A 144,179-nucleotide genomic window follows, 5' to 3' on the forward strand; every position below is an offset into this window, starting at 1 on the left:
TGGAGTACCCAGGGAAAACCCACACAAGCACCACGAGAACATGCGGACTCCACACAAAAACCTATGCTGAGACACAAACCCATAGTTTCTCAATTGTATGGCAGACATGTTAACCACTCACCCTCTGTGCTGTCATAAAAAGACTAAGACTCAAACTTAGCCAAATCTCTGAGAAACTTGGCGTCAGGCTCAACCCCAACTGTGGCTGAGCACCCTTTTAACAACAACAACAATTTTACATGAGAATGCCACCTGAACCAAAATCCAAACTTTAAAATCCAAATTGTTTGATTTAACTTGTTTGATGACAGTTATTCCATCGACACATTTTTCAATCCACTTAATCCTCACCAGCTGTCTTCGGGCAGTAGGCAGGGGACACCATGAAGTGGTTCCCAGCCAATCACAGGGCACACAGAGACCAACCACCATCCGTGCTCACACTCACACCTGAGGACAATTTAGAGTGTTCAATCAGCCTGCCGTGCATATTTCTTGGAATATGGGAGGAAACGGGAGTACCCGGAGAAAACCCAGGCAGGCACGGGGAGAACATGCAAACTCCACACAGGAAGGCCGGAGCCGGGATCGAACATGACAGTTACTATTATTATTTTTAATTCTGCCTGTTTCCATGAAGTTGACTATATGAAGATCTAAGAATTGGGTTGCTCTACAAACACCATTCCGTTTAGTAACTAAATACCACAATGTTTTTTTGTAAAATTATGTTCACACCTTTGATGAGACAAAACCCATGAAATGGGGTCATAGCAGGAGACCTCCACTCTTGTCACTTCCACTGCGATTAAATGACATAATTACCAGAGGGTATTGATTGTCTTCTAGTCGAGCGAAAGCAGGTCAGCTAATAGATGATGCCTCCACATTTACAGATGGGGAGGAGGGGCGGTCTTTCGACCCGCACATCTTCAACAGAGAAGATCAATTCACTAGCTGATGTGACCATCAAATGTAAGCTTGACATTGTTTCTGTATTTGTGTAGGACTTTGTGTAAAAGACTGTACTGACTATATGCATGTGACATAAAAAAACAAACAAACTCACACACAAAGCACTGAATGCTGCTGTACTCAAAAAAAGGTGGAGTCAAGTGGCTTATCATAATGAGAGCCGTTTTCCAAAACACTAGACTCAACTTTATTTCACATGAGAACATGTGAGAAAACAAAACAAATATTAACATTAATACAATCACAACAAGCGTATCCATCAAATTGTTAGGTTAGGGATCAAGGCCGGGCTCGAATAGAGTTTTTTGTGTGCTACAAATTTAAACAACAGAATGAACAAATTCCGAGAGACAGGTGATTCCATATTTTTTGGAATTGGTTGTAGTTAGCGTTGACAGAAAAATTTGTGAGTACGTGAGTGCCTCAACTCTTGTTGCGACTTTTGGTTGGTCTCATCGAGGCTGTCACAGTAAATTGTTCGCAAGAGTACTACACGCTCGCTCACACACACACACACACGCACACGCACACACACGCACGCACACAATTTTATTTTATTAAGTAGCTGCACAAAATATAATCATCTGGATTCATGTATATTTTCCCTGGTAAAATCTATTCAGAAGTGCTGGAAAGGAACAGTAGACCAGCTCTAGACCTTCGGCAGGATCCTTGAGGGTGCATGGGAGCTCACTCGATCAGTCTAAATGCTTTATGGATTATGAGAAGGCCTTCAACCGTGTTCCCAGGGGATCTTGTGCAGGATGCTTTGGGTGTATGGAGTATCGGATGAATTAATATGGGATGTTGGGTCCCTGTATAAAATGTGTCTGAGTTTTGTCTGTATTGCCAGTGGTAAGTGATTCATTCACAGGGAGTTTTGGCCTCTCTTCATACAAATTCTCTTATGGTTGGAGAACAGAATGGACCACAAAGCAGAAATTGATACAAGAACTCACACTTTTTTTAAACAGACATAACACACAAATTTGAGTCACAACTATTAAAAGTAGTGACAAACAAAAAAACAATGGTGACAAGAGGTCCTCGCAAAAACTAACACAATAAATACAAACAAAAGGAAGCTGATAGAGCGACAGTGGAAGGAATAAGTTACAAGATGAGAGGAAACAGAATCTATCTACACACACCAGAAAACGAGAAATTAAAAATCACAGAAGTAATAAACAATAACAAACTTGAAATACTTTAGAAGCACTCGCAAAGAAAAAAACGTAAAGACAAAATGACTGAACTAATTTATTAGTTATTGTATTGTTTTGTGTTTTTTGTTATTGTAAAGTGTCCTTGGGTGTTTTGAAAGGCGCTTATAAATAAAATGTATTATTATATTATATTATTATTTATATGAAGACCACTAAAAACTATTCTTTACAGGAATATGTTCTTCAGGGTCCCATGAGTCTAAACATGATATTCTGGTTAATATTGTGTTAGTGGAATATGAACTAAGCGGTAAAATCTAGCTGTTGTTATCCATCTCAGGTGGCAGCCATTTTGGCACTTGCTGGCGACTGAAAATTATGTCACAGTCTCTTGGTGTTCAGGTAATGATCAATCATGCCTCACCTCTTTTCTGAATTTGGTCATATGATGCTCACAAGCTGATCTGTGATTGGTCATTACCTTGAGCCACTGTGATGTCATTTTCACTCAACAGTAAATGGCAAAATGGCCGGCACCTGGCATGAACAAAAATGGGTAGATTTAGCGACTAAATTCATTTTCCACAAATGCAAGAAACCCAAGTTTGAACATAGTGCCAAGAAAGTTGTTGACTTGACTTCCCCTGGAAATGACTGAGACAGAATCTACTAAAACAAAATCAGATTTTGAAAATCTGATCACAAGAGTTATGGCAACAAACAAAACAGTATGCAAAATACTCTGAAAGTTTCTTTTCGCTGGAGCCGCACCTAAATACCTCCCCAGGTTGATTGCAGACAGGTGCAGCTCGCTGATTGCCAGCAGGTACGGCAACGGGGCTCCACCCATTATGTAACCAGGCCAGGCTCAGGGCAGAAAAAAACAAAACATTACCAACAGGCCAAAATATGGAACATGACAATTCCAACCCTTTCTTTCTTCCTTCACTTGCACAATGTATACAGCATTCACCAATCGTAATGGGGGGCTGTGAGTCCTTATGTCAATTTTCGTTTTGAAGCAAAGATCAAAGCATGCTGACAGTAAGGCAAGCATGTTACCCTATTTTGAGCATTTTAGCATTCTCAATTCAGAACCGTCAACAGCAGTGATTTCCAATATTTGTTGAGCCAAGGCACTTTTTTTTAAGTTTGAAATCGTACGGCACACCACCAAACAAAGCTGTGACAAAATGAGGATACATACCTGTATGTCAATCTAATACTTTTTGCCATTTACTGCAATCCCTCGTTTATCATGATTAATGGGGACCAAAATCACCCGTGATAAATGAAAATCCGCAAAGTAGCGCGCCCCCCCCCTCCATATAGGTACATGTACATTATATTTATAAGGCCAAATTTAATGGTTTACATGCATGTAGAAGTACATTTTGAAGTAATTGACATAATGCTGTATACTAATAGATTTAAACATGTATAAGTTAGGTTAGTTTATAAATAACAAAATACAGTAAACATATACTGTACATGTAGTATATGTTGTTCTATGGGACTCGCTGTTGTTTTGCTGACTTTCTCAGCTTCTCGCGGACCTTTTGCGGACTTTATGCGGACTCCAAAAAAATATATATATATTTTTTAAATATGTTTGAAAAAATCCGCGATAAACGAACCGCGAAATAGCGAGGGATCACTGTAATAGAAGATCATTTATTTATTGTTTCTGTCACTATATGTTGATGGCATAGATAACTGTATAAAGAAACATTAGTTGTTATTAATAAATAATTTTCTCACCGATTAAATGAAATTTGATAAGCTCTCGTAGCACACCGTTAGAGCTCTCACGGCACACTAATGTGCCTCCGGCATACTGGTTGGGAATCACTGGTCTACCTGACCAGCCTAAATGTACAATGTTAGCAAGTCGTTGCTCTTGTGCAGTCTGCACAGTGTAATCACCAGGTTTGACGTTCACCAGGCGATGAAATGATGAGTGCAGAGGTGGGTAGTAACGCGCTCAATTTACTCCATTGCATATAGTACGAATAGTAGTTTTGCAACACACTTTAACTTTTACTTGAGGAGATACAGTCGCCTCCAAAAGTATTGGAATGGCAAACTCAAATCCTTTGTTTTTGTAGTATACCGAAGACAATTGGGTTTCAGATCAAAAGATGAATGTTAAACTCAGGACAGAACACCCACGCATTTTTCAAATGAACAAAAGAATTGGAATAGATATTATTAAATTAACGTGAAGTGAACAACACTTTTAATGAAGAATAGTGAACAACACGATTTGATGGCATAAGCCTTAATTCAATAACTGCTTCAAGCCTGCGACCTGACTGTTGCATTCTTCATTTGAGATGCTTTTCCAGGCCTTGACTGCCGCCTCTCTCAGTTCTTGTTTGTTTCTGGGGAATTCTCCCTTCACCCTCTTCTTCATGAAGTGAAATGCATGCTCTATTGGGTTAAGGTCTGGTGACTGATTTGCCCAATCTTGTGCTGCTGTCAGAATGTGAGATAATAATAATCATCATCATAATAATAATACATTTCATTTATAAGCACCTTTCAAGACACTCAAGGACACTTTACAAGGAGCGATTCTGATGGTGTGTTATAATGATGTAGATTATGCATTTATTGCGGTTGTGATAAATGCTTGGATTTGTTAATACTTGTTTCCTCTTACTCAAGTAATTATTTGGAAGAACCTGCAACCTTCATTCAAGACATGACACAACAACAACAACAAAAAAAAACATCCTGTCTCCTGTTTTTCTGGAACTTGGCTGTTCTCATCACCAACCTTTCTCTTCAAGGCAGGTTTTGAAAAAGACATGACTGGGAGTGGGTCACAGGGTACATTTTCCTTGCACTTGGTGTCACTTGAGAATTACATTTTGCTGAAAGCTGTCATAAGCTTGAGCTATGTTAGTCCATAAGTGATGAAAAATGGACACACACACACACACACACACACGCGCGCGCACACACAAACACTCTCAGCCCAGAGTCACGAGATGAGCTCAGAGTAACGACACGGCAAAAAAAGTGAAGGCTGCATTAACTCAAACTCTGAGCTGTGACATGTGTTGTTGTTGTTATGCTTAAGCAGAGTTCACATGAGGGCATGAACCCAGGCCAGGCCCTGTCCAGCTCAAGCTCGGTAAATGCAGTCACATGTGGATGTTCAGCCACTCCCATGTTTACATACCATGTTGGGTCCGCACAAGGTTACCTGCTTGATAATAGAACATTGTATTTCAGTTTCAGTTGATGATGAATAAGACCCAACTGAGAAATGTGAAAATGTTCATCAGGTGAATGTCTTGAAAATATAGTTTTTGTAACTCTCCTTCGGTCACATGTGGTTGTTGATGTTTTAAGTTTGGTGAACTGATGACAGATTTACACCATGGTGGGCAATGAAAATGCGCAATCACTCATGTGTATCAATATGTATCAATTCTCAACTCAACTCAACTGTATTTATAGAGCACTTTCAAACAGCCATCGCTGCATACAAAGTGCTGTACATGGAGCAATTTAACATATACAACAAACAGTAAAGCAAATCAGTAATAAAGACGGTAGAAAGCACCAAACAGCAAAACCAATCGTGATCATTCATTTTAAATTGGTCCACTTTTTCAGTTTAACCAACTGGAGAACAATTGTCATCATCAACGTCCATCCATCCATCCATCCATTTTCCGAACCGCTTGATCCTCACTAGGGTCGCGTATGGTGCTGGAGCCTATCCCAGCTGTCTTCGGGCAGTAGGCGGGGGACACCCTGAATCGGTTGCCAGCCTATCGCAGGGCACACAGAGACAAACAACCATCCACGCTCACATTCACACCTAGGAACAATTTTAGAGAGTTCAATCAGCCTGCCACGCATGTTTTTGGAATGTGGGAGGAAACCGGAGTACCCGGAGAAAACCCACGCAGGCCCGGGGAGAACATGCAAACTCCACACAGGGAGGCCGGAGCTGGAATTGACCTCTGCACTGTGAAGTCGACGTGCTAACCACTGGACTACCGGGCCGCCTTCATCATCAACAGTTTTCACTAATAGATGACAGACATCACAGCTCCTTCACCCACTTCACCATCAGAGACGGAAAATGAGCACATCTGTCAACCAAAACAATTTCACAAGTACACAAAAACAGCAATTTTTCCCACATTAACTGTTGACACTTCGTTTGAACTGCACGAGCACATACATAATTTGTGACCTCTAAAAAGAATGGATACAATCAATGCAGAATCGTGTTACAGCTGTGTGCATGAAAGGTTGTATGTGGACGGTTGTAATTCATGTTCTACAATAGTTTTTTCACTGTAATGTCAGTAGACTTTTTGTTTCTGTGTTTTTAGAACATTCAACACTTCTCTATCATTTACAGCACCAATGAATATAACAAAGGAGTTCTTTTATAAAATATTTAACTATTATTACATCATCATCATACTGTTTTGACTCAGTCACTACCTCCTTTACTCATTCACGTTCCTCTACTGCCCCGCTGTGGTACGTGAATGCCATGACATTCCATTTAACCATTTCCTCAACAAAAAAACTGACAAACAATTATTTTAAGATGTTGATACTTTATTCATATCCTGCCAAAACGTGTGATTGAAATTTAAATCGTGCAGAACTTAATTACACATCTTCATTTCCCGAGGTGATATTCTTATAAGTACATTACGTCAACACTGATAAAACAATGCAATGTAAATGCAATTTTGAAATCTACTTGACTATGACGTGATTTATGCCATGAATGTGCCCTGCAACGTGTAAAAACACCAGCTCCACACTGCACGTCTGTGCTTTTTATGACTTACTGTTGCTGGGATGACGGGAATCAGCAGCGATTATCGCCAAATTACTTGAAAGCAGCGAGAGACAGTAGCAACATCTCGCAACTACGTCGGCGTGAGTACACGTGAGTACAAGCGTTATGTTTGTTACCTAGTTTGTGACTGGTTGTGTTGAACGTCCGTCAATGGCGCTGCTCCGTGTTATGACTATTGATAAGGCTCCTCATTAGTCGTAATCAAACAAGGAGAAATGATTTGTGTTCAAAGAATTTCATTTTCATCTCTTTATGATGCATTTTTAATATTTGTTCGCCTTTGCAATGCTATGTCACAGACTGACTCGGTATAGAAATTTGAACGTTTGAACGTAACCGTCAGTGAATACGTCGGTAAGTACTGAACTATTGAGACATTTTAGATTATTGTCTTCAATTGTTGGAAATAAAAACATTTTTCAATGCAACTGCTTTAGAGAGTGACGTGTTTTTCGCAGCCTACATGTGTAGATTAACAATACAACAAAAACTGACAGTCAAAGCAGTATGATTATGATGTAAGAGGTAAAAATATCCGAATTGGAAAAAAAACCTTAAAGACCCACAATTGATAAACATTTCCATTATTATTATACAACATAATACGTATCTCATGCACTACAATAGTAAGAGCAGCTTTTCAGGCATTAATGTGGACAAGCAGCAAAGAAAATGAATTTATAGACATTTCCACAATGGATTCAAAACAAAGCAGTCAATAATGCATTTGGAATTTTCAACATCTGTTTGTAGGATATATCAATTTCTTAAATGTTTGCGTGAATATTAATCCGATCAATTGCATCTGAGAATGGAATCACAGTGTCATCCGATTGTTTCCAAATTGTACGTTGATCAGCTCCAATGGAGAGAGATGAAGACCAGTTAGAAGATGAGGAGGTGATGGAGGCAGAAGAGAAAGAAACCGAGCAGCAGGATCAAAATGACCAAGCTGCAAATAATGATGGAGCAAATGTGTCACCCGTTCCACAGGTAAATGGTACTGTCAAAATATCTAGACCGGTGGTTCTCAACCTGGGTTAGATCGAACCCCAAGGGTTCAGTTAATCGGTTTCAGTGGCTCAACGGAGCCTCTGCCATGGAGGTTAAGACACAGCCGACTCAACATGTCAATTAGTTATGACACGCCCACTGCAGCTGATCACAGTACATGGCTTGTCCAATCAGTGCTGCAGGAAATTTTGTTCGCTCAGTCGTCAACGTGTGCCTGTCGTGATAGTATGTCGTGTGATTTATTTTTTTTTCCAAGATTATTTTTAATACATGCTAACCGTGTTGAGCAAAAAAAAACCAAACAAACAAAAAAAACGGTCGGACGAATATTTGCAACATGGATTCACATGCATCCCGGACAGTGATGGGACTCAGTGTCCTATCTGCATGATTTGTCAACTCATGAGCAACTCAAAACTAAAGGAACACTTCTTGAATCATATTTTTATTTTTCACTAATGAAGGTTTCGGTGAATGTGCATATGGACTGGTTGGGTTCGGTACCTCGAACAAGGTTAAGAACCACTGACCTAGACATTGTGTTTTAGAACATTGTATTTATTTTTTGTATTTCAGACCAAGTGATGAACACAAAATCACTATTATATTAATTGTCTTTAACCCGTCACTTTCATTTTTATTTTATTTTTTCCACAGGATCAGCCTGAATCGGAGCCAGTTGATGTGGACTCACAGCCAGACAGCCAGTTTCTTACACGTTGGCCTAAATCTTAATACAGCCAATTGCACATGAGAATGGAATTACAATGTGATCTGATTACTTTGAAAAATGTGCTATTTCATCAGCCTCGGTGGAGACAGCTGAAGAGCAGCTTGAAGTTGTGGTGGGAATGGAGGCAGAAGAAGGAGGAACCGAGCAGCAGGATGAAAATGACCAAAATGAAAATGATGGAAAAGCAAATGTGTCTCCCTTTCCACAGGTCAATGTTTGATACTGACAAAATACCTAGACATTGTGTTTTAGAATTTTTTTTTTTAGCTGTATTTTCAGACCAACTGATGAAGTACAAAATCACCATCATTATCATTGTCTTTAACCTGTCAATTTCATTTTTTTTCACAGGATCAGCCTGGATCTGAGCCAGTTGATGCGGACTCACAGCCAGACAGCTATTTTCTTTCAGGTTGTCTTAAATGTTAATACAACCAATTGTACATGAGAATGGAATCACAATGCCATCTGATTGTTTTGAAAATGTACTATTTCATTAGCTTCGGTCGAGACAGCTGAAGACGAGCTACGAGTTGTTGGGGGATTGGAGGCTGAAGCGGGAGGAACCGAGCAGCAGGATGGAAATGACCAAAATGCAAATGATGGTGAAGCGAATGTGTCTCCCTTTCCACAGGTAAATGTTTGGCACTGTCAAAATACTGAGACATTGTGTTTTAGAATATTATATCTTATTTTATTTTATTTTTTTGGTATTTTCAGACCAAATGATGAACAGAAAATCACCTTCATAATCATTGTATTTAACCTGTCACTCTCATTTTTTTTCACAGGATCAGCCTGGATCTGAGCCGGTAGATGCAGATTCACAGCCAGACAGCTATTTTCTCACAGGTTGGCCTGAACCTTAATACAACCAATTCTACATGAGAATGGAATCACAATGTCATCTGATCATTTTGAAAATGTACTATTTCATCAGCCTCAGTCGAGACAGCTGAAGACGAGCTAGAAGTTGTGGGGGGAACTGAGGCAGAAGAGGGAGGAACCGAGCAGCAGGATGGAAATGACCAAAATGCAAATGATGTTGAAGCAAATGTGTCTCCCTTTACACCGGTAAATGTTTGATACGGTCAAAATACAGAGACATTGTGTTTTCTTAGGATATTGTATATATTTTTTTGTATTTTCAGACCAAATGATGAACACAAAATGACCATCAAAATGAATATATTTAACCTGTCACTGTCATTGTTTTCCCAGGATCAGCCTGGATCTGAACCAGTTGATGTGGTCTCACAGCCAGACATCAGTGATATCGAAGACCCTGTTGTGAACATACACTTTGGTCAGTTTATGACAAAGACTACCGGGTTATAAAGATATTGATGCTGATTAAATGCAAGTTAATTATTTGCCCACATTATTGTTTCAGAACCGGAACATTTTGCCGAAGTTCTGTCACCACCCCACCTTATGAATTTAGTTGAGGAAAAGGAGGATAGGGAGCCCGTTATAGATGACAACGAGGAAGAAGATTTTCTTGTTCTTGATGCTGAACATGTGTGTGGCTTTTCTTTCAGGTTTAGGAATTATTATTTGTGGCAGATGAAATATCGTAACGGCTGGTCATTCTGTCTCGTATTTATGGAGATAATATTATGTACAGATGAACTTAAAATCTATCGTAAAAGCAAAGCGTGTTGCTGGATTTTGTGCACAAAACCATCATGGCTCAGATTGTCGTTTCATTTATTGACAGCCCCTGGTGGCAAAGAAGCAAGCAGCACTAAAGAATCAACTCATCAAGGAACTCAAGAGGCTAAAAATGCAACTGAATGAACAGGTGGGACATTCTTTACAGTTTGTAAACATTTTAAGCTCTACCGTGAGTGGCTGTGTTGCACTTGCGCACTCACACAATCAGGTAAAAGTCAAATGATCTTTCTATCTGTGTTACCTGTGCAGGGGGCGTTGGAGAAGGCAGAGGCAAACCAAACAGAGGAATTATATGTAGAGTTGTTCGGGGAACAGGAAAGGCTTAAAAATCTCCAGACAAGACTAGATGGACAACAGAAGTCAAAGCGCTTGGCTGAAGAGAAACATAGACAGGTACAAGAAGAACTGAAGGCAATGAAGGCTTGTCATTCCAGCACCACCAACGAGTGCACCAAGACCCGGGCTAATGGTGAGACCAGGCACAATTCTTTTCTCTCCGGCGGCTAACGGTGGGGCTTGATGTGGGGAGGAGCTAAGAAAAAAACCCCCTCATTTTCATGAGTTGAGAGGTTCTGTTGTTTTTGAAATAAAAGTATAATACACATGAGTTGAGCACGGTTGAGACTCATATTCAATATAAGGTGTAAGGTATGAATTTGCCCAAAGGTAGAGATTTTGAGAGTGTCCAATTGCGGTTATTGATGATGTCTCTGCATCCCTTTCCATGTCCACTGCTCGGTGTGACAGAAATGGCCAAATTGTAGGCCCGCGTTACCTGACTGTTTTCCCTTGTTCTTATTAGGGAATGCTTGTTTACTGTTTTGAAGCCTCCGCACATAAGAGCTACAGCTGGTGCTAATTCAGGAGTAGGACCGGGCTCATTTTTCCTCTTCTTTTTTAACCTCCTAGGAGACTGGAAGATTTATCTTCCAAACATATTGCAGCCAGCCATCAGCTCACAGTCAAAAAGCCCAAGTCCTGTTAGGAACCACAGCAATTCAGAATCAAAGACAGGCATCAACATCCATGTACAGTATTAGTTGTGAGGCTTTTATTTTGAAGTTGACATCACAGCGCTTTGCAAAATATGAACAAACATGGCGGCTTGGCTAGTGCTCATGGAGATGGCAGCTAGACTCGAGCGGTGGCAGCAGCGATTGCCGTCACACCGCCGACAGGACAGTCATCTCTGTGTCTCACACACACACACACACACACACCCTTAGTATGCAACACAAGATGGTGACGACACTATACTCTATTGTATATAGATATTGATCATCGGTGTCAGAAGCTCTTTTGACATGTCTGTTTTTTTTATGCATAGTATCCAAGCTGCAGCTAGAATTCGACAAACTTAAGTTGCATGTCAACTTCACACAAGAAGTCAGTGAAGATCTGCATTCTAATGTAAAAGCAACAAAGAATGCCACACAAAAAATCGGAACCAAGAAATCAAAGGCTGAGGACCAGAAACTCAAGCAGGTGAATGGTCTTAAATGAAATACAGAGGACTCACAGGGTTTGAATTTAATCTGTTCCATGAAGCTCTTTGACCCTCCGTATTTTTCTGATTTTTAACCCATTAGAATTAGTGGAAGTAAAATTAATCCAAGGGTAAGATTTTTGCCATCAGACGAATTGAATGAATTTTGATGATGAATTGAATTTTCTCAAAAGCTGACAGGACGCTTTATAATCCGATGCACCTTGTATATGGATAAAAATCAGATTTCTTGGACGTAGTGTTTTAAATGTTCTGTAAAGCGCTTTGTAACAGCTGCAGCGGTTGTGAAAGCGCGATATAAATAAAGCTGAATTGTATTGTATTCCCTGAGCGTAGCTCCATCTATAGTTGATGCATAACGCAACCCCAGCCACTATTGTAGCTTCTATTCTATGCGCCTTATAATGCGGTGCACCTTATATATGAAAACTGTTTTAAAATAAGCCATTCATTGAAGGTGCACCTTATACGCCAAAGCGCCTTATTGAGCGGAAAATACGGTACATAGATTACAGCAATTATTTTTCTTTGAGAAGTAATTTTGTTTAGCAATGCCTTATTTCTGGGCCAACTTTCTAATTTTGAGGAGCAATTTTTTTGCAGATGAATCTTGGGGACATTAAGCAAGTAAAAATATGACAATATAACGAGAGAATGTCAGGCTTGCAGCTACCGAACATTTCAGCATTTGAGTATCCTACTGAAAATTGTATTGATTAATCAAATATTCAGATCAAATATATTTTTGCTTGGTTAAAGAGAAATTATTTTCCTTTTGGCTTGTCCTCCATCTCAGCCTATCTTTGGCAAGTCTGTGACACCAACTGCCATTATGCCTTCCCTTACAACAGATATCAGCCCTCTCGAATGTCTTTATTTCTTTACCTCCTTACCGTGCTCATCATTGCTCTGGACCGTTGACACCATGGGCCCTATTTACATGCCCAGCGCAAGTGTAGTCTCTCGCGAGGAATCCATGCAGGAGCTTGGTCCCCACAAAGTGCATTTACAATCAAAGAAACTTTAAGAAAATCTCCACTTCCGGGTGACTGCTGTGGATGTGGCACTTGGGACCGCCTTCCAAGCCGACCGTGCGACCGTGTGACTCAAGACTCAATGCAAGTCCTGATCTTCTCTGCACTTCTCCATCAACGCCCTGGGGACAAATCATACATTTGTGATACTTTTCCAAGGCATGAACCCATACTTTTGGTCATGAATACTCACTTCTGTCTTGAGTCTAACCTCTACTTTTCTTTCCCATAACTTCATTGTTTGACTCTTGAACTTGATTCCTCAGTCGTTCCCCACTCCTGTGCACATCACGTTTGTTCTTAAAAACGGGCACCATCACACTTTTCCACCATTCATCAGGTATCTTCTCACCGTCAAGAATTCAAATGAACAGCATGGTCAAAAACTCTACAGCCATCTCTCCAGATGTTGTACCTACACCAACCTGCTGTACATCCTCTCCATCTCTTATCTCTCTATTTGGACATGTGAAGATGTTTATCACTTTTACTGTCCAACCTGGCATACAAAAATAAACGTATCTTTATTGGCCTTTGCCACCTTCACCTTTGCTGTTCTTCACTTCTCCTTGTATTATTGCCTCCTCTCCTCAGTCCTCTCAATATCCTACTCCTTTTCAGCTAATCTCTTTCCCCGTATGCTTTCCTGGACTTTTAAATGTTTTTTTTTTTTACTTGAAGACGTTCCAAGTACTGTTTTGTCTGTCTCTCTTATCACCTTGGCTGTAGTGGTACAGTATTCTCCTGCACACCGAGGAGCTTTTGGTTCCAACTCTGATTTCCCGCGTGTTGGTGAAGTAAGTGTGCTGTGCCACTTCACCACCCGCTTTGCAGTTTGTATGAGCTGCAACAACATTTTGACTCATGAATTGCGATGCATACCCGCTTATTTCGAGCCTTGGATTACACAAATCAAATTACAGCAATCAAAATGATATAATTCACTTCATAAACTGAAAAATGCAACATATTTTTCTCAAAACACTTATTGCATTATATTAGTATTAACCAACAAGTAGTCCAATCGCCTGGTCTGAAATACCAAATGACAACTGCTATGAGTTGGTCCTCTTAAACAGTGTGCGGCATAGTCATTAAACATTAATTTAATGATTAGCGGGGAAAGCAAATCTTCAATCATCAAGCATTTTCACTTTACAGTTTTAAAATGCCAAGAGCAAGTATCATAGAAAAAAATAAATGAAATTTCAGATAGAGGCTTACAAGATGGCAGCAAAGCCCTTTTTTTCTATTAGACAATGCTGAGGTTTAACTAAACGTAACTCAGATCCTCACTTCAACATAGTTCCTTGTATAGTTCCTTGGTCTAACGATGGGCCAAAGCAATAATTTCAGATTTGACATAGCTTTGGCCTGACCATAAAGTCAATAGGCGAGTTTTTCAGGGAATAAAGGTTCCCCACTAAAATATGTCAATAGGGAAATGTATGAAGGCTGAGCTGTGAATATGTGGGGGTTCACTGTATACAATAAACATTTCTTTCAGGGAATTACTCAATGGATGCTGATTAAATGTTATTGACAAATTGCTGTACCAACAGGATTTGTATGTAGAGCGCCTCACGAAGGAATTGGACAGACTGACACAACAGATGGACCTCTTTGAGGTCCAGACCCATGCCCAAGCAGAGACAACACTGGCAACCAAAGAAGCTCTTTTTGAGGTATATAGTGTCCACCACACAAAATACCCACAGTCCTCCTGCATCCCATAAGATGTTTATTAGGTTAGCTGAAGACTCTACATTGCCGAAAGATGTCAACGTGAGAGTGAATGAATAGTCGCTTGTACGTACGCTGCAACTGACCAGTGACCAGTCCAGGGTATTCCCAGCCTCCCCCAAAGTGTGCTGGGAAAAGTTCTACTTACCCGAGAAACCTACTGAAGACAAGCGTTATAGAAAATGGATGGCTCGACAGATATATTGTATTATTCCCATGAAGGAGGAGTAAGTAACCCCTTTGTCTTTTATGCAAATGTGTGTTCAGGCTGAAATGCAAATGGAGTCTCTGGCGATGGCACAAAAGCAGTTGCTGCAGCAGTGGAACCGCAGCCTGCTCAATATGAGAAAGCAAGATGAGGAATTTGGAGCAATGCAGCAGGCTGTATGGTAAGAATGTTTCACAAACATTGGAATTAGATCTTTGTCTTTAAAAGGCAAGGACCCTAGAATACCTTGTGTATTTATTTGATAATTATTTGACAGATTTTCTTCATGTTTATCCCCTTGGTGTTATTCATTTATTATCCTATATTACATTTTTTTCATAGTACAGTACTATAGAAGAGATTATCTTCGGAACTGCACCAGCGTTTTCAGTGTCTGTACATATCGTTTGTACTTCTTATAATTTGCAAGTAGTTATAACGGACATTGCCCAAGTTCATCACTGTGAGAGAATGAGATACTGAACATTGAATATGCTTAGAACTTCAATTTTACGAAGGCAGTGCATTCAATTTGTGTCACATTGAAGAAACAATTACGTTTACATTCCTCTCACGGTTGATCTGGCTTTGCATATGCGCAATTCACCTGTAGCCAAGGGGTTGTGAGTATCTATTATGAGTATCTATTGATGATATATATGCTTCTACGTAACTTTGTTGCCAAAAGTCTCCTAAAAATTGGAAAAGGTGGCTAGCTTTATTGCTTGTAACAATTTACATTGCCAAGAAAGTATGAAAATGAACCGGTGCTAACACATCTTCAAATCAGTGCCAATTGTAAACGGTGCTGGGAAAGTTTATTGTCTATGCACTCTAGTTCAAAGTTCAGTTCACAAATTTAAAAATGAACCAGTTCTGTTCATAGATCCACGTTCACCATACCAAAAATGAAATAGTTTATCGTTCATTTTTTTATACAATACGTCGCTGTGAGATTTTGCCCTCAAAATATAAAAATATCGTTATTTCACCTTTGTTGCCAGCCATTCAATCATACGAGTAGACAGCTGCAACTTTGACCCTCCAATCTTGCCTACCATGCTCGTCTCACAAAGTCCAAAGGGAAAACGCTCTAAAGCCTATCAGGGGCTAACAAACAGTAACTTACCGCACTATTTGTCGCCATGTATGGTTATCACCGCTGGCTCTTTTTTTCCCCCTGCAAGCTGATGATACCCCTGCTGGGGCTTCATTTGCCAATGATGTGCTATTGATACACAAATATCAAAGCCCATTCAATAAATAACCTCCTTTTTGACAACGGTAGATTTGTTGCATCAATAGAGTCATGCGAGTAATGTTTCCCGTAGCATGGCTGAGCACCAAGTGATCATACTGGACAAAGAGATTGAAGGCAACAAGAAATCAATCTCGGAACTGCAAGAGAAAAGTGAGACTTTGACCATGATGCTGAACTGCGCCCAGATGGACTGCGAAGTCACCAAAAAGATGATCACGCAGAAGCAGAGCCAGCATGAAATTCTGCAGGACCAGTACAGCGTCTACATTCGTGCTCTGGGGCAGACAGAGCAGACGCTTGTAGAACTCACTAAGGTCGAGACAAGACTTCTAAGGAAACCATCTACTGTATGATTTTACTGACCACATAAATAATATGTCTTGCCTTTTATTTTTACAGAAGGAGAACGGCCTTCAGGTTGAGATGACTGATCAGAGACGGAAGCTGGAAAAAAATAAAAATAAGCATCTTGAGTTGGAGAACTCCATCATGACCCAAATGCTGCAGAAGCTCATGGACAACAAGGCTGCTCAGTATTACCAGCGACTCACTAACAAGAAAGCCTCCCTCAAGAAAGAAAAGGTAAACAGAGGTTCTCAACTCCTTAGAGTCAAGAGTCTCACATCCAAGTCTCACTATTTTGTGCCTCCAACATAAGGTTGTGGCGATCGCAAGAAACAAAGTACAGTAGAAGCTCTTGCACAATCCTTTGCAGATCACTATTCAAATCTTGTTTGGATCCAGTTTCCAAAAAAGAAAGCTTGGAAATACAAATAATGTTGAGCGCAATCCATTCAGTTTATCATCTGCTTGGTCTGGTAAGGGGAATTGAATTACTCAGTTCTAGGACTGTCGTCATAAAGCCTTCTTATCTGTTAAGGCACCTAAAAGGAAAAAGTCATACGAGTATTAAAAGAAGATAACTGCATGACAAACGTGCAGATGTGATGACTGATTTTGATTGGTGAGATGTATGATTGATTTTCCGTTACTTGTACAGGGAGTGCACCACACACGACCAAACATCGAAGATGGATGCACTACACTGACTGCATGCAAAATTAGCATCGAACAAAGTCGAGAACACAATTTGCACTCGGAGATCCCCTTTTATCATTTAATTCCTTTTTGATCGATCTTTCATGTGCTTTTATCAGCTTTGCAAGATAATTTGGGTTGTAAATGAGCAGGGTGCCCCTTTCCCAAGCTCTTTTCATTGATCAGAAATACCTGTGATTTTGAATGGTGCGTTTTAACATTTAAATTGAAATCTAAATAAACTTTACTCTGATTGGCTCTTCGTTCTGCTTAGTTTAATATGGCAAAAGTGCTTGTTTCTCAATAGTGGTTGTCTTGTGGCCACCATATGTCTCTTCATTGAGTTGGCTCCAAAGAAATTTAGCGAATTGTACCCGGCGACAGTGCATCCTCAGTGATCTCAGCAGGGCGAAAGCGCGGTCCCCCCTGCCATGACCTTGCAGCCACACAGCAGGTCCACTGCAGGGGGACTGAACAGCGAATGAGTGTGTGTCTTGATATACTGTATTTTCCGCACTATAAGGTGCGTATTTTCCGCACTATAAGGCGCACCTAAAAGCATCCAATTTCCTCAAAAGCCGAGAGTGCACTTTATAATCCGATGCGCCTTATATATGGATCAATATTCTGATTTCTTGGACATAGTATTTTAAATGTTCTGTGAAGTGCTTTGTTACTGCTGCAGCGGTTGTGAAAGCTCTATTTAAATAAAGCTGCATTGTCTTGTATTGTATTTCCTTTAGCGTAGCTCCACCTAGTGGATGCATAGCGCTACCGCAGCCACAATTGTAGCATCTATTCTATGCCCCTTTTAATATGGTGTGCCCTATATATGAAAATAGTATTAAAACAGGCCATTTATTGAAGGCGCACCTTATCCTCCAAAGCGCCTTATAGTGCGGAAAATCCGGCATATTACACATTCTTTTACACATACACATACAAATGGTGATGCTGCGCCACCTGACAGCCACCAAAGGGGACTGATCAATGTGTGTGTGAATGTGTGGGTGTGTATCTTAAATCCCGGGAATCTATTAGTATTTTTCCTGATTTGAGTGTGAATGTAGTAACCATGAAGTAGGCACACACCTGACTAATAAATCACAATCTTACATCATAGTGGCGCCAAATTCAAATCCAACCGTGCTGCAAGCCTTCTACCTTTTATCATCTGTTGCATCCAATCCACAGACTGCAGAGATGTCACAGGTTCATGTCAGACTTTAACGTATGCAAAAATCATTGGGGAAAAGAATGGCAGCATCATATTCCTCATTCCTTTTCTTCATCTAGTTCTATCAGCTGTGGCAATTGGAGAGTTCTGTTATGGCGGCTGCCCTGGAGAGCAATGTGATCAACGAGAAACTGGAAAACTTGGCCCGAACTCAGAAGGAGCTTGATGAAGAAATTAGAAAATATAACAAGGTGGTCGCATCTAACCAGACTAACAGTTCATCGATTGATGCACTCATCGCACAGAAGCAGACCACCATTGCAAACATCAACAAGAAAATTGACCTCATCGCAGCTCGAACTGGGGTAAGGAGTCCTGATTGCTTACCTCTTGATTATTAAAAACAGCCCAGCCCATCTTGGGAATTAAAGTTCTTGGCATTACAGATATTTACATGTAAGAGCCAAAGTCCAGCATGCTGCCTGTTCTTGCTCTATGACTACAAGACTTTACTCCTTCAGAAACTTGAGTTCCTTAAGGAAATCCTCTGATACTGATGGGCTAATGTTGTGTCATGAAACTGACATCGCAAGGATGCCCAAACATCACGCTACAACAATCTGCATGCTGTCTGCAAAATTAGACACACCCTGACTAAACCTACATGTTTATCATTGTCATCCGATATATGTGTGTGTGTGTGTGTGTGTGTGTGTGTGTGTTTGTTTTCAGCATGAAGACCTCAGTCCGCTGCAAATCAAGATTGAAGCAATCAAGACTCAAATTGAGACATTATCACAGAAAATGAAGAATGATCAGCAGCTGTGGCTGAAGCTTCAGGGAACGCTCATAGGATTAACCCTGGAGATTCAGACACACAACAAGGAATATAACAAACTGCAGACAAAGTACACCGCGGTTTGTCAGAAGAAGCTTTACTTGGAACGTATGTTACATATCCAGCGACGCCAACACTTTTTCACAATCGTCCGATGAGCATCATTTGCAAGACATAATCCCCCGAGTTGGAATGCTTTCTTCCAGGCCAGCTTGAAGTTCTGCACCGTGAGGAGAACGAGGTGGAGAAGAGCAATAAGATGCTTCAAAGAGATTTACTCAAGCTCAATACGCTTCTGAGCAAGAACACACAGCTGCGTTACGCTTTGGAGCAGGAGAACGCTGTGATGGAGACCGAATTCCTTCATAAGCTTAAGGTTTCCTCTTGCTTCTCATTCTCTTGCGTCATATTGTTGCCGAAGGCTTGGTGTGACGTAACGTAACGTTTAGGAGGCAGAGCGGGAGTCTATAGAGATGGAGGCAAAGCTGGAGAAGACCCAGGAGGAAAAAGAGAAACTTCTCAGCAGTCTGGTGGAGGCCGAGTCAGTTGTTTGCTCAATAGGAATTCCTCTTTGGCGCGTCGTCAAAATGCATGCAAATAAGCCTGTGTTTGATGTGACAGGCGTCAAATTATGCTTTGGGAAAAGAAGACCCATGTCATGAAGGAGACCCGTTTAGTTGTGCAAGAGGGTCAAGGAGACATCCAAATAATGAGGGATGATGTTCATCGTATGGAGGTATAAACTCTCTCTTATTTTGTTGTTCGACTTCTTCCTTTCATAACTTTGCTGCTGTGAATTGGGAATTTCTCCATTGCGAGACTAATAAAGGCTTTCTTATCTTATCTTCTCCTGAGAAATGTGCACTGGTCATAAAATGTCATGTTGGAAATTGCCCACTGGTCCCAGATCCCTCGATCTTACTGAATTAATTAAATTTTATTTATTTATTTTTATTGGGGGCATTTGAAGGTCTTGATGAAACAGGAAAATATACAAAACATAAATGATCTCAGCGAACGCATTACCAAACGTCATTACGTGCATAATTCGTGCTGGGGTAAAAAGTGTTCTTCAGGAGTGGAGGACACCCGGAGAAAAGTGTTTTCAAAACAATGTTCGTCATGTCGAAAGTATGTCATAAATAAAAATGTTTTTTAGAAAAGATTTTTTAATTTTTCCCCTGCATGGAAACCTAAGGGAGAACCTGTACACTGCAGGATGTAACTAAAGTAATTAAAACAAATAAAAAAAACAATTTAGCATTTTTCAAGTCCTAGATATTTTCCTTACAGTAATTTTAAAGAACAACAATTAAAATAAGACTGATTTATTTATTGAATCAAAACAATCCATTTTTATAACTTACCGGTACACATTTTTAACTTCGACAAATAACTGGGACATCTATCGGTTTTGAAATTCTACTATGACTCTTGTCCGCCAAAGTCTGCCCACCCCTGTTCTAACCCCAACTGATTGTCAGATTAAATGAAGGTATAATCTAAGATTGCTCCCTGTGAACTGTTCCTTTTTTTTTAAACTAATTTTTGAGATTTATAATAATCATCTGTTTTGAGCTGGAATGCGCATAATAAGGCCGCAGATGTTTTTTTGGATCTTATGTCTGTACATCTTGAAAAATGGCTCCCTTTGTTTGCCGTTGTGAACGTTACGAACCCACTATTCCAAGTGTGTCAAACCCATTTTTGTTGTGGGCCACATTGTAGTTGTGTGTAGTTGTTTCTTTCAGAGGGTCGTTGTGTCTGTGAACCCATCGCCTAATATTTCATAAACAACAAACTGATGAGTCACTAGTTTTGCAATCAGAGGCAACTAAAACTGTTTAAATATGATGACATTCTTTTCAAAAGGGAAATTAGTAACAAAAGATGCTTGCAATGTCTCAACGTTTTTAAAAGCGAAGGCAATTTGCAATTTGGGTACAGATTTTTTAGCAAGAAACATGAAGTCAATGCGCATAACTTTCTTTTGCGGACCACATAAAATGATGTGGCGTGTCAGATGTGGCCCCAGGGCCTTGAGTTTGGCACCTGTACATGTAAAATAAAAAGTACTGTATTTGTACAGGTGTTCTTGAACAAGGAAATTCTTGTATTGGCATAAGTATCAAATATTTGCCTGGAAAGGTCTTAATACGATGCAAGTTTAATATTCCGAGGTTAATTTCTTGTTTCTTTTGTCCACAGCGTGCAAAAACTTTCTAGGAGCTGCGAAAGGGGATTGCAAATGCTGAGAGACTTGAGAGTGTGTGTGGAGTGTTGACTGGATTTGTGTTGATCATTTCAGCGTTGGCTCAGTCTGCTGATGAGGCAGCGTGAGCAGCTCCTGCGGGACAGCATTTCAGTTGTGGAAAGGAGAGGAAACATCATCGAGCGCAATGAGGTCATGGCTCGTAGCACTAAAAAAGCCACCACCAAGGGTGAGCTGCATCTGATGAATGATGGCTTGCGGCGAAAAATCACAGAAATACACAAGGTGGTCAATCCGGGCGCACGTTATATGCACTGAGGGCAAATTGTTCAACTACCTAATGTATCTCATATGTATATTTCAGTTAGTGAAAGAGTATGACCAGGAGATCAGAGAGCTGCAAGAGGGTCAGGTAAGGCGTATCCCTTATTTCTCTCGACTGAATAATAACCTTAAGCATAGCTGATGTTTGATGTCTTGTTTTCACTGTTTGTAAAGGCTGGTAATCGATAACGTTGAATCGATTTTCTACATTATAAGTTGGAAGTTAAACTTCCTTTCTGATCATGTCAGCCTTCCGATGATTATGCACATTCTCCCCCCCAGGAAGAATTTCAGAACAAGGCCAAGAAGATTGAGGAGATGATTGATGGCACTCCATCCACCACTGCTTCACTTGAAGCCGCTCTGCAGGGCGAGACGGAGCGAGTGCACACCGTCAGCAGCATCATTCAGCGTGTGTGGGTGGAGATGCCCAAGTACCAGGGCTCACTCTGGAAAGTCTTGCGGTCACTGACAGAATACACAGAATCTGAAGATGGAAGCGTCAACACAGTGGGATAAAATGAACAAGAGTAATAGGAAATGCCTCCAACCGTATTGTAAATAAAGACATGATTTGTACACTTTCTGTGGTTTGTGGTCAGGTTTTAGCAGCTACAAGTTTCCACTTGTCTTAAGACTTTGAAGAACCACTGCTTGTCAGGATGCACTTAGACTGCAAGGTTCGAGCGACCCAGTTAAAATCCTTTTCCTCCATGGCCCAATATGGATTTACGTAATGGCGGTGTAAACATATTCAGATGTCATTGCATAAAAAGACAAGATCAACACAAATTCTCACAAACTTTTAAACTTTTTTTATACTTTTGATGCCTGTGGTTTAGACACGAATGGCTGAAAGAAACTGGATACTTAACAGACGAGCAAAGTGCCAGTTCTTCAGTTGTGTTTGGATATCTGTTTATGAGCACGCTGTGTCTGCACTGCAAATTGGCCACTGTTAAAAGTTGGGGAACAGTGTTAAAAACAGAATGCTGGTGTTGCATTAACTCCACCCAGGAATAAAAGTCAAGGCTGGAACAATGATACGGTGTTAAACTGGGGTATCACCTGCATTCAACCCTGATTGCTGTATTTGAAATTAAAACCATGTGTGTAATGAGTGAAGATGACTGGTTAGAGTCGAGACAATTTTGTTTAGAATCATTTTCTTCCCTGCTTGTAAGAAGAAGTCAAACTTGACTGATGGAGGAAACACTTTCACACAAATGCGTTTGAGAAAGTCCGTATATTGTCATTGTTGTGTCCTTTCCATTATCAGTAATGTGGTCATGTCCATTAGACCGTATACACCAAAGTTATATGCTGCATTTGTTTGTGAAATGATTTACTGTACCTTGTCGACTATGGACAACTAACCTGTTCTGAGGTGATCATGGTTCTTTTGTCCACCTAAGGAGTTGATTTCATCTACTGCAGTAGGGGCACTTGACTACTCATACACTCGGAACTTCCATCCATCCATCTTCAACACCGCTTATCCTGACCAGGTCGCGGGAGTTTGCTGGAGTCTATCCCAGCTTACTTCAAACAGAAGGCAGACTAACCCCCGAACTAGTTGCCAGTCAGTCAGAGGGCACATACAGAGATAGACAACCAACCATACCCACAATCTCACAGTCACTGAGTGGCAACCAATCCCATGCTGTCCACACACAAGTCAGGCGCCAGCGATGGCCAAGCGGCCCTGTCATAACTAATTGGCATCTTGAGTCGGGTGTATCTTTATGTCCATGGCAGAGGCTCCGTTGAACCCCTGAGACCAATTCACCGAACCCCTGGGGTTCGATCAAACCCACGTTAAGAGCCACTGGTCCTGCATCAAGTCATAAAAGCAAAAGCCCAAGAGATCTGCGGGCAGAGCAGTTCTTACATGGGCAGTCTTGTCATAAGGATGGAAGAGTTTCACACAACCATGGCATACCTTTCTTGAATTGTTACAATTAACTGGAAATCCATCCATCCATTTTCCGATTCGCCTTATCCTCACAAGGGATGCGGGGGGTGCTGGAGCCTATCTCAGCTGTCTACGGCCAGTAGGCAAGATACACCCTGAACCGGTTGCCAGCCAATCGCAGGGCACACATAGACCGGCCGCCTGAACTGGAAATGTATGAGAATAATAAACTTACCTGTAGCGTGTGGTTTAAGGACAGTTTCTGACAATCATGGCAGAGGAATATTACCTTGTCATGTTTCGGTTTGTGACCAACAGGTGGCACTGTAGGGCTCTCCCTGCAGCTGCACACCTGTTGGTCGTTATTTAGTTAGCTGTATAAAAGGACTCCCACTCGACCACTCATTGTCAGATCATTGTTTGTTTTCTTGTTTGCTTCTGTCAGGTTTGTTTCAGTCATGTTTCGGTCATGTTTCTGTAATTGAGAGTTTTTAGCTTCTGCCATGGTTTTTGTTTGTTACTTTGGATTAGTTTTGTTCTTTGGATTTTGTTTTGGATTTAGTTTTCTCTATGTTTTAATATAATTTGTCAAGTACACCTGCTCCTCTCTCCTGCCTGCTTTTTGAGGTCCACCACCTCGCAATGTGACATACCTAGTGGCAATATTGTTAGTCCTTAACAAATTTAAGTTGGTGAAAATACAATTTATACTGTAAATTGTGTCATAAAATTAGCAAATGCAAAAAAATACAATCTTATGTCGAACAAAATTCTACTGTATTTTTCTTCACTTTTTGAAATTTGCTTCATGTTATCTCTCTCTCGATGGGTATTTACATTACTGTAACACCAATAAAAAACATGAAATAAACTTACCCAGAATTTCAATTTAAGTCAAAGAGAGTGCATGGCTTAGCTCTTCATGACTGAAGCTGGGCCGGCCAACAATAGGCTAACAGTTGAGGGTATCTTAACTCGTAATAAACATCGCCAACATTTATGCAGCAAATATACAACATAGCTAGCAGTTTCAAACAACATGTATACTTATCTGTGTCTGCAAAAGTGGAAGCTGCTCCTTTTGCTCATGATATCTCTTGGCTTGTCGTGTAAAGTGAACACAAACAGTCCAACGTAGTTTTCACCAACAGCAGTTGCATCTCTACGCCTGAAATGGGCGATTTGTCGCTGCATGCTGTTGGGTCGACTGACGTGCACATTCAATGAACTTTAAAATGTGATTTTGAAAAAATGTGTAAGAATTACAAGTGCCAACAAACAAAATCTAATGAACAAAACAAACAAAAAAAACTTTGACATTCGGGTCCATCCTCATCCGGGGTCAATGGTATCAAAAAGTAGAGATTCGGCCTTAGCCCAGTTAGATGTGGAGCATAGTGAACAAGATGCTTATTAACTTGGCTGCTATTTTACTGTTCAAAGTTGTATAGTCTTCGCTTTAAGGCGTTTAGGCAAATGCAAAGGCAGACTTCTGTGAAAACTGTTCTTGACGACACAAGCACTGAATTCCGGCCATGCGAGAAACTGAAACAGTTGTCGAGGGACACACCAAGATGCAAACTCAATTGTGTTAATGATGACTTTAATGTCTTTTTATGAAACATTTGCATAGCCTTGGTATATGTTGTTCTCGGTGGCAAATAAAAATTAAAAACTGGTGAAAAAAAAGTATCAGTCACATTAAAATGGGATACCAAAACACCTAAGATTAAATTGTTATTTAATCAACATTCACAAAAAAAAAACCCTCACATTTTTCTATATGAATATGTGTGCTGACATTATGAGTGCAAACGCACAAATCATGACAAGTAAACATTAAAATATTACAAGCAAATTCCTTTCTTCCCTCCATTTTGCAGGAAGTAAGATAGTTGCTAGTATGAGCTCCATGGTTGGTGTTGACTTTATTCTTTTATTTTTTGTTGTTATATTAGAATGGTTGGAAAAGTCACTGAATGCAATGCCATGATCTAATTTGGTAACACTGAATATGCTGTTTTTGTGTGTTGCCCTGCTTCAAAGGTGTTTGACTTCAAAGGCGGCAGAGCCTGCATATGGGCTGGATGCGGCCTGTTGTCGAGCTCGACTTTGCCCAGATGAGCTGTAAATCATTAAGTTGGTCGGTCGGAAAAAAAATGAGAACCAAACAACCTCTGGTGTTCATTTGAAAACCACACCAAAATTGTTGTGTGCAACCCTGATCATAGCTACACGTACATACTCATGTCAAATACAAATCAAGTACAGATTTAAATGTCAATGAATTCAATAAAAATGTAAATCCTTTTACTGTCGACTAGTTTTTTTCCCCTTTTCACCACAGGTCAGGCTCAACCCATACAATCTTCCTCTGCTCCTCCCAGATGACGGTGCGCAACCTGGTCAGTAATGAGGTTTGATCACACCACGAGTCAGGAGCCACGCGGTGATACAAACATGGCAGTTTGTCCAACAGTGTCTCCTCGCTTCGGGAACACTCCAGCAGATGCTCCTCAGACCAGTTGAGACGGTGAAGCTTTGACCTAGAAAGCAGGTGATCAATCAATCAAATTTCAACAGCCAATTATGTTTCATTACAACATATTTGGTAATGAACTGGATTTCAAATCTCTATCTCTCTCACTCTCTCTATGTGTGTGTGTATATATATATATATATATATATATATATATGATATAGATAGATAAAAGCGGTTCGGAAAATGAATGAATGAATGTATATATATATATGTATACACATTCATTCATTCATTCATTTTCCGAACCGCTTTTATCCTCACTAAGGTCGCGGGGGGTGCTGGAGCCTATCCCAGCTGTCTTCGGGCAGTAGGCGGGGGACACCCTGAATCGTTTGCCAGCCAATCGCAGGGCACACAGAGACGAACAACCATCCGCGCTCACACTCACACCTAGGGACAATCTAGAGTGTTCAATCAGCCTGCCATGCATGTCTTTGGAATGTGGTAGGAAACCGGAGTACCCGGAGAAAACCCACGCAGGCCCGGGGAGAACATGCAAACTCCACACAGGGAGGCGGGAGCCGGGATCGAACCCACGACCTCCGCACTGTGAGGTCGACGCGCTAACCACTGGGCCACCATATATATATACACATACACACTATATATATATATATATATATATATACAAACTTGTAATTTTTTTCATACATTGGGTGCACCGCATTATAAGACGCAATCTACAATGCATCCGCTAGATGGAGCTACACTAAAGGAAACACCAAGAGAACGATCAGATGTCAGTAAAACTTATTTAATAAAGCAGTGACACAGTTCACTTAACCAACAGCAAGTTATAACATTGACTCGTTAACGTTGAACTCTCTTGCCGCTGCTCTATTTCCGTGTTCAACTGCGTAACCGATCACCTTAAGTTTGAACTCTGCATTGTCAGTATGTCTCGAGCAAGGAGCCATTTTGGGGTTGAAATATTACCGTAACGACCATACACAAGGTGCACCGTGTTATAAGGCGCGCTGTGAACTTTTAAGCGCGCCTTTTCGTGCGGAAAATATGGTAAGGTCATTTCTGAAATAACTGTCTACTCTTAGTGGTGATATTTTGGATGAAGGAGGAAGAAAATATACCTGAGTTTGCGTGCACTGCGCGCAGACTGCCCGACGAAGATGATAATCGGAAAGATCTCTGCTCTATGCAGACGACGTACACAGTCCAGCCCAAGAGGTAATACACAATGAATACCCTATAGGATGAGGAGACAAAAAATATTATGCACCTTAATATTGGCTAATAAAAGGTTGTTCTGTATCTGAACCTGGTTATCTTGTTGTTTGCTTCAAACCCTTTGGTGTTGAGTTAGGAATAGCATCGTCCATTATACTTGCATTGAAAAAAAATATCAAATGTGTGAAGCTGCAGTCACAGAGATGAACAATTGTGCCCCCTTTGTTGCCCTTCCCAACAGCACATGTTTGCAATACAGCCTGCCCAAAAATGCAGTCTACATCAATGCATATGTTGACGCACAAACCTTCTTCATGACTTTTTCCACACTCTGCACGGTGTAGCAGAAGTTTCTTCCCACCTCACATTCCTCCAGGAGTTCAGACTTCTGCAATCGGACTGCATGATCACTGGAGCACAACATCTCTGCAACAAACAGACATAATGTTGTTTGTTAACATGGTGTACTTTGATTCATTGAAGAAGAAAGAACAACAACAGCATCTATCAATCTAGTATAAAAAACAAGCAAAATAAGCGGGAGATGTAATTTAAAAACAGCAATTAAAAAAACAACAACACTGTGTAAGATATATTGCACCTTGTGTTTTATAATATACAGAGAATAATGCACATACAGTCAAATTGAGGAGTGGATTTAGAATCACAGTCAAGAGTGGAAAATTGAAATCATAAGCTGATCAAGCTTGTGAATTTCCTCAGTGTAGCTCAATAGTGTAAAAGGCAACCACAGAGTGTGTATGATGTTGTTTTCCAAAGTTGGATTTGCCCCGACAATACCTATCAGTCATGTCAGAGACCATATCGTAAGGAGCACACAGCACGTTGGTGTTGTTGCTGGACTTCTCACATCTTTTATCGCAGAGTCAACCACAATCCAAGTCAGAGGCCGAGCTGTTCCTCCGTAACCTCCTATCTTATGATATTCTTTCAGACCTTACCCGTTGTGTGAAGCATTGTCCAGGTCGACAGATGTAGATCCAGGGTCCCGCAACAGTGGAGCAAATCTATTTTGTTACTCCACACTTTGTCCCTCAGGAGTTGTGTTGCTCATCTTCCCATTAGCAGTTGTCCCTGGCTATGCCACTGTCTGTACAGGCGTTGAGGATGATGGTCAGGCTAGCCGGCCCATTGCATCACAGATCTCTGGGCACTGGGTTCTCCCAGATCCATGTTCTTCATGCTCAGGTCTAGCTGTTGGCTCTTGTCTCATATCCTTTGGCTTTGCTCTCAACAAATTCCAGGAAGGGCAGATGGATGATTTATTACTGGGGGTTTTTCAGCTCTATTCGTGGAGCCAACTAGCTATCTGTTAGCATTCCTTTGTCCTCTGTTTTGAGACAGACATTTACTGTGGTTTCATTCCCAGATCCTTTTAACCTATTCACCTGTGAAATGTTCCAAACGGGTGGGGGGTTTTTTTTGTTTTAATTTTTTCTGCATGTTAGTTTGTTTTGTTTTTTAGCATTCCTCAACTTTCTTCTTTTGTTGCCTATGTACCAGCTTTTTGCAAACGTGCTGTAGGCATCAAATTCAAAATTAGTGAATATTTGCAAAGAAACAATCAAGTTTATCCGTTGGAACATTAAATGTCTTGTCTTTGTAGTGTATTTAATTGAATATAGATAGATTGAAAAGTGAGAGCAAATCATTGTAGTCTGTTTTATTTATATTTTACACAACTTCCCAATTTCTTTGGAATTGGAGATTGTTCTTAAAAACATCCATCCATCCATTTTCCGATCGGCTTATCCTCACAAGGGTGGCGGGGGGTGCTGGAGCCTATCCCAGCCGACTTCGGGCAGTAGGTGGGGGACACCCTGAACCGGTTGCCAGCCAATCGCAGGGCACACAGAGACAAACAACCATCTGCGCTCACACTCACACCTAGGGACAATTTGGAGTGTTCAATCAGCCTGCCATGCATGTTTTTGGAATGTGGGAGGAAACCGGAGTACCTGGAGAAAACCCACGCAGGCTCGGGGAGAACATGCAAACTCCACACATGGAGGCCGGAGCTGGAATTGAACCCGGTACCTCTGCACTGTGAGGTCGACGTGCTAACCACTGGTTCACCGAGCCGCCCCTCTTAAAAAACAAATGCAATGTAATGCAGAATTTCTCTTACCGGGTTCACAGAGCTCAAAGCCCTGCCATGCTGCCACCTTCTTATCCAGGATACGTCCCAGGATGGATGGCAGTAACAGGACTGGTCGACAGATGGGTGGGAAGTGGGGCGTGACCGGTGTATAGGGCATGAGCGTTAGACAACTTCTGGGGGGCGATGTTTCATCTAGTTGTGAGAGAATATACAGTGTTTTCAAACAATAAATGATGATCACTTTTGTGTGTAACAATTACTCTTTTTTTTTTTTTTTAATAGAGTCAAATGTTGTGTTTCTGTACCCGATTCTGTGCTCTTGCTCTTTTCATTCTCTACGCTGACCCAGAGAGGGTTTCGGCCGTGGCGACCTGTACTGACAATCCTCACTGCTTTCTGAGTATTCTCAGCCATCATGTGGGCTTGCTGAAGAGGGAAATGTTCACCAGTGAGCTGTGCAAAATTGAACTCCATACGCAGTCACGCTTACAGCACCTTTTGAGACTTTGACGTTTGAAAGTTCATTTCTTCAATAGCCCGAATGAGAAGTCGCTGTGCTCTGTGATTATTAGCAGGTCAAGAAGCAGAGTGGTCAATGATAATGAAGCTTAATGTCCTGAAACTTTGCATATGGCACATAAATACCTGTAGTAGTTCGGTACTAATCCACTATGGAGGGCCAGAAGCTGGCACGGATGAACTTTACTGACGTACCACGAGTCTTCTGTGCCAGCCGGGCGTGTGTTGGTCACATGTAAAATGTCATGGCAGGACACAGTCAGTGTCCCTTTGGGTCCTGCTGGGATGGTCACGTTGACACGCACGTAGAAAGAGTCACCCGATGACATCTCACTCTCCTGCAATTGCTGAAGCAAGGCCTCATAGTCTGTACAATAAGCACAGAAAAACAGAGTCCTGTAAAATGATTACATACATCAATGATTGTAATTCTGTTTGGTGCTAAATAAAATGTGATGATTTGTATTATTATTATTATTATTTTGCATTTACTAAGTTGCTTTATGCCTTAAATGTATTCATCGTCAAGTCAAGAAGAAGCTCTGGCCCAGAAATGCTATTGAAGAAAGCAGTTGAGGTCATTGTTGACAACTGTCAGTGACTCTCCATGGTTTTTAGTCGACCTTCTTTCGATTAAAGCAAGTGGCAACAAGTAGCGACAACAAACAATACAGTGGCGGGAGCACTGTACTTTGTTCTGTATAATGAATATACACACCAACTTTGATACCTGATCCAAATCTGCAGAGATGTACTATCCAATGAATGGAAGAATAAATGTGGGTGACACGTTAAACAATACAGGCTAAGGTTATTGATGATTAGACACAATGAAATTTCAGAGTGGCATTGCATTTGCACCACTGCATTTGTGTCATGTTTCAGTTTGTGACCAACAGGTGGCACTGTGGGGCTTTTCCCTGCAGCTGCACACCTGTTGGTCGTTAGGTAATTAGTGGCTATAAAAGGACTCCCGGCCGACTACTCATTGTCGGGTCGTTCTGTCACATTCGCGAGGTGGTGGTGGACCCCAAAAAAAGCAGGCAGGCAGGAGGGAGGAGCAGGGTGTATTTGAAGAAGTGTATTGATAAAACACAGAAAACCAAATCCTAAACAAACAAAGTCCAAAGTATCAAAACAAAAACACGTGACTGAAGATAAAACATAACAATGACCAACACCTGACTGAAACAAACATGCCAGTAGCATACAAACACATGAGGGAGGGGTACTGTCATGATTCGGTTTGGGACCAACAGGTGGCACTGTAGGGCTCTCCCTGCAGCTGCACACCTGTTGGTCATTATGTAATTAGTGCTTTAAAAGGACTCCCAGCCCGAACACTCATTGTCGGGTCATTGTTTGCTCTTGGCTACTGTCATGTTTTTTGTGTTTGTATGCTACTGGCATGTTTGTTTCAGTCAGGTGTTGGTCATTGTTATGTTTTATCTTCAGTCACGCGTTTTTGTTTTGATACTTTGGACTTTGTTTGTTTAGGATTTAGTTTTCTGTGTTTTGTCAATACACTTCTTCAAATACACCCAGCTCCTCCCTCCTGCCTGCTTGTTTTGGGGTCCACAACCACCTCGCGAACCTGACAGAATGACCTGACAATGAGTAGTCGGCCGGGAGTCCTTTTATAGCCACTAATTTCCTAACGACCAACAGGTGTGCAGCTGCAGGGAAAAGCCCCACAGTGCCACCTGTTGGTCACAAACTGAAACATGACAATTTGTACTGGATTGTATCTTTTTGAAATCCTGTCTTACGAAATGGCCGACAATTAAAAGCAAATGTGTCTGTTTTCTACTTGAATAGATTGATTCCCCTTCATGATCCTGTCTGTGTGTTTAGTTTGGATATGATGGGTGTTTTATCCTGATTTTAAAGATGGATTTAATATACAAACACCAATTCCAATGTAGTATGGACAGTGTGCAAAACATAAAAAGAGAATATAATGATTTGCATTTCCTTGTCAACCAATATTCAATCAAATTACACGACAAAGACAATGAGGTGAATGTTCAAAATGCTGAAGGTTATTTATGTATTTGCTTTTCAAATATTCCTGTTTAGAACAATCCACAGGTGAAAGTCACACGCAGGCGTCCTGCACCTGACATTACAAAACTCGGAAGTAACACCGGTGCTCTGTTTTGACGGTGGAGAGTTGCGAATGGGAGGTGGATACTGGAGAAAAGTTTGTGGAACACGAGGGCTGTGGTGTGGCAGATGGTTAACCAGTGATCTTGTGTGGGCCCCAAAACCGACGGAGGAGTGGACGGATTGGAAACAGGACATGTGGGAAAAAAAAAAAAGTCTGTGGTATGCGTGTGTGCGAATGTGAGCGCAGGTTTAAGTTGTGGCAGCGGCCTCCCTTCAGCACCTGAGGGGGGTCACGCTGTCACAGCCGCATTATGAAGCGCAAAGTACGACAACCGAGACGCCGGACGTTTAAGCTTTGTACATCAAGAATGCGAAAGAATTCCACAGACAAAGCTTCGACATTAAGTGTCCTCAGTTCCCATCATTGTATTGCGTTTTCAGAACATTTTACACATAGAGCCAACTTCACTGGAATTGAGGTCGATGATGACACTTCTATTTGGAGTTCTGGAGACATTTTTGTAGTGGAAATATAGTACGGGAATGAAAAATGCACATGCAGGTTTCAAGTACTGTGGAGACGTACCATCTGGCCTGGGACGCAAAGACAGATGGCAGGGACCAGTGACCTGGCCAAGTGCCCACAGAGCTTCTTCTAAAGTGGAATCTTCCAGCACCATCTTGAGAGCTTTTTCGTCCTGTTCGTATCTGACCTACAAAATCATCATTGTTCTATTACACACCTTCAAACGCAATAATTCGTGTCGTCAAAAAGTTTTCTCTCACCTCCACGATTTGTGCTCCCTGGGTGATACCCACAGTATGTGCAGCACTCCCTTCTGTTACTTCATGCACAAAGACTCCGGTCTTATTACCCCCTACCACTGCAATCTGATTTAGCAGTGTCTCCCCCTGGAAGGCAATGGTGACTATGCGGCCAATAATGCGCAATGCTTTCGCACGTGAACGCACGAGGAATGGAGGTACGGCATTCTTATCCAGGCTGGTGAGAGATTAGGGAAGATTAAAAAAAAAAGAAAGCACATTTCATTTTTGAATTAATCCCATCAAACAATCAATCATCCATCCATCCTCTCCCGCTTATCCAGGGTCGAGTTGTGGTGGCAGTAACTTTAACGGGGAAGCCCAGACTTCCCACAACATTCTCTGGCACAAACTGTCGCCCTGAAACTGAAACAATGCCTCACTGTGTGCGTGTGTCCTGACTTGGTGAATAAAAAGGCTGGCGGCGGAGGACCTCAGAGCTCATGAGGGGACATAGGGAAAAAGGAGTTCTGAGAGATAGGAAGGCTCAAGAGCATTAAGACTCGACTGTGGTCTTCGTCAGGCCACGTGCTGTCGCATGCTGCCGTCATTGTAAGCTTGGAATTCTCTTTTTTGCAAGACCAGAAACCGCATTACACTAAACAATCCAATTCATGCATTAGCGTTGATGGTCTATTCTTCAAGTGATATGAAAACATTATTTTTTCACTCTTAATGTGTACTGTGTAGCAAAAGGGGGCTCAGAGTCTAGAACAGAGGTTGGCAACCTTTTGCACTCAAAGGGCCATTTCGACCCAGTTACCGTGGAAAAGACACCACTGGGAGCCGCAAATAATCCTTTTTGAAGTCTGAAACGACGATGTTAGCCATATATACTGTATATATATATAAACCTGGTGTAGTCTCCCCCATGAACAAACACACCCGAGACATAAACGTAGGAGCTTGCAACTGTGCTTTTCTGAAGGGAGGTCAATTGTCCCACACGTGTTTAAACTAACTCATGGAAAGTGGTGAGGATCGCATCATCTCAATCGTCACTGTTTAGGTCAGATCACCTGTGCAGGAGGAATTTGACTTTGGACAAACTCTCTGGATTGTTTGTTTATTGCCCAATTGTCCAAGTTACAAGATTCAAAGTGCACACTTAAATTCTTATATAAATACTGTACATACACTGTATATATCGTACTAAGTTGGACAATTGATCAATAAAATGGTTATGCCTGATTTCACACCCCAAAAAGTCATGTGAACTGTCATTTTTATAGTACTGTTGGTTGTACAATTGCCTCACCTGTATGTGGTTTTGGTCCCACCCGCAGCATAAAGTCTTGATGGGGGTTTGTCTTCGCTCAGCACTAAACAGAAGAGATGGGATTTAGTGATTTTTTTTGGGGCATCAAGGTGGTTTCCCTGTGAAATAAAAAAAACACGTGTCTGTGATCATACGTCACTTAAAGCCTTTCTTTGTCACGTTACAGGGAAATGTGTTGAAAATTTAAAGAATTGGAGTGCATGACAAAACTAGGCCGTTTGTGCTCATTTGGGTCATGGGGAACTGGAGCCTACTTCATCCCTTCTTGGTGAGAGGAGGGGTACACCTTGGACCGGTTGCCAATCAATTTCAGGGCACATATTGACAATCAACTATTCACAATTACACCAAGGGCCAATTTTGAGTCTTCAATTGACCTACCATGCTTGCCTTTGGAATGTGGGAGGAAGCTGGAGTGTCCTGAGAAATCCTAAGCAAGCATGAGGATGAAAAGCAAACTCCACAGACAGTCCCACTCACCACCACCTGGATCTCCTCAATATGAGGCAGATATGAGCTGAAGCACTCGTCCACCGTGCTGTTATATTGCATGTTTATCTATTTTTTGTTGATTGGTTGAGACACAGTTTGAGTTGCCTGTCAATGAAGTACATTGTCAAACTCATTTGTAGTTTTAGTTGCCAAATCTGGTTCTTGAATTCAAGTTTGAAACCCCCCCCCCCAAGACAAAACCACAGCCCAAGCAAGACTTTCAAGCTTAAAACAGTGAGAACCATTCCAAACAAGATTGGTCTTCCCCGCAGAACCACAAACTTAACCAAGGAATGTAGACATGCAAAACACACCACTTGGGAGGATCTCAAAGTCGTCCAATGAAGAATCATCGGTCTCCGCTGTTTCCACGCTACAAGACAATAAAACATCCGTATCAGATTTGTGAGTCTCTCTGTCAACACATGCACAGATGCACGCACACGTGCACGCGCCCAAACACGATGATGATCGGCTCCATCCTGTTTGATTTGGCCTCACTGGCACACAATTAGATAGGTGACTAGAGTTAGGACGTTGTGTCGCTGTGCTCTCTCCTCGCTTGGCCTTCCTTATCGATGGCACTCTTGGCAAACATAATAGTTGAATCCAGTTAAGATCGAGGAGTCACACGTGGTCAATTGGGCTAGGTAAAGTTGCCCGCCCAATGTGGGTGTGGCTAAGATGCTATTTAAAACAAGGAATCGGACCGGTGGAAGTTCCCTCCAAAGTTTTTATTGTATAATTTAGTAAAAGCACGCGTGCAGAGTTGGAGGTAATTGCAGAGCTCAGACAGGTTTGGCAGGCAAAGGTGATCACATTGTTTGGAGATTAAAGTAAACTATTTTCTCACAATGTCACTGGCTGGTTGCTCTGTTGTTTCATACTGTACACAAGGTGCGAATAGTTTACTTTTGCATCATGACAGAAATACGGTCAAGTATTAGTCACAGAACCGCACTCACCTGCTGTCTTCGTAAAGAGCTACCTCTCTTCTGCGGAGAGACTGCGAACTTGGAGGCTCTACGTTTCTGGACCGGACGCTATTTGTCAATGGCTCTTCGCACTTCAAGATGAACGTGGATGTGGGCATATATGCAGATAAACGTCAACATTTTAAAGCCGAATATATGTGCTTGATTAGAGGTTGGCTAAACACACCCAAATACGGTATCAATTTAACCAAATGCTTATTACATGGCTGATATTAGGATTTATTATATATATGAGGCAAGCAAAATAAAAATTCCCTCTCCCACTGATTATCATGCAGCACAGTTTAGCACCATTGAAAACTACAAAACAATAGTAAAGTGTTTAAACATGAGATTTCAACAGCCAGTCTGTGACAGTCAAAACTATGCATTATTCTTTTTGCAAAGATTTTAGACGACTTGTGTGTCTTGTATTGTATATATTATACTTGCTAGACTTGCCATTAGTTTGTATCTTTAAAACGGGCACAATTGTTTCAAGAGTACTAGAACCCGACAATGAATCAGAAAAATCAAAAGATGTCAATGTCAAAAGACGGCTCACTATTGCCAAGCTACTGAATGTGTATTATGTTGTTTGTGAATGAGCAACTAGTTTTAGACAGTTTTGATAATAACTTAGCTTCCGTTCACATACCTCTGAGGAAAAGGAATTCAGTGAAAAGGGGTCAATTGCATCCATGCGGCAAAGTCTGCGCCTGTTTGGAAATGGTGAATCTTCAGAACTGGATAGTTGACACTCCCAGCCAACCCCCCTCTCCTTAAGAAGTGAAAAAAGAAGAATGGCGTTTCATTCGGAATTCTTTTGCCCTGTATGCCAATGTAGTTGGGGTCCATAATTACTTTAGCGCTCTGCCATTCTTTGCTGTGTTCGGCATTCACACAAAAGGCTCTCTCCTGGAACTCCATCATTTGAGACCTCAGGACGTCTTTCTCAGCCAGGATGCAGGCAATCTGGGTCTGGGCCTCATTTCTGGAAAGGTATGCCTTGGAAGCACAGAAAACCAATTCAGTTGGATAACTTTTGCCAGTTTTAAATCACACACAGGCATACACACGCATTTCTCACATGGTTTTCACAAATAAATAGTGACTTGTCATTTATTAGTCCTCGGGAGTCCAAGCTACAGTATATGTGGTGGGTGTCTTTCTGGTGTTGGGTGTCTGAAGAATTATGTCACAGACTTTCGCTAAAAATCGACTTGTTTTGAGTCCCGTCAACCAGAGCAACTGTTGAACCCACAAACTGTGTGTTGAAGCCCATCTCTTCAAAGGTTCAGGAGCCATGGAATATGTTGCTATTTATTGCAAATAGTCACATCAGGGTTGTCACTATCCGATTACACGATCAGAAATCGGGGCCGATCACATGATTTTCAGCTGATCGGTACCCGCTGAGAAAGATCGAATTTTTGAATTTTCTACATTTCTACATTGTGGTGATGTTGGATTGGGACTTGGTTCTGTCAGATACTCAAAATCAAGTGACTTGTTCCCGGACTAGGGTGCATATAAATGCAATCGGGACATCCGGAATTTACATCCCATGGGAGACTTTTTTTTTTTTTTTGCATCAGTCTTGACTCATGCGACTCCCTCCTAGTTGCAGTCAGAACAGGAGATATTCAACCATGCGAACGCAATCCTCCCAAACGTCAAGCTCGAAGCTTCTTCCTGTGATTCTCACTCGTGTAAGAAACTCTTCACCAAGTCTAATTACGCGTGTCAATGTAGTGTGACAATCCGTGAAAGAGGCACATGCCACAGACGCACACAAAGCCGCAGACACAGTCAAACATTTATCGGAATCTGACGTTGATAATGCCGTTTAACCAAATGAACTCGACTTAAGTTTTGACTCAGGACATTCCTGTGGGGGCGGGATTGTTTCAATTACCGGTAGCCGGCTCATGACACAATCTGGAAAAAATCAATGGCTTGCTCACAGACATATTTTCAGAAATACATGGACAGTTCACTAAGAAAGAAAGTAAATGATACAAATGGAAAAATAGAAAGAATAAAAATATTTGTTAATATTGGTGTACAATCATTACTGGTATAATTATAATGACAAAAAAAATTGACGGATGTATTGAGTCAAATAATTTCAAGCATGTCAACGGTGAGTGCTAACAAATGACGATAGACAAATTGGAAAAAAAAATTGAATTAATTTGCACATATTTGAAAAGTAGCGTTTAACATCGCTATTTGGGTGGCAGGTGAGCTGAAGCCGATCCCAGCAGACTTCATTGTCAGGTGGCAAAATCATATATTGGTGTTAAAAACTTGAATAGATGATTGACTGAGTTAAAATTGTTCCATGACTTCTAGAGAGGCGTCATCTCTAATTCAACTTATCTTACGGTGTCCTGAAAAAGTCTTACTTGGTCTCTCTCTGTCTGCAGCTCTCTCATCTGATTCTGGATGACGGTGCTCTTTTGTTGGTGCATGTTACAATCCAGGGTCAGCTGCTTCACTTGAAGGGTCAGGCATTCGTTCTGATCCAAAAGCTGAACAATGATACACATGATGTCGTGAGGATTTTGTGTGAACATTACGTACACAATTTGATGACAAAGTCAACACGATGCTTCACTACAAAGAGAAACCCCGTCGGTGTATGATTGGCAACAAATGTATTTGCAGCACAAGCTCCCCGATTCCATTCTTGTGCAGTCAAGGGTTTACGGTTTGTCTCCAGGGCAATTAGAGCTACGGCACATAGCAGCTAATCAAGAACTCCCAGACTCCTGAATGACATTTTCCATCTCACAAGCCACACTGGTGCAAAATAACTACTGACACTATGTTAACTGTAGCAGTGTGCGTTGAATTTGCATTGAGGCAGTTCCTTTTTATTCAAGAGTGCCATATTTCGTTGGACGTCTAGGAGAAAACACGACTAAACACACAGCTACTAAGCCTTCCAATTGAGGGGGATGAGGACCTTATTTAGCGCCCAAAGCAAGTCATGTGGCCTTGGGCAGCCACATGAGTCATTAAAAGCAGAGCATGATGGAAACTTGGAGGGAAAAACGGGGGATTCAATGAACTAACCATACTCGCAGTAGTGAGAAGTGAAGCCACTGGCAGCCGTCTTACATTGCTACTCATCAAGCACGCCTAACTGGAGTACATTGATTGCTCTGCAGTATTTTCACTTAATTTATTTTTGACATTAGATCAAAAAATGGTCAACCTGACAGAGGTCTCTGAAAAAAGAGCTGCGGACAATTTTTCAAAAATGTTAAGTCATGCAGCCTCCACCTGCACAGCCTTCCCATTATATTCCATATCCATCCATCCATTTTCCAAACCGCTTTATCCTCACTAGGGTCGCGCGGCGTTCTGGAGCCGATCCCAGCTGTCTTCAGGCAGTAGGCGGGGGACACCCTGAAACGGTTGCCAGCCAATCGCAGGGGACCCAGAGACAAACAACCATCCACCCTCACACTCGCACCTGGGGACAATTTGGAGTGTTCAATCAGCCTACCATGCATGTCTTTGGAATGTGGTAGGAAACCGGAGTACCCGGAGAAAACCCACGCAGGCACGGGGAGAAGATGCAAACTCCACACAGGAAGGCCACACTAACCACTGGATCACCGGGTCGGCATGCAAATTTCTTGACTAAGAAAACAGCGGAGCTCAAGTTAAAAAAAACAACAACAACAACAACAAAAAAGGGTGTTGTGGAAATTCTGATTAGCTGGTCACTTCAGAGAGTCACGACCACATTGGCTGGTGATTTAAAAAAAAAAAAAACTTCCACAGTCACAGTAATGAAACTCACCTCTTGTTTCTCTCTGTGCATCTGTTCATTTTCTTCTCTATAACACTTGAGCTGACCTGCGAGTTCCACTTGGCTATCTATAGCCTCAGCCAGGTCCTGAGCCAGAATATCCTGATGAGCCTACCAAAGGGAAAGTGTCGATGAAATACCATCACGGCAGCTAAAATAGTTATTGCCTCTCATATACAGGTAAGGACTGTTGTTTTTTTTTGTCTCACTGGGTTGAGTTTCTCTATCTTGACTAACTGGCAGCGCAGACTCCTGACTTCCTCTTGCAGCAGAGACGCCTCAGCTAAAGAGTCACATCTCGGAGAACGCCGTTTCTGGAAGTCACTCTCTGTTTGAGCCTTTTGCAGTTCTGTTTGTAGTTGGTAGATCTGCCACAACACAGTACATAAGAAACATAAATGATCATTGGAAGGTACAGAGACAAAATACTGATCTTGTGTTACATCATATCTCAAGGTATCCTGTTGATACATCAGCAGCAGGTGTCAATGTGAGCTGCGAATCTGACTTTTGAATGTGATGCATCTGAAACCAAATATTCTGAAGTTGCCAATTTTAATTTTAATGATCGGCTGCTCTACTACTTGACAATCCATTCATTTGTTTGAACAAAGAGTCCCAACCACATTGATATTGAAGCCATTCATCCTGACGAAAGAAGCAGACAATGACTATGAGCATTTATAGACAGGACTAGGAATGGAAGCTCCTTGGATTGGATGTTACCCATTGCCACATTGTAGAGTGGGATTCTAGTTATTGCAAATCCTTTTAATCTTAAATGTAAAACTCTTTAGCGTTTTAGGAATTCAAACAGCTCAAGGCAGACACAAGTGCAGCTGTGCTGAACAGTTCAATACATAGACAAATAAGTGTATGTGTCTGTGTGAAAAGCTCTTTGGCAGTAACCGCATGATGGAGATACACTGACATATGTGTAGTGCACTCCTTTCACCATTTTAATCAAATTGGATTTTTCATCTGTTGGAGTATGAAGTGTTTGCTTTTGGCGGACTGATGGAGTGACGATAGACGGAGCGGGGGAGCAATGAAATTTACTGCGGGAAGCAATGCAGGAAGAGTGATTAAAATGGCTCAGCTTAAAAATTCGACGGACTGACAATAACAGACGGGTTGCCATGCTGTTGACGAATGACAAATGATCGAACAACGAAAATTGTATAAATTGCCCACCCTCAATCATTGTTAAACAGTAAACAATATTCGGCAGCATCGTCATATCTAACACATTATTTTTCTCAGTGAAATAATCCAATTTTAGCTTCTTCACAAATTCACAAGTTGTTCAAGGCAAGTCAACCGCAATTTTTTCTTTCCGATGACATGTTCCATGTGGCTCTGTGAGTCTCAAACACGGCATTCTGTTAAATATTGTGTTTGTGGAATATGAGTTATTAAAAAGTAATAAAATCCACCATTTTTTGTCCATTTCAGGGGAATGCCATTTTGCCACTTGCTGTCGACTGCAAATGACATCACAGTTGCTCAGGGCTCAGGTATGAGCTGTCATGGCTTCACTTCAGTAAACTGTGATTGACCGCTCCCTGAGATGGCAATTTTTTGTTTTTTTTTGATTTTGCTGCTTAACTCTTATTCCACAAACACAATATTAAAATGCCCTGGTGAAACTAATGGAGGTGCATCGAACATGAAAAAAAGAAAAATTTTTGATGTGCAAGAAACTTTCAAGAAGCTTTGAGCAACATTCCTGAGATTTGACATTAACTATCGAGTCCAGAAGTGAGTAACATTTGACAACACTGGAATAGGAATGACATTTAAAATGAAAGTTTTTTTTTAAACCTTGCATGCGTATGTGTGTGTGTGTGGGGGGGGGGGGGGGGATAATTAACAGGTCATCAGCCACATCACATAATTGCCTCAGTCAGTTTTCAATATTTTTGAAAAACAAGAAAAAAAACACAATGAATGCTGATTCTCATCCCAAACACTTCGCATTCAGTTGTGAAACATTTGAGTGAGAATTGAAGCAAAAGAACTACATCATCTGCAAAAAGAGAAGCAATACTGAGGTCACCAAACCAGGGACCCCCCAGTGTCCTCAGAAAATCTGTTAATAAAAGGTTCAGAACAAAATCAGTGGGCAGCTTTTGTAGAGTGCAACTCTCACTGGAAACAAATCTGGCAGTACAGCCAAGAGCCTATGAGGGACATGGTCGAACACATTCCATAAAGTCCACAAAGCACATTTAGAATGGTTGGGGAAACTCCCACACACCCTCAAGAACACTGCTCCTCCAAAATCTGAGACTTGATTTACCAGGAAGGCTGAGGAGTGTGATTGCCCTGTAGTATGAACACACCCTTCAGTCCTTGACATTCCAGAGACACTGTCCCCCTACGTCGACACAATGTTGCAGAGGCCTGTCAACCAGGAGAGCTCCCCAGCATCCACAACCTTTAGGAACTCCGGGCAGATTTCAACCACCAATGGGGCCCTGCCACCGAGGAGGTTTTTTCAATAATTCTCTGGCATTCGCCTCTCGACTTCAGTCACTAACTTGAGTGTCGAAATGCACCCTCGCTTGACTTTTCAGACACATGAATCACCTCTGCAAGATCCACTTCTTTCACCTCAAAAACATTGCAAAATTTGGACCACACACTCAATCAGTCTGATGACGAATAGCTTGTCCACACAATTGTCTCTTCCAGGCTTAACTACTCTTCTCATATTGCACATAAAGAACAGTGCTGCCAGTATCCTGATGAAGTCTAACTGCCGCCCCAGCAGTGCCTCAAAGGCCCTGCCTCCCTCTACCTCAAAGAACTGCTCATTCTTCGACGGACCACCTCTGCTCTGGACAGGCCAAACATCTCCACCCTTTGAGGATCGAGTGTCGATCAATGGGTGACCGTGCACTCCGCTCCGCCGCTGCACACCGCGGCCCGCGGAGTGGATGGTTTTAAGAGAGGCTTGAAAATGGACCTTTTTAGAATAGCCTTTATTAGAACGCTTTTTTTTTGTGTGTGTCTTACTTATTTCATTTGTTATACAGTATATGTCCAAAAAGAAATGTTGCTACAAGTGTTCCATTCTTCAATGACAACAAAACAAAATAATGGATGTTGAGAATTAATTTAAAAATCAATAAAACATGTCCAGTAAGTGCAATACAGATAACATTACTTTAATTCTTCTCGATTGTCAGGGAAACAGTATTTATGTTGAGAATAATAGTACAAATTTGGCCAAAGGAAATGGTGAAAAATGGTGATGGTTTCAATCTTAATTGCAGCCAGTAAAGTTACATCCATCCACTTTCTAGACCGCTGATTTTAGTTAGCAGGAGCCCTTCCTAGCTGGCTTTGGGCAAAAGGCAGGGCTGTCCTCTCTCTCTCTCTAAATATATATATATATACATGTACAGTATATGTACTGAAGAGATTTTCATTCACAGTATCGGCTTTCATATTGCTGTGCGCCATTTGTTACAGCTGCAGCTGTTGTGAAAGTGCTATATTAATCCGGATGTTGTGTCAGTGCTGCTTTTCATGGTCATAGATGATTCGAGTGAAGGTTTGGAATGCGTGACTGCAAATACTGTGATGATGTTTCGCTGAGTGTAAATGAGAGACTGTTTACATTTGGGTGTGGTTGAGGAAGAGGGGGTGTCAAGGTGCCACGAGCAAGGGGGGCACCCCGGCCGGACCGCTTGACTGGAGATCACAATCGGCACTTAAAAGGGCCCCCACAGCAGGACGACCACTTCCAACAACAGAAGACGGCCAAATGCGGAAGACCATATCCACATCAAAGGAAGATTCACAATAGAATGACAATTCACACCGAATCTGACAGATCCAATTGATAACACCCGGATTGTCCTCTCAGACCATTTGCCCATGCCTGAAAGGCATCTTTGTCACTCCGCCTCGCTCCCCTCGTGGTTAAGAGAAGTTGATGACCCAGAGCTATGTGTAGAATAATTGGCCTGATCTATGCTGTGTTAGACTTTTTGTCTATGCTGTCTTAGACTTTTTGTTAGCGATTAAATACGTTTATGTGATACTGACTCGATAGACGTGTGCATGTGGTCATTCCTGAGCCCATCAACGAGCACCCCAGAAATCCACCAAGGTATTTGATTACTGGTCAAATAGTGTGGAAATTCCGCCTTCAATATAAACACACACACACACACGCACACACACTTATGCTTTGGCAGCAATATTAATTTACTACAAAAAAAGTAGTACTAGTGGTTCCACGATTACGTACTAGTAAGCAGGTTCCCTCAAGCGCCACACAAAATGAAAACTGAATGAAATGTCCAAATTGTGTGAAACATTACAGTGGCTTACATTTTTTTTAGTCAGCACACTCCATCTGTTAAATACAGTACAATATGTTTGCAATTAATGTTTTAGAGCTGTTGGTTTTCAAATATATATTAAGATAGAATTGTACAGACATTTTTAATGCACAAATATATTTTACATGAATCATCATTTAAGAGTAGGTTTTCATTTTCCTGTGTTTCAGCTGGATGCTGATGTTAAAATTCTGCAAACGCACTCAAATGAAATATGTATCGGTATACAAAGTAAACATATGGGTGGCATAAGTGTCAGAGCACCCACAGATAGAGAGATTAAAGCACTTTCTCGAAGTTTTTAACGATAGATAGCAAAGTAATGATGCCAGACTGTGTTGCACACGGGTGCATTCTTTTTATATTTGACATCAAGATCACCATCACTCATAGTTTATTGGCCAATATTCCCACACGGTTTTGATAATCGGATTCGGGTAAGTGAAAACTTTCATTGTGATGATTATGTTGATTTTGAAAAGGTATTTGGCACTTGGGCTGCATTATTTCCAGAGTAGCGAGCATGAAACATATTTTCATTTGTTTTCTGAGCTGGCATGCATCCGAAGTAAACAAGTCTTTATCATCACATTAAAAATAACTTATCATGGATTCAGCAATTGTTCAAATTTGATCTGTGACAGTATCGATAGACGGATGTTGGTGTGTTGCTATTGATATGACAGAGCAGATAAATTGGCCCAATAGCTGTATTTTAAGATGGTCTATTTTTTGGAATCCAAGACATTGGCGTTGACTACCAACCTGTAAGTTGAGATCATGGAGGCGCACGCTCACAGCTGATTTCTCCTCGATGGCTGCAGTGTAGCGCACATACAAGTCGCACTTCTCATCCTTCAATTGGGTAACTTCACGTTGCAGTGAAGACAAATGTCTGTGTACGCGCTCATATTCCAACTGAAGGCATCTGGACTTTTCCTCGTGCTCCATTATTTGTTGAATCTCAGCCTCCAGAGAGGCACACCGAGCACTCATTTTTCCAGCCTCGCAACGAGCCTCTCGAAGCTCATTCTGCATCCCGGTTACTGCTCTGATAAGGTACTCTGTCAGTTCAGAATACTTTATCAGGCCTGTGCGGAGAGTCAAGACATGGGGCAAATCAGACGTATGGAAATTTAAACTCATTTGGCACTAGCAGACATTTAAATAACAAACCGCTGAATCTTGAAGGTTCTGAGCTGGGCTTGCGTCCAGTAACCTGAGTGTACAGGGTCGGGTAGTGAATCATCAGGCTTTCCAGCAAAGCCACTGCACCGTTCCTGCCTTGGGTCCGCAGCAGATCCATCATATGGCCTGCAAACAATGTGTGGGTTGGCGGGGGGAACGTTCAGGGAATCGGGGGAGTCATCCTTATTGCATACCCTTTGTCTGTTTATTTCAGCTTTATTTACTCGCGTCAGGCAATTTGCAATACAGACCTGGCAGCAGACAGCAGAGTAAAACAAAAAGTTTCAACTTGCATTATCAGCCAAAGCAATCAGATGACTTCTCAGTATATCTCAGTAGTATGACTATTATAATGCAATTATGCAGTAACTCCACTTACATGTCTAAATCATTTCCCAGTGAATGTGTCTTTGTTTTGAATATAAATAAGATGAGGTGTGCATTATGGAGCAGACTGGAATTGATGCCCAGTGTGGATTTTACAAGTAAATAAACAGCAGCAGCAGCATCATCTTACTTGTTCTCATTGATCGATTGGTGAGGTTGTGGCTGGAGAGGATCTCATCCTCATCCATCTCGGTGAGCACCCTGGCCTGCCTGAGGTATGGAATCACGATGCACGGTCGCACCCCCAAGGACAGCCGATGGCGATTGTCATTGATGAGTTCCCACAGTTCCTCTTCACCCATCTCCTTCAGGTCAGGACCCTCGGGCACACTCTCTCCTGCCATCTTGAGTATGTTGAGTAAGTCGGCAAAAAATGTTGCTCGTAGTCGCCACTGCTCAGTGATTCATTACTGGAAATAGACAAGAATGACAGCGAGCCTGGTCGAGGCAGGCCAATGGTATAAAAGGCACAGTCTCTCCACACCCAGTGGGCGTTTGTGTCAAATCAAGTGTACAATACGTGTGTATGTGTGTGTGTGTTGACATGTGGGAAAACCTGTAATACAAGACTTCTGCACACTAAGGACAAACTACATACAGTATAGTTGACAGATTCCCTAAACTAGGTTGCAATCATAAACTTACATGATCACAAACAACCATAAAGCAGAACATCTTTTCATGATTAAACAATCTTGGATTGGCCCGTATCAGCTTCCTTCCCCTCAGCACCACGACTCGCCCCCTATTACAACACCTCATTGCAATCCAGCAGGCTTGTGTTTTGCCCACATCATATGCGGTGTCAAAAAGATTAAAACACAAAACAATTATGATTGGAGAGAGCACACATGAGCTGCACGTCTTATCCATTCATATTTTAGGTGACTTGTTTTTGTATTAAAGCATTAAAAAAATGTTTTGGCATCCATTTGTTGAATGGAGTGACACCTCAAAAATTGTGCAGCTCTGCATATATGAAGGTTCTCTGTTAAATTAGATGTCAGTCAAGTTTGTCTTGGTAATTCCTCATTATTGCTGTCAATCAAACAAACATTCCAGACACCTCCTGGAGCAAACAGAACAGTCAAGTGCAAAGTCCTCGTTGCAATGAGGAAATGCGACTGGAGGCACAACAGCTGTAAAACGACAGTGTAGGTTCAGGTTTCTCATTTTGTTCGCTCACCTGCCATCCTTTAGTGTGAGCAAGCTATTTACTGTGCTGTGAATGATTTATGCAAACAAATAGATGATCTCAAGGCAATCTACTGTAAAGGAAACAGGTACACAATCACTGCCGAATTATGGGAACACTCAATAACAGAGAGCGGGAAATCTTTTCAGAGGATATTTTAAGACTATCAAAAAAAAAATCCAGATCATATGAAATTGCTGAACTAGAATTCCATGTGTCAGAACTAAAGTTGAATGCACAAAACCCAGGTCAACCGAAAAATGTGTCTGCAGTTGGATGTACATAAGGCTGCCCCGTTATGACCAATGCAGCAAATTGTGCAAGACATGGACTCGGTGAGCATCTTGGCTCATTTGTAAGGACTCGGAGTCTGGTTGCAAACAAAATTAATTATACAAATAAAAACATGGCCGCTACTATACAGTATATGTCGGAGGGATGCTCGTCTGCTTCCAGATTACAGTTGAGGTGCCCTTGAGCAAGCCATTGATCCCCCCCCCCCCCCCAAGCTTAGTTCGAGAGGTGCAGAATAAGAAACAAAACAAAACAAAAAAAAACAAGGCTGGTCTGTTTGTATTCTGCACTTCTTCTCACTCTGAAGAATGTAGAGTATGGGCTCTTTATCTCACCAAGTACGGTCTTCCTAAGTCCACAGGCAAGAATGTTGAATTGAAATTCTGTTTACTTGTTAACAACCTCCCTGCCTCTGAATTATACTCGTGAGAGCAGCACTTAATGCATTTTGGGATGTTTTCCTAGCCACGTTTTCACAAGTATCCAACGATGCATTCATGGTTTAAGGTAGCTGACAAGAACAACATCCATATGTAATTGTTTATTTCATGAACGGTCAAGAAAACAAAGTGAGAAACAGATTTGGTATTTTGAGTCCAGGAACTTCTTGCATGTACAACGTCTTGGCATGCAACCCATTGGAAATACACAAGCAGAGATGAACAAACATGGCGAAACTCAGACACACCCAAAGAACCCTACTTTGTTAATGACACACATGAAGGCTTAGGGGTTCCGTTGTTGTATTTTTTGCTTCATGATGTGCCACATATTTGCAATGGGAGACAGGTCTGGACTGCAGGCAGACCAATCTTGTATCCGTACTCTTTTACCATGAAGTCACATGTGCAGAATGTGGTTTGGATTGTCTTGCTGAAATAAGCAAGGGTGTTCATGAAAAAGACGTTGCTTGAATGGCAGCATATATTTCTCCAAAACTTGTGCGGGCCTTTCACATTAATGGCACCTTCACAGATGTGTAAATTCCCCATGCCAGTGACACCATCACAGATGCTGGCTTTTGAATTTTGCGTCCATATCAGTCTGGATGGTTCTTTATCTCTTTGGCCCAGAGCCTCAGGCCCAGAGAAGCTGGCAGCATTTCAGGATGTTGTTGATAAATGGCTTTTACTTTGCATTGTACAGTTTTAAGTTGCACTTACGGATGTGGCGCTGAACTGTATTTACTGATATTGTTCCTGAGCCCATGTGGTGATATCCTTTTCAAATTGATGTGAGGGACAAAAGGGCACAGACATTCAACTGTGCTTTTCAGCCGTGCTGCTTACATGCAGTGATTTCTCCTGATTCTCTGAAACTTTTGATGATGAGATTTCTAAATTCCTTGCAATAGTACAATGTCCTTAAACTATTTGACTATTTTCTCATTCAGTTGTTCACAAAGGGGTGAACCTTGCCCCATCTTTGCTTGTGAATGACTGAGCAATTTAGGGAATCTCCTTTGATACCCAATCATGCCACCCACCTTTTCCCAGTTAGCCTGTTCACCTGTGGGATAATCCAAACAGGTGTTTGATGATCATTCTATAACTTTCGGAGTCTTTTTTGCCACCTGTTCCAGCTTTTTTGCAACGCGTTACAGCCATAAAATTCGCAGTTAATGATTATTTGCTAATAACAATAGCGTTGATCAGTTTGAACATTAAACATCTTGTCTTTATAGTGTATTCAATTAAATATAGGTTGAACATGATTTGCAAATTATTGCATTCTGTTTTTATTTAGGTCTAACACAACATCTCAACTTCATTGGAATTGGGTTTGTATCATGATTCACTTTCCTGCTTAGTTGTTCAGTCTGACATCTGGTGGCGGCGCTGCGGCATTAGATTGATAAGTGAAAGGTTTTGGCCATCAAATCAAGCTGCATTCGATGTAAAAATGACATGCTGTTTGCTGCTGATGACAAATGATGATAGACACGACAGTAGAGAAGTGACACGATACAATATTTTCTATCGTCTTTGTGATATGTATTATCATACCGCCCAACTGTAGTGGTTAGTGGTGGCCAGCCTCCTGCCACAACCCCTGCGGGGGCGTCATCTCATTGCCACAATTTAGCAAGTCATTGTCTCACCCTGGCCACCCCACTGAAAAAGTTTTGCCCCGCTACTTTCTATACACCATCATAAAAAGTCACTACTTTTGTTGCCAGTTACATTTTGAAAAATGGTTGCTAAAGGAGTCATGAAAGTTGCTAAATAAGGTAACATTGTCATGTTGAGTGATTGCAACCGGTGTGACAAGTGGAAAATGAATGTGCTGTGCCTTCTGATGACGAAAGGACTTTTTATGAAGACATGGCTCTAATAAAAAATGGCATATGTTCCCTTTTGAGTAAAAATATTTATTTCTGTGTATCATTCAGAATGTATAAAATATACATGTTCTGGAAACTATAACTAACACTAAATCATTCAAAATAAATACATGTCCAGCTTCTTTCCTCTCAATTATTTTAAATTACATAAAACATTTTTGACTACAGATCACCATCATAATTCCTTCATCAACTTAGATGTCTACAAACTATGATGTTACCTTTTATTACAATGCAGGGATCTGCACCCAATGTATCAGAAAGTGCCGCACATATTTATTATTTCAGATTGCATTCAGATTGCTTACTATTGACTTGATTGCACATAAATAAATCACTAAATAAACGGAATACTGCACTTTAAACTGTCTGGTGGCTTGTTTTGAATCATCGTCACAAGCACACGCACACCCACACATGTAAAACACATCTGAATGTAATTTTAATAGTGCATGAGAGCAGTACAAAGCAGGGCAACAAGTCATCATTCAGCCATTCAGATACAATCCCTGATACAACAACGCAGAGTATGGCTTTAAATGCATGCTTCTGGAGCACATATGATGTGAGTGATAAAAATACATTTACTCTTATATGAAAGTAACAGTTCCAGTCAGACTATATTATATTCCAGAGAAATTCAGTGTTCAGGTACAACAGCCATACAGTAATATACAATTGAAGACTCGTGTTCCCAGTGCCTCTGCGGTCAAACATATTCTTTAGACATGGCCCAGTCGCACGTACAATCAACTTTGTGACAAATAAATAAGCTCATGTGTGCCCCCCCCCCCCAAAAGAAACAGTCCAATAGTGTGACTGGTGTTCTCTGAACCTCCTGAAAGCTTTGTTAATTAAGTATAGGAAAAGCACATGGCTGATACCCACTGTTTGTCTGCTCTGTTCAGGCTAACAAATGCGATCGATCATCAGTTGACGAGGTTTCCGAGAGTTTTTACATTCTAGGAAATTCATCCTAAAAATGCATTTGCATAGAGTTCATGTTAATGTTAAAATAAGCAAATAGATGTTCTTTCACCCCCTCCCTCCCCCCTCAAAAGTGCTGCCAATTCAAATACACAATTGGTTGACAAATATGACCACGCAATCAAGAACATTGTGTTCTACTGGAGGAAGCGAAAGCGAGAATTATTGAACCAATGATATCAGTCTTTCCAAAGTCATACCAAACAAAAGAATATTTTAAAGAAATGTACACACTCACCTTAACTGCAGGTTAATCATGAATGCAAACATTCTGCAAAATGGTTCATAAAATCACAAACAGCTATAGGCTTGAATCGTGTGAGTTCACGGAATCTCTCTCACTGTTTTTGGTTTTGTAAACCAGGGGTGCCCAAACTTTTTGGATCGAAGATCTACTTTTCGATCAACTAACCTCCCGGGATCTACCCTTAGCGGCACGCGCATGCGCACGCGCACACACGCACACACCTAGACACACACACGCGCGCGCATGCCATGATGAGAAACAGCCTGAAACGGAGGCATGCGACGTACTTTTGCAGCCTGTTAACTATCCTAGCTCACACGTACCGTTTTAAAGTGCTTCCCTGGGCCCTCCTAGATTCCTAATCTTTGCCCGTGCCCTCGTTGAATTGTACACGAAGTAAACTCTGAATGAGAATCATGACGATAAAAGATAGAGCGCAACAGCTCTTATCACAAGCTGCAATTGCAGACTGCTGAGGGCTAACAACTTCCGGTGACGTAATCACGCACCACCGTAAATTCAAGATTTACCTGCTTTATTTTATTTTTGAAATATTTATTTTGTAAAAATGAGACTGATAGGATGATTAGGGTGCAGTGTATATTAACACAAAAAATATATTACTAACATGTACAAAGACACACACATGGTTGTTTGTTTTTTTTCTCCTCGACACTCCTCGGATCTACTTGGGACCTGTCTTAGATCTACCGGTCGATCAGGATCGACCTAATGGGCACCCCTGTTGTAAACAATAACTTTCAAGGAATTTCTCACTGAAAGCCTTCATGGAAAAATACTGTATATACATTGCAGTACACAACGTTTAATAAATATTTTGACCCTAAGGTATAAAATGAGAAAATTGAACAAAGTGCGATGGTAAACTTAAAAACATCCAATCATGTGTAATTTTTAAATTTTGTGAAGCAGCATTTGTTTTATTCCATTGTCTAAATTTCTACAATATTTTTGGATCTCAGGGCAACAAAAGTGAAACGCGACCACTGCCGCAAGCCAAAACTCCTGAGAGTAAAGCTATGTATTACAATTACAACTATGTTCTTATACTTATCAGGGGTGTCAAACAAATTTTTGTCATGGTTTTGGTTTCCCTCGGCGGACCATTATGAGTGTGAATAAATGTAAAATTACCTCATATTCTTCCATATACACAGCAAACTGATGGATAACTAGTTTTAAAATTACAATCCAGGAAAACAACTTTGTTCAGCTACTTTTTAACTCATTTTAAAAGTGTGTTTGGTAACAAAAAATAAAAAACAACAACGCAATATTGTAACATTCTACTTGAAAACGATGACTCATTTTGCTAGGAAGAAACATGAAGTCGAGGCACGTGATTTGCCTTTGTGGACCACATAAAATGATTTGGCGGGCCGGATCTGGCCCCTGGGCCTTGAGTTTGACACGTGTGCTTTACATCCCTTGCTTACTCTATAAAACACTGTTGTAACGTACATCAAATGAATTATTTGATGGAAATAATACAGCATACATTCAAGTACAAATCTACACTGTAATGCAAGCAGAGTTTTTTAGGCAGGTTGCAGGAGGGGTACTGGCAGACTGTTGGGTCTGTGCATATCATACAGTCAGTAAACACATGCACATTTCTATTCCACCCATAAGCATGCCAGCTGAGCTTTTGCACCAGCAGTTGTTACTACCTCAAAGTGCAGTGAGAGTACGGAAAATTTGAGTCAGGCAGAAGACAGATGCAGTGAGGGCAGTGCACTGTTTAGCTAACAGTTTGGTGCTCAAGTCATGGCAGCTATGCTTTCTGCCGGCTCGCTCAGCTGCCAGACAGAAGTCCCTGAATGAGCGTGCCACATCTTGCAGACCGGCAACTGCTTCTGCATTCCTCCGCTGACACCTGTCACAACTCGAAAACCATATGCATGCTCCCGCCAACTCCACAAGAGTCCGGAAACTATCAGCCACAGAATTGAGCATTTTCTCTGGACTCTGGTCGATGGCCACCACCTTTTGGCAGCATGCTGTCAATCGCCTTGCCTCGGTTTGGAGTACTTGCTTGTTCTCTGTAAAGTGGGAAGCACACATTTCTCTTGGGTGGCAACCTCCTCGACCAACTCCAGAACGGTCAGCACTGCTATTTTCCAGGACAGAAAGGAGCTGGTCTACGTCCGCACGTAAAACTTTGAACCCAGTGGGCGGTTCTGGGTAACGTTGCTTTCTAAGGCGATTAATGGTGTCTTTTTGTGTTTGAGTGTGGAGATACTCTGCATCGGATAGTGGTGAGAGGAGGGGACTGAGCTCGGACGTTGGGTATGAGGGTTGAATGTGTGGATAGGGGGAAGAGTGTGTGGAAGAAGATGTAAGAAAGGATGATGTTTGAGGATCGTTCATAAGTGGAAGGGGTAATCTTGAATTTTGCGTTTCACCACTGCCCTGGCATGAGAACTCATAGACGGTCAAGTCCTCTTCAAAGCTGCCCTCTCTGTTGAAGCAGTTGGTGTAGACTGCTGGGCAACCACAAGCATCCATATTTAATCCCTCGACTACTGACTCACATCTAGATGTTAGCACAGAAGTGCACCCAAGCTCAGTTTTCAAGTTTAGAGTACTCCCTAACTCTGATGATATTTGGGGTGGATCTTCCCAGAAGGTAAACACATTACAGCCTGAAGAAAGTGGGTACGATGACTCCATTGTTTGTTCTGTTGGGCTACAAAGACCCATCAAGGGCCTGTCAGTGCTGGTCCGTTGTGCAATTTGTGACTGAGTATGAAAATGTAGACCAGGCCCATTTAGATTTTGTGTAGTCACCACCATCGGAGGAGGGCTGTGGGTTGACCGAGTACTTACTTTATAACCTGGAATGCTTTCACCGGGGTTGGTATCTTTCATCTTTGACTCTGGGGGTATGATTATAGGACCGGGAGTGTCCAGCGTAAGGCCTGTAGAATCTCTTCGGAGGCTACTGAGGATGGAAACTGGGGGCTCTGTTATTGGCCCCAGAGTGTTCTTGTCAGCTTCAGGGAGAAGTTTATGCTGTGGTTCAGGTTCAACCTGGACAGGTAAGGATGTACTTTCATGGTCTACTAACATTTTTGTAGGTGTTTCCTTAACCTCTGACACTAAACTAGAGTTAGAGGCTGAGGCTGTTTCAACAAAGAATTCACACTCTACCTCAGATCCGGTAACAGTTGTATCGGAATCATCTGACTCCACTACCTCTGTCTCTGAAGCTCTTGTCTCTGTCATTTCTGTGATTTCTGTGACATCATGATTGTTTTTTACAATGTGCGAGCTAGGAATGTTCGCCTTGCTGTCCCTTATAGGACTTTGGGCTTCATTCTCCCACCCGACTCGGTTAAGGGTCTCTTGGGAACGTGATAAATAAAGAGGCAACTTTTGAATCTTTCCTCGAAGTGTGGAGGCAGACAAACGGCCCATGATGCTAGGGGACCAGGACTGGAAGATGAAATGAGTTGGCAGAGGAGGCTCTTTGGCAAGCTCATGGGTCATGGCAGTGTTCGCTTGAAATGAGCTAGAATCAGCACTTGGAGAAGCACTTGTATGTATTGTTTCAGTCATACATAGAGCATTTAAAATCTCAGTTTTCAATCCATCCCCTGAAGTAAATGTAGGGGATGTAGGGGCACTTGTTGCAACTCCAAGCTTAGTTGTGATGGAGTTTATAGTGTGTGAGTATTCAGAATGAGGATTACTTTTTGTATGGGCTACAGTAGTTGAATTGTTGAGACATTTAATGGTCATCTCAGATTGATCCCTTCCTGTAGATGAATTGGCACCTGTGCTGCAAGTTAAATCTGTTGTCCAGTCATGTCTGTCAACATATTTTTCAATATAAGTATTTGTCAAGTCATCATCATCAAAAACATCAGAATTTATGCTGTCCGTAACCTCATCACTTGCAGTCGTAGCCAAAGTAATCACATCAGTAGGTTCATCTTCATTTTTCGTGATTTCTAAATGTAATTGTGAGTTGTTGCCTTGGTTTGGTTCCTCCTCAGAGTTGGATGAGGATATTTCGGTAGAGGTTCCTGTGCATTCTCTATGTAAGCTTTGGGATTTGTGACAAAGAGGCAATGGAGCCAGAGGGGATGATGGTGGAGGCGATGGGGGGCAAAATGATTCAAGTGTTGAGTCATCTTCAGGCATTTCATCTTCTGTGTGCGAATTGTGAACAGGGGCAATCTGGTGGACACCCTTGTTATTCAACTCTACCAGCCATGAAGTCAATGTGAGAGCTTTGCCCTCACCTTCGCTGCAGTTAATTGGTCCTTTTGAATTGTCTTGGTCCTCAGTAACCTTCACTGAGAACGTATCTGAATTGAATGGTCCATTCCCTGTCACACTTTGCTCCTGATCTTCCTCTTTTTTTCTCTCTTCCACCCTCTCCTGACCTCTTTCTATCTCTGGTCTTTCACCTCTACCCCCCTCCTCAGAACTCTCCCTGACATCTAGATCTACCCGACATCGCACAACAGTGATGGAAGGAGCTGCTATCCTAATGTGATCTGTGAGAGATTTAGATTCCATTGCATCAGGTTCCATCTCCATTTCATGTTTCCTGTTCCTGGTTCCTGTTGCCAAAGTGTCTGGAGTTTGCTCATTGGTTCCACTATTGGAGGGAATGGGTTTTGACTCAAGCTGTACTGGTTCCCCTTCAGAGTAAGTCAAAGAGAAGACAGTAGGACTTGGGTTATCGGTTTGTTCTGAAGGTTCAGGCTCAGAACTTAGTGTATGGGCATCACTACCTTTGGCCACAATGTTTTTCCTGAGCATGGAATGGACCCGGTCCTGCATCGATGGTGGTTTGGGTTCTGGATATGACACCCTGGAGGTATAATCTGTTTCCATGAAGGAACGACGCTTTCGGGATCTTTTTCTCAGCTCATCAAATGCTTTTTTGCCACATTCCTCCTTGTCCCGTTTTTGGAGTTGCTCTTCTGATTTTCTATCTTTCTTTGCATCTCCCACAGAGACTGCGATGTCACTAAGATTGAGGGAGTTGGCACCATCCATCTTCATCTCAGTATAATTATCTGTAACAAAAAAAGATGACAGGAAAACCTTTGTTAAAAGGACTATTTCATGCTACTTCAACAGTCAACTATAGGTACATATGCAATTATATCTTGCCTTTGGCACAATGGCAATCTGATTTCTTATTTTGGTGGGTATTTTTCTAACCTGAAAGTTCACTGAAATCCCGCCTCTCCCCGTGTGGCTGCTACGCTGAAGGTATGCTCCGAGATGGGTTAATACAGGAAAACACCACTTTGAGGTACGACTGTCTTCAGTGTGGAAAAACTGATCTACAAAATATTTGTTTTGCCTTTTTTTTTTTTTTTGATGCATACCATTGCTTTGTTGTGTCTTGGAAGTTCAATTGTAAATTTTTTATCTGAAAACAAAACAAAAACAAAACACTCTCCTCAAAGCATGTATGCTACACCCAACAAAAGTATGTGTGTGTGCGCACGCGAGAATCAGCATGCTTGTGGGGATATATATATGTGTATGTTGGTGGGGGGGGGGGGGGGGGGAGTTTCCACTTTCTATGTTGTAATTTTGAATTGCACAGAACTTAGAGTTGGATTTTTCTGTATGAAAAGTGCTACATAAAGAATTATTGATTGATTGATTGAATTGATTAATATGTGGGAGGAAGAAAAACATACACAAGCATGGTAGAAAGTGCAAAGTCTGCATATAGTAGTCCAATCCAGTTTAAACCCCAACTCTCTGACTGTGATTTTGCATCAAATATTTATGCGAATATTTATAACAAGAGTTAGAATTGGAATAGCTAGCACAGTCACAAATGGTTCTGGGAGTTTGGGTTTGAATTACACTTCCGGCCTTTGCATATTCACCCCATGCTTGCATGGAGTTTCTCTGAGTGCTCTGTGTTCCTTCCACATTCCAAAAAACATGCATGTTAGGTTAATTATTCACTCTAAATTGTCCATAGCTGTGAATGTGGGTGTGAATGATCTTTATATGCCCTGAAATTAAGTGGCAATCAGTAGAGGGTGTATCCCACCTCTCAGCAGCTGTTATACACTCCAAGCACACGTGCATTCCTATATAAGACATGTTATAGGATGAGCAGCCCAAAGGTCTAGTGGTTAGCGCGTCGACCTCACAGTGCAGATAAGATAACCTTTATTTGTCCCACTGGGGAAATTTGCAGTCTACAGCAGCAAAAGAGGTACCGGGTTCAATTCCAGCTCCTGTGTGGAGTTTGCATGTTCTTCCCGGGCCTGGGTGGGTTTTCTCCGGGTACCGTATTTTCACGACCATTCGGCGCACCGTGTTGTTGGATGCAGTCTCAGTAAGGGGTGCTATTTCTGTATATCGGGTTGAGTGAACGCTGGCGCGTTTTGGCTGCCGCTGCTCAACCCATATTGTTTTGTGTTTTTTGTTATTGTAAAGTGCCCTTGGGTGTCTTGAAAGGCGCTTATAAATAAAATGTATTATTATTATTATTATTATTTGACACATACACAAAACACACTGTATTATTGGGCGCAGCCAGGCATGGTAAAACATACGCCAGTTTAAACATACGGCATGCATGCACACACGCTAAAAACACGTTTTTAAAAAGGCAACGGAAGCAAAACTGAGTTCGGTTGTACTTTATTTCGCCATTTTACAATGTACTCACGCGACTGGTACCTGCTAGGGGCGTGCCTTTAGCATCCTCTTACACGCTCACCCTTCACTCATTGGCGACTGGTACCTGCTAGGGGCGTGCCTTTAGCGTCCTCTTACACGCCCACCCTTCACTCATTGGCGACTGGTACCTGCGAGGGGCGTGCCTTTAGCGTCCTCTTACACGCCCACCCTTCACTCATTGGCGACTGGTACCGGCTAGGGACGTGTCTTTAGCGTCCTCTTACACGCCCACCCTTCACTCATTGGCGGACTTCCGCATGCCTGTCGTCACTCACTCCGCCTTTTCTCTATATAAACAGCGTGTCGGCCAGAGGTGCTCTCAGTCAGGCTTTGAAACTCGGCGCATACACTAGACGCTCCGCATTATAAGGCGTCCTGTCCATTTTGGAGAAAATTTTAGACTTTTAATGGCGCCTTATAGTCGTGAAAATACGGTACTCCGGTTTCCTCCCATATATCCAAAACATGCATGGCAGGCTGATTGAACACTCCAAATTGTCCCTAGGTGTGAGCGTGAACGCAGGTGGTTGTTTGTCTCTGTGTGCCCTGCAATTGTCTGTCAACTGGTTCAGGGTGTCCCCCGCCGACTGCCGTAAGACAGCTGGGATTGGCTCCAGCACTCTCCGCGACCCTTGTGAGGATAAGCGAATCGCAAAATGGATGGATGGATGGCTTTCGGATGGCCAGAATTGAAAGTGATGAAATATATTTAAAAAAAAAAAAAAAAAAAAAACCTTTTGTTTTTGCAGCAATTAATTTGACTGCTTGAATCACACATCAACTATGGTTCCTTTTATGAATTCTGTCTCAACATTAAGTCTCACTTGAAATGTTATAAAAATGTTCACATTTTTAGTAAAAGGGGCATTTATGTCTATCGTACATAACAAACCTACTGTGGCAGTTAGGTCAACCCTGTAAACCTGAAAATATTCATCTGTATGTGATTTCAATTGAATTGAATCCATAAGTAAGCGATTCTGGACACACAATCAAAAGTCACTCACAGATACCTGATTATGAAAAAAGTATCACCTTTGAGCTCCATGCCTGAAACTGTGTCATCAGGTGACGTGAAACCATCTCTGGCATCAAAGAACTCCTCATCAGAGCTGCTGTCTCCAAAGCCAGGTGGTGGCTGTAGGATGGGAGCTGACTGCAGTTCATGAGCTTGATGGCTTTCTACCTCCGTCCTCTTCCCATCTCCTCTCCGTGTTTCTTTCTCAGGCCGGGAAAGGCTGCGAGCACTGTCAGGTGTGATGTTGGGGCAGAGTTTGTAGTAGCAGCTGGCATCTCTTTGGTCAAAGTTGAACACAAAGTCTGAGTGGGAAGAGGCTGAGGACAATGATGGGGACTGTGGGTGTCCCCTAATACTGCTCTTCCTGCTCGTTTGTGTTACTTCACATATTCGTCTATCCTCCTTGTTGTCATTCAGCTTATTTCTCCTTTTCCTTAAGTCTTTTTCTTCATCCTCATCATCATTATCATCGCTGGCCTCCGGAGGGCTCGGGAGGAGGTCCACAAGACGAGAGAGCTCAGCGAAGCATATGTCGTCTTCAGTGTAACAGCTGGCGGACTGATTGCTAAGGTCAATGTCAAGAGCGGTGGGGGCAGCTTCCAAGTGTTGGGGATCAACTATGTCAGCGGGCCTTCTGTTGCCCCCTTCATCGCTATTGTAAGATGTGACGTGAAGGAGAGGATGGGAATGAGCAGGTGGAGGAACAAGTAAGTTGGCCTCCGAGTGGTTGTGAGCGTAGGGGTGAATTTCAAGGGTTGAATAGATTTGAGCATGATTTTGTGCTGAAACAATTGGATGCATGGAGGAAGAGGAGCATGAAATCAAGTCATCTTCCTCCAGGAGGTCCAGGGAGTCACCGGAAGGGCTGGTAACAATCCGAGAGTCGGTATGACATGAATCTGATGAAAGCTGCTCTTCGCCTGCTCCACTTTCCAACTTGGTTTCCTGCATCTCATTTTCAAGTTTCATAAAATCCTTGTCTGGATGGCCAATACTTTGGGCTTCTTTGTCCTTAAGCCGTTTGTCCTCATTCTCACACTCAAGTCGATGACTTTCTTTTTCTGTGTTAGCAGCACTCTCTTCTTTTTGCCTCTTGTCAGATGATTTGTTATTCCTACATTCACTGTCATACTTGTTTTTCCTGGCGCGCCCTTCTCGTCTTTTCCTTGCCTCTGGGTCTGAAGAGGAGCCAACACGTCGGCGGCGTTTGGCATTGAAAGACGGATGGGTGGCAGACGACTCCATGTCTAAGTCAGATGAGTGGTCAGAGTCGCTCCCACAACGTGAAACATAACCTGTTGACCCAAATGCAAAATTGCGCTCAACATCTGAATGCATCCAATCCTCTGTTTTAATTGCTTCTATGAGCCTAATGCGACGTCTGGAATTGTACACTCTTTGATTTGTTTACATGAGCTGCCCGCGTACCTTCTTCAGCGGACACTCTGTGCTTTTTTGGGATGTCCATCCAGGGAAAGATGTTGATATTGGGGTCAACAAATACTCGACAGTATCCCGCGATTAGGCATGACATATCCTTCGCTGCAACTGTCTCCAGTAGTAGTGCTATAGGCTGAGGATGAGAGAAAGCAGTAATAATGGGACAAAGAAGGAGGGGGTTTAAAATATAAGAACACATACTGCAATGTCAGAAAAGATTTAATGGTCAATCACAATGAAAATAACTGTATACATAAATTAATGTGCAATGCAATCAGTTTCGTCTGAGCTGCTGCAGATAACATGACACGAGTTATTCAACAAATGAATGCAATGAATATAATTTAGAATACAGAATTTTATCTTCATTTTGAACTTGAAGAATTGAATCACAATAAAATTAAACGCGACAGAATCTGAGGCAATTATTAGTTAAGAGCACAACACCGATCGCGGCGCTGTCGCTAAGCATGACTATTGTGCACAAAATGGAAAAGAAAAGCATGAAACTTTAAGGGTTTGCTCTTTATGGCCGAAGCTTTCATTTCAGATGCTAAGGCGTTCTGAGGTTGACCTCTGGGGTCAACTGGAGGTCACTGACCTCCAGCATATGAAATTTCTATGCATGAAATATGAAACATCAGCTCCTTCTTCCACTTCATGTCTTCTACAGGTGTTCCTTGTTGTGCCGTCAGAATGTTTTGTTTTAGTACCTTGCTTTCTTTCATCTTTGTTGGTTCACTGTTTGTGTCACATTGGTTTTGTATTTGTAGTATAATCCAGAAAAATGCATCTGTCCGACAACAGGGTGTCCTCAGTTTACTGCAGTTCCGACATCATGATGTTTTGAAATGGCATAAGAATGCATGCTCCGTTTGCATTTTAATTACGTTTTTCACCATTTGATTGTTTTGTATTCATGACCTCTTTTGTCTGTTTTCCAGAGATATTTACCATAGTTATGACTTGGGTCTCGTCACCAGTGAAGGAACGGAACTCCAATGTATTTTGACCGTCTGTATTTTGTTCTGCTACCGGTGTGTCAAAAATGACTGCTGTGAAATAGGTTCTTAGAACAACAAAGGTTTGGTGGCCTCAGACTTTTGCACAGTACTGGATATTGATTGATTCACTGTATATTGATTGATACTGTACACACAAAAAAAGAGTGTTCTTTTTTTATTTTAACTAGGTAAATGTATGCAGACACATATTTACACACAGTACACCCAATGCATGTGAGTTAATCCGCCGGGTCTTACCATAACATCCTGCAGGTATATTTTAACCAAGCTGACCTTGTCGGACTCAGGAACGAGCTCGAGGCGTGTGATGTTGTTAAATTCTGTGAGGGTGGACAGGATGCTAAGTTTGTGGTTGATCACCTGACTCACTCCATAACGGGCACCCACCAACAGTGTCACTGTGGACTCTCTGTCCTGCAGCTGAAGAGAGGGAGTGGGGGCTTGTGAGCCACATTGATGTTTTGAAATGCACATACCCGTGTTGTACATCACTCATTAGGTTCAAGGCCAGGGTAAACTGGAGGCTATCCGAGAATGTGACTTTGTGTAAGGTATACCTCAGGAGTCCCCAACCCCAGGGTCATTTGGTACCGGGCCGCACAAAAAGAATAAATAACTTACATTACATCTTTAATCTACGGTGGCGCGTGACCTGCATCACCGGAAGTTGTTAGCACTCAGCAGTCTGCAATTGCAGCTTGTGATCGGAGCTGTTGCGCTGTATCTTTTATCGTTATCATTATTCTAATTCAGAGTTAGTTTCGTGTACAACTCACCGAGGGCACGGGCAAAGAATAGGAATCTATTTTATATCTACGCACTTTAAAACGGTACGCGTGAGCTACGATAGTTAACAGGTTGCAAAACTGCGTCGCATGCCTCAGTGTTAGGCTGTTGCTCATCATGGCGTGCGTGTGTATGTGCGTGCGTGCGCATGCGTGGTAACGGGTCGATCGTGGGAGGTCGGTTGATCGAAAAGTCGATCTTCGGTCCAAAAAGTTTGGGCACCCCTGGTCTACAGTATGTCACTCTTGACGTAGGTCAGGGCGCACCTCTCGGTCACGTGATAGGTTACCACTAAGATGAAACCCAGGAGCGAGCAAAATGAGTAAAAAACAAACGTCTTTGGAACGTTTCTTTCTGAAAAGACCAAGCCAGGAGACAGAAGAGGACCCTACGACTTTTAAGAAAAAGAGGCTACATTTAATAGACAGTGTCAGGAGTCCTACTTAAAATACTGATTTATGTCAATGGGAGATTCCCACACACCAAGCCCACTCGGCCACGGTGAGTCGTATTTTTCATGCACTTTGTATTTGTGGTATATCTTATTTTGGAGACACGTTTAAAACATTACCATAGCGACCAGAGAGTGATGCGGCCAGATAGGAGCTTCCTCGTGTCATGATTCGTTTTTATTATTACGTTTAGAAAACACCACAGTATTCATGCAGGTTATATCGTATTATTTTGTTGTATTTATCCGCCACACCTTTAAGGCCAGTCCCTGAAAATATTGTATGACATTAAATCGGTCCGTGGGGCAAAAAAGGTTGGGGACTGCTGGTACACCCTACACCCCTTGCCAGCCAGGGAACCTAGTAATTATAATAATAAGCGCCAACCGCGAGGTTACTGTGCTACAAACAATACAAATATTGATATACAGTATACATGAGTAAGATTAAAAAAAAAGGGGAATTCTTACCATCATAGTTGCGCTAAAAGATTTCCCACCATAAGACTTGAGCTCACTCAGCTCTTCCAGGTAATTTATGCGTGCTTGGTTGACTGTCAGGCCCCTCTGTTTGGAATCATATTGGGATTGGCTCTTCTTCAGCTGGAAGCTAATGGCCTTCATCAAATCTTTTTCTCGCATGTTTCTCAGCAACGTGGATGAAACAAAGTTGTCGATGCCCCACGTCTTACTGGAGCAAACACATCAACACACGACTTGACCGGTCAAGAGAATCGAAGGTGCAGAAATACTCCAGAGATATTTTAACATAAAAAATTTAACTCCACTGGTTGAAGTTTACAATGTTGAGAATACATTGCATGCATTGCAATGTTGTCTTTATAAAATGAATACAGAATGTGTGTATCGTTACGTGACTATCTTCAGGCTCGTCTTCGGGGACAGTCCACAGCTTGCCAGCCTCTCCTGGATGTGCAGGGCGGCAAGTCGCAGCGCGGTGTTACACCTCATTTCCACAGCAAAACGCTCTTGCAGGACATCATTCACTCCCTTCGGCAAACATCAACACACCAGTCAACCTCATATTTTCTGATTTACACCCATTTGCTTTTATCCTAAACGGGATGGATTATTGCCAGCCTCTACTGTCTAGTTGAAGAAAGCTACCAAACGTTGTTGCTTGTACAGTACAGCAACAGCCTGCTCACATTGGTCTCCCACAAATTATATTTATATTTATTGATTTTTTAATCAGTGAATGGCTGCGGCCCATTATATTTTCCTAAAAGGCTCTTTTCAAGTCTATGACTCAGACCTTATGAATGCTGGAACTCTGACAGGATTTGTTTTTTCAATGTGCTTAAAAATGAAACCAAATCTAAGAGCATATTTCCCCATCCTTTTTAACAGGCGACAAACCTGTTGCCTACCTGTTTTAGTATCTACAAAAGTAAGAAACCAACCCTGTATCACATTACACTGCAAAAAAAAAAAAAATAACACGACAAGAACAACAAAACCCCCCAAACAAACAGGGTAATCCAGTCTGGAGAAAATGCAGCCATGAAAATTCGCCACAAGTACAGTTGGATGACGTGCTAAGCAATACACCACCATGCTGCTGAAAGTAGTTGTACGTCATTCCATGTTTGTTTGTTTTTTTTATCAAAACTTCTATATGGTGAAATCACATCTTAAAGTCCTCATTCTCACTTTTGAATAAGTTTGTTTGCACTTTACAGACTCTCACAACCAGCTCCAACATACTGTGTGCACCTTATTTTCCGGAGTCGTAGTTTTTTTTTCATAGTTTGGCCAGGGTTGCGACATACTCTGGAGCGACTTGTGTGAAATTATTTACACATTATTATATCATTTCACATAACTTGTTAGCGTGTTCTTTGTGCTATAGTTATCTGAATAACTCTTGATATGTTACATGAACATACCAGTCACGTTCTCAATTCGTTGTTTATGTGTCACACGTATTCAGTCTGTTTTATTTTTATCGCAAATTGCCTTTCAAGATGACATGTATGTTCTTGTTGTTGGATTTTATCAAATAAACTTTTCCCCCCAAAATGCGAATAATGCTCCAGTGCGACTTATATATGTTTTATTCTTCTTTATATGCATTTTATGGCTGGTGCGACCTATACTCCGGAGCGATTTATAATCCGGAAAATACGGTACAGTTAGTTGTGTATGACTCTATGATGGTTGGCAGGGTCAGGGTCAAGTAACTGCTGCATGTCTGTGAAGTAATATTTGGCAATGTACAGTTAATTTGATGGAAAAGAATGACTAGTAAAATTAGGTACTGTATATCAAAAATGTCAGTTTTAGCATTTTACTAAAGATGCTACCCATAGAGATTCCTGCTTCTACAGTATACCTGCAGGTAAAGGTACTCAAAGGCAGTCTGATCGTCTTGTAGCAGAGTCTCAGGTAGTTTTGGAATGAAGCAAACACGGAATAGACATCTGAAGTCACGGGACTCCTTCTTCTGGACCACCTGAACTCAAACCAAAAGGTGCATGTATTATATGTATTTTCTCGGTTGCTTTGGTTCATTTCTAAGATTTGCAAAAAAGTCAGTGCATTTTTCCAAACAATTCACACAAATAGCAAAATACCATGGTTCCCCTGCAAAAGCAATTTTCTTACCAAATATCCTTCGTAAGCTACCCCACACTCAATATTTGTGTTACTGAACATATCGTTGCCATCAGAACAAGTGTTCGTGTCATTGTCAGTATGACAGTGCGCTCGTCTGGAGGGATGTTTTGATGTAACGTTTTGCTGACAAATTCATGACTTTTCACTGAAAGTCACACATTCGGGGTGTGTGGAAGATTGATTGCAAGAGACATTCACTTTTACTGTTTCCACTGTAAGTTGTTGACAAACCATCTCATTGTCATACAGAAAGGAACAAGAACAGCACTGCAGAGCAGAAATAGTGGAAAGTGAACATGGGGCAATCTATTTTGGGAAAATTGAACATGGAACACTGTAGAAATTCCTACTTCTTACTAATTTTGGGCCACCAATTCCCATTCACATCACAACAATTATCTTCACTTGCTATGAGCTATTTCGGAAAACTGGATGATCATCGATTGAGCTAATTCTTCACTTATTTCTATGCATTAGAAAAAGTCCAAATTCACCTGGGGGGAAAAAGGGCTCAGGGAAATGTATCGAAACACTCCTGACATGTTATGATAACTTTTTGTGGGGTATGAGACAATTCAACAGAGACCCACAATAATAAAATTTTAGTCAACCAGAGCCAAAGCATTTGCAACTTGTTCAAATAAATGAGATTTTTTTTTTCCCAAAGTGACACAATTATTTCAACATGGAACAAGTAGTTTATACTTGGTGGATGTAATATACCAAAAGCAACTGGGGAAAAACTGTAATTCACAGCACAGAGGTCATAGAAACATTGCTTGTACGTAGACGAATTTCAAAACATCCAATTGGGGAAGCGGGTCAAAAGTGTTGTCGGGATACCTGTTGGATCTTCTCATCATCATGTAGTAGAAGTAGTTTCGTGACACTGTATAGTTGCTCGAGCACCAGGGAGAAATGTTCAATATTTCTCAGAGAAAGTTTTTCCTTGAGTGTCATCACAATGTCCTGGCGCAAAGAAAATAATCATAGTCATTAAAAAAAAGTAATAATAAAAGACAAGAAACAGTTTGATTCACATTTTTTTTCAATAACAAACTTGGATTTTAGATAAATAAAGCTCAACCTTGGGGTGCCAAGAGCGCAACACTAATGTCATAATATTTAGTGACAATTTAGACAAGTATTGTCAACACAATTGGCCTTAGCCGTCAGGCAAGGCCCGAATAACTGAGGGCTCCAAAGTTTCATTATCCTCACTGAGTACAATGTGATGTGATGTGATGTGTGCCAAAAATATAATAATCTGCATTGTGACGTCGATCGGAACGCTAGCCAAAGAAGAAGCAACCTGAAGCTGCTGCGATTGCCAAACTAAAAAATGAAGGACCAACTGGTTTAGTATTTATATCGTGCAGCACACATTCACAACAATGGAAATGATAATGAAAGTGACAAGGACTTGTTGTTTATTCAGTCGGATATTGTCTCTCTATCCGGGCCCACGCAAAATGAATATCCAATTTTACAGAGCGTCAAAGCAGTCCTTCATTTGTAGTGTGTTATTTACACATGAAATTCATACTGTAATTTCGGGAATAAAAGACACTACTTTTTGTCCTATGCTTTTGAACCATGTAGCTCAGATGTGTCAGACATACGGCCCACGGGCCGGAACCCACCCCCAAGGAGGTTCGATCTGGCCTGCAGGATATTTTAAAAGTGAAAAAATTGATTAAAGACAGAATGAATATTTTTAATAAAATCCAATCATGGATCTCCACTTGGGTGCACACTGTTTTGATCAGAATAGAAGACAACATTGTTTTGATCAGAGAAGAAAACAGCGGTCTCAGTCTGTCACTGAGACAGACCCAACACAGCCGACGGTATCAATGCGCCAATGCTTCTTTATACCGAAACAAAGGAAAGGCATGATATTTTGGTTATTTATAGCAGGGTATGGTATAATGTTAATGGTCCGGCCCACTTGACATCTACCGAGTCCGTATGTGGCCTACAATGTGAAATGAGTTTGACATCCCTGGTTGTAGCTCTAAATGTGACAGAGTTAATTTATGGATTTTTACAAACAAGCTAGATACTGCCAAGACATTCACTGAGAGTCTCGTCACATTTGACCAATGAAATTCGCTTGAACGCAACCCAGTGGACCAATGAAAATGTCAAAGGTTGCTCTCATACATAATCTTCATATCAGTCAGCCTTGTACAGCGTGCTCAAAACAAGCTACAAGCAGTTAAAAAAATTAGTTATCCCGTTGCAGGCGAGCTCTGGTCAGAGGCTGCCATTTTCAAGTGTGTAAACGACGACATTAATAAACATTTACATCAAGACAGAGCATGTGCACAAGTGTGCATTTGCACGCTCGTAACGCCCGCTGTAATTGAGACGTCATTATTATCATATCATCCACAGTCAGGGTTTCATGAAATATGATGTGCATATTATAACGACATGCACCATTTTGCATACCTTGCTTGAAGGTCTATTCATTCAAATCATATGTGAAAATCTCTGTTATGTTTCTGATTGGTTCCGTTTGGTTTTGTTCCCTCATGTGCCCTTTTTGTCGCCACCTGTTCTCGTTATCAGTGTCCCTTGTGTTTAACCAATCAGCTCCTTCAACCCTTTGTGTCTTGTCCAGGTGTTTCAGGTAGTCTCGTTACTTTGCTTGTATTTAGTTCCCTGAGTTCTGTCAGTCTGGGTTGGGTCATTGTGAGTTGTGAGTGTCTGTGTGCTCTGCTCCTGTCACGTTTTGTTTTCTATCACAGGTTTCTTTTGTGACTTTGGCTCTTGTGATTTCCAGGACTTTGAGCACTTGTAAGTAATTTTCCAGAGTACTCCTGTTGGTATTTTTGTTAAATACATCTTGGTCAGTTCACCCTGCTTCCTCCATCTTGCCTGCTTTTTGGGGTCCTCCACCACCACGTTTGTGACAATCTCAATGACACAAGACTCTCTTCATTTTTCACAATTCCAAATGTTGCTTTTCACCTAGTTTTGTTGTATTATGAATGTATTGGGCAAGATAAGCATTTTATTTCATGAAACCATGACTGTGGATGGTATTTTAAACGATGACTTCCTATGTTGTTTGCTGGCTATGATGTGAGAGTACCAAAGATTTAGATTTGACATTGACTGTAAGAATCAAACCTTTCCTTAAGACAGGGTTGGAGAACTGCGGTTCCTCGAGAGACATATCCTGCCTGTTTGAGATCCCGCCCGACTCTAACACACCTGATTCAATTGTTCCTGATCGTTTTACGCCTCTACAGAGCTTGCTGATGAGCTGATCATTTGAATCAGGTGTGTATTTCACAATCTTCAAAACATTTTAAATGGCGTCATATGGTCAAAAATGGCATAAAAATGTGAGTTTTGTTGTTTTATCTATTGGATTAAAATGACATGTGGTTACATTACAAAATCCCAATTTTTGCTAAAACGGGACAGTGTAGTCTGTCCGTATGTAATAATATGAATGTAAATCTATCTTGTACCTTGACTGTCGTGCTGGGTTCAAATTTAAAGGCCTTGGTCTGCCCATTCTCCAGATACACCTTCAGGACATTAGGCAGGAATAGCAGCGAATTGCCCTATAATCCATACAAAAGTAGATGTCAAGGAGACGTACTGTATTACATTATACCCGTCTTTCTATACTAAAACAATGACTGTATTTGTGTAGCACTTCTAAAAAAACGCATGTTGCAAAGTGCTCCCTAACATGGGTCTTCACGCCCTGCACGTTATTCACAGTGATTATTCGAAGATGAGGCCACAATATCGACTTGCATTTTCTCTGAAATTAGTAAGTGGGCACTTCAGTCTCAGTGGTATTTTCCATCCAGCCAATTTCACATCCGGTAACAGAGCCAGGCGTGTGTGATTTAAAAAAAAAAAGCGATCACTTGTCTTGAGTTGTATAAAGATACCATACACAACCGAGTTTACGTCCAAGCAAATATTCACACACAAACAAGAACAATTTATAGGACTTTTTGAACGACTTACTACTTTCACTCTGACATAAATATGTTGATCTGAAATGCAATGCTGCTGCTAGGAATAGATCCAATGGATGGCCGGGGGTGGGGGGTCTGACCACCAACTGTGAAATTTGTCAGCCAGATGTTTCAGTATACTCTGAAATTGCCCATATATCTTTGCTCCTAAAACAAACATTTCACATGACCAGACCTCAGCAACCCGTGCTATGCAGATTTGTAAAAAATACTACGCTATCTGAAAACACGCATTCACAGAGAGTGAGCCCATAAGTAGTGTCATTGGAATTGTGTTCACACTAACCTGAGAGTGACCATTGACCTCCACCTCCTCAGCAAAGTGAACTTTTACAGGATTGGACTTGAGCTTGGCCCTCTTCTCAGCCGTGATAAATGATGACTTAGGACCCTGAAAGATATACAAGGCACTAAAACGTTTGCAGAATATTTTCCTAGTTTAATCAGCACTTAATATAATGCAAGTCGGCGGCACGCAGGCTATGTACTTTGAGTGACAAGATAAAATTTAGAGGCAAGCCATTTTCCCCAATGTGGGCATTCAGCACTGCCGGTGAAGCAATAGGCAGTGTTATTATGCTACGCGCATATACAGTAGTGCCATGGTGAAGCCACATGATTGATATCGCTCCAGCCTTTCATTTTCAATGGTGTCTGCCCTCATTTGGGTCACAAGTGTGCTGGACCCTACCCCAGCTGGAGCAAGGCGGGGTACAACCAGGATTGGTCACCAATCAATCACAGGGCATATATGGATAAACAAACATTCATACTCACATTTATAACTACGCACAATGACCTTAATTAACATGCATGTTTCCGGAATGTGGGAGAAGGAGCCAGAGTGTCGAAAACAAACGTGAGGTTGGTGAGGCCGAAGCTGTCACGTTTCGGTTTTGCGGTCTGGCCAGCAGGTGGCATGAGCGGACTTTCTGGCACACCTGCTGCCAATCTGTAATCATTAGACTCAGCATTTAAGGACTCCTCCGCCATTCACCTGTTGTGGGAGTATTGTCTATGGCATTGCTGTTTTCGCTGTTCTTTGACTTATTGGCTTTTGACCTCGTCGTGATTTCGCGTTATAGTTCTCGGTACCCATTTTTGAGTAAGTACTGTTTTTTTTTTTGGTGATTTGGCTTTTGTGCGTGTATTGGTGATACATTATTTTTCGTTCGTATTTTGCGGTCTTTATTTTTTTCTTCCTTGCTCTTTTGTGCAAGCGCTTTTTGTTACTCGTTTGGATTTGCCTCCTGGTCCTTATTGTGGACCAGCGCTTTATGTTCTCGCCTTATTTCGGTGCGATTGAGACATTAAACTGTCTTTTTTCCTACGGAGACCTTGTTTTTGTCTACGCTTTTTGGATCCCCTAAACTCGGTTTATCCGAGACATAACAGAAGCCATGATTTGAATCCCACACCTCAGAACAGGAGCAGATGTGCCAATGAGGATATCTCCGTACCACCTCGTGTGGCACTTTAAATATGAGCAATAATTCAGAATTAGTTTGATGATCTTCAATTAATTCATATTAAATGCTTTTAATTCAGAAGCACGGTAATATTACGAATGCATAGATATACTACCGGTATATAGAAGCTGAGAGTCATGAATCAAGTTGAGGTTCAGCCACATTTATTTAGCGATCCCCTTCACATGAGTGAAATCATAAATTTGCTCCTCAGATACGGATTGGATTGCAAAGCTTGGACACTTGCCCACCAACACACACACATACAACCAACATACATACAAGGTGGCCATGTGCTGCCATGTTAGGACCTTGGTGACAGGAGAGCTGTGCAGTATAATACTCAACCCCAAGCATTGGTGTGGCGGTGATTTATAGATTTGCTCGTAATAAGAACATCCATCTGAACGGTGTACATTGCATCCACACCAGATGCAGGGACACACACATTCAGTATACAAGGTGTGTCAGAAAATTCAGGGACTTGTGTGCGCCACAAAAGATATATTGTGTTCTAACCCAAACTACAAACTACCAAAGGTGGGCATTCCATCTGTACGGACAGTCGGTCACGGACGGATGCCTGTTTTGCCGACCAATGTGCCGAATGATGGGAAACTGACGGACTAAGCATCGACGGAAGTGGGTTTATTTCCGTCACCGGAATTAATCCTTAACCATTTGAGGACAGACAGACGTTCACAGTCTGCCACTGACGGACACCCGTTTCGTTGAAAAAAGACGGAAACACGTGCCACGTGTATTGCGTGTTTTATCATGAGGGTGAACATACACCAGAGCGAACAGGATTGACAATGGGCTCATCTCATTCCTTTACTTCCATGTTCCTAGGTCCTTATTCAATCTGTTTACATGCTATCACTTCTCACCAGGAATTCCCTTCAGGAGGGAGGAGGTAGAAATGTTTTAGGGTTATGAGACAAAGGCTCCTCGATGTCATCATTTGATGGAGAAATCTTCTGAAGATGACATCACTGACATGTCATAAATGCACTGTCTGTGTGTCAGCATTGGTACTATCGCCGCAAATGTCCACTTTATGATGTTATGTTTCAAGTGGGATTCAATTAAAGTTAAAGCATCAAAACAGTTGCGCCTCACAACTTTGCATATGTGTTGGCGCTCGTATTCCCTTCGATTTGCTGCCATGACAACAGAAATCTATCTACAATCTCTGAGTCTAATATTTTATGCATGTGTATTTACATTTAAACCTTTATGGTTTTCTGTTCAATCTTGGTGAAATTATTCATTGTGAGAATCATTTTTAAAACGATTACTTGCAATTTGGGTCACGTATGCCAGATATATATATCATTTCCCCCGACCTGGCTCTGTGTGATTTCTTTTTTTCTCCTATTTCCCAAGATCACGGGACTTATAAAGAGGACCTATTTTGAAGAAGTGGACAACATTCAGATGTTCGAAATGATAGTGCTGGGGACGAACCCAGAAGAATCTTTTAATGCGTGCATGAGTGTCTGGCAGAGAAGGCTGGGAAAGTTTATTTGACCTCAGCGGGATGACATTGAAGGGGGAAAACATACTTTTAAATTTGGATGATGAAAAATAACAGAAATATAGTTTTTGTCACAGCAGTCCTGGAACCTTTGTGACAAAGCTCAGATACTACACTATGTTGATCAATCACTTGTCAAGCAATGTGGACATTTGTCCAAATGAAATCTGTTTTGCAAATTCACGTAACACAATTTAATACACACTCCAATACATTGCTAAACCCCAGAAGAAATATGCTGATAAATCTTCATAGAATCAACCCAGTTGGAACTCACACACAATCATCAGGGAATCATAAGGAAAAAACATATCTTGTGTGCATCAATGATCACAAAAAGTCGACTAAAACTAAATAAGGTTTTAATAATGCAATTTCTACATTAACCTGATGCTGTATCATTGTCTTGTGCAACTGATGATCCTCTCCTTAGTATTTTGCTATAAAAATCGAGTTCAAATGAAGAACCAGTTTCACACGGCATAGGTTGTTATACAACAATTCAACTTCAATCAGACTCTGCTTGTGTGTATGATTTTGGTGAGATAGTGTGACTTACCTGCATTGTTCTGAGTATAGTCACAGACAATGACTCTTGACACTCTCTATAAAGAAAAAAAAATGGAGAGGAGCTGGTAAAGTTGATTTAATAAAGATATACAGCCTACCTGTGCATGCATTGTGTGGGGTGGTTAAATGAAGTTGCCGGTGTAAGTGTAGACCTGATAATTTCAGCAGCTTGCTCAGGGGTCAGGTCATCGACAGCAACATTATTGATCTTCACAAGCTGGTCGCCAGGGAAGAGCCTGCCATCTGCAGGACCACCTGGATACATAAAATGTCCTTGTACTGGGTGACGGGTCTGACTACAGATGCCAAAATCATCAAGTTATTTGGATGTGCAAAGACGTGGCCAAGGCCAGGCTTTGCCAAGAAGACGAGGCAAATGATCTTCCTCAGAGGAAAGGAAATTCGGATGATCAGGAGCAAGCCAGGAGCCAAAAGTGTGAAATGTAGGCCTGTTTAACTGATTACAAAGCTGCTCCACTCTCTGGAAGCCATGACCTATTCTGTGGTATTAATGGCAACAGGTCAATTGTAACTACTTGTCATTGAATGAAGGAACATTTTCCTATTCTGCTGGTCTCTGTGTGCCACTTGCATAAATCGATGAACAAAGATGTTTTGTTCATGAATAGATAATAGTTTTCTGGTCAATTCATTGAAATTGCTTAATTTCCTACACAGCGCCCCTGTTGATCTCGGGCGCCACTGAATACCTGGATTAGAGAACATTTTGAATACAATTCAATTTGGGCACTAAATTATTGTACTTTAAGAAATCGTTGATGTAGGTCGTACAGTTATTCCACCATGGAAAATAATGGTTCAAATGGAACAAAAGCCCAACAGGAACATGTCGTGACCATTATGGGTGGAGGAACACGATTGTATCCATCAACAAAGAGCAAAGGCGATTCACATTTGACGTTTCTTGTCATACCTTGGGTGACCTCTTGTACCAAGATAGGCGGCTGGGAAGAAAGAGTGAGGCCATGAGATGTGAGCTTTGGGTCCTTTTGGATCAAAACATTCAAGCGGAAGGGATAGTTCCTCCTCTCTGTGCTAAAGGACTCTGCCGATCTCCCATCTATTGCAACTCTGTCTCTGCAAGTGGTCAGAAAAGAACACATTGTTAATTTGCAGCTGGTTGTCCTTTTTTGTGCCGAGTGGTCAAGCTGTTAAATTGCACATGAGGTCAAAATGAGGTCCCTCACAGCTATTCATATGATGCATGTACAAATACGTTTTATGGCTAAATTCATATGTTGCACCTTTTAATCAGGTGCATTTTGTCTTCTGGAAATAATGGTAATCGTAGCACAAGTCAGTGTAACGCCATCGTGTAGCCTCTGCCTGCAACCCGCAGAATAGCTTGCTGTTTGATATGGATCACGAGTCTCTCACGACACATGGAGCTAATATGTAGCTCCCCATTATTTGTAATACCAAACGTACTGGTTTTGGAACATGCTTCAGATAACAAATTAGACGTCCAAAGTTTTACCTGCTCAAAGACCTGCTGCCCAAATCTCGGGAACGTCTCAGCCATCTGCCCACTACCTGCTCGACCCTGCTGGTCCTGCGGGACGAGGAGCGACTCCTGTCCTGCAGTTCCATTTACCTGAGAAGAGGTCAACTTTTTGCTCGCGTCACAATTACGATGAAGTGTTACCGTTTCAATTAACGTCGGATGCACAAGATTGGTGTCGACACAATATTAGCATAAAATATGCGGTCATAACCACACCTAAAATGGAAACACACATACGCAGTAATTCATGCTATAATCAGAACATGCTATACTCATGAAGAGCACTTTGTAATACTAAAATAAATAAATGAAATTACTGAAATGAGGAATGACTAGATGGATCATCTAGGCTGTGGTGTATCCCACAGCTGCAGGAAGCAATCTCTAGCAGACATGCTTTGCTGATGATGGGCATTAGCACCATCCATTAGAGGGAACAAGCGGATGAGGCGGGAAAGGAGAGGATGAGATGCCAATTGACAAAGACGAAAGCCGAGAAGTAAGGAGGACAGAAAATGAAAAAAAAAGATAACAGTTGAAAGAGGCAAAGGCTTTGGGATGCAAGTGCCAAGTGATGCAGTGTTTTGCCTGTGACAGTCTTATTTTTCCTTTTTATCCCAACCATGGTATTCTCTGACGTTTCTTTGATCCTTCTTCACTCACTCTCTCCTCAGGTTACAGAGACACAAAATGTGTTTACCACGCTTGCTTGAGGTCACATTATTTATTCATTCGTACAATCCCATAATGATCTTCCAAGCAATACATTTAGATAACCACCAGGGTTCTAAATTAACACTCGCCAATCCGCCAAACGCAGGTTAACATTAATTTTGGCACATAGTGATTAAAACTCATGATATCCTGCGTTGTTAACTCTAGGAAGCGGGGCAGGTGTGACGAAGCTGCACTTTCCCGGCAAAACAGAGAATTCTGTAACGGGTAAGACGTGTTTTGATTCTCTCTCCATTGTTTTAAGATATGGCCACGTAAAGGTTGTTATGTTTTAAACTGAGCCTGCATATGACTTTTACAGGAGGTCTTATGTGGTGAAAAGGACGCTAAACTATGTTAAAGGTGTCAAAGATTTTGCCTCATCTATCTGCATATTGCCTCGCTTGCGCCATCACAGGTGCATTATTACTTGTTCTTGTTAATTCAGTGATCTCTGTTGCACATTTTGGCAAATATAGGAGTAATAACATATGGTCTTTTTAGTGCAAACTTTGGTCAAGAAAATTACCGTATTTTCTGGAGTATAAGGCGCACTTCAATTAATGGCCTATTATAACTGTTTTCATGTAGAGGGCACACCACATTATAAGGTGCATAGTCGCTACAATAGGGGTGGAGCTACGCTAAAGGGAATACAGTACAATACAGCTTTATTTATATTGAGCTTTCACAACCGCTGCAGCTGTAACAAAGCATTTTACAGAACATTCAAAATGCTACGTCCAAGAAAACGGAATATTGAAACATATAGAAGGTGCATCAGATTATAAGGGGCACCTATGACTTTTGAATTGAATGCTTTTACGTGTGCCTTATAGTGTGGAAAATACAGTCTCTTTTTTTCTTTTTTTTTGGCAATGCAAAATGTGAAACAATGACTGCAATTTTTTTAGATTGTTTATATTTTTGGAGCGGTATTTCTTTAATTGGAACAACACTGTTTACTTTCTTGAATATGTTTAACTTTACTTTTTAAGGTATATGTGGAAGGAAACCGGAATAACAGGACAAAACCCTTGCAGGCACGGGGAGAGAATGCAAACTCCACACAGGAAGCCCGGAGCCCGGATTCAAACAAAATGGATTTTAACCCCTAAATTGTGAGGTGGACGTGGTAACCAGTCAGGCACCCTTTTTTGGATTAAACCAATTATGATCCAACTTTGAGTTGTACCTCAATTTAGTTGAATGCAATGTTGATTTAAGACAGGAGCAGTCTATTGACAAATATATTTGGGAGGAAAACATCAAACGACTTGTTAAAACCAGCAGAATTAAAATTGCATTTTGCGTTCTGAACGCATCAAAGTCACAGTACTGGCAAATGAGATTACAAAGTACTGTATGTCTACAGGCAAAGACAGAGACTTTGTGCGTCACCCACGCTTAGCCAGATTAGAATGAGCTTCTCCTTAACCTTCGAGGTCTGGTTAGGAAACGGACTAAGTTAAACAGTATCACAAACTGTCTGTGGTTCACTACACACTTCCCTCTCACTGTCTGCCCTCCTCACTATTTATTGCACATTCTGCTAATCGTCTAATCTTGTCATTCGTCTTTTTATATCCACCTACAAATGGTGTCGGATTCACAGACCAGCACACACCTGCTCTCAGCCCTTTGTGTCAGGGCTCCATGTGGGCGCCACTTAAAGTCCCATCCTGCTATTTCTCCGTCCATCATTCTGCTGTGGAGGACCAGTCTTCATTCCCTGATGACAAACACAAATCATGAATCCCATTGATGGGGAATAGAAAAACAAACACTCAGGAATTAAAAGGGAATAAAACAATCCAGCGCTCCCATGTCGCTCATTCTTTATGCGACCACCTATCCTAACCATTATTAAGATGACTTGTGCCACATTCCAAATAAGCCAGCATTTTAGAATGACCTTTTTTTTTTAATTTCTCTGAAAGCAATATTGCATTCTTATTCATACTGTAACAATAAAACATATTAGGACTTCAGTATTTTGTTAATTATGCAAGCACCTTAGGTGGCCTGATTTTGAACAGGCTATCACTAGTTTAACAGGGTCAATCACAAGCATTCAAATTTCAATTACGGTAGAAAGCTCTCTCCCTATGTGATTACAGCACTTAGCACTGCATGCTGCTGCTAAAACGGGAAGACTTCCCTCCAAACGTCCCTAATCAAATGTTTTATGTTTACATGGAGTGAGAGAGAAAAAAAAAGTGGGCATGAGGGAGAGCGAGAGAGAGAGATGAACGGAGCAGCGGCAGGGTTGGAAGAAACTGCAACAAATGAAAGATACATAACAACAACAACAGTATTTATAGAGCACTTTCAAACAGCCATCGCTGCATACAAAGTGCTGTACATGGAACAATTTAACATGCACAATAAACAGTAAGACAAATCGGTAATAAAGGCGGTAGAAAGCACCAAACAGTAAAACCAAGAACAAATCTAAGTCATGCTGAGTCGAATGCCAAAGAATACAAGTGAGTTTTGAGGGGGGTTTTGAAGATGGGCAGCGAGGTTCTTGGTACTTCTAATAAAGTCTGGTCCACAGACCTGAGGCGCCGGGCAGGTGTGTAGGGGCGGATGAGCTCAGAGAGGTAAGGTGGCGCGAGATTATTCAGAGATTTGAAAACAAATAAGAGGATCTTGAAAATAACTCTAAAATGAATGGGGAGCCAGTGAAGGGATGCCAGAGTAGGAGTTATGTGCTCCCTCTTACGAGTACCAGTCAAGAGGCGAGCGGCGGCATTCTGGACCAGCTGAAGGCGCTTAATGGAGGACTGGCTGACTCCAAAGTAAAGGGCATTGCAGTAATCGAGCCGGGATGTGACAAAGGCATGAATTACCATCTCAAAGTGTTCATGTGAGAGGAGAGGTTTTATTTTGGCCAGCTGTCTAAGGTGAAAGAAGCTGGATTTAACAACGGCACCAATTTGCCGATCGAGTTTGAAATCACTGTCCAGTTTAAGGCCCAAGTTTGAGACTGTTGACTTAAGATAAGGAGACAGGGGGCCCAAGTCTACAGGATGGAATGTACAAGGGCCACTGGGACCAAACAATATCACCTCTGTCTTCTTTTCATTGAATTTCAAGAAATTTTGTGCCATCCAGGTTTTGATTTCTTCCAGACAGGATAGGAGTGGCCTTAATGAGAAGGCGTCTTTCTTGCTCAGTGGGACATAGATCTGGCAGTCATCTGCATAGCAGTGGAAGGGAATACCATGTTTCCTTAAGATGGAACCCAATGGGAGCAGATACAACGCCCCAGTATTGAGCCCTGTGGAACACCACATGACAGGGGAGCAGTGCGTGACTCAGAGCAGCCAAGGCTGACACAAAAGGTTCTGTCAGCTAAATAGGACCTAAACCACTCAAGAGCACTACCGCCAATGCCCACCAAGTGCTGCAAACGAGTCAGCAGAATACTGTGATCCACGGTATCAAATGCTGCAGTTAAGTCCAATAAAACTAGACACACGTGGTCTCCAGAGTCATTTGCCAGGAGGATGTCATTAGAAACGCGTAACAGGGCTGACTCCGTGCTATGCATCGTCTTGAAACCTGACTGGAAGACCTCCAAGATGTTATGTTCATCCAAGAAAAATTTAAACTGCATGTGCACCACTTTTTCCAGAATTTTGGAAATGAAAGGCAGTTTGGAAATGGGCCTGAAGCTTGACGGCACATCTGGATCAAGACCAGGTTTCTTGATCAAGGGTTGGACCACAGCATGTTTAAACTGTTGGGGAACTACACCTGAAGAGAGGCTGCTGTTGATGATATCCAAGACTGATGCGCCAACATTCGGGAGAACCTCCTGAAAGAAGTGCGGGGGAAGAGAGTCGCAAGGGGAGCCAGATGGCTTCGTCTGGCGAACTACATCCTCCAAAAGCGCCAAGGACACAGTTTCAAAAGAATTTAGCACAGCTGAACATGGAATATGGACAGAGGGGTCAGATGAAGTATTTGAGACCGGAGTCCTAGCTGTAGAGACCTTATCAATGAAAAACTGAAGGAATCTGTTGCACATCTTGGGTGAAGAATCCGAGCAAGTAGGCAGAGGGGGTTTGAGTACAGAATCTATCGTTTTAAATAGTGCACGTGGGTTGTGACGGTTAGCTTGAATAAGGTCCGACAGATATTCTCTTTTGGCCTCTTTTACTGTGAGCTGGTAGTTACGCCAGCAGTCTTTCCAAATTTGATAAGAGACATGCAATTTGTCATTTTTCCACTTGCGTTCGGCTTTGCGAGACCCCTGCCTAGCTGCGCGGGTAATGTCGTTAAACCATGGCAAGGGTTTAGGTTTTGGGAGCACAGTTTTTGAAGGAGCCACCAAATCCAGGATGGCACGGCATGATGAGTTGAACCAAGAGGTGAGTTCCTCTGTGTTCGACGAGGGTACGCAAACGTTATTAAAGGCATCAGAGAAACGACTAGCAGTGCGAGGGTTAAAAATTCGGCGTTTAAAACTAGGAGCGGCAGATTTCACAGCAGCATGCGATAAGACTACGTCAAATAAAACTGCCATGTGATCAGAAATCCCATTTTCAAGGACTTCCAGATTTGACACCGGTAGACCATAAGCAAAGACAAGGTCTAAAATATGACCTTGTTCATGTGTCGGGCTGCTCACATACTGCACGAGAAAGCAAATCAAATGGCACACAGCTTGGCAGAGAGAAAAGTCAAAAGAGTGGGATGGTCTACCAATCAAAGAGTAAAGGAGATAAGCACGGCAAATAATCAGGAATTTGGGAAAATAACCAGAGACGGCTAGCGAGACAGGCGAGGAGGGGGCACGATGGTCCTGTCAGGCTCTTTGTGCTGTTTGCTGAGTCCCACTTGCCCCAGCTCCAAACACCATCCATATTTAATGAGGACCTCGCAAAGCCCCGGGAGAGGTACCGTCAGGCCAACTGTCAAATACTGACTCTAGACTTTTCCTGACTGTAACTCTCACTTTAGTCAGTCCTTCTGTTGTCTTTCATTGCTTTCCTTGATGACACGTGCATTGAAAATGTATTCACACAGTTTTTAAATCTCTTTGTAAAATGACAACCTCCAATTTAAACGATTTTTTAAAATCTAAATTGTGTATGATGGATGTGCACAAAATTCTCTCCATATATTATAAATAAATATTTAAAGAAAAAAAACAAAAAATTGGCATGGCATATTTATTTCATAAATATGATTTTATATATATATATATTATATAATCGAAGGTTTTATAAAATCTCTGATGCAACCAAATACATTCAAAAGTCAAATACTGTAATTAGTGAAATGAAGTCCAGTTGCATGCAATCTAGGTGTTGCATGAAACTTTCAGGATCAGGGTTCCCGGTCTTGCCTTGAAATTATTTTCCAGGACTTTTTAAAAAACAATAATGGATAATGTGAATAGTATTTTTCTTGGTAAGGTAGGAAAAAAAAGAAAGACTGAATATCATAGAAAGCTGTGCAAGTAACTGATCCACTGACCATATCGATATGGATATGATATTGGTAAAGAATATAATTGAATTGGTTGTTGAACCATTTATACACATTTGTGATCTCTCATTTTTCTCAGAGGTGTTTCCTGGCAAAATGAAAATAGAGTGATTCCAATTTATAAAAATGGAGATAAACATGATTTTTCAAACGGCAGGCCAATATCTGTGCTCCCGCAATTTTCAAAGACAATAGAGAAATTGTAGTTAGGTTAGACCAATTCTTAGTGAGACACAATATTTTAAGCAATAGTCAGTATGGATTTCGAACTAACCACTCCACATCAATGGCACATATGGAATTAACTGAAGAGATATCCACTACAATCGAGAGGAAAAAATTACATTTGATAGGAAACAAGTATTTTTGTTGACCTCAAAAAGGCTTTTGAAAACATTGATCACACCACACTTAAAAACTGAGCGAATATGGTATCAGAAGGGTTGCACTTAAATGGGTTTCAAGTTATTTAGAATATAGAAAGCAGTTTGTGCAGATATATAACATAAAATCTGATTTGCGTTGTATCCATTGTATGTATCCAGAGGTCTGTCCTCGGGCCAAAATTGTTTATTTTGTCTATGAATCATTTGGTTGGTGTAGCCACACTGCTCAAATGTATTCTGTTTGCAGATGATACTTCCGTATTTCCCGCACTAAAGGCGCACTGGATTATAAGGCACACCTTCAATGAATGGGCTATTTTTAAAATGTTTTTCATATATTGGACGCACTGGTTTATAAGGCACAATCCACAATGCATTCACGAGATGTAGCTACGCTCCTTCCGTTCATGACCTCCTCTGAAAAACGTAAATTAACATTACTTCAACGAAACTACGAAAATTGACAATAATGCATCAAAACAGAAAATCAAGCGAGGAAACCAAAAAAATTAATTCTAGTCCCTTGGCATTTCCTTAAGCCAAGACCCAATAGAACAATCAGATGTCAGTAACATGTAGGAGACTGGACTGTCTCAGAAGTGTTTGTTATTTATTCCTTTGATGTGTAGTCACAACCGAGGAAATCACAAAATAAATTCTGTAGTGGGGCTATATAATTTATTTTGTGATTTCCTCGCTTGATTTTCTCTTTTGATGCATTATTTTTAATTTTCGTAGTTTCATTGAAGGAATCGTTAATTTACGTTTTTCGGAGGCGGTCATGAACACCTCTCGAGTCAAACGGAAGAAGAGAAGGCACGGAGACGGACAAAGACGTACCCGTATTTGTTGAGACTGTGAAAACCATTCATAAAGTGTGTTTTAAAAAAACAACAACACCACAGCTCTCCTTTTTTCGGAGCTGCAACAAAAACTTTCAATAAAGCAGCGACATAGTTCACTGAACCAACAGCAAGTTGACGAGCAAGACATATTACCGTAATGACCACACACAAGGCGCACCAAATTTTAAGGTGCGCTGTGAGCTTTTAAGAAAATAGAAGACTTTTCGGTGTGCCTTATAGTGCGGAAAATATGGTACTTTATATTATTGTGGGGAAGCTATAATACAGGTTCCGAATGTTGTTAAACAAAAGATTAAAAGAAGAATAATATGGTTTGATGTACGTCAAATAAATTATCATTCAATCTTGAGAAAACAAGCTGCATGATATTGAGTAACAGAAGGAAAGACACTGGTGCTCCAATTTGTTGGTCTTGATATTAATAAAGTTAGAGAAACCAAATTTTGGTTGTTTGTCTGAATGACAATTTGAGTTGGAAATCATATTCAGATTCAGAAAACTTTATTTATCCCTGTGGGGCAATAAGAGTTGTGCGAGAGCGGTTTATTAAAGAGACAGTCAAAGTAAACGAAAAACATAGGATGAGAGTAGGGCTGTAGGTTTAGCACTTGAGGTCTTGAGGAAGTGGTTCCAGCAACAAAACAGTATTGCACATCGAGCAGTATTGTACGATAAGGACATAGTAAAAACAGTATATCAGTATATATATCCAGAACAAAAAGGTAAAATGATCAAAAACAATGGCTGTCTCAAATGTCACAACACTAATTTAGGATCTCACTTAGTTGTTGACATCAAAATGATGGAATACAGGTGAATGGCAAATGAGCTGCTGATTAATGGATTGGAGAAGAGGGCAAACCCATGGGACTGTCACAGCCAGGTTGACAAGTCCAGGGGCATAACACTGGCTAAAAACTGCATGAAAAGTTCTGCTCTCTGTGCACATACCCAGTATGTTAATAGAGCCGAATTCCGAATGAAATTTTTCCTCATTCACGTTTTCTGTTTTTTCTGTCGGACAATGGAGCAAATATAAGGGAGTGAGTGAACTGGAAGGCTACCTGTTAGCCATTGTTATGTTGAAGCCAGTGTCATGGTCGTTGCGGCTCTAATTTGTTATTTACCTCTTAAAATAAGAAGGCACATTTGAGTTTGCAAAAAAGCATGTGGAAGGCTCCCCAAAAATATGGAGGAAGGTGCTCTGGTCAGATGAGACTTACATTGACATTTTCAGCCAGCATTTGATCAACCCAAGAACAGCATCATGTTACAGGGATGCTTTTCGACAGCGGTCAGTGCGAAAACGGTCTGGGGTTGAGGGAAATGGTGCAATTTTCCCTTGTGGGATGGACAAAAATCTCATTGGCAAGATGTGGCAAGCTCATATAGAAACTTATCTCAAACGCCCGTGGCCACGACTGTAGAGAAAAGGTGGCTCTATAAATGACTGACTTTGGAGGGGTGAATAGATAGGCGCATGCTGATTTAGTTTTTTTTTTGTTTGTTTTTTTAAACAGACGTATATACCGTATTTTCACGACTATAAGGCGCCATTAAAAGTCTTAAATGTTCTCCAAAATGGACAGGACGCCTGATAATGCGGAGCGTCTAGTGTATGCGCCGAGTTCCAAAGCCTGACTGAGAGCACCTCTGGCCGACACACTGTTTATATAGAGAAAAGGCGGAGTGAGTGACGACAGGCATGTGGAAGTCCGCCAATGAGTGAAGGGTGGGCGTGTAAGAGGACGCTAAAGGCACGCCCCTCGCAGGTACCAGTCGCCAATGAGTGAAGGGTGGGCGTGTAAGAGGACACTAAAGGCACGCCCCTAGCAGGTACCAGTCGCGTGAGTACATTGTAAAATGGCTAAATAAAGTACAACTGAACTCAGTTTTGCTTCCGTTGCCTGTTTAAAAACGTGTTTTTAGCGTGCGTGCATGCATGCCGTATGTTTAAGCTGGCGTATGTTTTACCATGCCTGGCTGCGCCCAATAATACAGTGCGTTTTGTGTATGAGTCAAATACAGAAATAGCACCCCTTACTGAGACTGCGCCCAACAACACGGTGCGCCGAATGGTCGTGAAAATACGGTACACACACACAAACATATATGTATATATATATACTGTACAATATATATATATATATACACACACATATACAGTGATCCCTCGCTTATCGCTGATAATGGGGATCAGAACCCCCCACGAAAGAGGAAAATCCGCGAAGTAGGTACCCCCCGTACAGGTATATATACATGTGTATGAGTATACTGTATATAATATTTATAAGGCCAAATTTAATATTATCCATGCATGTAGAAGTAAATGTTTGTAGTAATTAACACATAGTATATGCTAATATATACATATATATATATATATATATATAATAAACAGCTTTGCCCTGCCAGTGATCAGATACCCTGCAGGAATAATAAGGTGGCCAAAGGAAGAGATTCAGACGTTCAGACCCGAAAGCTCCAAACCATGCATGGAGGGTTCCATCCCAAATCCAGCACCCTGAGACTGTACGCAAGCCGAAAGGAAGGAGGCCGGGGACTAGTGAGTGTGAGAGCCACTGTCCAGGATGAAACATCCAAGCTCCATGAATACATCAAGGAGAAGGCTCCAACGGATGACGTACTCAGAGAATGTCTCCGACAATGGGGAACAGAGGATGAGGCGCTGGAAGAGAGACCATCATGGGAGGACAAGCCCCTACACGGGATGTACCACCGGACCATAACTGAAGTGGCTGATCTCAAGAAGTCCTATCAGTGGCTAAAGAGGGCTGGCCTGAAGGACAGCACAGAGGCACTATCCTGGCTGCTCAGGAGCAGGCCCTGAGCACCAGAGCCATTGAGGCCCAGATATACCACACCAGACAAGACCCAAGGTGTAGGTTGTGCAAAGAGGCACCTGAGACGATCCAACACATAACTGCAGGGTGTAAGATGCTGGCAGGGAAAGCCTACATGGAACGCCATAACCAGGTGGCTGGCATAGTATACGAAACATCTGTGCGGAGTATGGACTGGAAACCCCAAGGTTAAAATGGGAAACACCTCCAAAGGTGGTGGAGAATGACCGAGCGAAGATCCTGTGGGACTTCCAGATCCAGACTGACAAGATGGTAATGGCGAACCAACCAGATATCGTGATCATAGATAAATGGCAGAGGAAAGCCCTTGTCGTGGATGTAGCAGTCCCAAGTGATGGAAACATCAGAAAGAAGGAACACGAGAAACTGGAGAAATACCAAGGGCTCAGAGAGGAGCTGGAGAGAGCCTGGAAGGTAAAGGTGACAGTTGTGCCTGTGGTGGTCGGAGCACTCGGGGCAGTGACCCCCAAGCTAGATGAGTGGTTGCAACAGATCCCGGGAACAACATCGGACATCTCAGTCCAGAAATGTGCAGTGCTGGGAACAGCAAGTATACTGCGCAGAACCCTCAAGCTTCCTGGCCTCTGGTAGAGGACCCGTGCTGAATGGAGGACGGACACCACCCAAGGGGTGCGACGAGGAATTTTTAAATTTTATATATATACATATATATATATATATATATATGTGTGTGTGTGTGTAAGTTAGGTTAGTGTATAAATAACAAAATACAATAAACATAAACATGAAATATACATGTAGTACTGTAAATGTTGCTCTGTGTTTTGCTGACTTTCGCTTCCTCTCGCGGACCTTTTGGGACATTTTCGCAATTTTTTTTTTTAAAGAATATTTTTGAAAAAGTCGTGATGCACTGAATCCGCAATCAGTGAATCGCGAAGTAGCGAGGGATCACTCTACATCCATCCATTTTCTGATCCGCTTAATCCTCACAAGGGTCGCGGGGGGTGCTGCAGCCTATCCCAGCTGTCTTCGGGCATTAGGCAGGGGACACCCTGAACCGGTTGCCAGCCAATCGCAGGGCACACAGAGAAAAACAACCATCCGCGCTCACATTCACACCTAGGGACAATTTAGAGTGTCCAATCAGCCTGCTATGCATGTTTTTGGAATGTGGGAGGAAACCAGAGTACCCAGGTAAAACCCACGCAGGCACGGGCAGAACGATCGAACCCACGACCTCTGCACTGTGAGGTCGACGCGCTAACCACTCGTCCCCATATACTGTATATATATATATATATGTATATATATGTATATAATATATATTAGAGCTGTCAAACGATTAAAATATTTAATCTAATTAAAAATGCAACTGTCCTAATTAACTCAAATTGTCTAAAAATTAATCGTGATTACTCACGCATTTTTTATCGTTTCTGAATTTCCTTTTATATTTTTTCGTCCTATTTTTCCCCATTTTAATGCTCTCATCAACATGGAATCATGCATCAGTTTTCTATGTGCAAAATGCAAATATTTACTGAAATAAGAATTTCGATTTTCAATTTTACATGAACATTTTTCACTTGAAGCAGTTATTCACACATAATCTCTCACACAATATTACTGTCCATCAACAACAGTGAAAAAAATATTTTGTCACACAACAGCTGCTTTAACAGCTCTTTTTATGGAATCAAAACAGAGCAATATAACATTATAAAGTGCACATCTAAGGTAAACTAGTACTCAGCCTATAGTGGACTTAAGCCATGGTTGCATACTTCGTTTTTCTCAAGTTTGCTTTGAACACAGCAGTCAGGCTATGTTGATTCTGTTGGTCCTTCTTGCGCGGAAGTTTCTCTACGGTTTTGTGTAGACATCATTTCGGATGACTACACTTGGTTCGATGACAACACCGGAGACGTTTTATTTTCAGTATGGTCGCTATGACTGCACCGCTGAACTCTCGACGTGCCAAAGCGCACCGTCAGTCAGACGAACACAGAGAAGCTCCACCCGCTCTATTTATATGGCCACGGAACACTGTAACCTTCCACACAAAATAGTTCCAAACAAGTAACAATCGCGTCAGTGGCATACATCGTATTCGACAGGCTACCTGCTCTTTATTCTTATTTCTCTCCCAAAACAGTGTCTTCTCCCGCTTGGTGTACCTTTGCCTTCTCTGCTACGTACAATCTCTATACACAGCTTGTAATGGAGGCTCTCGCTGGCAATCCGTAGTGGAGTCGTTCGATGCAATGCGAATGATTTCAGCTTGAGTCGAGCTGTGGACAATGTTGACAGGCTTGCATGCAGGAGCCATACATTTAGCTATCGCTTCAGCAAATTTGTTCTTCGTCGTGTCATCCATTTTTTTCGCTCTGAAATGATCCATAGCTGTCTGTCTTAGACGAGGGGGCGGAGTACTCACATCAGCTGTGTGCTTGGCCATTAAGTGGTATTTCAGACTCGACGTGCTATCATGATAGCTCAGTTTACGACTGCAAAACATCCAGGTAATTTTGGTCTTGTCAGTGGAACAATCTGGCAACTTTTTAAAAATAAACTTTCCATTCATAAACTCTTTAAGTATCCGTTTTCGGTGTCTCGTGCTGCCGTGGCTGGCAAAACAAACGTGCGTGGGCCTGTGCAGCGTGCTTGTTGTTTTGTTTCTGGTTTATTTTCGAGCAACATAACATCCGCTGTGCCGCGTTAATCTCGCGAGAAAAAATGTAGTCACGTTAAAATTTATTTAAATTAATGCCAATAAAAATGCGCTAAACTGACAGCTCTAATATATATATATATATATATATATATATATAAATATATATGTGTGTAGAGAGTCAGAGAGAGGGTGTGTGTGTGTGTGTGCGTGTGTACATGCATGCAAATTCATCAAATAAAATTGAATGACAGAAATCGTTAAAATTATACGTTCCAATGATGCCAAATGAGTAAAAAGCCAAGAGCGTAAATACTTTTGCAAGCCACTGTAAAATTCAACATAATCACGTCAATTGCCCGTTTTTGCAGTTTGCTGATGAGCTTTTAGCTTTTCTCAGTTTAAATATTAATTGGTTTCAGTATGCCACTCTCCCATCTCCACACAAAGCACCAGAAAAAACATTTCAACAGACAATATTTTAGGGAGTTGCTTGAGTCCAATCTCGTATATCCCGAAAGAAAGAACGAAAGAGAGCTGAAAAAAAACTGAAATACTGTGCAGAGATAAATTACCACAATGCATCCCAATGTGCATTGTCACATTGTTTATAATTTTGTATGATTGAATGTAGATGTGACATACTGTAATACTAATATGAAATACTGCTTGACCTGAACGCTGTACACAACAAATATATTCTCATCCATGCAACAAGCACATCCCATGAGCATTTGCACACAAAGACTCATGCTGCATGTGGCTAGGTTATTTTTTATTTTTTGCGAATGTAGGTTTTATGAGTTTGAGTGTGTTTGTGTTTCAATGTGGGTGTGTCTTAGTCAAGGGCTGCATGCATTAATAATGCATTTGGATAATGCGGACGCTTCACTTTGCCAGCAATTTACAGGCATGTCAGCGCACAGACTAGGAAAGTAGAAAGAGGGAGACATAATATGTGAGATTCCTAAGAATATAGCGAGTGACACAAAAAAACAAAAACAAATTCTTATTCAATCTACAAAAGGTGTTTCTTTAAAACTTTCAGGGCGACTTGCTCAACAGCAAATTCGAGTACAGTCGCTTTGCTGGGTCTTTAATTAAAGAAGTGTTCACTATCCAGAGAGACTATGAGACACAGCTAGTGTTTAAAGTGTATGTTTGGGTCGTTGCTGTTTCACATACTGGAAGAACGTATGTAGTGGAACAGTGCTATTCGCAAACATGGGGAGATGCCAGTTGAGGTCTCTCAGGCATCGGCGCCTGTACTGTAGATAAGTTGTGTTCTCTGTTTAAAATTAAGAAAGAAAACCCACAATGCTGACCGAAATATGACAAGAGTAATTTTTGTTGTCCAACAGAATTAGAATTATTTCATTCTAATATGTATCTTAAAAACAAAATAATTATGAAACTTGCCTGGACAAAAATGGTGAGACTTTTAACTTAATATTTGCATTGTGCGCACCACAGAGGAGGTAGACGGAGGAGTCTTGATTATCTTCTTGGGCCACCGTGCTACAGGGGTGCACTGCACAGCCAAGATTAGCATTCAGAGACGTGCGGAGAAACTTTATGAATTAATGTGAAATATCAATGATGATGCCTCTGTATCGGTCCGTGCATTATAAAGAGGCCCACAATGATATATTGCCCTACAGATTTTTTTTTAAGCACACCCCTACAAAACACACAGCTCAAAAGGTGCCTGAGAATATCCTCATGCATCCAGGTCATTTCATTTTCAAGGAATAGAATCGTTGCATTGTTGCATGAACTAATGAAGCCTGCAAGGATGAGAGGCGAAACGTCTTCTAAGGGAATCAGCGCAAGATTCGCTTTAAAATAGAGTTTCCATCACTTATACATCTATTGTCAACTCATGTTCGAGTGAGTCAGCACATAATTTAGAGCTCGCTTTTTGGGATCTCAGTGAAAGATCTCAATCTTTGTCAATGACAAGGCAAAAGTAACGAACTATTCAATCACATTTTGCAAATTGTGGGCATCCTTTTCATTCGTGATATGATGCGACAGTCCTGCGTTGCGGATATGCTCGCCTTGAAAAGGCTACAGTTGCTGGTCAGCCTGGTTCTGGCAAGCCCTCCAAGGCTTTTTCTTGACTATCGTGCCATGTTGTTTGTCGTTCAGTTGAATCAGGGTTGTCAAACTCGTTTTTGTCGGGGGTCACACTTTAGTTACTGTTTCCTTTGGAGGGCCGTTATGACTGGAACCATATAAAGAAGTCAAGAATAATGGTTCATCTAAGTATTGTTCAAGTTACCCTAATGAGGGGTTTGGTAACAAGAAAATGCTTCCAATATCTCTCTTATTTATTATATATGAGAATTTTAAAATTTTGGTAGAGATCTTTGCAAGCATCATGGACGTTGACCTGTTTGATTTGCTAAATGATGTGGCGGAGCAGATTTGGGCCGCGGGCCTTGAGTTTGACACCACAAGTTAAATAATAGACAGTGGTTGGTGCCTCAAAACATTGTTTCCTAAACACATGTCTTTGTTTCCACGAGATGTGATCATCGACAGGTATACAACATATGGTCGCCGACTCCGATTTGTTGGTGATTGTCCGGTTTTGTTGAGTTCAATCGTATCACTCGGTACACAGCAGGCTGCAGCCACACCTCTCAATATGCACTTCGACACCACTGGAAGTTAGCGTAAAAAAACAAAACAAAACAACAAGAGTACATTTGTGTTGATATTCGGCCAAATTAGTCAGAGCATACAATATACTAGGTGACATACAATAAGAGATGGAATATGCTCTTGACAGCCAATCATAAGACATTATAAATAATGATAACCCCTGCAATGGGCATTTTCCAAGGCTCAATTTAATTCAAGTTATTTTGGAACTTTGGATGGAAAGCACAGTAGGCCTCTATTTATGGAGAAAGAACAACAGAAAAGTCAGAACTGAGCAAACCTGCATCCATATCAGAACCTTCTTGTGGCACCACGTTCCATGTGTCGTGCGACACATACAGGAAATATGTCATATTTACCCCAGCAACAGCATGCCAAACTAGACCCATTGACATCACATTTTGCACTCGCCTGACCTCATTTTGAACATCAATAACAATGCTAGTTTTCTTACTGTATTGTATCATTGTGCATTTGTTTGAAAAATATAGATGGATCTCCATGAAAACAGTGATAGGCACACCCAGAGCCTTCATTGGGTATTAAACCTGATAAATGCAGTTGCATCAAAAATGTATCCGAGCCTAAAAATAACATCATAAATTAATAAAGATTGGGAAGGCCTTCAGAACTTGGCAGCTCTCATTTCATCTCGTGTACAAGTGTCACCGCTTATTTGGATTCCAAATCTGGTCATGACAAATAGACAACATTGAAACACATGCTCACGGCTTGCAGCGTAAATATGTACACACATGGTTTGAGCACATGCAATTGCAATAATAAAGGTTGCTTTGTTCAGGGAGGAATGATGCAGCAAAATATTCAGAGCAACATGGTCCTATGAAATGCATGGAAGTGTCTGCGCGCTTAAGGTACCGTTGGTCAATGAATCACGCTATTGATTTGTTACTCGCTGTGATTTATTTGTGTAGTCATCAATTCCTCTGAATTCACTGAATGAAGAAATAGCTTACTTTCAGAGAATGTACTGTGTTGTTTTTTTCCTCAAGCTTTCTCCTGTCAGTAGTGAGACATACAGTACGAAGGCTTAGGTTCAGGTTTCTTATAACCATCCAGTTTTTTCAGCACCACTCATCTGTCTGTCCGACTGTCTATGAGATGAGAAATCCCCAAATAAACCTGCCATCTTCCCAATGTCTTTGGCATGGCTTCATCACATCAATCAGTGGATCTAAACATGTTAAATTGAGCAGTGCGCAGTCACAGCCCGTTCTTGCCTGCATTATTCCTGAGTAGCAGTGTACTTAATCACTATATGAAACTGTAATGGGACTGTGTTTCTTGATTGTGATAGGTCTGAAGGAGATAAGCTCTTTTGTGTAACTAGTAAGAGACACTTTGTTTACAAATGAAGAGTATCCACACACTGCTGGAAAGCAGAGTTTATTGACACCTTTAATGGATAGTCAGTGAGTTAGTTGGCTGCTGTGCTGGTGGACCCTCAAAGGGATATGCTTCTCTTGCCTTGGCACTGAACTTTAACTCCTAAAATAAATGTACTGTACAGTATTACTCCTTTATTTGTACTTTACCTTTTTGTTCAACATTATCAGCAATCACCAGCCCCGTTTAACGCGTGCACGATGCTTCGAGGCAACACAGGATTTAGAAACAAACACACTGTTATTTTAATTTCACTGTTTTTGAACACAATCTATTGCAGTTTCCGACTGTCTAGTTGTTATTCAGTCTTGTTAATGAGAGTTAAAGACCTTACCGTGAGGGTTTGTGTTTCTAATCCCCACCAGTAAACGCGGTGGGTGGAGATGGTGCGGCGTGGTTCACAATATCCCGAACGTGAAATAATAATGACCACAAAATAAAGACAAGTCGATTTCAAAATGAAAAACGATCATTCTACAGTCGCCGAAGGCAATCCTCCATGTTCACGCAATGGACGCACATTACTAACAGCGGGAGAGCGCGCGACGCTGAAAGGTGAGGCGCGTGCACGCTGCACCGTAATACTTTCTCTCTCTCTCTCTCTCTCTCTCTCTCTCTCTCTCTCTCTCTCTTCAACCCCCCAGCACTATGAAGGCCGCTACCAGAATCAATACCTTGTTTGTTTGTTTGTCTGTTTAAAAATAACTAACAATTCAATTGCCTGAAAGGTGCGGAAAGCATAATATATTTGGTTAGCCATTCTTTAATATGTTAAAACCTGTGCTTCCAAATTCTGTAGTGTGATGTGAATGCATTGGATTTTGTGTGATGACGCATAATTATTTTTGTCCACTTGAGGTCGCCTTCCTCACATAAACAGCGGTCCTTTTTTATTTAGCAGGTTAACACAGTTGACTTAATCCCCACGAGGTTTGCGGGTGTGCTGTCGCCTATCCCAGCTGTTTTAGGGGAGTAGGCGGGGTAAACCCTGAACTGGTTGCCAGCCAATCGCAGGGTACACATAGAAAAACAACCATTCACACGCACAATCACACTAGGGACAATGTTTAACCTGCCATGCATATTTTTGGAACGAGGAAGGAAACCAGAGTACCTGGAGAAAAGCAACGTAGGCACGGGGAGAACAATACAAACTCCACACAGGAACGCCGGAGCTGGAAATTGAACCCTGCAACTCTGCACTGTGAGGCGGACCTGCTAACCAGTCGATCACTGTGCCGCCCCAGGAAACTCGATAACCATATAGACCAACATGACAGCTGAGTTTAGGTTGGTATCATGTCATAACAAATCATTCTGCTAATAGGAGGAATTACAACATGCAGACATACAGGATGTCAATTCATGAATTCGCTGCACGAAGAACGAATTCACTCACGTGCCAGAGATTTCAGAGTTGATGGGTCAGTTCCATGAACAGTTTGGGTGTGAATAGCTACCTAGCTCAGGATGGAAGCATTTGTCATCATTTCTCCAACCTGTCACATTTTCCAATTCTTCTCATCACTTTTTACATGAAACACACACTGTATTCTGTTGTTTAACATTTCTTTATCTTACTCTGGGAAAACATACCAATATAGATCATGCTGTAATAAAATAACCCATAATTTAGGAACATTTTATCATACAGTAAACGTGTATTGTAATGTACTTTTTGGAGGTGTTTATAGTTGTGATGACCTGAGCAGCCACAAGATGTCAGTGTTGCACAAAACATTGTCATCATTCTGTTTTGCCTGAACACGTTCATGTCGAAGTTTCCCATCTGCTGGGGCATAAATGTGTCTCGTGCAGCTTTATATTAGGACGTCAACCCCAATCTCCTCCCACAATAACGTTATCACACATCTACTTCGAGTCAGGCCCATTCCATGCCATTCAAGGTCTAATTTAAGTCAGCTTTGGTCATGGAAACCTTCCCGTCGACGTGGTGGTCTCTCTCTCTCTCTCTCTCTCGCTCTCTCTCTCTCTCCTTAACTTGGTGAACAGCTGATAGACAGAATTTAGAATTATTTTTAATTTTATTTTTATTTTTTGAAGGTTTTTTTTTCTTTATTTGGTGTCTGTTTTGTGCACACAACATTTGTCTGTTTTTCATCTGAGAAGTGAGAGAAGTAGAATCATGCCTGCTAATTTGGGCTGGGTATTGACAACAACTTCACAGGACAAAGCACATCACAATACAGCGGTCACGATACGATATGTTTCGCGATAGATACATGTGTATCCCAATATATGGTCTTCAAGGTGATGCGTATTACGATAATTTACATTATTTTACATACATTTTTATGAAAACAGTCAGATGTATACCCATATGGGCCATTGATTTTGCTGGACGGCAAAATATTTTGTTTTTCTACTGTTGTTAGCGCCTCTGGTCCACAGGCAATGCCATGCCTGGTGAAAATGTGTGCATCATGCACAGCAAGGATTAGCTCTCAGCGATGTACCGGAGCACTTTATAAATGAATGTGCTGTAACGATACTGATTCCTCTGTATTAATTATGTGTATTATAAAGAGGCCCGCAACGATATATTCCTTTATGGATTTTTTTTAGCACACCCATACTGTGAATAGAGGAATAATTTTGCTGTGCTAAGATACGAGTACTAATCACATTGTATGCTGTGGTGGAAATAACCACAATTGTTCCAAACAACTGATCAGAACAAGAACTTTATATCATATAAACACATGCCAAGATTGTCAGATTACACCAGTCCTCAAACGGTGGGACGGACACCTTGGGGTGTGGAGGAGAGTGGGGGGGGGGGGGGGGATGTGATGCCGGTGGGACGCATTTGATCCCAGGGTTTGTGTTTTTGATGAACTGGAATAAGGTGTAATTTCACATCCACTGCAGTAGGTGGCAGTGGCACTCACATCGTCAGTGTGTACGCAGGGAACATTATCTCTCAGGTGTCGGGGTTTGTCTGCAACGAGCATGTGTATACACAACACCGAGCAGGAAATATAAAGTATAGTAAAACAACCCTAAAGAGATGCCATGGAAAATAATATTTAAGAATGAAAACAAAGGCATAGAGAGACTAAAAAAAATGTTAATGAAGTTATTTTTTGTTGTAAATGAAACTATTTTCTTTCTTTCTTTGTCTTTAATGTGATTAAGGATAAAACGTTTATGTAGATGTGTACTCAACAATTTCATGGACAAATTATACATTGTCGCAGCGGAGAGTTGGAGGGGCGTCGGCTAACAGAAATCTGTTGAGGAGCACTGAATACACAAACAGCAGAACAGTGTCATAGTGGTTAGCATGGACTGGGGTTAAATTTTTTCCTCCCACATTGCAATAGCATGCATGTTCTTGGTTCATTCATTAACACATTATAAAGTGTACATAGGAATGATTGTGAATCATTGTTTGACTGCTCTGCGATTGGCTGGTGTCAAGTCCAGGGTGCACAAAATCAGCTACGATGGGTTTCAACTCACGTGACTCCAATGAATCAAGCGGCTTCGAAAATGAATGGATGCCAAATTGTCCAAAGGCAGTCACTACTCAAAATACTTCAACAGACTGACATTGACCATTTCGAAAAGTACAATATTTTCTTTGAAATTGAATTGCTCTAATGCATTGCCTCACCATTGATCTGCATTTCACGTTATTGAGCTAATGATAGTGGTTTACTCAGTTCTGTGAATATCTAGTTTGAAAAAAAATCTCTTCCATGTTCTTGCTCTTTTTATATTATGTATTGTCATGTGGCACTTTAATAGCTGGACCCATTTGAAATTTTGTTGGCTCTTTTTGGGGGCAGCATTTGAATTATGTTTCGAACTCCAAACAACCCCTCTCCCGCCTTGTTTTGGCCTGCTCGCTGAGCTTCTTCTCAAGATAAAAACCTCTTGATTTTCAAAGCCAACCGATCGACACTGAGAAGGTACAGTACATTTTTTCTTTCAATTCCGTCCTAAGGAGGGGAGATGTTTTTGTTTCATGGCTGACATGAAAGGAGAACAGAGGATGCTCTGTCATTAGCCTTATTAGCTTCATTAGTGCAGTATGGACGAACTTCAAATGGCTGGCTTCCAGTTATTTACGTTACCATAGAAGCAACATGAGTAGTTTTTCATGTTCTGTGTTGGAGACCGAATGAAAGTGCTTGAAATTGAAGACGGACAATACTTGTCCGTTCTCACCACTAGATGGTAGAACCACTCAAGAAAGCATCAGAGGAAATGAAAGCAAAATATATCTTGGTTTCAGATGGGATATGTGTCATAATTTTTTTAACAACATACCCAAAAGCTATGAGCTATAAACTGTATGTTCAAACATAAAAAGAATTGATATAGTCACTAAACTAATGGACTTCAGAAGAAAAAAAACCCCACACGTTTTGAGTGAAATAATCCAGCAGTCTCGTACATTAAACATCTTGTCATACAACGTGTAGAGCTAAAGGATTTTAAGAGGCACGAGTAAATAAGAAGTCCTGAGTATCATATGATACTGCGTCCAGGTGTTAGGAAATGCCAATTAACATTCCCCAAAATGCAAACAAAAGATTGATAATATCTGTCCTGTGACTGGCGGGTGGTCAGCATCACAGATAACAAACCTTGTTATATATATATATATATATATATATATATATATATATATATATATATATATATAAAGATCTTGGTTGACCAAGTACTACTGTAGTCCTACTGATGAAACTGGAGTTAGTGTCAGAAAGAGCATACTAGCAGGAAACCTGAGTTACAATGACACTTTTTTTTAGGAAGAAGAATAAAGAGCAAATATTTTCGGCACTCTCTTTGCTGTCACAGAAAATCACCAAACATTTTTTATAAAGCACGACATCATGTACGAAAGCAGCAGTACTGTGTAAATGTACACATGTGAGTTTTCCAATAATCTTGACAATGCAAATGAAATCATTGTGTCTTTACCAGTAAGATGTAAGTCATTTAACTAGCATCTATTTAAAATTATATCGTGACTGATTTGAAATCCGATTTTACTTTGGAATCACCATCATCATCAGGGACTCCAATTAAGTCCCTGATGTCGAGAATAAAAAGGCAGGCAAAATTGTGGATGAAATCTGGATGGCAGAGTGAATATTAAAACAATGCAAATTTGACATAGTTCCCTTGTATCTTGACCAGGGATCTCCAAACACTGTTCAGTAGATGATGGGTAAACGCAGCAGGTCTGGTTGGGTTTGAACTTGTCTTTTATTCATTCCATCACCTCCCGTACCCACACCTCCACCATGGCCCGGTTTCTCCTGGCAGGCCTTAATCTCACTTCCTAATCGGCTGCAGACATGAGGCTTTGCAATTCCCCACACTGAGTTGCATGGGATATGGCCAAGTTTCAGAGGAAATGCAGGACTACTTGCATTTGACAATGGGCTAGAGATAAATAAGGTATGGAGAGCTCAGTGGGCTTTTCGATCATTGCACAGATCTCCCGGCTTGACCTTGAAACCATTCATACTGTACTTCTGCGAGGAGATACTGCTCATACTGCATTCGCACATTTGCCTCGGCACGCCTGAACATCCAAATTCATCTGAGTCGAGTATCAAATACATATTTTAAGCCTGTGAAGCCCTTTTATACCCTGAGTGAGATAATTTATCTTTTTAAATTTACAGTAAGTGATAATAAGAATACATAAACTGCTCTTCACAAAACCTGACACTCCATTTCACTGAGGGTCATGGAGGAGAGGGAGCAGCTGAAGTTGGAACTCGGCCCCGGAATAGTTTGCTCGCAGCTCCCAAATCAGGCCATGGTGTCAAGCTGGCGTCTCCCAAGAGAAACTGGCTGGACACACCAACCACATTAAAAGCAAACGGAAATTTGAAAATGCCGGTCACGTTGTTTGTGTCAAATTTTTGGCAGCACTGAATCAATGGTTCTGCACATCTTGGTCATTCTCATTCATGTCAGTGACGGATTGCAGCAGAGAACCTAAAAATGATCAAATAACCTTTGATAGTTTGAGCGGAATATCAGGGATCAAACTAAGCTTCATGTTTCGCACAGATGAAAACTTGGTGTCACTCTGAGGTTTAATTTGAATGAGAGTATATTTGAAACGTTCTCTCTCCCCCATAAATTTTAGCATGGTGGTTCAAATACAGAACTTGTGGGTCCCAGTCCTTGACAATCTGGTATGTTCTTCTGTTTCTCTCATCCTTTTTTTTTTCTTTAGTTTAAAAAAATATATATTTTCACAAAGCATGAAATGATATATGGCAGCTCCTTTGACAAAAAGAACCAGTAACTTTTGACACTAATCAAAAACTACCGACTGCACGGTACTGTTTAACTTAACTTTTTATTATCGTTTGGAGCAGTGGTTCTTAACCTTCTTAGAGGTACAGAACCCAACCAGTTAATATGCACATTCACCGAACCCTTCATTCGTGAAAATTTTGATATATATATATTGTACACCGTATTTTCCGCACTAAAAGGTGCATTGGATTATGAGGCGCACCTTCAATGAATGGCCTATTTTGTAATTTTTTTAATATATTGGACGCACGGGTTTATAAGGCGCAATATACAATGCATCCACTAGATGGAGCTACGCTCCTTCTGTTCGACTCGAGAGGCGTTCATATCCACCTCCGAAAAATGTAAGTGAAACTACGAAAATTGAAAATAATGCATCAAAACAGAAAATAAAGCAAGGAAATCACAAAATAAATGCTATAGCCCCCCTACAGAATTAATTTTGACATTTCCTTGAGCGTAGCTCTAACAGAACGATCAGATGTCAGTAAATTGTAGGAGACTGGACTCTGGGAGCTTTTAAGAAAATGGACGACTTTTCGGTGCGCCTTATAGTGCGGAAAATACGGTATATTACAAAGTCAAGATATTTTAAAAAAAACGGATTTATTAAGAAAAGTAAATACAATTTCAAGAGGTAAGTAGACTTTTTTTATGTACGACGTTCTATCACGGCAGTCACACATCGACTACTAAGCAAACTAAATTTCCCACAGCACTGATTGGACAAGCAATATCATCTGATCATCTGCAGCCAGTGATGGCCAAGCGGGCGTGTTATAACTAATTAACATGTTGAGTTGCGTGTGTCTTACCCTCCATGACAGAGGCTCCGTCGAACCCCTGAGACCGACTCACCGAACCCCTGGGGTTCGACCGAACCCAGGTTAAGAACCACCGGTTGAGAGCATGCAACGGCTGAAAGCACATCCAGTGCTGCCGAAAACAAATTATGAGATGCATTGCACCGTGTTCACTGAGTAATGAAAGTGCATTTGGATCATGGAGCAAAAAAGATCTCTCTGACTGGTGGCGTGAATATCCCAGATAACTTCAGAAAACAAACGTAAAGTGGAATCTTTGGGCAGACATAGACAAACAAGCATTCACACTTACGGTCACACCTTTGGACAATTTAGAGGGTTCCATTAAACTACCATGCATGCTTTGGGAATTTGGGAGGAAACCGGAGTGCACGGAGAAATCCCATCCCGGGGAGAATATACAAACTCCACACAAGAATCGAACCCTGGACCTCTGTACTGTGAGGTGGGCGTGCTGAGTGGACCACCATGTATGTGAACCGTAAAAAAAATGAATCTTAATTGTCTTTGTTGACAAATATCCTCTCATTTTGAATTTGATGCCTCCAACACGTTTCAAACAAGCTGGGAAAGGGGCAACAAAATACTCTGAAATTTGGGGAATGTTCAGAAACATCTGGTTCGAAAATTCCACAGGTTAATTGGAAACAGGTGAGTGCGGGGCAACTGCGTGAGCAAATAATCCAACTGTTTAAACTCAATGTCTTGTGAATATACAATGGAAAGTAATTTAGGGATTTCATCATATACGGTGCATATCATCAAAAGATTTAGAGAATCTAAAGAAATCTCGGCACCTGAGCGGTAAGGTCAAAAAACAGAAAATGCCTGTCACCTTCAATCCCGAAGGCAGGCTCTACATTGAAAAAGCAGCATTGTGGTGGAGAGGATATTGCCACATTGGCACAGGAATACTTCATAAAAACATTTTCACTTAACACAATTTGTCACTGCACCTACACTTGGAAGTTTAAACCTCTACTGTGCAGAGGGAAAGCTACACTGTCTATCAACAACCCCAAGAAACACCAACTGGATTCTCTGGCCCCAAGCCCATCAGAGATGGACTGTCACAAAGTGGATTAGACTGCTGTGGTCTGACGAGTCCACATTTTAGCATGTCGGACAGGGCAAAGAGGAAAAGGAGCATCCGGATTGTTGTCCGAGAAAAGTTGGCGGTTTGGACGGCTATGTTCACACTGCAGCTCATTTCAGAGTTTTTGACCAGTGTGCAGCGTGAACTGTGTGTGTATGTATGTGTGTGTGGGTGTGTGTGTGTGTATATAGTGTGTGTGTGTGTATATATATATATATATATATATATATATATATATATATATATATATATACACATAAGATAAGATATCCTTTATTTGTCCCACACTGGGGAAATTTACAGCCTCCAGCAGCAAGAATGTAGGCAGAAAGAAGAAAGAAGAAAAAACAAACAAACACCGTTCAATTAAGTGCAATATAACATACACAGTATATATAGATAGATCATAGATAGATAGATAGCTATATGAAAGCAAGATAGAAGATAGGCATTTATTTTGTAAATCTTATTAATATCAGGCCTATTTCTGAAGGAAAGGAGAGGATTTGTTTACTTTTTCTTCACAGTATTTACAGCACTCTTGCAGCTCTGCTGCTCTGACACCAGCTACACACCCATGCTAACCAAATTAGGTTGTTGTGTATCAAGCCCACCTGTATCATACGAATCTGTAGCTGCACTGTAAATTAAAGCAACCACCTGCGGTTTTCTTCCCAAGCAGGTGGGGTGTTTATTTACTCAAGTGAACGATGCATCCGGTGTCCAATTGAGCGTAGAGGTCAATAAGGAATATATACAAAAGTAATAACCAATCTTTTAAGAGCCAACTAACAATGTGTTTGAAGTGGAAGAAAATGTTTTTTTGGGGGTTTTGCTTCTGATTTTGGCAGAAGGTTGGCACAAGTATAGTACAATATGCTCATGGTCTTTCTGAACTGATGGACACAATTCATCATCAGCTCTTGTAAAGTAGACGAGGTCTTCTTCTTTTGTTTGCCAGAAAAGCCAGATGGCCAGTCTGAGTCTGGCTACAGCTCTGTATTTGTTCTTCTCAATCTATGTTACTTTTGATTCACTGACACTGACCTACCTACATGCCAATGAGCAGTCTGGAATATGTTTCTTGATACAAATCAGACAAAAGACAATGTATGGCCAACTTTGATGATCAGGGTCGCAGTTTGTCTTTTGGTAAGCAGCAAAAAGTCACCTTTAATATTGTGAAGCCCCTTCCATCCATCCATTACACAAACTGCGTATCCTCACGAGGGCATGATTTGTTTCATGAAATTCAACACAAGAGTACAAGTTGACATCAAAGTTTCCCCCTCTGTTTCTTATTAACACAATGTTTTGTTGGGTTTGGTATACATCATTTCCTTCAATGGATGAATGCAACTCCTCCATGTATTCTGGATGAACTGTGCTGAACATTGTTGCTTTAAACTATGGTCGCAGCGAAAGCGAATGGCTTTTGGAAGAAAAAAAAATCAATCTTTTAATCTTGAATAAATTTGTTGTTTATTTATGGTATTTTTGTCTGATTTGACAAAAGAGCTGCTACCATTGAACCACATCTACCAAATCAACTGCCAAATGCAAAAACATAATCGACTGACTACCAATACATTAATGTAAACTCTAATAATGCGTGAACTTTTTGGCCTCGTATGTAATTGCACATTATCGATGTTAGCCTACTCAAGACAAGTTAAGCTCGTACAGTCATTAATCACAGAACAGTCTCAAAGGGCTTCAGATACCGGCGTTTGACAACTATTAGCGACATTGCTTGATCTACAGTCGAACCGCATGACAGCATACCTTGAGGGACATAACTAATCAGTACTGTTCATTATAACGGTAGTTCGTTGTAACCATTTACAAGAAAATGGCCGCCAACTGCAATGTAGAATACAGTATGAACATTTATAGAAGTAAAAACATGTATATGTAATACAGTATAAACACCTCAATTACAAATGCGTGTTTACAGTATGAAGAAAAAAAATATTTTATTAAACATGAAACAAACAATTGTCGTGTTTCTACTTAATCTCTGAAAACATTCTGTCAGCAAAAGTGTCTTCTCCAGTTCAGGATGTCGTTTATAATCATTTTTAATTCTGTTGGCCTCGAACTCTGTCATGATTATGTTGCCATTACGGATGATTGTCGAAATCGTTGACAATTCACAGTCTCGACTGAGCGTTGCCTGGGAGACTCTCTTTCGAAAGTGAGAGACAATTTCAGCCTTCACAGACAGCAAGATTCGCTTACGTTTAGCAGACGTGCTTTGAGACCACGAGCGCCATGGCTCCGGAATTACAACAATGTAGAGTCGAGCAGTAGCGTTGCTTAGCAAAGGAGTGGAATCCCATGCTGTACATTTTGTTCATAAGCAAGATAAGTTCCAGCTGTTCGTTGTAACGAAGGCCTTTTCATTATTTTGTGGGAAAAATCAGGTCGTTATAATGAAGCTTATGTGTTTGTTGTAAGCAAAATCGGCAAATGGAAAATGAATTACCAGTATGTGAAATTGGGACTTAAAATGTGAACGTTATATGGGTGGAAACGTAAACCAGGGTATGCTGAAAAGAGGTATTCAACTTTAATATTGTAGGGAAGCAACCTGTGAGGATCAGATTACAAAACAAAGTGTATGAAAAGGTAACTTTCATTTTATACTTCGATTCGAATGAACTCTCTGCAGATTACAGATATGAACACAAACACCGTGTTTGTGATTCTGCAAAAGAGTCTTACAAAGTGCCACTGTTGGACCCTTACATTGTTTCACTTTAAAGAGGAAATAGCAGTAGCAAGTTGGGTACTTGAGGGAGATGACCTCCCTCTGGTCCCATTCAGGCCTGAGAGAGGCCCGAGACAGGTTGTTCACTCCTTTAATGTTGCTCGACTTTTAATCTGTGTGTGTGGCTCAGTCCAGCTCTATAAGAAGGCATACCGTACACCGAATAAGAACTTGGGTTACTGGAAAACCTCTGACAGAATTTTTCCTGCTGCTGGCTGTTTCATGTAGTTGCACCCTGCTCGCACTTGCGGTCATAGCTCTTAATGCCTCGTATGGCTATGTAATCCTTCTGTGACACATGTATTACTCTCTCCGTTCTTAACACGTTATGTGCAAACACTGAGAAACCCTTTGCCACCTGTCCCCAACAACTGCCACAGAAGTTTCTTTATCCCTCTTTGTGCTCAGGTCCGCCTTCAGCCCATATCCCACAGAGCGGTGAACAATTGTTTTCTTCTCTTTGTTATTCATTTATTGTTCATTTTTGTATACATGATATTCGCAGCACTTTGAATACAGCGGTGGCTGTTTTTATAGTGCTCTCTAAATACAGTTGAGTCGAGTTGAGTTGAGATTGGCAAGTGAACACAAAAATAGGATAGATGATACATACAAACAGAGGTGGGCATCGTTAGTCCGTCACTAAATTGCCATCAGTATTCTAGGCCGACTCACGTGGAGCCAGTCCATCCTACGTCGGCGATAGCCAGCGGCGTTGAGAAACAAATTTGACGTTACAAGCAGGCACTGCATAAACAGACACAGAGCCAAAAATAAATCAATACATTGAAACAGACACGCGCACACAACAATAATGGGATTTTTTGCGGTCAGTGCGTCTGAAAGGTAACGCTTTCTGGTGCAACAAGTATGGCTAATGTATGAGTATGATGTACTGTATATATACATACATATACATGCACACACACACGTATATATATATATATATATATATATATATACAGTATACACACACACACACACACACCAGTTCTGCCCAAAGACAGCTGGGATAGGCTCCAGCACACCCCGCGACCGTTGTGAAGATAAGCGGATCCATTAACCTGCCATGCATGTTTTTGGAATGCGGGAGGAAACCAGAGTACCCCGAAAAAAACCCCACACAGGCACGGGGAGAACATGCTAACTCTACACAGGAAGAATCAGACAGAAAACAGCCAGTATCAAACCCCGTACCTCTGCATTGTGAGCCGATGCTGTCACAGTTGATTTGTTTGGGACCAACAGGTGGCTTTGTAGGGCTCACCTGTTGGTCCTCATGTCATTAGTAGGTTTTCTGTTAAAAGGACTCCCGGCCCGACCACTAGGTGTCGGGTCAATGTTGCTGTTACTGCTTCTGTTGGTTTGTGCTTATCACGTCATATTATTCGCTTATGCCATGGGTTTGTTGTTACTTTGAATTCTTGTTGTTTTTGGGACCTTGCTTGCTTTGGATTCGGTTTTCTCAATGTTTGATTCATACATTTTGTCAAGTTCACCCTGCTCCTCCCTCTTGCCTGCTTTTTGGGGTCCTCCATCACCATGTCCTTGACAGACGCGCTTGCCAGTCGATCACCAGGCCACCCTCCAAGCCCAATTCAGTATGCGGAAATGTTTCTTACAGTTCAATAAAAAAGTGATCTATTTGTCTCTAATTAACATGATAAAATGTTCACATTTGGCTCTCGTTGTTACATAGTAAGGACGCTTATACCGTCGTTGGGCAGTTGGCGAGTGTATATTGCCCGGGTGTGCCCGCCCGCGCAATATGACGTTTCACCCTCAAGAATCACTAAACTTTGTACAACCTCTGGTGTGCAGAGGAGAAAAGTCTCTGGGAGAATGCACGTTCTGCCAGATTTGACAGGGAACACCATTGTTTCAAGGTCGCTCCACCCAGAGTGCGTACATTTCATGAAGGTGCGTTCGCGATGCACTTAAATCCATGGGATTATTTGCACAGACTGAGAAAAAAGTGTGCACGCCTTTTATGACTTAAGCATGCAGGAGTCGGGGTTGTGGGGGCCGGGGGGCAAGAGGGGATTCATTCCACCATGAGATCATGTAATGGTTTCAACATGTTGTGCGATGACTTGCATCCAGTGACCATTGGACACTGGAACGTTTAGATGGTGGAACGGTTAAACCACTGCAGCCTTGATCCTGATCAATCGGTACTCAAATGTCGTGTTGTAACCAGAGTTGGACCTATCAGCTTTCCGTCAGTAACATTGTGCTACAGTCACATTCAAGCCCATTTCCATCATCACCCTCTCAGGTGGAACTTCACATGTATCTCAATTTTAATCATGTCATCGTGACCTTCGCTGTCTTGCTCATGCTGTTATTATCACATTGCTCCAATTCTCGATCCAGCCACTCAAAATGACCTCTCTAACGCTTTCATCGTGCGGAATGATCTTCAAACATCTTGTATCCATCATTTGTCCCTCCCACACTTGATACTCTCCTCCTCTGTTCTCACGTTTTTCTGCCCAGTTTTTGCCTAACTTGTTCGCACTCTCCTTTAGTCATGTGCTCATGTGAGATCTATGGCTGTAATTTCTTGTCCTTTGGGAACAGACAGTTTTGTGTGTGTTAGGCACATTTGTTTTGGCACGAGCTCAGGCTTCTAATATTGCCACTTAAGATTAAATGTACTAGATGACTGCGCAGGGAGGCGTCCTTCTCGTGAGACTGCTGTGAAAGATCAGAGGAAGTGGGAGGAGATGTCCACTAATCCATCCATTCTTCCTATTTTCCTCCACTAAGCATCAAATCACCAGTCATGAAAACCATTGTTTTTCCTTTCTTTTGTGTTCAAAGTGTTAAACATGTTCATGTTCTCAAATTAGAACACATATTGATAACGCACACAAAGGAAATAAATTTTTTTTTTTTACATGTTGGAGAACTATTTCTGCACTGATCTCTCCCCTTTATAGTTGACGCAAATGCCTGCCGTCAAAGAGATTAATAGTTCTGTCACTCGTAATGAACTTCAGAGGAAGTAACCCCAAATATGTAAGCCGCTGTTTGTGTATGTGTGGGTGTGTTTAAGCTGCTGTGCAAAAGGGTTGGCCTTTGAAGTTGGGCTGCTCGGATCTTTTAGTCGTTGGCCGTTTCCAGGCTGTCTGAGCCCGTCCTTGTCTTTGTCAAGGGCAGGACACACGGAGTGATCCAGACGGGAAAATGAGAGAGAAAGTCGGCCTTTCTCAGCTTTACTGTCTTTGAGTGATGCTATTAAAAGAAAACGGGGCGAAGGGCATAATATTCTAAATACCCTTGTAATTGCTGTTGGATACGTGAGTGCACATGTGCACCTACATGTGCTTTCTGGTTATTGTGAGTGTGTGGGAATATTTGTGGTGAGTTAAATGTGAAAATACGTTGCCTCTGTGAAATTGGTACACTTTCACGTTTACCTTGGCAGCTTGGTGAAGTGGTGAACAAATTTAACTTATCATTTCATATAGTAGCAAACAATGAAATATGGAAAGTAAAAACAGAACATTAAAAGATGACAAATTTCAAATTGTGAAGATGAATGAGTTTGATGGCACAAAATTGGCTTGCTCTGTTTTGTTCAATTTTTTTTTCTTTTTAACACATGGGTATTTAACAGAGATGGGCGCTTTACCCGATTTTGCCACGCCGCCCTCTGTCCTCCGTCCACAACTTGGGTACCCTTCCGTCATCGCCCCTCCGTCCTTTTTGATATAATAACCTTCCTCCATCTCCGTTCGTCCTTGTCTTTTTCAAGCGCTACCGTCCCAGACCCCCCACCCCTCTGGAAAAAAAAAAGAAACCATCTGTGCATGATGCCGTGGGAGAGAGGCATGGGCGGGGGCAGGGGGGGACAATTAAAACCCTACAGATGAGATAGCACCTACTTCTCTCCATACATTAGTGTAGCACTGCCACTCCTGTCTAGAATAGTGCCTTTTGCGACCACAAGCAAGTATTATCATAGATAACATTTACATTACATATGGAAAGATGCCCTCTTGAGAATGCCGACGCCACAGCCATATTGGATGTGGCAAAATGAAGCAAATTGTGAATATGCTTCCTCCTTGGAGATGTATCATCAAGCAAAACCTCACTGTATTAATATGGAATTATTGCTTTTGATTATTGGGTGTTCTCCTAGATCAGTTTTACAATATTATTTGCCAACTTTATATCTAATATTCAAGACACATACAACATGGCGGATAAGCTGAGCAATCGCTTCAACCTGGTTCAACAATTGTCTGCTTCATGTTCACCGGATGCCATGTTCACATTCATATAACCGGCCGGGTGAATTCTCGATTTTTACGACAGCTTATTAGGGTCACCTAGTGAGAAAAAAATAAGAAACTGCAGATTTACATCTATAGGTAAGGGATCTGCCGTGTCACTCAATAGCAACTGGTCACTTAGATTACGAAATGCCCTTCCATACCTATTTGTCATGTCCTTGTTTACGATGATACTAATGCAGCGTGTTATACCGGAGACAAATTCCTTGTTTGTTCAACATACTTGGCCAATAAAGATGATTCTGATTCTGAGTGCAAGGGACCGCCCGGTCAACGACTTGACATATCCATTCCGAACACGGTGCCGTGCAGTAAAATTTGGCAGGGGGATTATTTTAGCAAAGACGAGACTGGACAGAATAATGTTAACACCAACTTTACAATATTTCTCAGTTTCGGAGCAATACCTCGAAAAGGATTGCCGGAGGTTCCCTTTAAGACTCATAAGATTGATATAAATCTCCCATCACCATGATGACTGTTCATCCATTTTTAATGTGAATTTTGGGAAATATTTTTCCAAAACTTGTTTCATTCTTAATTTTAAAACATTTGGATTGTTTGGTTTGATAGAGCAATTTGGATTGTGCTACTAATGCTTCTGCTCCCTGTTAAAAAGGCCTTGATTTTAATGCTGGTTATGATCACATTTGCAAAGCCTCCTTGGAAACTTGCATAAACACTTCCTTTGAGGTCAAAAGCCACATATTTTTTCCTGCTCATACCTTTCCGGCTATCTCTGCAAAGCAGTGCTTTTAGAAGCATCCAAGTTCTCCCCCCATGTGTCTGTGATGTGCTTTTAACAAAACCAGATAAAGCTTTTATTGTTTGCGTGTGTGTGTGTGTGTGTGTGTACTAACCTTCAGTATCTCTAGCCTTCAAAAACTTCTATGTTCTACTGCCAGAACAGAAATAAATAAAAGTGAGAAGCAAGAAATGTGTGGCAAAGAGCCAGAACGAATTGTCAGATTCTTCAGCAGGTCATTCTCTGCTTTCGTACTGGTTTTTCCTGAAGCCATATCACGATAAGGTTACTGTTTCTGAAATTTCGGATCATTTCTTTTTGTACCATTTTCTACTTATTGACTAAAAAAAATAAATAAAAACCCAAAGTGTTTGTTACCTTTTCTAATTTGCTACGGTGAAAATTTAATACCTTGTGAAGGTTTTCTGCGATCCAGCTGCATCCAAAGAAATAGAGCCTCTGTTGAGAATGCTCCCTCTAGGGGTACAAAGTGTAAACATTAGCAGCTGCTCCCACAGAAGATGGGATGAACACATCGACAACACTTGATATTCTCCACACTCCACTTTTGGTCTGGGGTCATCACAACACTCCTCAGAGATAGAGGCAATATGGAAGCAATAGCAAAACGCTAAGATATGAACACAGATCACCAAAAAGTTTAGTCAAAGACTTATCAGATATCAAACCTCTCAAGAGAAGAACACCAAGGCGTAGCTACGGTGTTGGCTCACCTTAGCACTGCTGTCTTTCAGCCACTGTCATTTTAAAGGTTCGATAAACAGCACTTCCTCTGAAGCTTTCTGCCTGAAGGAACTCAGGAAGAGGCTTCCATCTGGAATCTATAATTTAATGCACCACAACATACACATCCAGAACCATTGCTTCACACAAATAAATTCTTCGAATGAAACATCTGCTCAACTCTACTTTTCACCCCTCCGACAGAGTATGAGTAATTTCCTTCGACTGATGCCTTGTAAGGGCTCCACAAGTTTCCTTAGAACAGATATCTGAAAAATCCTGTACAGAATTGTGATCAGAGGTGCAAGGTAGACAGTGTTTTCATGGAGGTGAAACATTCATGTTTCAGTTTTACATGACTGCCCTTCTCAGAAGTTGGTCGATACCAATGCGCATGGCAAAAAACGTTTTAAAAAGCACTTTTGAAAATTTTTGTTTGTCAGAAAACAAAACGCCCACGTGTAAAATTGCAACACAGAGTGATCTCAGATAGCCTTGACTCACTTGCATCTGTTGCAATGTGCCAGTGGCCCCTCGAAACAAAATGTAAGTGAAGCGGCCAGGTAGCAAAGCTTCAATTTTTTTTTTGGTTTGATTTTTTTATGAGACATTTTTTACCTGAATATTTGAGGTTCTATGATCCCACTTTTCAGGCCCAATGTGTCGACACATAGGCCGACATTGATGTGAAGACGTCTTAAGGCTGGCTAACTCTTGCATGAAACAGAATCCCCCCCCCCCCCCCCCCCGCACCCACCCCAAAAAAGGGTGATTTGAAGTACAATGTGGCAAGTGGATGTTAAGCTTGTTCAAATCTTCGAAGTCAAGATGGCGCCCGAGTAGGCAGCCGTCGGCAAGTGCCCTCATGAGCCTTGCTTTTTTTGTTGTTTTGGTGTTTGTTTTGTCACTTTGTGTTTGTTATGTCGTGTGGACCTGATGTGGACTTTTTTCAGCATTTTTTGGCCACAACATTCATCAAGGAGGAGACTCTGTGCTTGGTGGTTGCGCCTTCTCGGCAGCATGGGTATACCAGCACTGTTTTTGACTGGGAGGAATGTCGGCGCCATTTGACTGTCGTTGCTGGACAGTCCCGGGGTGCTTGTGTCTTGCGCCTGTAATGGGCAGCATTTTACACAGCCCCGCTTTGTTCGGCAGAGAGATCGGTGCTGTTGAACGGTCTGCGGCTGGATGGATTTAAGGCTTGAGGAGCCGACGATGAGAAGAAAGGAGCGTTAGCGCGGAGCGCCGATGCGGATTTGGAACTGGGAGTCGCGGCTTGGAGTTTGAAGCGGATTACGTGGGTCAGGAGAAGTGAACTAATCTCTTTTCGTCAATGGACGCTACAGCTTCGTGTTTGCTTTCAAAACTTAGCTTGTAGCAGATGTGTGGACATTTTCAGCATGACGTCTCTGATCCACTGGTGAAAGGACACTTTGATCCTCTCCTCTTTCATCTATAACTGCTAAAGTGGTGAAGATTGCACGACTGTCTCTGTCCTATGTGTTGTGTTATTTTTGTTATTTTGACTTCAAAATGGCGCCACGAGAGTGGCTGCCTTTCCAGCAGCTCCTATATTTTGTTGTTCTACTTCTTCCTTTCATTTGCTGCTGTGAATTAGGGATTTCTCCATTGCGAGACTAATAAAGGTTTTCTTATCTTATCTTATTTTTGATCATTTCTATGTTGTGGCAGAAGAATGTCAGAGACATTTTATTTCATCGAAAGTCTTTTAAATTATGGAATCATTAGGTGTTAAATACACGCCTGAAGAAAGTGATCCCAACTTTGGTGATCTGTGACAGATTTGAAAATGCTGCGGGGAAGAAGGCATCTTTCTCCTCTCGCTTTCCTCAAGTTGTAACCTACCTGACAGTTTCCATCGAAGAATAAAAAAAAGATGTGTATATGAATAATAAATATGACAGCTGTACATTTTAATTGATTCTTCTCAAGTACAACACACACGAAGATTGCAAAGCTTTATCCACATCCCCTGGGAGGCTGTTGGATTTTCCTTTTATCCACTCATGTATTTATTTCCCTGGAAGCCTGAAACAAGGGAGAAAAGTGTGCAATGATGAATATTTGCAAAGGAGTGTTCCATCACATGTAATATATCAATATTTTATATATATATATATATATATATATATATATATATATGGTTAGTGCGTCGACCGCACAGTGCAGAGGTTGTGGGTTCAATCCCGGCTCCGGCCTTCCTGTGTGGAGTTTGCATGTTGCTCCCCGGGCCTGCGTGAGTTTTCTCTGGGTACTCTGGTTTCCTCCCACATTCCGAAAAACATACAGGTACATGGCAGGCTGATTTAACACTCAAAATTGTCCCTCGGTGCGAGTGTGAGCGTGAATGGTTGTTTGTCTCTCTGTGCCCTGCGATTGGCTGGCAATCGGTTCAGGGTGTCCTCCGCCTACTGCCTGAAGACAGCTGGCATAGGCTCCAGCACCTCCACCCCAAAAAAGGGTGATTTGAAGTACATGGCAGACAACATTTAAAAGTCTAAAAATATTGCAAGGAGTTGTTTGATGGCGGCACGGTGTTCGACAGGTTAGCATGTCTGCCTCACAGTGCAGAGGCACAGGGTTCGATTTAAGGCCCCGACCTTCCTGTGTGGACTTTACATGTTCTCCTCGTGCCTGTGTGGGCTTTCTTTGGGTACTCCGGTTCCTCCAACATTCCAAAAACATTCATGGTAAGTTGATTGAACGCTCCCTAGTTGTGATCGCAAGCGCGGATGGTTGTCTGTTTATGTGTGCCCTGTGATTGGCTGGCCACCAGTTCAAGGTTTACCCCGATTACTGCCCAAAGAGCCTATTCCAGTTGGGGAACTCATGCTCGCACCCCGTATGAGGATAAATGCAGCACTGTTTGAGCACCCTTCTCAACTCTGACATCTTTCCTTGTGTGATTTGGTTATCTATGTGTTTCCAACACACAAATAAATACACAAGAGTGTCAACTGAATTCCCCCTTAAGAATGAGAATGATATATATTTTTCATTTATCTCTTCAGTGTTTTGCAATAACAATGCAAGCAATAATTGATTAGTGACATTTAGCCTGAAGCTAAATTACACACACTGTGAAATGCAAACAGAGAGCAATAAACACACTTTGCTTCTAGCTTCTACTGATACAAATGGCTTTTTGAATAGAGTCTCAGACTGTGGAAAGACAGCAACTCAGCCTCCAAGTGGTAGGCCATGTAAAATGACAGAGCGGAGTCAATGGATACTGAGGTACATAGTGTGAACATGTCGACAACTTTTTGCCAATTGCTTCAGCCCTCCAGATTTAACGTGGCCTTCAAATGAGCTCAAGAACAGTGTGTAGAGAGCCTCACGGAATGGGTTTCGATGGCCGATCCAAGCCAGTCATCACCAAATACAATGCAAAGCATTGGATGCAGTTGTGTAAACCACACTGCCACTGGAATTAAGCGAAGTGGAAACGCGTTCACTGGAGTGACAAATCACACTTCTCCCTCTGGCACTCTGATGGAGGTGTCTAGGTTTGGCGTTTGCCAGAACACTAATAACTGACTGCATTGTGCCAAGTGTAAAGTTAAGGTGTATGTGTGTTGGGGGCATTGAATCCGTAAAAGAAAGTGTGGGCTAGAATGTGGCAACAAGGGCTACTTGTTGCACATTTTTTTCTGATAATGGATGAGTTGCATTGATTTGCAGGCAGAGCGGTGAGCTTTCTTTATCATGACCAATGAACAACATCCGTGTGGGTCAAGGTACAGCGCACGCATTGGTTGACCTTTTCTAACAGACAAGGTGAATATAAAAAAAATTCAACGTCGCTTTTCAAGAGCCATAATTGATTCACGTAGTCTTATCTGCATGAATGAAAAGGTTGAACGATGATTTAGTATGTAAATGATTTTTTATTATTGTCTCAATCTTCCCTGTGACATTATTATTGTTACATAAATGATTTCCACAAGTAATAAGGACACAGAGAAAGTCTAAATCCGGCGATGACTGATAAGAACAGTTGCTCAATAGTGCTCAATACTGATTTGGTTTGACAATGTTATCATCACTGATTGGGAGCATAAAAATTGTATCAGAGAATGACATTTCCTTCTGCAGACGTCCTTGGACTGAGGGTAGATTTAGATAGACAAAGTAATTGTAAATGATTTTTTTTGCAGTAATTGATTTTCTGCAGATGTTATTGGTGAGATTTTTGATAAGATGTCTTACAGTCAACATTATTGATGATGATGATGAAAATAAAGATAATATCATCAGTTTTGTGTTTTTTGTTATTGTAAAGTGTCCTTGGGTGTCTTGAAAGGCGCTTATAAATAAAATCTATTATTATTATTATTATTATCATTACCACGACCATCATCATCATCATCATCATTTATTATTTACCATTATATGCAAAGGACCACCATTTTTAGGGTCACAAAAGTATTTTTTCAACTACAATTATAATTACTAACATTGGATTGAAATTTTTAGCAGCCAAAAAGAACGGACATGCAGACCAAAGTCACTGTGGCTCCTGTAGTTAGCCATTTGAAGAAAATTGAGGTAGTTGCTTTGAGTTGCTATCAATTTGTTTGTACGGGACATATTTTGGAGAATTTGACTTTTTAATGCCGAACAAAACTATGTTAATGGTCACCCCCACAAGCAAACACACAGCAAATAAAAATTAACTTAAAGTCTGTGTTCCAATAAAAGTTTGAACAGAAGGTGCAACTGATGATATAGTAGTGCTGAAAGGTTAATCACAATTTAAGTCGTTATTTTGATTTTGGCTAACAAGTTTCCGATGTTGTGTTTGTATCCTGAGTGCAGCATATTTGCTTGCGTAGCAAGCGTGTCGAATATGTGATTCTACTGCCCCCAAGCGTCTTTTAAGCTGTTTTATGGAGTGAACTGTAAAACTAAAAGCACAACAAACAGAATTACACACATGGGCGGGCCGGTGGACCAGTGGCTAGTTTGTGCGTCGACCTCACAGTGCAGAGGTACCAGGTTCAATTCCAGCTCCGGCCTCCCTGTGTGGAGTTTACATATTCTCCCTGGGCCTGGGTGGGTTTTCTTCGGGTACTCCGGTTTCCTCCCACATTCCTAGGTGTGAGTGTGAGTGTGGATTGTTGTTCATCTCTGTGTGCCCTACGATTGGCTGGCAACCGTTTCAGGGTGTACCCCCCCGCCCCCCTCGCCTACTGCCCGAAGACAGCTAGGATAGGCTCCAGCAGCCCCAGCGACTTTTGTGAGGATAAGTGGATCGTAAAATGGATGGATGGATGGACATTGTGTATTTCAAAATAAAATCAGTTTCGTCTTTTACAACACCCCTGCAGCTAAACAGCGCGAATGCAAAAGCAAATGGAGGATCCTATTCACAGCATCGGCTTCGGGAGTGATATTCCTTCACATGACACAAAAACTGTGGAAAATACATACACACAAGTACGATAAAACAACTCAAGGGCACAAGTTCTTCCCATATTCTGAAAAATTAGTTATGAATATACTGACAGGTGAATGTTGTCTTAACTTTCCTCCTGCTTTACGCTGCATCTAACTATTGGTGCATACAGTGTAATGCAGTTGCACAGGCAACCGAATTCTAAGCTATGTGTGTGGTGAATGTCGGTGTAGAGTTCATTCATAACTAGACAATGGCTGGGAACCAGTTCAGGGTGCACCCCGCCCTGCTGCCCGAAGACAGCTGGGATAGGCTCCAGCATGCACGCGACCCTCGTGAGGATAAAGCAGTTCCAATAATGGATGGATGAAAAACAAAAACGAATAGCAGACTGACATTATCATTCCAACTACATAAAATGAGAAAGGGAAAAATTAACCCCAATTGCAGTCAGATCGAATTGTATCTGACTTTAGATTTTTGAGAATAAAGCCTAACTTCCACAGCATATTCTTAAATTGATTCATAAAGAAAAGGACTCTGCAATTCGGGCACAACCCAATCATTTCATTTCAAATCTATTGTGATGGTGTAAAAAAAGGCAAGATTAGGAAAATTCATTGCCCAATTGAGTTTAACCAGCACCAGGACTTCTTTTGTAAAGGATCCAAAACTCCAGATGCACTGTAATTGAGACCATGTCCCATTAGCAAAATGCAGACTCATTTATCGATCTATCTGTTGCCAGTGAGCCAGTTTGAAACTGGCTCACAGTCAATCCAGAGATGTGTGGCTGACTGCCTTCCAGTCTCTTTGATGTCATGCTGGAATTTCGAGACTCCATTTTCTGTCTATCTGTCTTGGCTGACAGCGCAGACTGCCGAGTGTAAAATCTCATTTGCAGAGCTCCGCATAAACAAGCCAGTCGCAGTGAGCCAAGTCAACATCCAAAAGGAACAAGAGAATATGAAATGTACTGTCCTGAGATATGGGACCAGGACTTTCTCTAGTCTAGACCGTTATAATCAGTGATACCGAGATGGAATCTACACAGCAAAGAGATGCTGGCCTTCGGCTGTAAATAAAGGTTAGGGTGAAAGTTGTATGCAAGCTTGCTGTGTTGTTACTCGTTTGAATAAACAGTTTGCATCTCGGGAGGGATCTCAGCAGAAGTTCAAAGGCAATACAAGGGTCATGGGATAGAAAAGTCAGGAGTCAGGGGGCGATTTGTTGTGGACAGGGTTCCTGTTGTCCCCAGCTGTCCTGTGCTTGTCATTCCCACCCACCGACCAAGGGTTAGCTCCAGGTCAGACAGTCACATAAAAAAAGAGGGAAGAAGAAGACAAAGACGTTCAAATGTAAGGTGCAGAATTGAAAATGGGTGAAGCCTGTCCGTGAATGTGTTTGGTGACAGTAAATGCTGTCATTCTCCTTCCTTTCTGAGTTTGTTTTCACTGACTCTCTCTCTCTCTCTCAAACATACACACGCACACACACACACACACACTTGGACACGGACAGCACGGCCAGACATCCTTTTGGCCTCGGACACATTTGTATGCTACAGCAGCCTCTGCTCCTAGAGGGAGACGCACAAGATGCACCTGAGCAAATATTAACATCCTGCATAAGGAGTCTTTGAAGTGCAGGGGGCTAATCCCATGGTTGTCCCCCCCTTCAGTGGGAAGACACTTGAGCGTATACGGGTCAGATTCACCGACACACTTGAAGGCTAGTCGACACAGGAGCGGTTTACACAACACTGTTTTAACCAAAAACAGATAAAAATGGTTGTTTATACATAAATAATAAACATTGGAAAAAGGGTCACAAAGTCAAACTTTTTGAAAACAATCATGGTGGTGTTACCGTTTCAACAGCGAGTGACGCAGCTTTTTGGAGTATGACATACAAAGTAAATGAATAAGCTGTCATATTTTACTTTCAAAAGCTATTAGGTCCAATAAAGTCCTAAGATAGTCCATTAGTGTGATTTTGAATGTGATTTTCTTTTGATGCCCGGGAAACAGTAACAGTATTTGTGTAGCTCACTGCGCAGGGACAATACTTTTAGAATGTTGTTGACTGTATGTAAAAGATGTAAAGACATTAAATTGAAAAGACACTAAAACGATTCTTGTTATTGAAATAGCCATATTTAAAAAAATATATATGCATCCATCCATCCATCCATTTTCTAGTCCTAACACGGGTCGAAGGCGTGCTGTAGCCTTCCAGCTGTCTTTGGGCAGCAGGTGGGGTACAACCTGAACCGGCAGCCAGCAGAGTACACATAGACCATAGGTGTCAAACTCAGGTCCTGGAGGGCCGCTGTCCTGCAGATCATCAGCAAACTCTGTGGAAACCTGACATTGAACCTGTTCATTTCAATCAGGTGTGTTGCAACAGGGAAACTTGGAAAACATGCAGGACAGCGGCCCTCCAGGACCTGAGTTTGACACCCCTGACATAGACGAATAACCATTCGTGCTTACACTCACACTTTGGGACAATTTAGAGCAGGGGTGTCAAACTAATTTTTTGTCGCAGGCCACTTCGGAGTTACGGCTTCCCTCGGAGGGCCGGTGCAAAATCTCAGTTATTTATTATCCATGACAATTTGACATTTCGGTACAGATTTCAGCAAGAATCATGACAGCTGACACACATGATTTGCTCCCGCGGGTCACATAAAATCACATGGGGGGCCGGATCTGGCCCCCAGGCCTTTACATTGACACCTGTGATTTAGAGCATTCCATTAACCTGTAATGCATGTTTTTGGATTGTGGGAGGAAACCGGAGTACCCGGAGAAAACCCACGCAGGCACGGGGAGAACATGCAAACTCCACACAGGAAGGCCAAGAGCCGGAATCAAACCCTTCAGCTTTCCACTGTGAGGCCAACGCGCTCACCACTCATTCACCGTGCCACCATATTTATCTATATTCAAGTCAAATAAACTTCAGGAACAGAAAAGGTGTTTTCAGGATTTAGTTTTCAATGTATAATGTGAAGTCATGACAGTTACATAAATAAACTTTTAAAGTATAGTTTAGTCTGTATGTTAACCCTTTCCGAGAGACTGTTAAAAGTTGTGTGTGACCCACTGATTGCTATTCTAGTTTGCATCTGGCAAATGCATCATCGTTCACTTTTACTGAACAAATTGTTGCGCTTCAATTTCGACATTTAAATCCTGAATGAAATGCGAACTCTTTACGCAACCCCCCTAAAAATTACAATTATCATATGAACTAATTTTGCTTGTGCCACACTCAAATATATTCAGCCCAAATTGTGAGAAATGATCTGGAGCCTATTCCAGCTGATTTTGGGGCCAAATAACAAAATACACATTGGTGAAGTCTGCGATCTTGAAAAGTGCGTTGGTACGGCTGTTTGGGAACGGAGGCTTTAGTCCGCCATTTACTGTATTCTTCAAAATTTCTCAGTTTGAACAGATGTAAGAGGTCCGCTTGTACAGCAAAGTAGAGAGGGAGCATGGGAGGCAATTAAAAAAAAAATCTGTCATCTTGTTTGATCTGCTTCATTTCAGTTGGTCGTAATCACATGGACAATAAATCAGATAAGGCACAGCCAGCAGGCGTTTTGAGATCAAAAGTGACAGATTTTTCCCGCTATGCGTCGACTTCATCATCTCGGTCAGACTTCTAAAAGAGATCACTGATTATATCATCTCCAGTTCTCTTCAGTTCTCTTCACAATGAGCTATTATTGTGAGAGGCACCCATGAATTGGACTTTCAAAAAAAAGAAGAAAAAAAAGAGAGGACTTGTTTATCTCAGCTTGTTTCATGTCTGGTTTTCTAGAACAAGTCGAATTGGAGGTGAACGACAAGGTGACATCTTCGATCAACTTAAAGGGGGGGAAAAAAACGTCTTTTTTTTTTACCTGTATATGTTAAAAAAAATAAAATCCTCGTCTCACCCCTTGGGTGGTGTCCGTCCCTCATTCAGCTCGGGTCCTCTACCAGAGGCCAGGAAGCTTGAGGGTTCTGCGCAGTATCCTTGCTGTTCCCAGCACTGCACATTTCTGGACTGAGATGTCCGATGTTGTTCCCGGGATCTGTTGCAACCACTCATCTAATTTGGGGGTCACTGCCCCGAGTGCTCCGACCACCACAGGCACGACTGTCACCTTTACCTTCCAGGCTCTCTCCAGCTCCTCTCTGAGCCCTTGGTATTTCTCAAGTTTCTCGTGTTCCTTCTTTCTGATGTTTCCATCACTTGGGACCGCTACATCCACTACAACGGCTTTCCTCTGCCCTTTATCTATGATAACGATATCTGGTTGGTTCGCCATTACCATCTTGTCAGTCTGGATCTGAAAGTCCCACAGGATCTTCGCTCTGTCATTCTCCACCACCTTCGGAGGTGTTTCCCATTTTGACCTTGGGGTTTCCAGTCCATACTCCGCACAGATGTTTCGGTAGACTATGCCAGCCACCTGGTTATGGCGTTCCATGTAGGCTTTCCCTGCCAGCATCTTACACCCTGCAGTTATGTGTTGGATCGTCTCAGGTGCCTCTTTGCACAACCTACACCTTGGTTCTTGTCTGGTGTGGTATATCTGGGCCTCGATGGCTCTGGTGCTCAGGGCCTGCTCCTGAGCAGCCAGGATGAGTGCCTCTGTGCTGTCCTTCAGGCCAGCCCTCTCTAGCCACCAGAGATGTGTTCCTCGAGCCGGTCCTTGGCCTCGAGGACCGAGGGGTGGTCCTTGGCCTTGGCCTCGGAGTCAAGTCCTTGACCTTGGCCTCCGATTGCCGGTCCTCGGACACAATGAGGGATTAGAGCCTCGAATCCCTTGTATAAGGACCGCAAAAATTACAAAGGAATCTATTAAATTCCATCCGAGGAAACCCATATTGATGGATTAACTCTGGCGCTTTAAGAGCGGCGGGTCTGCCACTGACAGGTAACAGTAAGCGCAACGTATAAAGAGCGGCATCACAGTGAGTTTCAGTCACGGTTTGTTGCGTTCGCAATCGGCAGTTTAAATAGCGTGTAAAGACTTTCTGTAACAGTGGTGTCTTTTATTTAGTTATTTTTGCACAGTCGTCACGTTTGTGCGGTCGCACTAGAATGTTTGTTTGAACCAAGTAATTTGCATTACAGCTGGAGTCAATAATGTCGGCACTTCACTTCCGGGTTTGGCCGTTGGGATTTGGAGTTCTTTTGCTCGATTCCAGTTATGTTTGCTGAATGCTTTCTCATGTTTGTAATAATGAATATTGATAATACATAGTTTAAAATCATGGTTGATTTAATTATTTTTTATTACTATTGTGAGGTTGAAGGTATTAATTAATGTAGTATTAGTGGTAGTGGTAATAATAGTAGTACTCAGAGAATGGTTCGAGATTCAGCCATCTCGTTACCTCTGCGTCCCGCATCCTAGACGCATAATTTTCCCATGAGACGCATAGTTCCAAACAATGTGCGTTTTTGGGACGCAAGGAAATTTCTCAGTCAAAACAAACAAACAAACAAAAAAACTACGGCAAGCCTGAGGATTTCACAGTAACAATCGTTACCGGTAGCGTGTTGTTTCCTTGGCGTCATTTTCACAGTACCGAAAAATAATTTAATTATAAAAGTCACCGCACTTGAATTGACTGTGTGATCCACGCGATTTCACTGCGCCTGTATGTGTGTTTGTGATGTGGTGTGTGAGTGTGTTTCTTCTAATTTACTTTCGTTTTGTTTTATTTTCAGTGTTGGGGGGGGGGGGGGGGGGACACAACAGATGACGTTATGTGCGCATGCGGGTTGTTATTTTAGTCCGCAAACTGAGGAATCGCGCGAATGAAAGTTTGAGAAGGCGACGAAAAAAACTCACCAAGGTCTACTAATTACGATATTTAAGAAATGGGAATGCTTGTCTGATTTTTCGTATGAATCGTCCAAAGGGCGTATCACTAAACTCACCTGTGACGTATGCACAGAACGCGAGAGCGAAATACGACGCGAGGCACGATTACGAGGCAAATTGGTCATTAGATTTGTAGGGTAATCGCTGTGAAAAATATTATGAAACAGTATTGGTTATTCTATAATTTACTGGTTGTAGCATGGTAACTTTATGAATAAAACATTCGTCACAAGGTGTAGTAATGCTAATGTTAGCTGTTGGTAGAACTAATGATGACGTGTGTTAAATTATTTCGTCAAATTGATCGTAGATTACACATGCATCGTCTTGGGAAGAGGATGTCAAGGACTGTATTAATGATTACCAGGCAATTAATCTTTGCAGTGTGAGATTGGAAAAAATACTCTGATGATGCCACATGGGTACACCAGTTTTTGATCCATTTATTTTTTGGAATAAACCTGGAGTACACAGCTGCTGATGTAATGTTCATTGTTAATGCATAGTTTTCAAACATTGACCCTTGAAACATTATACTTTTGAGTTTCGGAATTCTTTATTATCAATATCAGTCAAAATAGAAAATGGGTTCCCATGATGAACGTTTACGGAACCCAACATTTGTTACCGTGGCTTCCCATTGGGTAATCCGACGGAACCCAAAAACGGTTACCATGAATTTCCGAAATCCTCAGGCCTGCTCCTGAATTATTTAAATTTTTGCAGCATTTGTTTATCATTGTATGTATATGTTGTTGTTTGTGTTATTATCATATGCAATTGAATAAGTAGACCCTTTCAGAATTCGAAATTTGGGACTCTCTCAATGCATAATGGGACTCATACTTTTCTGATCAGCGAGGCCCTGGGACTCGCTGCCGGTAAACTGTAAAATTATCACTGAGAGATTACCACTTTTTCTGCAGTCAGTGATTGACTTCTATGCAAAGTCATTTCTCAACTTGTGTTCCGTGCCATGTCATGCCTGTTGAGTGTTGATTTACTTCATATTAAGAAACTACTGCACTAAAACATTAATTCATAAATGTATACCATATGATTTTTTTTCTCAGTATAAATAACACGTACCCTGACTGTTCTACTCTTTGAATAAAAACACTTCATTCAAGCGTTAGGGAGTGCAAGGGGTTATGATGGAGGGGTGTTGCAAATCATGAAGACCTGCCAAGTGGTATGATAGCATTGTTTTATACATGTCCTCGGCTAGGCCTCAGTTTCAAAATCAGTCCTTGGTCCTTGGCCTTGGCCTCAGAGGTAAGTCCTTGGTCCTTGGCCTTGGCCTCAGAAAATTTCTCAAGTCCTTGGTCTTGGCCTTGCCCCGGAAAATTTTCCAAGTCCTTGGCCTTGGCCTTGGCCTTGGAGTCAAGTCCTTGGCCTTGGCCTTGGCCTCGGGTTGCCGGTCCTTGGACACAACACTGCTAGCCACTGATAGGACTTCTTGAGATCAGCCACTTCAGTTTTGGTCCGGTGGTACATCCCGTGTAGGGGCTTGTCCTCCCATGATGGTCCCTCTTCCAGCGCCTCATCCTCTTTTCCCCATTGTCTGAGACATTCTCTGAGTACGTCATCCGTTGGAGCCTTCTCCTTGATGTATTCATGGAGCTTGGATGTTTATATATATATATATATATGGAGTATATATATATCATATATATATATATATATATATATCATTTACAAATGACTGTCTTAGCTCCCAACCAAATCAGTATATTGTAAAATTTTCAGATGTTACAGCTGTCCTTAGTCTGCTCAGCGGGTGACTCTGGCATTAGTCGTCAATGTGACGGGATTGACACATTTGTTGACTGGTGTAATGAGCACCATCTAAGTATAAATGTGGAAAAAAACCTGAGGAAATGGTGTTTGACCCTAAATCAATTGGAGACCATAGCCCCATCTCTGTAAATGGCACGAACATCAAGCAGGTCTCCTCTTACAAATACTTGGGATGTATATGGATAGCAGGTGTAACTGGCAGACACACGTATCAAATGTCTGTTCGAGGATCCATGAGCGCCTTTATTTCTTGCGACGTCTGAGAATATTTGGAGTTGGCAGAAGCATTTTGTTAATCTTTTATAGAGCAACCATCAAGTCAGTCCTGCACTTTGGAATAACCAGTTGGTTTGGGAAATTAACTGTTAAATCTAAAGCTCAGACAACCAACTTGGTTAAGACAGCAGGGAAGGTAATCGGGCAGCCCCCACCCCCTGCTCCCCAGCACATATATGTCCAGCCCAACAACATTTTAGACAATCCTTCCCATGTGCTACACTCCCAATTCAAGCTCCTAAATTCAGGAAGTACTGTAGGTATAGGACTCCTCTCTGCATGCAAACTAAATCGAAAGAAAAACTCATTCATACCACAGGCTATGAATGAGCTTAATTAACAAACAATTAGAGGGAGGCAGACAGACAAGCAGGAGGACGTGAGGGCAGTGTGGGGTGTGCATATGCCTGTAATGTATTGTCCAACGTGTGTAGAGCATATATTGACCTGTACTGTATGTATTGTCCAATGTATGTTGTGTATTGCATGTGGTATATATTGCCCAATGCATGTAGCAGCACGGAGGGCCTGTCCTCCGAGACAAGTTTCTCCTACGGGAGACCAAATAAAAGTCATATATATGTATATGTGTATATATATATATATATATATATATATATATATATATATATATATATATACGTCCAGTATATATATTTATATACTGTATATATAAAACATTAATATAGAAATGATATAGAAATTGATTTAGGTCATAATATAAAAGAGATTAGGGAGTACCGTGAGCATGTTAATGATGTTGCTTTTAATGTTTTACCGGTATGTTTGTTTTAAAGTCAATATTTCAATTAATCAATTTGAAAAGCACAAGTCAAAATGATATATAAAAACTACTCCAAAAAAAATTGTATTCAAACTATAAAAAGCCTGATTTTAGTACTATAGGCATAATGGTCCTCTATATGTCACCAGAAACAAATTTGTGCATCAAATGGGGGCCAGAGCAAAAGAGCAGGCCGTCTTATTAAATAATTAATCAAGGTGTAGTTCAAGGCATACAATTTGATAAAAGCGCTGGCTGTCTGCCAAAATTAAGTTCTTCTGTCACTGCATTATTATTGTTAGTTCAGGCTGATCTGTCTTTCATATCTCTGTCCCCTCATCCTTGTCTTCCATCCAAGTTGGGCGGCTCTCTCTTCTTATCCTAAGTTTGAGGTTGTCAGGGTGTCAATTAATGCGAGCTGCTGCATGTTGTTTCATCAACTGGGACGTTTGATGTCTTGATTTAAAAGTGCTTTGAAATCTGTTTATTTTGTGTTTGCGTTGCTCTTTCTTCGGCATTCTTCTTCTGGCTGGCTGCTGTGCCGCAGGCTTTTCTTATCATGTGTGGCTGAGAATTAAAGGGAGGCGTTGGGGTGATGCATAAGGACCAATGATGCCTCTTATATGGCGGATAAAGATGTGTTGAAGTACTACAGGGGCAAGAAGACAAAGGAGATTAATCAAAGCAGTCGATGGTATTCATACAATATAATCCTCATACATAGACTGTGCAGATTCATGATGCTAAATGGACATTTTATATAATTCTAGGCCTCAAAAATGTTGATTTAGAAAAAATTGAGTACAGTACATGTTGTAATTCCGTTCAAAACATCAATACGAACTGCACAAATACGATCCACCCATCCAATTTGTGTAAGGTTCGTCATCATTACACTTGGAAATTTGCAAACACATATCCCACCTGACTTTAATCGAGAGGTAGGTTACACCCTGGATTGCTCGCGAAACAATACTGGCGGCACATAGAGACAACTATTAATCCTCATACATGAACATTTTTTTAACAATTCAAAGCACAGGCTTCAAACACAAGGCCTGGGGACCTCTTCGAAAAGTTAAGATATCGCATCCATTTTTTTTGTTACCAATCTCTCTTTGAAAATAAATGTAACAATATTTGAACAAACACGTTTTTCACAATTCGACTCATCTTTTTTTTTTTCTATAGAGCACTTTCACAGCAACCACAGCTGCAAACAAAGCACGAGACATCAAGTAAAAATCAGACATATGAAAAACAGTCACAGGTAAAACAATAAATGAATAACATTAACTCAATAAACAAAATAAAACACTAAAACAATGTCGAGGCTCATTCTGAGTCGAAAGGCAAAGAATAAAAATGTGTTTTAAAATAAGTTTAAAAGATGCACAGAGGGCGCATGTTGTGTATATCGCTTGAATCGGCCCAAACCATCATATGTCACAATTACATTTTAGTCGCTGTCATTTTCTATTTTGATTGTGTTTCAGTTCCAGCTGGAGTGAAGGGCGTTTCCCCTCCAGCAGGCGCACCTGTTCCGCGTTTATCAATCAAGCCGGCCATGTATTTAAAAACTACCAGGCTATCGAGTCTCATTTCGGATTATTGACCTTGCGCTGTTGCACTTTAAGTCTTGTATTCTAGACCTCTCGATATCTTTCATAGTGGTTCTCATTTTGTCGTACAATTTTGTATTTTCATTATTCCTTTATATCGATCTTGATCTTTGGTTTCACGTGAAGGGACTTGTCATATTTCCTTTGTGTATTCTCAGTACTGTATTCTCTTGTACCTTGCCTTTGCAAGAGCCTTTTGTTTTGTGCATTTTTTTTCTGGCTCCTTGCGACGAGCGATTTCAGTTTGTACTTTTCTTAAATATAAAATATTTTTGTTATCGTAGTTTGTCTGAGCCTGCAGTTCTGGAATCCAGAACATTATTCGGTTTGGTTCAGAACCTGAGAGTCGTCAGTCATCCCTCATTCAACCAACCCCCAAGGAGGGGGTTTCTTGCTTTAGCAATGATGGTATTAAGCCTCAAACATGCAAAATGACCCTCTCTGTAATACTACACATAAATAGATTTTGTTTTTGTGCATTATTTCACGATATGATAGAGGTGGGATCAAGAGGTGGAGTGAGTCCCTTAAGCCCCCAATGAAGGCCCAATTTTGGAATCCGCTGCCTGCCACTGAATTATTTACAATATACAGTATCCCACCATGATCGTGATACGTTTACAGTAGTTAGCTTAGAGTTAATGTTTGAACAATCTTTTTGCTTACATCAACCAATGAAAAAGAATTGAACCTATGAGTAAAATGGTGGGATTTTCAAAAATGACAATTCCCAAATGGATTCATTAAGGATAGCCCAGGGGAAATTCACATTTCAATGGAGAAGTAGTATGAGTTCTATACATGCATTCGCATAAATAATATATCATCCCAGCAATATATGGAATTGTCTATCAATGATGTACAGTAATTGCTTAAAACCATTAAAAGCACACATCACAGGAGACAAATAGAGTCTCGAAGGCTGCAGTATTTATGCATTGGTAATTACGTCCACCAAAGAGGTTTTCATTGGCCTGTTGACTCGTTCTTTCTTTCTTCGTTGTTTGTATGCAACTAAATGGCTTGTCTTTTATGAAGTGTTTCTAATATTTATTCAATATTAGCGAGGATCCACATTCTCATTCGGGCAAAAATGTGTGAATAAAAAAAATTCATATGGATTGACAATGGCTGAACCTCAAAGGTCAACTGTGAAGTAATTTAAGAAAATCCCAAAAGAAAAATATATTTTTTCTGTGTCAAGTAAAATTATTAAACAAAATACATTAAATAAAGCATGAAAAAATAATTTCTTTTTCACAAATTTGACAAAGTAATCATTTTCCCCAAGTGAGATCCTGACAAGCTTCGATTCGGAAAGTGACCTTTCAAACTTATTTGAGGGCATGCAGGTGTTTGAAGAGTTGGAGGTAGAGATGTATATTGGACCATACATGTTCGAGCCAGATGCTTAGGATGCAAAAAATGTTGTACCCAAACATCCGGACATGGAGTGGAGATGAGACCCATCGGGATTGGAAGAACGATAAGCTATCTAGGTTGCGGTTATTAGCCTAGCATTATGGTTTGCAATTCGATGCCGTGGCGTGCTGTAAATTGCACATGGTGAGCTTACTTACTTAGTCCATGCATTCCCATTTGCATTGCTCACATCGTATGCCTACAGTGTTCTTCTTGCTGGGCTTCCACCTCTGGTAACTTCCACGGCGACTACCAATAATAATGACAATAACTTATTTTTATATACTGCAGTTCTTTTCAAGATATGCAAAAACGCAAAGAAAACATTCACACCTAATATAGGAACCTTTTTTTTTTTAATTCAGAATGCCGCTGCAAAAAAGATTTGGTTTCAAAAGCAGATAGCATGAATCACCATTGTCTCCTTTAGTAGACGTCTCCATGAAATGAGATCAAAAGCCTCGCCTCATTTCACCCAAAACATTTCAACCTGCTCCCGCATTGCTCATCCGCAGATAGGAGATAATAAAACGAAGAGCCACTACATGCTGAACCATATTTACTTCCGTAAGCACTGTCACGTGATGTAGTCTTTTGTGTAGGTTACTTAATGGTGTGCTATGTGTGCATGCATGTCACATCACGGGTTTCGTTCATATTTGTTTTCGTAGTGTGAATGAATGCATAAAACGATTGAATTTAACACCAAAGAAAAATCTGAATTGGTCATCACAACCTGCAGTAATATTCTGCACACATCCCCCTGTTCCGCGGACTGCTTTGATTTCCGCGCAGGGCTGTGAAATCTGCGGTAAATTCCATGATGGCGGAATTTTTCCTGGAGGGACTAGATAAAACTGTATGCCAAGCTACTAATTCATACACTGTATGTATTGGGTGTATTCCAAGCCATTACTTGATCAATATTATGATTATCACTTCTCAATATATTTGTGAGTCCTGGCTCCTGACCAGGTAGGGCTAAGATGAGTTTGCGGTCATTGCACAAAATTAATGTTAACATTTTTAATGTGGTAATGTAAAATGGAATTGTAACCCTTTCACGCACCCTGTAACCTGATAACATGATAAGCTGTCCACTGTAACCGACCGCTGTCCCTGAAAAGGTGACTGACCACTTATAATTGTGTTCAAAATCTGTATTTCCTAATTACAACAATATCTACAATTTCTATACTCGTAGCAATCGACAGCGTTCAAGTTAAACACATTGGCTTGGCCCTTGGCAAGTATGACAGTCTAAATTGCCCGCCCCTGCCTTCGACTGATCACCAGTCAGTCATCAGGGCACATACTGGTCAGTGCAAGACGACCATCCACTCACATCAGTGAGTGAGAAGTGAACAAATGCAATGAAAAAGATCAAAGTAGACTGCAAACTTGTTTTAAAGAGGAAGCTCCGGCCCAAATTAATTGGGCCTTTACGTCTCCACAGTCAAGTAGCTTATTAAAGAGAGGATCTGTATGCAAACAGTCCAAAGGTAACACTTGGCTTGTCAATGTCCAGAGATGCAGTGTCAATCATGCTATAACCAAGAAGTTTGAATGGAAGGGCTGTAACAATACACCAAGGTCATGATACAATATGTATCACCATTTCTGAACCACATTTCGACACGGGATTCCATTTGTGGGGTGGGAGCGGGTTAAAAGAAATTGGAGCAGTGTTTCCCATCGTTTATTAATCCAACACACATATTTTAAATGACAAAAATCTTATGGCATACGATTGTACCAAGCTGTCCAAAAAGTGGATACACCGGGAAATTATTGTACCTGCTACTCTCTAATGGAAGAGCGTTTCACTGTTCTGCTTGTCACTTTCCAACCCTGGCATAGTTAGATGATCAAACACTCATTATTTGTCGCGAATAAAAGATTTTGGGACCAATTAAGTGAAATTAAATAATTTCCCATGGCACATGTGATGATCTCTCACGGAACAGTAATGTGCAGCGGCACACTTGCTGGGAATCAGCGATTTAGAGCACTTAATTAAGCATGATTGTAAAGAGGTCTAGTTATAAGCTGGGGCAAGAGAGGGCATGCACAAATACGTGCAAGCTTCTTCAACTTTTTTTCCTCCGCTTTATGCGATATGTGTGGCCACCGTCTGCAGTGAGACTGGAGAAAGCGCCACAGAGTTTTGGTTTAAGGAAGTATGTTTATCTTGATATTTATTTATTTGTTTTTGCATTAAACGTTTATTCATTTTGTATGAATTTATTTAATGCTGTTTTTTTTAAGAGTATAATGAAAGTGTGCAGTGTCACTATTTTGCAGTCAGAAATTTTGAAGATAACCTCTGCATCATATTATGAGTTTGCTTAGCGGTCTAAATAATGTCACCCGAATACACGTGCATGCAAATGCGTTCTGATGAGTAGAGAGATAATGGGTCAAATATTTATTTAATTAATTGATGGTGTCTTGAATTTACCCCCTTACAATAAAATCAGACACCTTAAGGAGCACCACGTCTGTTTTGGGATTCATTTTAAAGGGCTTAACCAGAGGAAAAACCTGTGGAAATCAGTCATTAATAGAAGCATCCTACATTTGGAGAGTTTTTTATTCTCGAAACCGACATAGGAATTGAAAGAGGTACGTCACAAGGAAACTAACTACGGTATTTTCACAACCATAAGACGCACATAAAAGTCTTAAATGTTGTCCAAAAATGGACGGGGCGCCGAATAATGCGGGTCGCCTAGTCATGTTCCGTATTTGGCAGCAGGTGGCAGGCGTTCATTTCTGCCGCCTGCACACCTGCTGCCTATTTGTCCGTGGTTGCACCTGCTATAGCTCGGCGCTTCGGCGGTCGACTCATTGCCGGAGTATTGCATGCCGTGCCACTGCTGTTGCCCATGTTTGTAAATATCATTCGATACCATTCGCTGTTGGTTACATTTTCTTCGTCCCAAGGGAATCATTATATTAGCATACGTGAACTAGTACTTGTTTTAACATATTTTCCTTGCCGTTTTTTGCAAGCGTTTTCTGTTGTCGCGTTTCCTTATTCCCTGGTTCTTGTTTTTACCAGTGCTTTCTGTTGTTTATTTGGCAGGTTTTTGTTTGTAATAAATATTTTTGTTTTGACGAAGTCCTTGTCGGTGTCTGCTATTTCGGGGATCCACTTATTCTCGTTTGCTCTGTTACGTACGAAGCAGTTCCTTTTCCTGCTTTGTGCGTAACGTGACAGAATACTCCGGCCACCATGGATCCCGCAGACATTGAGAAGGTTTTGTCGGCTCTGTCCCGTCAAGAGCAACTTAGGAGTCAGCAGAGCACCTACCCCGGAGGTCCAACATATTACCCCGGAGGTACCTGTCCAGTCTCCTACATTTAGTAGGGAACCGGATCTTCCACACCCTCCACGTTATGGAGGCGAGCATGGTCAGTGCGGGCACTTCCTCCACCAGTGCTCGCTCGTTTTTGACCAGCAACCTTCCATTTATGTCAATGATGACGCGAAGGTTGCATATGTCATGAGCCTATTGACTGGTCAGGCAGCGTCATGGGCAATTGCAGTGAGCGAAGCAAAACCGAACCTTCGGTCTTCCTTCCCCGACTTCGTGGCTGCGTTTCGTCGGGTGTTCCATCATCCCGTGCGGGGAAGAGAGGCTGAGGGTCGGCTACTGGAGCTCCGACAAGGAAGACAATCCGTGTCGGACTACTCGATTGAGTTTCGCATCTTGGCTGCCCAGAGTGGCTATGGCGACCGGGCGCTGTGTGGCTTGTTTCGTCGCGGGCTGAACACGACGCTGAAGGATGAACTGGCCACCCGCGACAAGAGTACCAACCTGGAGGAGTTGATTGATCTCTCTCTGCTCCTGGACAACCGCCTGAGAGAGAGAAGCCGGGAGCGCGGAGGTGGCTGGTTCCCATTCCGGCACACAGCGGACCACCCCAGCGCCCGGAGGGCTGCCGCCAGGGAGGAGCCGATGCAGCTGGGGGGCGGAAGTTCCAGACCGGAGGAGAGACGGCGCCGGTTCGAGGACCAGGCTTGTTCCAACTGCGGCCAACCGGGACATTGGGCCGCTCCCTGCCCATCGGGACCTCAACCACCTACGCCCGTCGAGTTCTGTGAGTCACGACCCCGCGTTGAATCTCAAGAGCCTCGGAGAGTCGACTCCCGGCCGGGACACCCCAGGAGACTTGAACTAGAGGGAGAGATCTACGGGGCGTCTCGGTCGCGGCGGATCAGAGCTCTGATTGACTCGGGGTCCGATGATTGTTTCCTCGATACGGACATTGCCTCAGAGATAGGCTGTTTAATCGAGGAGCTAGCCGAAAAGAAGCGTGTCCACGATCTCGATGGGTGCCTTCTGGCGATGGTGACACAGATCACAGAACCTCTCGAGCTCAGATTATCTGGGAATCATGTCGAACACAGACAATTTTATCTGATGCATTCCCGAGCCGTCCCAGTTATTCTCGGTTTACCCTGGCTAAAGACACACAATCCTATTATTTCATGGGAGCGCCCAGCAATAGAGATTTGGAGCCCGTTTTGTTACGAGCATTGTTTGCGATCCGCCGTAGGGGGGCCCGTGCGTGTCTGTAACGATGCCCCTTAAATCATCTGCCTTGACAGAGTGCCTAGTTGCTATCACGACTTGCAACAGGTTTTCAGCAAGGACCGCGCCCGATCTTTGCCTCCACACCGTCCGTACGACTGCGCCATAGACTTGCAGGTGGGCGCCCCGCTGCCGAGCTCTCGGCTTTATCAGGTGTCTCATCCTGAACAAGAGGCGTTGAGGGACTATATTAATAGCTCGCTCGCTGCAGGTCTTATCAGACCATCACGATCACCGTTAGGGGCAGGGTTCTTCTTCGTTGAGAAGAAGGACAAGTCGTTGCGGCCGTGTGTGGACTATTGTGGGCTCAACGACATTACCATTAAGAACAAATACCCACTTCCGTTGTTGTACTCCGCTTTCGCTCCCTTACAATTGGCCACCATTTTCTCGAAATTAGATTTACATAGTGCGTACCATCTGGTTCGCGTGCGGGAAGGGGATGAATGGAAGACGGCTTTTAAGACTCCCTTAGGCCATTTTGAGTATTTAGTCATGCCTTTCCGTTTGACTAATGGTCCCGCCGTATTCCAAAGTCTGGTCAACGACGTGTTGAGAGACCTGTTGAATGTATTTTGTTTTGTTTATCTCGATGATATTTAGATTTTTTCCCGGTCATTACAGGAACACAAACAGCACGTCAGGCTTATTTTACAACGGTTATTAGAAAACAGGCTCTTCGTCAAGGCAGAGAAGTGTGAGTTCCATGTACAAACCATCTCTTTCCTGGGATTTATAATCGAGCAGGGTAAGCTGAGAGCCGACCGCGTCAAAACTAAGGCGGTGGTGGAATGGCCGACACCCACTAGCCGTAAGGAACTGCAACGGTTCTTGGGGTTTGCCAATTTTTATAGAAGATTTGTCCGTAACTATAGCCAAAAGGCTCTTCCGTTAACCCAGTTGACATCCATTAAGATCCCTTTCAAGTGGGACTCAGATGCAGACTCTGCATTCGCGAATTTAAAGAAAGCCTTCGCTAACCCACCCGTACTACAACATCCTGATCCTGACCATCCTTTTATTGTTGAGGTGGACGCCTCGGATTCAGGAGTGGGGGCGGTTTTGTCTCACCGTTCTCCGGTTGACCAGAGGCTGCACCCCTGCGCCTTTTTCTCTCGTCGACTCAGTGCCGCCGAGTTGAACTACAACGTGGGAAACCGCGAACTACTGGCTGTAGTTGCGGCCCTACAGTACATGGAGACACTGGCTCGAGGAGACGAAGGAGCCACTCACTGTTTTCACGGACCACAAAAACCTGGAGTACATTCGCTCCGCTAAAAGACTGAACTCACAACAGGCCCGGTGGGCACTTCTGTTGACTCGGTTTAATTTCACCCTCACATACTGTCCCGGTTCAAAGAACACCAAGTCTGACGCCCTCTCCCGTCTCCACGATCCTGCAGAAAAGGACCGCCCACCAGGAACCATACTTCCGGACCATTGCATCCTGGGGGCGTTGAGGTGGGAGATCGAGCGGAGGGTTCAGGAGGCTCAAGATGGGGTCCAAGTCCCGGCTGAATGTCCCGCAGGGAAGCTGTTTGTGCCTCCACCACTGCGTTCGGAGGTGTTGCAGTGGGGGCACGTATCCAAGGTGGCTTGCCATCTCGGGGTGAGCCGGAGTCTGCGTCTCATCTCCCAGCGGTTCTGGTGGCCAGAGCAACGGAAGGATGTCGTGGAATTCATCAACGCCTGCGCCTGCGGTAGGGCCACGCACCGGCCTCCGGCCTCCGTCATTCTCACCATTGTGGACCGTTTCTCTAAATCAGCCCACTTCGTCCCGCTGTCCAAGTTGCCGTCGGCGTTGGAGACCGCCAACCTCCTCGTCAGGCATGTTTTCCGTCTCCATGGCATTCCTCTGGACATCGTATCCGACCGGGGGCCCCAGTTCGTGTCCAGAGTGTGGAAGCGATTCTGCCGGTCCCTGGGGGCCACGGCGAGTTTGATGTCGGGATACCACCCGCAGTCCAATGGGCAGGCGGAGCGCGCTAACAAGGATCTGGGGGCGGCCCTCCATTGTGTGTGTCTCCACCGTCCCTCGTCCTGGGCTGACCACTTACCTTGGGTGGAATATGCTCACAACACCCTCGTCTCTTCAGCCACTGGGCGGTCTCTTTTCATGACGGCCTACGGGTATCAGCCGCCGCTGTTCCCGTCCCAGGAGGGACAGGTGGCGGTTCCATCGGTGCAGTTCCACCTCAAATGGGCCCATCGCGTGTGGAGGGAGGCCAGGGCTGCATTATCCCGCACCGCATCCAGAATCCGGCAGATCGCAGACCGTCGGCGACGCCCAGCGCCGACCTATGTGGTTGGGGAGAAGGTGTGGCTGGCTACAAGAGACCTGCGCTTGGCCGGCACGTCTGCCAAGTTGGGGCCACGTTTCACCGGACCGTTCGTGGTGGACTCCGTCATCAGCCCCGTCACAGTCAAGCTCCAATTGCCAGCCTCCATGAAGGTTCACCCCGTGTTCCACGTCTCGCTGATCAAACCGGTGGCGACCAGTCCCTTGGCTCCTTCTCCCACCCTGCCTCCTCCTTCGCGGGTCGTCGATGGTGACCCAGTGTACACTGTGCGGGCCATCCTGGACTCTCGGCGCAGGGGTAAGGGGTTCCAGTATCTGGTCGACTGGGAGGGCTACGGGCCAGAGGATCGGCAATGGGTCCCCCGCTCCTGGATCTTAGATCCGTCCCTTCTTCGTGACTTCCACGCGTCTCACCCGTCCAAACCGGGTAGGCCGCCGGGAGGCGTCCGTTGAGGGGGGTACTGTCATGTTCCGTATTTGGCAGCAGGTGGCAGGCGTTCATTTCTGCGGCCTGCACACCTGCTGCCTATATGTCGGTGATTGCATCTGCTATAGCTAGGCGCTTCGGCGGTCGACTCATTGCCGGAGTATTGCATGCCGTGCCACTGCTGTTGCCCATGTTTGTAAATATCATTCGATACCATTCGCCGTTGGTTACATTTTCTTCGTCCCAAGGGAATCATTATATTAGCATACGTGAACTATTACTTGTTTTAACATATTTTCCTTGCCGTTTTTTGCAAGCGTTTTCTGTTGTCGCGTTTCCTTATTTCCTGGTTCTCGTTTTTACCAGCGCTTTCTGTTGTTTATTTGGCGGGGTTTTGTTTGTAATAAATATTTTTGTTTTGACGAAGTCCTTGTCGGTGTCTGCTATTTCGGGGATCCACTTATTCTCGTTTGCTCTGTTACGTACGAAGCAGTTCCTTTTCCTGCTTCATGCGTAACGTGACAGCCTTGTGTATATTCCAAAATCTGTGAATGCTGTTGTGTGACTTCGATGAGGGGCCGGCTTGACAGAGTGATGTTGTGCCTACACGTTGCTAATATAGATGAAAGATGGACATAATTGAGGACAGCATGCAGACATAAAAGTGGGAAGGGTGGGCCTGAAAGAGGATATGCATTGTGCAAAACCGAAAAGGAGTCACCCAATGAATGAGCAGCGGGAAGTTCGTCCTGATTCAAATCTCGCAGTCAGTGGTCAAGTGATTTGAAAAAAGGAGGTGGCAGGAAGATGTTAGGGATTTTTTTTAAATTTATTTTTGGTGGTCCTGCAGCCCCGGAGGTTTGGTGCACCTCACATTTGCAGTGCACTTTGCTTTTCGTGTCTGCCTTCCTTTGTTTAGTCAGTAGTTAACTATGCTTTCAATATTATCTTTGTTTCATAATGGTTGCGCAGTGCCAGAGATCAAAAGTAAGTTGTCTGTTGGAGTGTGTCGGGCAGAACCCTTTTACGTGAACAAATGGTTACTGCTAATAATCACCACAAGATGGCATCGGAACACTAACAGGGAAACAACTCAATGGGGAACATAGAGAGTTACAGACTCTTTATATAAGATGCATTGGACCACAGGGCGTACTGTCGACTTTTGAGAAAACCAAATGCTTTTAGGCGCGCCTTATAATGCCAAAAATACGGTAATCCATATGGGACATTTGCAAACAGCTGCAGTTACAGACCAACCTAGTAACAATCGTAATTTCTATTTGAAACAATGTCCTGTTATTGAATAATTAAAAAAAATGCTATTTAACATTTTTTTTAATCTGCTTGGTTAATTAATAGAAGAACAACAGATCAATTGATTATTGGACAAAAATCTGCAGCTGTAGCTCCTAAATTGAAATGTTTACACCAAATCCACATGAACGGTATCTGCAACATAAAATCCCTAACAGCACATCCCAAGATGCAGATGTTAGTTTTGGGAATGGAAATTTACAGTGTGATTCCATGTTTTATTTTTCCCTCAAGATTGAGTGATTGGGTATTATTATTTTTTCATTCTGCTACCTGTTAACTGTTACCAACTACCCCATTTCTTTCTCGATTTTGTGTTTCTTCATGCCAGAAAGTTGCCATTTGAAATGTTTTTTGTTTTGTGGCATGTAGCTGATCAGCTTTTTTCCCCACAAATTTAGACAACTGAATGAACATCGTCTGAAACTGGTGACTCCATAAATTTTGCCAAGGTTTGTATTACACACATTAGTTAATACTAGAACCCTGGCATAAAGACACACATCCATGCTTGGCAGTCAACTGAACATTTTCATTTTATTTCCAGAGTACCGTACAATACCGTAGACATGACTAGCAGATAGTATTTCCAAAAGTCTAACAGAACATTGTAGAGAGTGTGACAACCGAAAAATAGATGGGCTGGGAGAGATTTTCCAAGCAGAAGTCCAGCCCTGTCTGTGACATAAACCCCCGATATCTTTGGAATCTTGTTTTGGATCTCATTGTGTTTGGCGAGTGTTCATCATTTTGTAGCTGGCTGGTATGGCTATTGTACATCGACGTTATTCCTTGATCCATCATAAAAGGCAAACACAGCAAGATATGTTTATTCATTCATTCATTTTCCGATCCGCTTATCCTCACAAGGGTCGCGGGGGGTGCTGGAGCCTATCCCAGCTGTCTTCGGGCAGTAGGCGGGGGACACCCTTAACCGGTTGCCAGCCAATCGCAGGGCACACAGAGACGAACGACCATCCGCGCTCACACTCACACTTCGGGACAATTTTTGAGTGTCCAATCAGCCTGCCATGCATGTTTTTGGAATGTGTGAGGAAACCGGGGTACCCGGAGAAAACCCACGCAGACCCGGGGAGAACTTGCAAACTCCACACAGGGCGGCCGGAGCTGAAATCGAACCCGGTACCTCTGCACTGTGAGGTCGACGTGCTAACCACTGGATCACCGGGCCGCCACGCAAGATATGTTTCTCACCTAAACGACTGTGTGTTTGCTAAGGCTGATAATGCCTGAAAAGGCAGTTCATGTATTAGTTTGTGAAGAAGTGGGGTCAGGACATCATGGTCGAGCTCTAAAAGAGGAGTTGACGGCCAACATCAAATACTACTTAAGTTTATGAATGACTAAGACACTGCACTGAACACCAACACATCAATGATGGCATCATGACCGTTGGTACATTAATTGACTATGAAATCGTCCCACCAAGCCAAAGATTTGAAATGATGCCATGTTCATCTTGTTTCACTGAGCGGCAGACATGGACAAAGGCTGCTCCAGTGCCAGTATGAAATGAGTCTACTTCTTTTATTTTGTGCATCACAACGATAGCCAAGACTCAAAGGAGAGACAAAAGTTGTCTTTTCTCCTAGTGGAGGTTTGTATCATTACAGTGGTCATATAGCAATATTGTTTTCCAATTTTGTCTGTTGCAGAGGTTGGTTAGCCACAGATAAAAAAAAAATGTTCCGCTTCAAACTACGTCTGTGTGCCTCAGGCTACCCAGTATGCAATTCCAAAAACAGAGAGGCTTTCTTTTTAGTTCTTCACAGTGTGACCTTTTTTGATTGGGTGAGATTGGTTGGCATGGAAATCAATACCACATTGCACATTTGATGCAGCCTTATCTCTTCTCCACACTGTCAGCAGGTGCAGACAAGGGAGTTTTGTGTGCATGTGCTTGTCAGTGTATGTGCGCCCGTATATATTTAACACTTGTCTCGTGTGATTTCATACCAATAGAAACTCTTCATGTGCAAATGACTTGGATATGCCACTGAAAAACAAACATTCGAACAAACAGAAAAAAAGCAAGTACAAGTGTCAGAAATGAGTCTGAGCAGACTGGAAAATTTCGGCTAAAGCATGTCTTCTTTCGACACACATCTCACCATTTGGGGTTGGCATAACAATAAGGATGTTGCTAATGCATTTATCCACAGTACTGTAATTGCTATTGCAAAATAAATAACAGCCAGTTTTTTTCCATTTCCATTCACTTCCATTCACTTTTGAAGCTGACCAATAATTGACCCAATATATCAGGAAACTTTACAGCAAGCATTGCTTCCCTGCTGATTTAAAAGCAGAGTGCAAACTTTGAGCTCAAAAGATACATTGTGAACAAAGCACCATCAGTGTAGAGGAATGAATTGAAACGAGCAGGGTTAAGCTGAATTCCACTCAAGTTCCATTATTCACTCTTTTTGAAAACATGTGCCGGGTAAACAACCTCAGCAACCAACTTTTCATATGTTCCAAAACTTTAATGTTTATTGTGAATCAGAACCTCCAGAAAATTTGTCACACCCTGAAATGCATTAATTACAATCCAATTATTTTGTTGAGCATCCGTTTTCAACCATGTGTTTGCATGATCATGTGTTGAGCATGCCGCCCGACACTTTTTTTTTTGTGCACATCAACAGGTACAGCAGGCAGCTGTTTCTCACCAAACAGCTCCAAAATGCACATCTGAAACCATTTAAATCAAAAGCAGTCACACTTTCCATTATAGGCATTCCAGCATGGCCTTTCACTTTGTGCTGCAGCCTTTCTCAGCATGGGTGTCTGTGTATAAAGTGGGCACATGGCAGCACAAATATGACACCCACTGTGCATGCCCCTCAGGAACACCAAAAAGAGAAAGAGACCAAGAAAAGGAAAGATTGCGCCAAGCCGAATAACCTCCTTGGACTTACATTTTTTTGCTGCTTCAGATAAGAACCTTGACTATAACAAACAAACAAAAATGACAGGGAGAAGACAAATCATAGCCTTTGGTCAAGCAGCGAAAGACGAGCAAAGGTGGAGGTAACAGTTAAACTCGCTAGCCTTGAAAATGAAAATGAAATCATCTAACCCTATAACAATACTTATAATTGGAATCAGGGTTGACAAACTTTTCATTCAAAAGAACCCATTTTTTTTTCAGTGAGTGCACGACTAAGGGGTTTAACCATTTTGTAGGGGTGTTTAAATGTCCAGGGAGGATATACTGTATGTAGTGCATTCAAAATTACCGACAATGCACTTTGAAAAGTAGTGAGCATTGATGGTCACTCAACGGGTTAATAAATACAACAACACATCGTGAACAGGAAAAGAGTCAGGGAGTGACAGTCAAGTCAAGAGACGATTTACAAATATAACTCATTTATTATTTTCATTCAACAGTGTGAATGTATATGTTAGATGTATGGTTTGGTCAGTATTGATCTGAAACAAACAAAGCAACAAACAAAGTCAATTTTGGAGTTATGGGAGGGTGACACAGAGGTAGACTGGTTAGCATGTCTGCCTCCCAGTACAGAGGTGCAGGGTTTGATTCCGGCTTTGGGTTTTCCCCGTGCCTGTGTGGGTTTTCTCGGGGTACTCCAGTTTCCTCTCACATTCCAAAAACACACTTGGCAGGTTAATGGAACACTAAATTGTTCATAGGTGTGAGTGTGATTGCAAATGGTTGTTCATCACTGTGTGTCCTGTGATTGGCTGGCATCCAGCACCTCAGGGTGTATCCCGCCTTCTGACCAAAGTCAGCTGGGATAGGCTCCAACACGCCCGTGACCCTCATGAGCATAAGCAAATTGGAAAATTAATGGATGGGTTACGGTATTGCCTTTTTTGTTAGCTCTATCAACGTTTGCTTACTGTATCCTGCGCCTTCAAACATCGACAAATAATAACTTGCTGGTCATTAAATTGCTTTTCCTGCCTTAAAAGCAGTGGTGTCAAAACGTACAGCCTGTGGGCCGGCTTTCCCCTCGACTATTACAGCCAGCAATGGCACACGTAAGGCATGACCAACGACATAAGATGCTTTGTTAGCGGTGCTTGCCTTTCAGTATGTCTGCTAGCAATGCATTGTGGGAAACTCAGAAAAGCTCGAACCTCTCGATACTGTATGCTTCAATTTGGTGCTAATTTGGCTCTTCCCCGATCGATTATGAAGGACCGGGGCTGCTCTCATCGCTCCACCATGCCTCCATGCGTCCCCCGCTCAATGCACAATTCAGCATTTCACATTTTCAGTTGTGGGGCAACTGTATGAACACAAGTTAACCTTGAGCCAGCGCCGTCTGCGCAATAACCCCACATCTGCAACTGGCTTGTTGTCAAGCAGATAAAATAGCCTGCCACAATTGTCCAGCAACTATTTTTGCTTGTTTTGAACCTTTTCCGGCAATTTGATTTTTGATTTTTCTTTTTTATATGTCTGTAACAATTAGTGGCAGTAACGAGTATGTCTGGAGCTGCTGAAACCCGCTCTCAAAGTGGCATTGATCAAAGAGAAAAAATACAAGTGTATTATTCATGAAATGCCCATTGAACCATGACCACTGTCTCGAACGATTCGATACAGAATGCGTATTATTACACCCTTAATATAAACACATCTTTTCTTCACTTGAAATCAATGGTATTAGACTGCTTATTTGGTAGTCATGAACTTGGATGACAAAAAAGAAAATAAAGAAAAAAATTTCCGAACACCAGGCAAAACCAATAAATATGATTTGAGACGGAGTGTGCACAAATGGGGATTTGGAGGGTGCTCACTTTGCTGCTCATCTTCTGATACAAACTCCCAGACACAGCCACTGCCACTTTGTATTATTTCGTAGCAGCCATCTATAATCTGTTCCAGCACACTTGCCATGAAATGAGTGATGTGAGACTTGTAATGTGCTGGGCAGGCAAAGCCTAATAGATAACATGAGCATTCCCCTCCCTGCATTTAGTCTTCATTCCTTTCCACAGGCAAATCAGGCTCCCTCAGTGGTAAACAAGGCAATGATTTGGTTCAGTACGGGGGAAGCTGATTTCTCTGGCTGACTAGTCATCTCATAGACAGTAAAATATCTTTGGCGAGTTGGTCTCATTGCTTTATGTTTGACTCCGACACTGTTCAAAATGATGATTGTCATTTGGCAACTGTATTGTACGGTCTGCGTGTGCTTCTATACATATGAAGCTTGACGGGAAACCAGTGCAGAGCTGACAGTTGTAGTCTGTCATCTCTTGTGGTGGAAGAAAGAACCCTGTTTTGATTGTGATGAATATATAATTTCAGTTTTTTTTCCCCCAAAGAGCTGTCCGCATTTTCTTTTGTGCTATTGTTCCTTTGATCTGGCTTTGGTCAAAATCGCATTCCATCTGGATGAGCTCACTCTCGCCCTGCAAATAAAGGCATTTTCCACTAACATATACAGCAGCATACAAACTGTAACAACCAGTGCATTGATTACATTACATCGATTACTGTACATTTGTAACTGGTACAAACAACACTTACCACATGATTATTCATCTCTTTCGTTTATTTGGGTTTCACCATGCTTCTCTGGACTTTCAGGAGGCCCGTGTGGCTTTAGTTCAAATGTATGCACTGTAGGTGTGCATGTGAGTATAAATGGTTATCTGTATCTGCATGTGTCCTGCGAATGACAGGCAACCAATCCAGCTTGCAGCCCATCTCTCAAACACAGTCACCAGGGATGTACTCCAGCTCTCAAATCCCCAAAGAGAAAATGTTGGAACCTGATTAGCTTCAGCCATTGTGGTCGCCAAAGCTTGACTGTACAATTACTTTTTTAAGTAAATCATTATCATGGCTGACAGGTTTCTACAGAAATGCATGAAAACACCACTCACCGACTTTTACTTTATTATACTTGACTGAATAATAATAATTAATAATCATCATGATATTAATAGGGCGGCCCGGTATTCGAGTGGTTAGCGCGTCGACCTCACACTGCAGAGGTGCAGGGTTCGATTCCGGCTTCGGCCTTCCTGTGTGGAGTTTGCGTGTTCTCCCCGTGCCTGCGTGGTTTTTCTCCGGGTACTCCGGTTTCCTCTCACAATCCAAAAACATGCATGGCAGGCTGATTGAACACTCTAAATTGTCCCTAGGTGTGAGTGTGAGCGTGGATGGTTGTTAGTCTGTGTGTGCCCTGCGATTGGCTGGCAACCGGTTCAGGGTGTCCCCCCGTCTACACCCTGAAAAGAGCTGGGATAGGCTCCAGCACCCCCCCACAACCTTTGTGAGGATAAAGCGGTTCAGAGAATGGATGGATGGATGTAATGTGCAAAACACTTTATTTAAATGATATAAAAAACACGCAAGTATTCACTTAATTTTCGATTGTTTACTTTAAAAATGTCTTGTGTGTTTTTGAATCTTTCCTTGTGAGAAATCAGGAATGGGTGTGATTACAGTACATGTATAATAGAACAATGTGACTCCCAATCATTATGGACATGTTTGTGTCCTTGATCCTATATTTAACAAGAGGAATTAGGGATTCCCGACATGCCTTTAGCCACTTGGACAGCCTCATACTAGAAAACCCTGTTGAACAGGATGATCATCAATCTTCGAAGGACAGCGGGGACCCTCGTCTTTTGCTCTGCGTCTAGCTCGTTTTTCACTTCTCCTTCCTGAAAACATGCATATGTAATCACGTTGACATCTCTCTGATTCAATACTCCTTTTCTTGTAGTCTGTAGTGCTGCTTCTTCCCGCCCTTTAAAGCAAAACTCACCTTACTATTGCTGTGGGTCCTTGACACCAAGTGGTAGAAGGTGGCAGTCCATCCATTTTTGTTCAATATCTGAAATGCACTATCAAAGCATTCCAGGAAGGTCAAAGCAATTAAGAATGGCTTGCTCTGTCAGAGGATGAGATGCTATTGGGTGAACAAACATGCCGATTTTGTGGTCTCCGAAAAAGTGATAAATTCTGAGGTACAAGGAGTCCATTCAGCGTGAATAATTTGCGATTGGCTATGTGCAGTTTTGCTCACGTGACATCGGTCATCCGGCGCAGCCCTGCTCGAAACAATGCAACTACCGTCCCTAATTTGGTTGCGAGTCAAGTGCGTAAACCAACAGTCCAAAAGTCAGGGCTGCTGACCCGCCTCTCCCTTGCACTTGCTTTTGTATTTCCACTGCTCACATTGTTTGTTTAGATCCTTGTCTTTTACTTAAATTTGTAATGCGTACAAAATTAAACATATTGCTACACTGTATGTCCAGTCAGGAGTTGCCAGTTGGTCCTCAGCTCTCTTTTTCCAATATGCAGCTAACAATGCCTCAGCACATGAAATCGGTGCTGAGTCGGCTGACTTGGAGTCAAGCTGTAAATGTAATTTTTGTATTCACAACTATAAAGCAGCTGACAGTCTTTTATTGTGTGAGAGAGGTTGTAACATCCTGATGAATCTCTAACCAAGACTGACTTTTGAAGGACAATTTATGTTCATATATGGTCTCATTTTTGTCTCCGCAGACACAGCTATAATTTTCATAGCAAACAATTGATGCTGAATTGAGAATTTTCAAGTGATCAATAAATCCTAAATATTCGATAAATATGTTTTCATTTGTAATCTGATTCCATTTTGGTCACATTCTGAAAGTGCAGAACATATTTATCTCTGGGAATAGCTGTAATGTTTCATTGTTGTTAGGGTTGTCATGTTTGACAACAAAGAAGCCCAGATTGGGATCAATGCATTCCCAGCCAGCATCTTTCCAAGTGTGCTGTGGCTTTTGGGGTTCTGCAAATACACCACGAAGCAGGGTCCCCCCATCTTCTCTGAATCAAATCTCATCTGGGTGGTTTTTGTCATTTGCTGCTCGCTGTTGAGAATGCTGACAGCGAGTATAACTGCGTCCTAAACCTTATCTGGGAGCTTTCTAATTTGTGCATTTTCTTCTGCGACTTCCTCCAACCGAAGACCTTTTCAAATTTATGGCCACATCATCACCCCTCTTTTAAAAATGTTTAATGATGTTTTTTGTCCCTGATTCTGCCAACATTCTTTTTGTTTCTGTCTGCCTTTTCACCATGTTTCTGCTAAAGGTAGTTGGCCAAGGCAAATATGTTCTGCATGATGCAATTTGAATTTACTGGCATCACATCATCATGTAATAATTGACCAAAATCAGATTCGACCTACACACACTCACACACATGCACACACTCAGTGACACAATGAAGGGATCCGCTCGTACTTCGACAGTTCTGTGTGTGTATGTGTGTGGGTGCACAGGCACACACTTCTACTATCACATTTCAAATACAGTGAAAGTGACAGACCACCCACCTGCTCTGGCTCCTCTTATTTGTGTTTGCACTGCATTCGTGGGAGAGCAGCTAATGGGATTTCACTATCAGCATTTCAGTGTTGCGACCATGTCAGCTCACACTCCTCCGTCTCGAAACAGTCAAGCAAGGTGAAGCTGCTCAGTCTGCAAGGCGACAAAATGACTGTGAATGACACAATAAATAAAGTCCAACATAATGCTGCTTTCGTTTCAGTTATTCACAGGCAGTGGAGGCACAGCGCCAACAGAGAGCACCTCACGGTATTTGCTACCTGTGAGGAGCGGAGGCCGGCTTGGAGGGTGTGAGAAGGACGGCGCTTGCCAGATTGTCCGCGACAGCCTCTCAGGGCTTTACCGTCTCAGTTGTCACGGACGGCCGAGGAGGTGGTGCAGACGTGGGGCGTCCCGGCCCGCTCAAGAAGTGGCACACCAAAAGGGAAAGCGGGTGGCGTTTCATTTCAAAACCTAAGTTTGATGAAGCCTTTTGTCAAAAATCAAATATTAATATTTTGATTCATTCATACATTGACCTTGTTTTTTTTTCTCTATCAGCTATCTCTTTGCCAAAACAAAAACACTCACTTCAAGTTCAAGTCGAAATAGGTCATGAGCATCACAACTAAAAATGAAATGATGGCAGACAGTCATGGTGTGATGGCACCCTCTGTCTCAGGCTGACATGAGGTAGAAGGAGTTACTGGTTTTATCGGAGGTGCAGACAGATGTTAACTTGGCAGGCAGGAGCAGCAGTGAAGCCACATCGAGTACAATTCAGTAGTGTGTTTGTCACATCTTGGGGACATCGATTTTTTTTCCCATTGTCACTCATGGAGTGACATAAGGAAAACCGACTTAAATTAATCTAGCAACTTTTCTGGACATCCCTGTTTTAGTGTGTGGCTCTGTACTTGCAATCAACATACACCTCGGTTTTCCACATGTGGATTGATGACCACATTTGATGAGGACATCTGTGCAGCCCACTGCCCGTGAAAAGAACCGCTGGGCTGGCTATTGTGGAGGTGCATGTTATGTTAACTAAGGATATGAAATGCAAGGTAAGCATCTATTTTTAGCACATCCTGTATATTCAGACATAGGACTACCTTTCAAATGGTTTACTTTTCCATTTCAAATGAAAGACGATACCACAAAAAGTGTTTTGTCCGTGCCTACCTGAAAGCACAAAATGATGTACAAGAGAAATGACTGATTGGATTCCGCCAAGCCTTCTGCGCTTGATGAAAGATGTGTCAAAGATGAGTGAACTGTTTCCATTTTGTCACTATATCTACAAATGCAAGTCAAAAATCAAAGCAAAGTGAAAAAAACACATCATCAACAGCTCCCAGAAATACCACCGACTTCTCTGGGCCAAAGCTCATCTGAAATGGATTGTGGTTTAGTCTGACTAGTTCATATTTCAAATTTCAAATCATGTATGTCATGTCCACCGGGGAAAAGAGGAAAGGGCCTCTTCTGATGAATATCATGTCATGTCAAGTTCAAAAGCCAGCATCTGTGATTGAACAGGGCATGGCTTCACAGTAAAAAAGAGTGCCCATAGAAGACTGGCCTGCCAGCAGTCCAGACCAGCCTCCCATTGAAAATGCTTGGTGTATTATGAGGTGAAAAATACAACAATAGAGACCCTAGATTGAAGAATGGGAAAGCACTCCACCTACAAAGCTCCAACCATTGTACAATGATTGTTGAGTATTGTTATTGTTGTCGTAAAGTAATAAAGTTCATCAGATTGAACATTAAATAGCTTGTCATTGAATTAGCTTTGTCTTTGTATTCAAATAAATATAATTTAAGTTGAACATATTGACCTATTTGTGCTTTGTAAACTGTTTCAGTATTTTCGGGCCAAATGACCGTCTGCACTGAGTATAATATTTATTGTGTTGTAGCATCTTTGTGATTGCGACAATGCACGCTTCCTGTTGATTATAAACATTTAAAAAAGCACATCAAAGTAATTGTCCTCGATGCAGCATATACAGTCGGTAGATGTTCCACATTAGATTTATAATTTCCATGGCAAAAATATTCCAGGTTTTTTCCAAGACAAAATATTTATACAGTGTTAAGTGTATTAAAGTACTGTATGTCTTCAATTAAGGCAACACAAAATTAATGTTGGACATAAACATGCCAAAATAATGACCAACCTTCTACTAACCCACATAGGTTGTGTGGGTAAGCGGAGGTTCCACCACACTTGCTCACCCAGTCACAAATTTAGCAGAAGCCGTGTTGGATCTGTGAGTGACAGTGGGAGCGGATAGATAAGATCGCGGCACCCTTGTCAATGTTGGCTCGCATAGAGCCCCTGCGGTCTACTCACCACACAT

The 144,179-nt window shown here is 41.9% G+C and overlaps 3 protein-coding genes across 4 annotated transcripts; 1 reads left to right on the top strand and 2 right to left on the bottom strand.

Moving 5' to 3' along the window:
* Window positions 1-6,934: 6,934 nt before the first annotated feature.
* ccdc40 (coiled-coil domain 40 molecular ruler complex subunit) lies at window positions 6,935-24,432 on the top strand. Its single transcript, XM_086121199.1, has 25 exons — window positions 6,935-7,077; window positions 7,847-7,980; window positions 8,659-8,719; window positions 8,809-8,942; window positions 9,086-9,146; window positions 9,235-9,368; window positions 9,526-9,586; window positions 9,675-9,808; window positions 9,956-10,040; window positions 10,128-10,255; window positions 10,455-10,538; window positions 10,661-10,880; window positions 11,739-11,896; window positions 14,515-14,637; window positions 14,963-15,084; window positions 16,235-16,478; window positions 16,564-16,746; window positions 18,499-18,744; window positions 19,112-19,325; window positions 19,424-19,593; window positions 19,667-19,758; window positions 19,839-19,953; window positions 21,526-21,714; window positions 21,794-21,841; window positions 22,036-24,432. Exons 2-25 carry the CDS (start codon window positions 7,852-7,854, stop codon window positions 22,270-22,272), a joined length of 3,372 nt encoding a protein of 1,123 aa, XP_085977325.1. The 5' UTR covers window positions 6,935-7,077; window positions 7,847-7,851; the 3' UTR covers window positions 22,273-24,432.
* An 822-nt stretch (window positions 24,433-25,254) lies between these two features.
* On the bottom strand, window positions 25,255-45,928 carry card14 (caspase recruitment domain family, member 14). The gene is made up of 20 exons (XM_086121059.1): window positions 45,608-45,928; window positions 45,079-45,216; window positions 44,668-44,993; window positions 39,754-39,912; window positions 39,536-39,655; window positions 38,127-38,252; window positions 36,580-36,723; window positions 36,374-36,496; window positions 35,707-35,807; window positions 35,056-35,114; window positions 34,229-34,292; window positions 32,932-33,148; window positions 32,732-32,858; window positions 30,163-30,403; window positions 30,013-30,076; window positions 29,823-29,943; window positions 29,545-29,709; window positions 27,703-27,821; window positions 27,299-27,414; window positions 25,255-26,214 (listed from the first exon to the last, which is right to left on the bottom strand). The coding sequence occupies exons 1-20, from the start codon at window positions 45,819-45,821 to the stop codon at window positions 26,007-26,009; spliced, it is 2,952 nt and encodes a 983-aa protein (XP_085977185.1). The 5' UTR covers window positions 45,822-45,928; the 3' UTR covers window positions 25,255-26,006.
* Window positions 45,929-49,316: 3,388 nt separating this feature from the next.
* Window positions 49,317-91,346, bottom strand: frmpd1a (FERM and PDZ domain containing 1a). Of its 2 annotated transcripts, XM_086120550.1 has the most exons (17): window positions 91,123-91,346; window positions 76,062-76,166; window positions 73,694-73,810; window positions 73,130-73,293; window positions 72,348-72,450; window positions 72,185-72,230; window positions 68,903-69,007; window positions 68,092-68,187; window positions 65,447-65,572; window positions 64,320-64,439; window positions 62,838-62,974; window positions 62,435-62,654; window positions 60,964-61,146; window positions 59,690-59,834; window positions 58,279-59,556; window positions 55,314-55,601; window positions 49,317-55,220 (listed from the first exon to the last, which is right to left on the bottom strand). In XM_086120550.1, the coding sequence occupies exons 3-17, from the start codon at window positions 73,804-73,806 to the stop codon at window positions 52,237-52,239; spliced, it is 6,108 nt and encodes a 2,035-aa protein (XP_085976676.1). In that variant the 5' UTR covers window positions 73,807-73,810; window positions 76,062-76,166; window positions 91,123-91,346; the 3' UTR covers window positions 49,317-52,236. The 2 variants fall into 2 exon arrangements, with proteins under 2 accessions (XP_085976676.1, XP_085976675.1); XM_086120549.1 differs by having other exon boundaries at window positions 49,317-55,601.
* Between the last annotated feature and the right edge of the window lie 52,833 nt (window positions 91,347-144,179).

This window comes from Hippocampus guttulatus, chromosome 9 (assembly GCF_054856545.1).
Source record: "Hippocampus guttulatus isolate MCC_2025c chromosome 9, RoL_Hgut_1.0, whole genome shotgun sequence".
Lineage (NCBI taxonomy): Eukaryota > Metazoa > Chordata > Actinopteri > Syngnathiformes > Syngnathidae > Hippocampus > Hippocampus guttulatus.

Bases quoted from the DNA above. Each gene is read 5' to 3' on its own strand.
- ccdc40 (XM_086121199.1), top strand. From the start codon at position 7,852: ATGGAGAGAGATGAAGACCAGTTAGAAGATGAGGAGGTGATGGAGGCA. The intron at 8,943-9,085 runs GTCAATGTTTGA...TTTTTTTCACAG, and splicing joins ATGTGTCTCCCTTTCCACAG to GATCAGCCTGGATCTGAGCC. The intron at 9,587-9,674 runs GTTGGCCTGAAC...CTATTTCATCAG, and splicing joins AGACAGCTATTTTCTCACAG to CCTCAGTCGAGACAGCTGAA.
- card14 (XM_086121059.1), bottom strand. From the start codon at position 45,821: ATGGCAGGAGAGAGTGTGCCCGAGGGTCCTGACCTGAAGGAGATGGGT. The intron at 39,656-39,753 runs GTGAGACAAAAA...TCCCTTTGGTAG, and splicing joins AGATAGAGAAACTCAACCCA to GCTCATCAGGATATTCTGGC. The intron at 27,415-27,702 runs GTTTGTGCGTCA...CTCATCCTATAG, and splicing joins TGGAAAAAGTCATGAAGAAG to GGTATTCATTGTGTATTACC.
- frmpd1a (XM_086120549.1), bottom strand. From the start codon at position 73,806: ATGGAACTGCAGGACAGGAGTCGCTCCTCGTCCCGCAGGACCAGCAGG. The intron at 72,451-73,129 runs GTATGACAAGAA...TTATGTATCCAG, and splicing joins GGTACAAGAGGTCACCCAAG to GTGGTCCTGCAGATGGCAGG. The intron at 62,975-64,319 runs GTATACTGTAGA...TGTTTGCCGAAG, and splicing joins TTGAGTACCTTTACCTGCAG to GGAGTGAATGATGTCCTGCA.